The 124,052-nt window shown below is 33.6% G+C and overlaps 4 protein-coding genes across 5 annotated transcripts; 1 reads left to right on the top strand and 3 right to left on the bottom strand.

Annotated features, from left to right (window-relative positions):
- The first annotated feature begins 31,336 nt into the window (after positions 1-31,336).
- LOC114878885 lies at positions 31,337-55,832 on the top strand. Its single transcript, XM_029193153.2, has 3 exons — positions 31,337-31,638; positions 49,109-49,159; positions 51,433-55,832. The coding sequence occupies exon 3, from the start codon at positions 51,450-51,452 to the stop codon at positions 53,466-53,468; it is 2,019 nt and encodes a 672-aa protein (XP_029048986.1). The 5' UTR covers positions 31,337-31,638; positions 49,109-49,159; positions 51,433-51,449; the 3' UTR covers positions 53,469-55,832.
- Positions 37,769-39,509, bottom strand: LOC114878886. The gene is made up of 2 exons (XM_029193154.2): positions 38,861-39,509; positions 37,769-38,780 (listed from the first exon to the last, which is right to left on the bottom strand). Exons 1-2 carry the CDS (start codon positions 39,507-39,509, stop codon positions 38,746-38,748), a joined length of 684 nt encoding a protein of 227 aa, XP_029048987.2. The 3' UTR covers positions 37,769-38,745.
- Positions 55,833-55,934: 102 nt separating the features above from the next.
- Positions 55,935-61,922, bottom strand: LOC114878884. The gene is made up of 6 exons (XM_029193152.2): positions 61,365-61,922; positions 60,439-60,742; positions 59,705-59,933; positions 58,647-59,242; positions 57,959-58,361; positions 55,935-57,326 (listed from the first exon to the last, which is right to left on the bottom strand). Exons 1-6 carry the CDS (start codon positions 61,551-61,553, stop codon positions 56,702-56,704), a joined length of 2,346 nt encoding a protein of 781 aa, XP_029048985.2. The 5' UTR covers positions 61,554-61,922; the 3' UTR covers positions 55,935-56,701.
- A 17,001-nt stretch (positions 61,923-78,923) lies between these two features.
- Positions 78,924-119,162, bottom strand: LOC114878895 (homeobox protein dve-1). 2 transcript variants are annotated; one of them, XM_029193170.2, is made up of 8 exons: positions 118,179-119,162; positions 110,367-110,637; positions 84,896-85,038; positions 84,141-84,443; positions 80,956-81,253; positions 80,705-80,892; positions 79,658-80,041; positions 78,924-79,368 (listed from the first exon to the last, which is right to left on the bottom strand). In XM_029193170.2, the coding sequence occupies exons 1-8, from the start codon at positions 118,251-118,253 to the stop codon at positions 79,192-79,194; spliced, it is 1,839 nt and encodes a 612-aa protein (XP_029049003.1). In that variant the 5' UTR covers positions 118,254-119,162; the 3' UTR covers positions 78,924-79,191. The 2 variants fall into 2 exon arrangements, with proteins under 2 accessions (XP_029049003.1, XP_029049002.1); XM_029193169.2 differs by having other exon boundaries at positions 80,705-81,253.
- Positions 119,163-124,052: the final 4,890 nt, after the last annotated feature.

The raw sequence follows: 124,052 nt of genomic DNA, 5'->3' as shown, positions 1-124,052 counted from the left end.
AATCAGCCACGTAACAGCTTGTACGAGAACGCGAAGAAATACGCGCGCAAGAACGATTTCGTGGATTTGTTGCTTCCCTTGCGAACGTTCAACAAAATCACGGTAAAATTTGCACCGAGAGCAATCGGAACGCGGTTTTTAAGGTCCATCGAGTTTTTTCATAGGAGACTGCTGAAATATGAAGCGAACGAAATTTTTCGAGTAACGTCACCACTGGCTGGAAAAGGAATATTTATTGTCAGAATACGATTTTTCCTGGAGAAGAGGACTTACACAACACTTGATAGCAACGTTTTCCATCGAAAATTTGACGACAGGTGTGTTTGAAATATTGCACTTTTGAGACATGTACAAAACGAATATACGTTTGAATTTCTATCAATTCTTTCGTTTCTTTTTTAAAAGAATACAAGCACAAATGTATTAACCTCCTTTCTTTTGTTTCGATAGATGAAGAAACAGATGTTAAACTTCAATCTTGAGTGCGTTCATCCGTGAACGAAATAAAAAGCAATGAACCTGTCAATTATCCAACAGAGTATAATAAAAAGAAACAACATAGAATGCTATTTGATATTTCCTTTTCCGTCTTCGAGGAAATGAGCCAAGTTTTCTTTTGTACATTGGATTTAACTTTATAATGTACACTTTTGTCGAGAAACTTTGATGCAAACATATGGAACAGGAAGTGCTTTTTTATATAAACTATAAATAATGTAGATATATTGAGAAAAGAAATTTTATTTTAATGGAAAAGAAAATACTAATTGGAATGTTAATTGTAATTTAATATTTGGACAGAAATTGATAAAATTAACCACTTTAATTTACTTGATGCAAGTTATAAATCCATATTGATTTTATAGGAAAAATGAAACTTTGAATTTTTGAACAATCGACAGACAGCAGATATTCAATGGGAGTAGCAGTGTTATATACGTTCAATAATGTGTTCAGAATTATAAATACTGTACTGTTAAATATTCAAGCAGTTTATTGCCTATAAATTCGATCTGAAGCTTCCTTAATCGGAATAAGTTTCTCCCCAATACGTGGTAGAAATCCATCCGAAAGATAAGGAAACAAGTTTTATCTAAATGTTTATAAAACTTGCAAATATTTGCAAATTTTCCCAAAATTGCCTTCCTTCTTCTGTGACCATAATTCAATTTTTTCTCAATATTGATTGATATTACTTTATTTAAAAAATGATAATACGTATCTGTTATTTTGTTAATTTTTTGAAATGCAATTCAAAATTGAATAGTTCTTCTTTCAAAATTTTTACAGGAAAATGAATCACCAACTGCGACAAAAATCGAAAACTTTATAAGACCCAAGAAAAACGTATTAACTACCTATGTAGAATTCATCGTGTTTCCTGCGGAAGCTCGAAATAAATTGAGTCAACTCCCTAAACGCTTGGTACAATTTTCTAATTAGAAAGTTGCACAACATGTAGAGGGTGCCACATCTTCAAGATACTCGTCAATCTTTCATGTGTCTACATTAAACACCTGTCGACTCACTTGATCTTATGGAACCATGAAAAAAAAAAAGGTCATTCCTCATCTTAAAATTTCTGAATTTTGGAATTGTGGAGTTGTAGAATAATGAATTGTGGTGTTGTGAAATTGTGCAATTGTCGAACTTTAGAAATGTGGAATTTAAAAATTGTAAATTATTAGAATTCTAGAATCTTAAAATTTTACAACTTTAGAATCCTATCATTTAACGGTGAGAGGGTAAGTCCATATTTTTTAAAGGGCTAATCTCACCCTGACCCCTACCTACTTGCTCCACCGAGCACAAACGTAATAATTGACAAATTAATTATTCCCATCACGATCTGACGATTATCTCCGTGGTGCACAGAGTGCTAAAGAACATAAGAGAAAGAGAGAGTAACATGAGGGTGAGCTAAAAGAGAGGAGAGATACACTGTCGAGCCTCAGGTAACGATTACTTCAGCAAGCTCATGGGGGATTTTAATAAGGAAACGAGAGCTTATTCATATCCCTTCATGGCGCAAGCGCCAGAAAGCCACCTGTAGCCCCAGCTTCCAATCAATACATCACAGAAGCATATCGTGCAGGCTTTCCAGGTAGCAATGTGTATATGCACGAACAAGAGGGAATCTGTTCTGGCAAGCCAGAAGTCGCCTGTTGCTGTTACTGATAACTGATGAACATTCAAAGACTCTCTCATGTAAATTTTCAAACGATTCAATCACTAGAGAATTAACTGATCAATTCAAGACTTAAACAAGTTCAAAGAATTCTGGAAACTTTTGTAAAACTTGGGGAAACTTAACACATTAACTACTACGGTGTTAAATGAACATTTGTAATAAGGCACATTATCCAATTACCCTATTAAATAAACATTTAAATTTAAAATAATTGGAAGTGATCAGTTTTGATCAGATTTAACTCTATAATAATAATTCGATCAAAGTTTCTATGTTCTAATTACAGCCTTCTCGATGGTGTTTGATTTGGTATATGTAATGACAGTAGCTAGCGAATGATATCGCTTTTCTATGACAACTGGTTGATCCATATTCCCGTTCCGTGAAATCAATGTAGGTCACATTTAGAATCATATCGAACGAGAAACACCACGGTATTGGAAACAGAAGCAATGGAACGGTATCGAGGATCGTTTAACCCCGTTTCAATACTAAAATGAATGATTTACTGTACTTCTGAAGAACAATTGTGAATAATTTCCACTTTAAAGTATAATAAAAAGAATATGAAGGCCGTAGGAATTCGTGAAAGGATTCATGATTGATGAATTTAGAAATAATGAACTTCCAATTGAAATTAAAATAATTAATAAATAATTAATCTATTCACATAACGATTGAAGAACCAAATTGAAATTAATAAACATACATAAGCGAATAGTTTACATAAAAGTTCCTATTTTGATCGTAAAATTTTGATACACATAAGCTCGTCTGTAAGAACAGGAAACTGAAACTAACTAAAATTGGCATTAAACCGAGACTCCGTTTAATAGGTCTAATGCAGTTTCCGATAATTGTGAAGTTAGCTTATATGGTATTTAGAAAGAGCGAACTCCAACATTTAGAAGTGGTATAAAAACAGTGAAAGCGCATAGTAGTGATGTCATTTTCACTTAATCATGAAAATAATTGAAATATTTTAACAAAATACCTTTTAACAATTATAAGCTGAAATTTTATTCATCGGTACTTCCAACATAAAAAATGCTACGAATGTTGAAGCAAATGAACCAGTACCCAGATATCTAGTAACTAGTACGCTTAATTATTCGAATAATTAAGAGAAAAACAATGGAAAAATATTATTTTGAATAACCTTACTATCACCTTAATAATGTAAGATAGAAAATTAATATGAATTAATGAAATTTTCACACCTAACTTTATTACATTTCAAAAATCATAATATCCACATAATTTCCGCTACTCTTGTCACGAAACTGTGTAAAATTTTCTATTGTATGTGTGTCTTCAAATTAAAGATTCGTAATGAAACAACACAACAATTCACTAACTTCTTTTTCTTTTTCACAAAATTACGTAGTCGTGAAATTGCCCAGCTTTCAAAATCAACGCCGGGTTGAATGGTAAATATCGAAAGATTCGTAAGAGGATTGCGTAACGTGTATTTATCATGCGCGAAACTGCTTAATGACATTTGTAAAAGTTTCATCACAACCGAATAATACTTGTGTGAATTATTCGGGTTGAAAAACGAGGTCGTTTAAGCTCGGGGAGAAATATGTTACGAGTACGTTGTCGTTTATGAAACGAGACAAATTGAATTATAAATCCCTTCTCAAATAATAAATTGTGAGCTCTGCAGAAAATAAAATAAAATAGAATATTATTGGATATATCTGTTGCAATGATGATCTTGAAATGTTTAAATTGCACTGTATAATTTTGCTAGTAATTAATAATAATAATCGGTTCTTTTTGGAAACATTAAATGAAGTAAAATAGAGAATAAATTTTCAATAAGTCGAAGAAGAGAAAAGCAAGAAAAACAAAGAGATTCCGTCGGCTTTTCATTCATTACCCTCAACGTGTACGATGCGTTCTCCTTGGCACCCCTTGCGATATTAATAAAACCTCCTAGTGCCCTGTATAATTAAAGTGGAACGTAAACATTGAAGATAATGTCGTGGAGAAAAATTACAGAAACGATTTAAATGAAATTACGAGAAATTTTTATCAGGTAGAAAGGCTAAAGGAGTTTCTTATTTAACACTGCAAAATTATTAAAATATTGAAGTGGGAACATTTTCAACCCTTAAATTTGGATGGCTTGAAATTTTTGATATGATTTATTCGTTTAATCAAAATTATAAAGGCTGAAGGTGTTGCAAAAATAAAAAGAATTTATTCTTAGACATTTCCAATTTTTATAAATAACATAAAATTTTACATTCTGCTACTCGAAATCAATTTAAAAAATATATTTTCTCATAATTTCTCTGACATTTATCCGTAACAATCCCTGAAATTCTTCTTGTACCATGCAAAGCTTGAAAATCAAAAAGCAAATTTCAGGAATGTAGGAGTAGAAATGAAGAATATTTTAATAAAATCTGTTCTCATAATGTTGAAATTCCATTTCTTGTCCCGTGGCAAACGTACAAGCTACTCGTTTTAATTAAAACGAAGGAAGGAATAACGTAAGGTCACGTGTAAATCGCAAGCTTATTCATTTCTTACTTCTTTCCAGTCTTAAAATCGCACTTCTTTACATGGATATAAAGACAAATATTCAATAGTGCTTGATACACGAAATTCAAAGGTGTTCAACGAAAGTGGTGCATAGAATTAAACACCGGAATATCCACTTTAACCAAAAATTATCAGTAATAGTTTGCGAATGTTTGAGATTTTTGCAATTCAATAGCTTTAGAATAACACTATTTTAAAATCTCCTTTTTATACAAATTGAAAACGACATCTAAACTTCTCTTCAAACATTAAAATTAATACAGACATATGATATCAAAGGAATTTACTAAAAGAAATGTATTATTGTAATTCTACTTTAGCTTAACGTTTCATAATAATGCACTACAGAAAATCTATAAATATCACATAATAGACGGAAAGAAATTCCCTGAATCTACGTCAAACGTAAATCTTTCTCGGAAATGCAGTTTCAAGAGCTTTCTATAACTTGATAATGCAACATCAAAAGACGTACATCAATTTAACACAAAATAAATGCAGTTTTCACTTAACAGAATCCACTAAAGCCTTTACAATAAATGAAATAAATCAAGAATATCTATAAAGAATAATCAAAAGTGAAACTTATGTACAAAAATAAATTAGTGCATTTTCACTCCTCAAATAGGATTAAAAGATACAATGCATGAATAGAAGCGTTAAGAAATTTAAAAAGTTATGGGCATTCGGAGTATTCTAATCAAATAAAATCAAGAAAATTTTAAAAGAAGAAAATACTCTGTAGGGTTGTTATCAACTATACCATCTTCTTACAATCGAATTTTGCAAGTCTCTAGCCATACTAGTTATCAATTTTCTATCTAATGTTGCATCTAATTATGAATGGAAAAATCACTCATGTACCATTGCATATTTAGAAAATCTATCAAGTTTTGGGTGAAGAAAATAGTGTATGGAATAGTTATCAATCCCGCCATCTTTCCACGGTTAACTCGTACAAATCTCTAATGGTTCGTGAAGTTATTCGTAGGTCCCCTTCGCTAATCATGTTAATATCGGTTACCAGGGGCAGTTGAACAAGGTCCTTGCCATAGTACCTTGTCACTTGATGACGAGGGAAGGGTCCATCTAAATATAACATTTCAGCAAGGGCTCGTCTGTCGAGGCAAACCTGGATAATATCGATTTTTCCCAGACGAGCCTTCCATCCGTTTTACCTACGGTGGATAATGTTCATCCGCTGTTCCTGCTCACAGACGAGGTACAGAAATAACAAAGTATTTTCTTCAATTTTTGATTTTAATTCCTGCCACTAAGAGCGCTGTGATGAATAATCACTTCCAATCGATAAAGCAGAATGTGACACGAAACGAAGCTTCTAATGTAAGAGAAATAAAGGGAATATTCATCGTTGACGATGCATAGAAATGCAAGTACTATCGAGATCGAACTCTGAATTCCGCGTCGGTAAAACAACCTGCGCTTGATCGAAAATTAACCTGAACAGAAACTGATTTAAACGCCACCTCAGTCGTTTTTTGACGACTATACGCGTCACTTTTTGCAAACACCTAAATGACCCACGTATGCTACGACAGCTATATTATGCACGATGAATCGTTAGACCAATTTTTACCTGTCGCCGGAAAAACTACTGTTTCTCAAGCCAGTTCGGCTCGCCTTTGATGTAATTACAGCCGAGAATTGAGGTAGCGTACGGAAAAAAGCAAGTTTAAATACCCGTGTTCTTGTGAGACAATACTAACGCAATCAAAATTTAAGATTATAACTTTTTTATTTTTGGTTCATTTTTTATGAAATTGTTACCAAATTGTTTGTGAAAATCCTCTGATTAAAATAATACCAAACACGACATAGTTTTTGGTACTACGGTGTCATATTCTACGGCATTATATAAATACATAATTAAACAATGCTGACCACTATTATTAATTTTTTTCCGTAAAGTTGTATTTGCAGTGTGGCACACTTCAGAATCTCAAAGGGATAGTTCCTGAAAAAAATATAACCAAAATTAAATAGAAAAACACGCATAAACGCAGCCAATTCGCTCGTATTATTTGCTGCATAATTAATAAATGTACCATAGAAATAATGATACAGTTATTAATTCGTCATCAAATAATAACGATTGCCCGGGTCTCACCACGAGGAGGTTGCTGCGGTTTGGAGACCCGCCCTACCTCATCCCATCCACCCTCCATTTATGCAAATTTTTATTTTTATTCAATAACATCATCCTCTTGGTGTACATTTGCAAAACGATTTTCATTGTTGTGCAAACAAACAGCAAAAGGAGTATTATTTTATTCACTACCTGCCTATCTACTTATCTATTTACATTTTTGATATTTCGTTTATAGATTTTCGTTTTATTTTTTGTTTCAATTCTACTTTAAGATTTTTTTATATTAATTACAGATCTATAATTAATAAATATGCAATTGCATATTTGTCCTACATACTTACAAATACTAAGAATATTTGCGTATACGAGCACTCGTAACCATCTTAAAAATACACTTAACTATAAAACTTAAATCTAATTAAACACTGCAGTGCTTAAGGCTACTCATTATATGTACTTTTTAAATTACCTGACTATAATGACTTTATGGTTAGAGGATTGTCCCACATATCAATAAACTTACAATCAGCTTACATAAAAATCTAAAAGGGTATAAGTAAAGACGTATAATGAGTCTGTGGATTTTAGTATTCTTATCAGAACATTTCCTGAAATAAAATGAAAAGAATTAGACAATTTTAAAAAATAATTAGTTTTTCCTTTTTCAATCGTTTTCACATCATCTTAATTAGATTCACTGAAATTCATCTTTTAATCTTATATTTTGTATTAAATTTCTTCCAGTTCAAATAACCAATTCACACTTCCTATAAAGGTACTTCTCTGTAACAGAAACTCATTAATTGAATCCATACAAAGATAACAAAAATTTAATGGCTGAAAAGAAGATGCATTAGTACAAATAAAATGTTACAAAAATTATAGTCGTTGTTAATAACTCATTTCCAATGAAAAGAGGATAAATCAATTGGATTCCAGTATCAAAATAAAGAAAAAAAAGATTTAGAAACATATACTGTCATTCAATACATGATTTGCGTTAGGAATATTAATTATTTCATTTTATCAAGCTTAATATTCGTTCATTTATCGATAAATACTATGCGATTTTTTAATTGAAATAATTGTATTTTATTGCAATGTAAGTACGTACAATCATGACTCTACCCAACTTTATTGCATTATATTAATCAATACACCTTTATAGTGCAAGTTTGTTGTAAATAGTAAAACTAAAACAAAATCGCGATTGGACTTCAGTTTACAGGAAAAGAATTTGAAAATTTATAAAAGAACACTACTATAATTAGCTTCTCCGTAAGCTTGAAACGAAACATCGCGATCAAAAATTAAAACTGAACAACTCGAACAACAATTATCCACTACTTTTGTTTAAATAAAGTAAAATAAAAATTAATAAGCCAAATCTACCGAATTTTGTAAGACGCAACACTAATCTAAAAAAGGGGTACAGCCAATCCAAGGCTGTGTCACGGCAGCTGGTCCATAGCTGCCTTATGGACCATGGCAACTTCACTGGATCGATTTGGGGCATTTCATGATATATCGCAACTCTAATGCAAAACACGAATATTCATTACCGCAACACTAATTAGCAGGGAACTCTATAAACTAATGCAAAGCAATCGCGTATTTATAAGTCGCAACACTGGGAAACAATCGCGCTAATGTCATTCGCAACGCTATCTTTAACAGACATACAATTAAAATGCAAAAGAAGGGGATTCTCAAACCGTGAATCTTTTACTCGCAACACTAAAGCAATGAACAGTAAAAAGCAAAACTCTCAAAAATCTTAAAGCAATCAACATTGAAAAGTTAAATTCTATTTTAAAGCAATGCAAGAAAGAAACGCGATATTTAAAGTTCGAAACACTAAATGAAAATCGCGATAATCATGCATACGCAACATTAAATTGAACCGTGATCGATATTCATTCGCAACACTAAATTGAACCGTAGTCAATATTCGCAACACTAAATTGAAAACGCGATTTACCCAAAATCATGGGGATCACGGGCCCCCTCTTCTCCTGAAATTATAAAACTACAACTACAGGCGAGTACAGTGACAAAGTAGTAACGATAATGATTTCCCATCCTTTTTTCCAAAAGGATGCAAAATCATTAGTAGTTCCCCTCTTGCAAGACAGTTTGTCGGGGCGCTTCGACATATAGCCTTTTCTTTCTTCGGGCGGTCCACCCACCTGAAACTTATATCTAAAGCTCGAGACTTGCAAATTCGCAAAACAAAAAAAAAACAATCAACAAAAAAGAAAAATCGCGAAACTCTAATTGACACGTGGACGAAAAAGGACTTTATATAAGTCGTTGTTCGTGCACACGTGCCGTGCTCGAGCAGAACTTGTGCGTTTCGTGCCATCGCGATCGCGTATGGCGACTTATGAAGTCGCCAAAAATTTGAAAAATTGTACAGATAGAATCGAAGGCGAACGGCATACTCCGTTCGTATCGATGGTATCGTCAATTCTTCAAATATATTCCAGGTACAGGTTGATCACGCGAAATCGTGCCTACCCGACCAAGAGACTGTGATAACCTGTCCCGGCCCTGCCTACTTACAATCTATCACACACACCAGAAGGTATACTACCTACCTACCTAATGCTATATTTAAAAAAGGCAAAATCACATTCTCACAAAAATTCATTCCACGACCCCCATACACTCCACCCGGGCGCAAGAGCCTAAACTAGGGAGAACGTCCCGGAACGTCTCCGTCACCCGAGTTTCATCTCACATCACACTCTACGGTACGTACCATTTTTCACTGAAATCGTCTGGCAAGGCTAGCAATCATTGCGTATAATGATAATTACAAAATTTAATTAACTACTTTGATATAGAATATTTCATAATAATGGTAATAATATTATTTGGTTTGTACGTTCATTGTACATCTTGTTGAATAAAATATTATTTCAAATTAAAAGTTAAATGAAAAAGTTATTAAACCGATGCAATCCCACAGCCTAAAAACACACACACCATATGTGGAAATTACGTCGTGCACGATATACTAACACAATGCCAGCCGCTTATTAATTATTATTCTTATGAACTAGGTCATCGTGCCCATTGCCTCTACCCATCCAGGTAGCACCTGGGCACGTGAATGGGCTTTGGCAATAAACACGGAAGTGGTTAAACCTGAAAATCCTGATCTAGAAACATGATTAGTACATAAACATCTAACGGGCTAATATTTTACCATTTTAATAAAAGTGACTCGACTTTGTAAATATAAAGCTTTAAGAACAAATACTGAAAAGCAGAATAGAGCAACTATGACGCAAACATGGTGCACTGCTAATATCAGCTGGCAACGAAGGGTCTCACGCCCCCTAGTCTTACGCCAGACGCTACATACCACCCACCCCGCCTGGACGTCGTAACGCCAGGACAGAGTGCACCCCTTCGCTAAGAGCGCTACCCGCCCGTCCAACACGTTGCATCCAACGGTGTCAGATTGACGGACGCCCATAGTATAGACAAAAGGACTGCAGTTTAGAATATGGTAACATATTTTCATATGTTCCGTATTCTAAAGCTGCGCCTGCAAAGGCCTAGTAATGCATGGGTATATCTCCCAGAGATGGTGTTCACGGTCTTATGCCGCGGAATCCTTGTAACTAATTTGATTAATTAAATAATACATAGGATTGAGATTAAAAACCAAAAGGATTCCCACCAAATACTAGTCAGTACATCGTCATATTTACTCTCGCGTCGGAAATTTCTCGCAACACTAATTTAATAAAGGCAAAACTCTAATAAACAGGAATTTAATGTCAAAATTGAATTAATATTTTCTTAAAAGCAAAATGACTAATTAAGAATTCTTTACAATGAAAAAAGGATTTATTATGAAAATTAATAAAAATATTAAAACATCCTCGGGCGACTCCCTCCTCAGAGTGAATTTTCAAGAATACGCAAAATGTGTTGAAATAGATCACTCTGACTTGGAAATCTACCCGTCACGAATTGTCTTCTTGCACATAAATTGTTCAATTTTTCATGAACGTGTAAATAAGCGCGATTTAGAACGAATGCAATTTTACTACTTGTAACAAATTCTCAAACTATATTTGAATGTACAATGTACAAAATGTGATTAAATCAATGTAAAAGAATCATTAATATGTATCTCCAGTATACATATTATATCACCAATATTATATCAATTTGAATCTTTGCAATAACTAAATCAGACGGTATCTGACTTCTTCGTTAAAGAAAAAATAGAGAAATTTCTTTCTATATTAAAATACTTCATATTCCACATTTTATTATAAAATTGTAACATTTAAAAGTATTCATATATTTCATAAATACCTATTGGAATATGTGGAACTGAAATTATATTAAAACGCGGAGTGCAAGAAGACCTAGCCTGAGTTAAATGAAATGAAACACAATAAAAATGTTACTACTCATGGGTATAATCATACCCATGGTCACTGTGCTCGCCAACCACGTATACAACCAGTAGCCCGTGTCGATTTGGACCATTCGTCCTACGACATGAATGGGCACCGGAGGAATCATAAAGCATGCGACTTACCGTTCGCAGATATACTCTTCTTCCGACAGTCAAGTAGGAGGATGCACAATAACCAGGTAGGAGGATGCCCAAAACGAGGTAGACTGAAGACGGAAGTCGTGAAGAAAGCGATCAGGATGTCCGGCAACTCGGCAAAATCAAAAAATTCATCTGTAACAAAACAAAAAAGAATTACGGTTAATTTTGCAAATTATCAGTTTTTATTCTAATAAAATTATATATAATTTTCGATTTTATAAAGTATTAGCTATTAAAAAAAAGCTCTCAATTATCAAGTTTTGAAATTGTAAATTATTCTATTTTAATTAAAAGCAATTGAATAAAGTAATAAGATACTTACACTCTTTCCTTGTGGAGCATCGCCCAAGACTCCTCTTCAGTGGTGCCGTGACTCTAATACCGGATATATCGAGCAATTAAAAGAAAAAAATTAAAAAGAAAAATAAAGATATAAAGTACTAGTAACGCGACCGTGAATAATTTTCGGCGAACAATTGTGGAGATTCTACTTTCGCGATGGAAAAAGATAAATCAGAGCCGCGATGCTCTAGAAAATATTTTATAATACGCAGCAAACACTGACTCTGCTTTCGCGTGATTCCTAATTGTATGTACAAACGCAACTCTATTCAGGGCCAGTTCACCCTTGACAAAATCAAAACATGTTCGTACAAATACTGACTCTACCGACCGCCTTGCGCGCGGCCACAACAATTCCTGGAAGAAAAGATTAGCGAGGAGGTTGGGGATGGGTGGAAATATGTATACAAAAACAACATTCTTTCTATTCTGACAACATTCTGAACGTTCGAAGGAAATACTGTTATGTGGTTATTAATGACTTGTAAATCAAAATATCTGTGTTCGTAAAATATCTTCAACGAACACAAATGTTGTTAAAACTGAATATTGATCCTAGATTGAAATGAAATGTTTTAAATAACTGTTGATAATTATTTCAATGAATCGATAGAAAATCATTTTGTAATAAAGATAATAGACTATTCTATTAAAGTAGAGGATTTCCGCTATTAAAGTTGTAAGCATATCAAAAATTGTTGAAAATTCTATTCCGTCATGATTTATAAATTATCTAAATTCTTTTCAATAAATGAAATCCGAAAATTAATCATGCTTAAATAGCATGTGATTTATTAACGTGATTCTATTTCAATTTAAACTTGCACCGAAAACTGTATATTATAATATAATTACGATGATTTAACAAAAACAAATTGTTTAAAATAATGAAAATTAAATTAATAATTGCAGAAGAGAAGCAGTCATCTGCAGTAGAATACAAATTGTTTCAATTTTGTACTAATTCAAGACACGTGTAATAAATTGCTACACGAAATTATTTAATAAAATGAAAAATTAATGATCCCTTTTGTGTTAATCGATAAAAAGAAATTTCTTTAATCTTTCCTTCCTTGATTTTGGTACCAATTAATTATTAAGAATGCTTACAATTAACAACGATCCAACAAAAAAAAAGAATAAATATTAACAATTGATTACAATAAATGAAAACGTTACCAATTCTTTATGAAATTATTTCAAACCAATATGAAGTTTCATGACGTTGTTTCAATATCAACCAAATATCTGTAACAAATAAGAAATACAAATTTATGTAAATAAAATTTAAACAACAGCAATATAATTATGATTAACAAACGATCGAATTTTATAATTTATGCAAAATATTTTAATAGATACAATGCGTACCTACTACTTATGCGGAAGGATGCTCTCAACACGTCTTGTTACTTCGACATTCGCGAGAGAAATGGCGAGACCTTCCTTTCTGCTGAAGACCGGTCGGCAGCGCTTCGGCATTCTTCGGTATATTTCGCTATCGGCCGATACCTAAGCAAGTACACGAACAGGCCTAAACAGGAATAATATTACGATGCTCAAGAAAGAACGTTAATAAATTAAAAATAGCAAATTGTGTAAAACAGTACTAAAAACATTCAATAATGGTTAGGAACTTAACGATATAAAAGAGAAAATAATTCAGATTCTGCTGTTCCACTCTTATTGCGCATTCGTGACGAGGGCAAAAATTTTCAACTGGCGTATTTTTGAAGAAAACGCCGGATTAATGTTAAAGATCAAGAATTCAGACTTCACTTCGATGTTTCTTTCTGTTTTTTGTACTGTTAACACCCGATCGGCAATTTAATATAATATTTGAAGATAATTTAATCTTACTTGTTGCAGACACGTGCTAAACGGACGAAGCTTCGAAGAGGACTGTTGCACTCCACCACACTCCGCGCCAAACACCATTCAACGATGAATCTGATTGGTTTAAATATGAGGACGCCATAATGGAACGACCAATCACAGGCATTGGTAGAAACTTTGATTTGCTTTGAAACTTTAACATTAAAAGAATAGGAAGATTCGTTGAAAATTATCAACACCATATTGAAATAAGGTCAAGATTACCTTTTTCACTTTAAAGCATCGAAATAAGAAAAAAGATAGTAAAATACATAGGATATTAATGGTATTTAATAAATTATCACCATAAAAGCAGAATAAAAGTGAAATATGTTATTTTAATTCGTGTCGGTATCGACAAAATAGGGTATAAATTTTCAGCTTACGCATTTCTGAAGACAATGTGGAAATGATGTCAGAAGTCATGACTCCAGTCTTCTCTTCAACTTTTCCTTGTGTTTTTTGTAATTTTGATATCTGATACACAATTTAATATAATATTTTAATAGTATTTAAGACTATATTTCTGAACGGAGACTTGAACATCATCCCCTGACTGCTCATTTTATGGTCTCTGTTTGGACATACTGTCCACTTTGGACATTTTGATGTTTTAAGCTAAAAAAAGTAATCTTAACTTTAGCTCAATATGACATTGATAACCTTCTATACTTGTTAGCTAGAAATCCAAATATCTCATTTATTCTAACCAATATTTAAGCTTTTGTATTTGTTGATTATTGATGATCTCAATTCAAAATTATACAATGAATAACATGTATAATAATATAATAGGCATGGAAATTTGATTAATATTAATGATTTAAAAAAAATTATTAAAAAATTCTTTCAAGTATGAGTACTTTTTTTGAAATATTAATTAGTTGATTACACATGATGTATCATTGAAGCACATGTTTGCAAAAATATGTACTCTCATTTTACAGAATTATATTTGGATAAGAAATTAAACACTATGCTACCATAGTATTAAATATAAGTTTGATGCTAGAGAGAAACATGCTAAGACAATGTTATATTTTGTTGATTAATTGTAAGGAGAAGCTTTTTCCATTTGCTATTTGTGTACGCTGAGTATTGTTAATTTTGATTTAATCTTTAACTTTCTACAAGAATCGTATCATTTTTAATCAAACCATGGTTTATTTCTCTTGATCTGCTTTTTTTATGCATTATTATCCCTAATCAACAGATCTGTTTGCTTCTACTTTTATTTTTGCAATTATATTGTTATTGAAAGTATTTATTGGTACTTTAGTCGCTGTTACTGAGGTTGCTAACATGTTTAGATATTGATTAGATTTTATGTTATTCCAAATGAGTTTTCCATTCACTGTGTCAACTTCATCTTCTGCGTTGGCCTTCACTTTATTGATTTTCCATTTGATTTTTATTGATAAATGAAATTTTCATTAATCTTATTTAAATACCTGCTTTTTCTTGAAACGTGATTATATCTATCTAGTATTATCAAGCCAATTTATTCCATTGTTTGCCATAGCATCTTCCTGTACAATTTAGTGCAATATCTTCTGCTTTTCTGTTGTGTTACATTTGTTTTTTCTGTTATTATTTCTTCTATACTTGATTGTGGTTATCGATTTGCGAGCTAAAATCCCCACTCACTATTATGGGGATTGAATTCTTCTTTATCTTCGATCAGTATTTCCCACAATGTTTTCATACCTGGTGAGAATTCTATGCTTTTTTGATTGATTATAATTTTTCTATATAATTTTTGTGCATACATTGCACATACATAAGTGTCAAAATTTATATCTGAAATAATATGTTCTTAAATATTTCTTATCAAAATCACACCATAGGAAAGTGTTATTAAAGTAATATTTCCCTTTATTTATTACATAATTACAATAATATAAAATATAATACAAAACGAGTGTTGCTAAAAAAAGTACATTATTCGATTTTTTCGCTGATGTTTATTGTATGAACGTCATAGGAAAGTGTTATTAAAGTAATATTACCCTTTATTTATTACATAATTACAATAATATAAAATATAATACAAGATGGGTGTTGCTAAAAAAAGTACATTATTCTATTTTCTCGCTGATATTTATTGTATGAACGTTTCCATAACGATTAGCATTGCAGTTTCGAAACTTCTACCAATGGCTGTGATTGGTCGCGCCATGTTGGCGTCCTCTCATTTCAACCAATCAGACACGTTGTGTGAGCGAGTGCGTCGATTTGTGAAGCAGTGCAGCATTTCTCTTCGCAACTTCGTCCGTTATGCACGTGTCTGCAACAGGTAAGATTAAATTATCTTCAAACATTAAATTAAATTGTCTTTCGGGTGTTGAAAATACAAAAAAGAGAAGGAATAGCCGAAAAGAAGTCTAGCTCTTTGTTTTTTGACATTAATTCGACATTATCTTCAAAAATACGCGAAGTAAAATTTTTTGCTCTTGCCGTGAATTGACAATGAAGTTGGAAGAACAGAATCTGAATTATTTTCCCTTTATATCAATAATTTCTTTAACATTATTGCATTTTTTCATGTTTTCAATACATATTTCTCATAATTTACTGTTATAAATCGTGATACTTGATTCTTCCGTTTTTGACTATTCTGCCGATATAGATACGAAATAAAAAAATATTTCCTTCATTTATTCTGCTTTTACATCGACAATTTCTTAAATCCCGTCAATGTCTTATATTTTTTCTACTTTGTTTCTTATATTTTGGTGTTTAAAGTTGAAAAAAGTAATCTTGATTTTATTTCAACATGGCGTCGATAATCTTCGATACTTTATAGCGGGAAATTCAAATGTCTCACTTATTACAGTCATTGTTCAAGCTTTCGTATTTGTTGACTATCACATTCTCACAATTCAGAATTAACTTTTATACGGTGATAGACACGTTTAATAATATAATAGGCATGCAAATTTGATTAATGTTAAAGAATTAAAAAATATTTATTCAAAAATTTATGTTTTGTGGATATGGACATTTTTTGAAATATTGATTGGTTGAATATACCTGATGTACCACTGATATATACATATATGTGAAAAAATGTGTTTATTCTTTTGTTGCAGAAGTACATTCGAATAAAATATGAAAAGCATGATATAGAACTAGGTATTAAATGAATCTTCGTCAAATTAAAGGTAAGTTTTATTATTAAGTAGTTGCAGTAAATTATTATGGTAAATTCAAAATGGGACAAATGTAATATTATTGTTCTTTTAATTACCGAATTATCAATCAGTGCCTGTATGTCAACACCCTACCTACTACACTACTCTACAACATCAATCTACTTAGGAGACCATCCGCCGGGTGCTTTTTTCCAGCTACTTTTCAATAGCCACTCACCAGTTCGGTGAGTCCCAAGAGTTACAAATTTTATTCTTATTTTAAGTGAGCATAGTGACCCATGAGTGGATGTATACTCATGGAAATATATTACATATTTTTCATATTTTTTCTCATTTTTATGTTGTTGTATTTCTTAGTTCAGGCTAGAGTCTTCTTGTCTCTTTTTAAAAAATAGTTTGTAGAATAGAAGTCGGATGACCCTCCGACTTCACAAATAAAATACAACTTTTAAAATATTTTTTTAATTAAAAGATACTTAAATTTTGATAATGTATACAAAATTTGTATATTTTATATGCAGTAAATATTACGTACATTTGCTACAATACATTGATTATACTATAATATTTCAATGCAGCATATTATTATATTGTTGATTTAAATATGTTTTATGAGCAAGAAGACATTTCGCGACGGTTAGATTCTAACATCAAAGTAACATTTTCGAATGTACATTTGATGTAACTTAGACAATTTACTTCGACATGCAATCAACCGAGGATGTATTACATGTATATTAATTATTAAATTGCATTTCCAACAGATACAGATTCATTTAACAGATATTTCAAGTTTTTGCTTAAACTAGAGTGATTTTTTTTTGCACGTTTTTTTTCTTTAGCTATGATTAAATACAATTTAATTATTTTAATTTTTAATAATCGGAGTCTTGTATTACAAATAGAATCATTTTTTAATGTTTTATTCTTCTAATCAATTTCAATCTCATCAGTTCAAAGAAAACATAGTTCCAACGTAAGAATGTTTTACATAATAATTTATTTTCAAATTTAAAATGTTTATTAGCCCGTTAGCTTTACTATGTATTAATCTATCATTATAGCTTAGGATTTTCAGCTTCACACGGTAGGTGTATTATTTCTTTACCCGTATTCATTACTTATTAGCCTGAGCTCATCAACGAACCCAGGTGTGCGTTGTTGGGTAAGGGCGGTGGGTACGGTTTTAGAATTAAGGAATATTACAGCGATTGACAAACGTATTAGCGTATTGTGCACGATGTACGTTTCACATGTGTGTGTGTGTTTAAATTAGTGGAATGTACATCGATTTTATTATTCAACTTAAATAGTTTATATAAATACATACAGAATAAGTATGTTACATATCTAATCAATATTTTCCATATTACATACTGTATGTATAATATCATACAATCATATTACATTGAATGGATACTTGTTTGAGAATATTTCATGCATAAAAATCATAATAATATTTTACAATATATGAAGAAAATATACCATTTAAATATCATATTCTTTTTTTAAATCAATGAAATACTAATTATTACCGTACTTAGTTTTATAAAGAACAGAATGATTCAAAGTCAGCATTATAGCATAAATAATTTTACATTCCAATAAGAGTTTTATATGACACAATACATTAATATTATATTAATAATAACGCAATATACGCTACGTTGTCAGTCGATTACAGCAAATGGTACGTACATAAAGTATAAATGTGTGTGTTACAAGCTTGGGTGACGGAGGCGTCCCGGGACGTTCTCTCTAGGGTAGGCTTGCACCCGGGTGTTGTGTGTGAGTACCGTGGAGTGTGTGTGTTGGAATGAATGAATTTTGCTTTTTTAAATATAGGGATAGGCAGGCAGGTAGCTTACTTCTGGTGTGTGTGATTTAGATGTAAGTAGGAAGGGCCAGGAAAGCAGACCGATCACATTTCTCTTTCGGGTAGGCTTATAGGTCCGGTGAAAAGTCTGCACCTGGGGTAGTATAATCGGAATCAATTACTTTTGAGTTAATTGATTTTGATTAAATCTTGGTCTATACCTAGTATGTAAGCTCGCCCGCGGCTCTAGGCCCGGACGAAAAAGGACTACTTCAATGAAATCTGCTCAAAAATTCCTTTTTTTTGTTGCATGCTTCGGACAGCTATTCTATTTAATAGTTGGTCGTTGTGTGTGACACTCATTTTCAATATATTTCTCATTTTTATGGAATCTTTGAGCTAATTCATTGAGTAGTCGAAGAAATAAGATCGTCGTGGGACATCGTGGGACATCATTGCACATCATCAAAGGATGTTTTTCCATCTTTTTATGGAAAGTCATCCTTAAATTCTGATCTAAGTAGATATTAATATCTTTTTCACTACATTTTACAGTCACTATGCTCACTAGATGTCTGTTGTGCCATCGTTAGTCAATTTTAATTTCATATTTCTAATTTTGATCAAGGTATTCGAGTTGTTTTGCGAAAATTTGCAGTTGCGGTACCGCTGAAATTTCATATCGATCATATGCCACACTTACCGAGTGTGATGACGAGATTCCGAAACAGAGAGCCAACGGGTCGCGGCCGGAAATTGATAAGGCTCGCGTGATTTATTCGCGAATGTCGACGATGGACAAATTATATTCGCGGTTATGATTGCGATCGTCTATAGTGATATTTAATGACAATCATGTTCCACACTTACCGAGTGTGGTGATGATAATTTGTAATTAGAGAGCCAACGCGTCGTGTCGGGAAACTGATATGTCTCACGCGGTTTTCAGCACTGAGATTTCATTATTCGGGTTCCATCGGTATTTGTTATTGAAGACGATGGCACATTCGCAATCGTTAGGTTAGGTTGCACGGTGCAGAAAAAAAGAAGAGTTTGCAATGAAAAGAAGGACTATGCTGAAGAGAAGAGAATGCTCTAGATTCTAGATCAGCGAAGGAGACCCAGAAGAAAAGAAAAACGCTACAGAATAGTTGGAGAGACTGAAAAAGAAAAGAGACTGTCCCAGAAGAGGAAAGAGCAGGATGTCCCAAGAAGAAGAGGAAGCGGCAAAGCAGAAAAAAGGCAGCAGTCATTTCTTAGTTTCTAGTTAGGGAGGATTTAAGCTATAAAGAACAATGGTATGTACGAAATTTTGAAATGGGTAAAAGTGCATTATTATTGCACTGAGGTTATATCTTAGCTTGTTATGTAGGTAGGTTGCAACGTGGAAACGATTGTTGAAAATGGTTTAGCTTCTAGTTAGGGAGGATTCAATGTACATTGAATGAAGGTTCGGAATTATTGATTTGTATCTTTAGCTTTTTAGTTAGGTAGGTTTGGTCACGTGACTGGAATATATGGTTCATTTCCTCTGAATTTGAAGGTAAAATGTTAATCATCGATGGATTTGTTCTGATTTTCTCACCGATGGGATTTATGTGTTGTTTCCATTATGGATACTTTTTATCAGTATCATAATGGTTTTGCATATTGTTTCTATTATGGGATCCTTTTATCAGTACCATAATAGTTTTGTATGTTTTCAAGATTCATGCTGAGGTCTGTTCAAAATTAGTACCGTTTCCGGGTAGGCTAGCTGACATATCCATTTGTGTAACATTTACAGAACGTACATGGGTCGTACGTTGTGTAACTGTACATCAAATGGAATAATACTGAAAAAATGTATTATAATACATTTGGTTGTATTATAGTATATTCTTTTATTTGCAAAAGGAAGGGCGGATGGGTGCGGATCGGGCGGGTCTTCAGTCGCGGCAACCTCCACGTGGTGAGACCTGGGCAATCATATTGATCATAATGTCATTACTAATCATTTATAGACGTTTAGTTATTCGTGGCTTTGTATGTAAGCAAGGTATCATCATATAATTTATTAATTATTTTATTATGAACAATATGAGCAAATGGCTGCGAGTTTTATATATGTAAATGCAATTTCGTCGTTCACATTTGCGGCATTTATGTAGTATTTAATTATTCCCGGTCGTCTTACTCAGTCAGTCAGTATAGTTCCATCGTAGAGTGCGCAACAAGGCAATTTGCGAAAATAAGGTTTTAAGTTACGTCGGTAATTCAGAACGTTCGGCTCCAACTCCCATCGGTTGATACGTCTAACCATCGACGAGAGACTACTTTTTTTCGAGTGTACTGTAAAAGTGTAAATTGTAGTGATCAATAGTCTCTCATGTTAATTTCCCGGAAAAAAGATAATTTTTTATTGGGTTCATTTCTCTGCTCACCATTAGATGTCGCAAGTGGTTCTGTCTTAGAATCTTCAATATCCAATTCAAATTAATAATCAAGATCCCATCATTTTTTATTTCGACTTTAAAACATTACTGATTGTTACGTAATTGTTGGATTAAATTTATTTACAATATGAAATCCTTTTCATATTGTCAAATGTTCCTTTAATAAATTATTTATAGCAAAAGGTGTATTAAGATTCTAATTAAATATGCATTTTAGAAAGATAAAGATATTATTAATTTCAAAATCTTTTAATAGATCAATTTACAATTTAAACATATTTAAATAAATGAAAGAATTTAATACTAAAGATCCAGAACAATAATTTTATCAGTTAGTTCTAATAGTTACATTTTTATGTCCAAAAAAAAATTGCCTGCAATGATATTCTTGATATCATCCGTGGTGTTCTTTCGCAATATCAACGGCGAGTAGGAAAGGATTTTATCTAGTTTATACACGTTATCTGGATTCTTGTCAGATAACGAAACTGATATTTGTATTTGCAATCGAATGCATGTTTTTGACGATGAAAACGGAATCATCCGCTGAAAATACATCGCGTTGGAAATTTAACTTGACTGTCGTGATGATTATCGTTGTATCTCAAATTCAATATATTTAGATGGGAAATATTATATTAATAATATGAGGCGTGAAATTGAAAGTTTAATTTAACAAATTCAGTTTTATTTAGTATTAAAAGAAATTCGAAAATATTATCGATCATTAGTGTGTTAATTACTCATGTCTTAATTACTCCAATGTATTTTTGTAATCAGAAAGGATTATTTACAAACAGCTGCTCTCAGACAGTGGTTACAAGTATGGTGGATCGGCTTACAACAGCACAGCAACACCGCTTACGGTTTTTACGAATGGATACGTTACAGTATTTATTCGCAAATCATCGTTTGCTGTGCGAGCATTATTTAAGCTAGTTCCTCGGTTGTCATCGATATTCATAGGTCTAAAGCGTAATTTGATGTGACAAGTTCTACCAAGGGGTCCGTTTACTGTCAAATCAACTTTGACTCAACTGTCTTTACAGATTCTTTGCTAACTCTGCTTGTCCCTCAATGTCGTCAGAAAGTAGGATAACTTATCCGTTTCCTGTAATCGTATATCATGAACTAGGTGCAATTAAATTAATCACGAGGTCACATTTACTTAGAGACGTTTAGTTATGCTATAAATTCAATTCATGTAGGTTATCAATGATCTGTAATAATTAATCGAACAATTAAATCATTTCAAATGATTTAAAATATAATTCTATATATAAATTATAGTAAATAATTTACTATAACTTATACTTTACATATAAATTAAATGCAATTTAAAATATAAATGATGTAATAAAAATATGAAAGGATTAAATTAAGTATAAAAAGCAATCGAACATTGGTAACTGGAAATTTTATATGAGTCAGCCTTATATCTTGACTGTTTTTTAGAATCTTGTAAATCAGATTTCTTATCTGTAAATGAAGTAATACCTTCATTCAACGAGTATAAAAAAATTTATTGAATGTTATCATGTTTTTATGTCCTTTTATTTCGCTGATATAATAACTGTCTTTTTCATTTCGTCATTATGTATGAAATATTATTTTGGGTCAAAACTGACCCGGTTTTAGCTGGGCAAGGATTAAAAGTTCGTTCCTGCTGCAGATTGTTTGAAAAATTTTCACTCAGTCAATAAGTAAGAGATAATATAGATTGTAAGTTATTGTGAAAAGTAGATTGTCTGTTATCCTGATAAGCTTTTCCTCGTAATAGAAGAATGAGTCGTTTCTGGTTACAAGACGACGAAACCGTCAATGAACTATGGATACTACATTTAAATGCTATTTGCGAACATAGGAAAGCAAAGTTCAATAATCTTTATGATTCAGAACCTAGTGTTCGTGGAAACGAGATTTTATCATTTAATATCTTTATGTTGGAACTGCTAAAACGGTGCAAACACATAATAAAATTAATACTGTAGATGTGTACACTCACGATTAAATTAGATTTCTGTAGGGAAAATGGCGATATAGGGAAAGCAAGATCATCAAAACTTTAATTTTGATGATATTAATATTATATTAAAATAATTTAGAAAAAGAATAATATAATTTTTAAGTAATAATTTAATATTATACAATTTAATATATATCAGAAATATGAGGGATAAATAAATATTAAGGGATAATAAAGAGGATAAATAAGGGACGAGAACCTCGGACATCATTTTTCCGAAGAAAGCCTGATTTGATTACGAGTGTACCTGTACGTGTAAATGACGTTTAACAGCTGTAATTATTTGAACAAGAATTCCATGGAAACTGCCTTAGAGGTACGGTAATCGTAAAAATATTGCCTCACCGTGTGATGTGGAAGGCCACATACTTATGCTGAATTATCGATTGGGTTTAGTACTTCTTTCCTATATTCATTTAAAAACTGGTATAACTGATTATCATTTCTGACAAATTCATAAAAATGATTGCATCAAGTTTTACCGGAAACTAATTAATTGCAGAATCTTCATTAATTAAGAATGAATCGCAATTTTTCTAAGGGTGTTTTTATTTTTAACGCAATACAAATCAGAAGGACTACAATTTGAGTTCTAGTTCGATGGCCAGTGGCTATAGAAAAAACAAAGATTTCTTTTTAAAGAGGTTTCAATTACGTCTAGTTAAAAATTGTTAAATACGAATACTTTAGTGACTCACAGTAAATAACCGATACTTGGAGATAAAAACGAGAAATTGTTCAGCGTCGTCGACATGGCAGACAGCAATGTCATTGCCAGAGGATTCGCTACAGCCGTTGAAACTCGTCGTGTCCGGGAAGTTGGCCCATTAACTCTTAACATTCTCGCGTTAACGCCGTTTATTACGTAGGCGTAACATAATACCTTTGCGTGGACTGTTTCATCGGGTCGCGCGTACATATTTCTAATTGTAACCAGTTAACCCGGTAATATTCATTGAAAATTGTTACGCAACATAATCTATAAAATCCATCGATATCATCAAATTTTGGAATCCATCATTAACACGTTTACTTCCACATGGTGATCATCAATAACCAACGCCGCGAATATTAGGTGCACAAATTAATTCTGTACCCCTTCTTATTTTTAAAAAGTCATGGTAACTCCAATTATTGAAGTTATTTTTAACGTCATCATGTTTTCGCGCCACTTTTCAAGTACACCAAACGCGGGAATATATTCAAATTTAAATTGGTAATTAAGAAGGCGTAATACTAGAGGCAGCGAATTAATTTATATTCTTAATAATTGTAGTAAAGAAGAAAACAACGATTTTTGGATGGCATTAGTATTGCATTAATAATTCAAGTTCAAATTAAAAAATATTCTACCAATATATTTCATTCTTTTTCCTGTTTAAGGAATTAGACCATTTTGAGTGAAAATGAAAAATTTTTAGGTCTCTTAGTAGGCGTATGTTCTCTTCAGGTTATTTTACCGAGAATGGTAGAAAAAATGAAACGATTTTAAATTGAAAAAATGATTAATTATCGATAAGATATTTTAATATTGAAAACTGTAATAAATACACGTCTTCTTTTTCTGATAAACGTGTCACTTTATAATATAGGATCGATAATGGTCTCATAATGTATTCCGTGATAATTCCAATCTGAATGACCAAAATTAACTCTCCATTGCCATTTACGTATAGCTGAAGCATTTCGATATTATAGTAGACCTTCGAATTTTCGGCTGTACTGATGTGATTAAATGTGTCACATGAAATCAGCAAAGCGAAAGTCGAAGTCCTTGAAAACTTTTTACCAAACGAAATATTTTCACTTTCAAGACGCCTGCAAAAGAGTGTACTTACATATTTTAAAATTACGTACTTCAGCAGCGAGACTTACAATTAGTCCTATTACACATGTTATTTCCCGATTGTAAGGAAATTTGTTGATTCATCCAAATTTATGACTATGGTAAGATCATAACTAATGAAGTTTTTGTAGCGTCATTGAATCATTCAGGATCTACTTGGAATTTCCAAGTAGACGCCGACCGATGAGGCAATTTCATTAATTCAGGTTAATCCAATACCGTGTCTAGAAGATCGAAATTATAAGCGTACCAAATGGTACAACAATGGAAGATAACTTTTAAGCAACTGGTAGGGACGGAGGGGTTCTGGTTCTCCAAAAACTGAAGGCTTGTACCTTCATCATTTGAGAATTTGAAAATTTTAAAGTTCCAAGATGCCTTAGCCTTTAAAAATTTCATATTTCCAAAATTTCAAAATTCAAAGTCCAATGATTAGATCATCTGGAAGTGGAAACATAAAGATTACTAATTCTACCATTTTCATAGTAAATATCACCACACTGCAACACATATAAATTTTAAAAATAACAAGTACACTCAGAATTGTTTTTGGAGCAATAAACATTTTGAAATAATAGTACCGTTTTGAATAATTATGTTTTGAACTTGTATTTGCTTAACCCTCGAATAATGAAGCTGTGTCAATCGTGACTTTAACAATGTTGCGACTAAAATTAGAAAATGTTAACGAAATAGAGTCTATAATTGAACTTAAATTATCGTTGCTCCAAGGACTCACCTCCTGATGGTTAAATATCGTGACGTTTGAATATTAATGCGATCATGAACAATTGATGCAATTTTATCAATCTTTCCCCTTCATGGTTACTACATTCATTGCTGCCTTAAAAAAAAAACCAAAATCGCTGTTGATCAAATTTAATTAACGCATTAACTAGTGACGTGATTCGTTACCGGTCAGTTTTAATTCAGCAGCTACGTAATTAGATCATTTGCCGAGGAACGTTCCGCGTTGAAACGACACACGTGTCCGCAATTGAAGACCGCAATTTCTGTTGATGGAATGTTACACCGCATAAAACTTGATTCTCATTAATAATGATATTGTGCATAGGGACAACTATTTATGTTATTCATTTTCGAACAACATGCTAAAATATGGTAAACTTTGGTAGGTTAGTAGTATTTTACAAATTTTTCTCTTAACACGTTCACTGTAAATGAGACATATTAAAAATTTTAATTATTAAGAATTAGAATACCGTCCAAGTGTCAAGAAACAGCTACAGACAGATAAGGTAGAACACATGGTAACGATCTGAAGTAATGAATTTGCACCGACTTCGTACTTTGTCGTTACATTCGTGCGTGTGTGCGTATGAATACGTGTGCGCAAGAATGCACGATCGCTTCGATCGTTTCATCAAGACATTTTTTAGATGTACAAATTAATTCAGTGCCTTTAGTATTATCTCTAATTACTATTATAATCACCCTTTTAATTAGTATTTCAAATTTGAATATGTATTTATACATGGTAACAATTATTTCAGTAATTAGAATTATTATCACTTTTTACAAACAAATCTTCAATTAAAAGAAAACAGGGCGCAGAGTTAATTTGTACATTTATTAATAATTCAATATTTATTATCTTCACAAAACATTCTATTTATATGAAATCCACTGACTTTTATTAAAGAGGCTTGACCGATATATTTATCGAGTTAAATATTATTTGTCTGCTTGTTTTACGATACGAATGTAATAAAAATTTAAACGGTGCACAGGGGTTAATCGAATTACTGAACTGAATTCCTTGCAAACGGATATTGTTCACGTTACTTCTTTTCTGATAACAACGATATCAATAATGGTCTTAAGCAAATGCGAATTATTCTTGGAACTAAACAACGCGACTTTTTGACGCAACGAGGGAAAGATAGATTTCTAGGAGGCGATGTTCGCATTAAATCAAACTGTACAGTGGTTGATAATATCGGACGATTGAAATATCACGGATATCATGCTCTGCGTGCGGATTGCGAATCGGTTATGGTGAAGAAATATTCGAGTGAAAGTGAAAATCAACGAACGGCAGACCGCAGAAATATACAAAATCATTTTTGTAACAGTACACGATTCTGTTACTGATTCTTCGAAACAGATAATGCTTCGAGAAATACGTACAAAATTGTGCTGGTTGTAACATTCAAATGTGCTTTTTAGTCAATCACCAATAAAGATTCTTTTAAAGATTCTTGTTACCTATTTGGAAAGTGATGGGAAAATACAACAGTATAAATTACTGCAATAATTAACATTCTCAATATTTCCATAAAGTGGACTTTTACGATATGTTTTTCAGGAAAAAGATTCATACAAGCGGTGACGTACTTTTAGTATTTTATTGAGAATTTCGTTAACAGGAAATCGATTCATAGAATGAACGATGATTAATCAGAACTTTCCGTTTGTACGTTTCCAAGAGACATCGGTTAAGGGAATACACATCGATGTGTCGGCAACGTCTTGAAGGTTGACCGGAAATTAGGAAGAGGTGGTCGGTTCTGGAGAATTAGCACTGACCTAGGGAAGGCCTCGAGGTCGTCGATGGCACATATTCCGAGTGCTCCTATATTAAGTTAACTACTTCATAGCTGCCGATTGGACAGTCGGTTTGCCATTGCCAACATATAGGTATACCACAGGGCACATAGGCAATGCCAATTGCACGCATCCGCAAATTTGCTACCAACTGGCACGCTTATGTTATAGAGTTACTGTGCCTCTACCTAAATGGTTCCTCTCTCTCCAAGACACTACGTTAAAAGTGTGCTCGGAATGATTTCCCTCTTACCTAGGCAATCTGTCCAAGTACTGATACAAGTGGTTAGATTATAAATAAATATCAATGTAGAGGTAAAAAGTAGGTTGCCGGAATTTATGATCTTTTTTTCTTTTTGTAAACTGCCTGTTATTAGGATACATTTATTGATATTCCTATAATATACTTTTAAGGAACAATCAAAAGTATAATGAGTATAGTAGTTTATAAAAGAAAACGTTAGTTATGGGACAGTAATTGTCTCATTCTAAGAAAATATAATTATATTTTATAATTCAAAATTATTCATAGAATAAATTATAAAATTTTTTAATAGGAACTAACGAATATAACGAATAAACAAGTATAACTTTTTGTCCAATTTTATATCCATTTATGTGTACTTTTATCTTGTTAGAATGTTAATATCAGTTTTATTAAAATTATTTAAAATGAACTGTAATTAACGTCTCTACAAATTAAACATAGGTTTCAATGCTATATGAAATGATATTCTAACACCTGTGTGACTTGCCTTGCATATCAAGGTTGCAGTGCAAAACGGCATAAGCAATCGTTCATGATGTAGAATTATTCTCATTGATTCATGACTAATGAGATTTCGAAAATGATTATTCCTACATAAACTAATTTGCAACCTGATTTGATTCAACAAAACCCATACACAGGAACATCACGAACCTGAATATTAATTTTGTAGAAAATAATAAATTAAATAAACAAAAAGTATAGTATTAATATTTCCAAATCAATTATTAGAAAGAATGAAGAAAAAATTAAAAATTGAAAATGAAATGGTTTCAAATTCAGAAGGCAAAAAATTAATGAACCATTATGAACAGATCTTGTGTAACAGATTTTATACTATTAAAAAAATGTTTGACATCGATTATGGATTGTACAACGATGACTTGACTTGCAATATTACTCTAATCGTCGATTGGTAATATGCTTACCAGCAGTCTCCCAGTAGACGTGTTAGTCGTTTAACTCGACTGTCGATTCATTACTTGCCTCTCGACTCTCCTTCTCTTTCTGGGTCAGAAAATATACGACGAGTGTCGGTCGATATGACTAACAATAAGTCATAGACTCGAAGCCACCTCGAAGAATTCTCTTAGCTGTACCAATGCACTGGTCGAGATGATAGGAGACACGAATAAGTGGTAATCGATAACACTGTTCAAGAAATTTTACCTAAATTCTTATTTTGGGATTTCTACCATTTGATAGGTGCTTTTTATATTCATTAAATTAACAATTAAAATTATTTTTATTCAATGTATAGCAGTTTATAAAAAATTCCTTTGAATGAAGTTCAAATACATAATCGAACACCTTAAAGATAGATAATCTACAAGATTAACGTATTTTCTGTTTTCGATTGTGAAACTGTTTCCTTCATTACGATTCGTCGATTGTAAATTATGTTTTATGCATGCTTATCCGGTTTATCTTATCAGCTTGAAAAAGGTAAGAATTTCAATTGTTGCTATAGGCATACAAAATACTTTTTCAACGATACTTTAGACTTTCTACATTTTCAGAGATTGTAAGTGTAATTCTAAAATTGTAAAATGAAAATTATAGTAACTTAAAAAGTATCCACTTTAATCTTTTGATCAAAAGAACACGATTAAATATATTATAATCTTCTTTCCTATGATCAAATAGCTGCAATAAAATTTAATTGCCTTTCATTAATATTACGACCTTTTCTGACAAAAATGGATAAAAAGGCAAAAGATTAGAATGAACGCCTCTATTCTAGTATAATTATCTACTTAGGGTAGATAATCAATTTTAAGGATATCATTCATTGTTAAGGCTCAAAAAGTGCGTATTACAACTTGAATTTTTATAAATTTAAAAAGTTACTATTATTTTATTACTATTTATTTTTTCTTTTCTTTCTAAAAAATGCTTAAATGTGGCCAGTTGTGCAATACAAAAATCTACAATTTAAATTTAACATGAATTACATATAATCATGTGAATACCATAGTTTGAGACTTTGTTATTCATTTCCTCGAATAGTACGTTTTCACCTAAAGTCTATGCAAATGTCTTACAGGGTTATTCACCTTTAATGACGAGTCAAATCCGGTGTACATCCGGAAATACTACCAACATACCCGATGCAAGTAATTTCCTGTCGGGGCATGTTTCTTTTAAGTACGGTAAAATATGTTTTAGTTGTTGCGTAAAACTATTAACTCACTAAAAGAATGTGTACGTCCGAGGTTATGATGAAATGTAACGGTGTAAGAAAATAGTGAATGTAATGCTTTAATCACTTTGATTTCGAGTTATGCAATCTTAATCTCGCAAGTGACGTGGGTTGCTAAGTAAATGATTAAACGTCTATCGATTGGTCGCGGTTATTATAAACGATTATTTACAGACACCTGGTGAATCGAAATTATTATTGATGTGCCACTTTTAAACAAGTTCAACCCTTATAATTAACCTAACACTGTTACGTGTAATTTATCTTACATTTTTTCATTTACCAAAACATTTGTTCAAATTGCTACGATTATGCATCATTTCAAAGATAGGTTAATTAACGCTACTATTATTAATAGGTCATTCAGAATTTTTTCTTCTTCCCCTATATTAACCTTGGAAATATGGAGCCTTCTATACAATCATTCATTTTTAATGTCTTTTTAAAAAATAATATTTTTACTAAGGCACGATTGGGAGCCAATTAATATTTCTGGAGTTCGAAAATGAAAAATTATGAAAAGAGAAACTGGAATGTAAAAATGATTGCTAGATTCATAATTTCTAATAATGACGTTGAATAGCTAGACGGTCACATGCGCTAGGGGGGGCCACATCTTCGGGTCCCAATTTCCAAAGGGCCCGTTATAAGCTTTCCATTTATTATATCAAAAAATATGGAATTAAACTTTTTTGTACTGCTGTACTCTTTCTTTACGATTAAATGTTATTTTATTTAGAATAAATTTCAATTTTTCAACCAAGTTTATGAACCGAGGGAGCCTTCGAAAGCTTGATAGTTTTAGGCCCCAGAAATTTTAATTTGGCTCTGGTTATTCAAATCTTTATCCTTCACCAGCACGTTGGAATTTTTGATAAAATTTTGTAAACCGACATTTTTTACCCAATAATAATACTAATCGCTATTTTAATTTTTAATTTATAAATTTCTTATGGATACCGAATTCGAGAACATTTTTCACCTAAAACTGATTTCTTGCTTTAGACTTTTTGAAACGGATAACTACGCTCTACCATAACGTATAATTAATTAATTTGAAATTATATTATTTTATAAAAGATGCTGTATAAAAGTGCTGTACGATGTACAAATTTGTACTTATAGAAATAACGTATTATTCAATAACACAATAAGATTCAAGTCTGGTAATGAGCAGAGACATGTTTACAGTCTGTTATTCATTGTACGATCGTATTTTCATCGAAGACAAACGGAACAGTGTTTCTGAAAACGATTTCACCGGTACCGCGAGACAAATCGCTCACACCTATCGCTACCAACCGTGGTGGGGCCGCGAAATCGAGCGGGGAATTGGTAAGCCTGTCGGCTGGCTACGTTCTTTCACTCGGAGACTGTCAGAGCCCACAGTTCTAACTCGGCCTCAGGCTACGATAGGTCGTTTCTCGTCGGTTCGATCTTGCCGCGAATTCGTCTCGCACGCGTTGCTCTTACTTCTTACAATTAAAAGATCTCGGATTTCGGTGAAATTTACCGTTGACTTTCTCGCGTTTACGTACCACAACAGTTGTTCCTGAAAATAGTTGCTTCTCGGTTGTTTCCAGTGTTGATGAATAGAAGGATTCAAGGATGCTTGTTTATCGTTACAGGACCATATACTAAGAGACAGGATAGCAAGAGGTAATGGCACGTGGTTTGATAAGTCTTTTTATCTTGATGCATTGGTCAGATTAAATACATTGAAAACTGTAATATTGTGTAAAAATGAAGCGTTATAGAGTTCCTCAATTAGATCCTAATCATTTAAAAGGATTCGCTTGGAAATTGCCATGAATGTAGTTTCATTTGCTTTAATGGTAGCAATTTACTTATTACTATCTTCAATAAATTAATAATAAAACAGAAAAATAATAAGTTATTTTAAAGTGCACTCTATTCTATTTTAATAAAATTATATTTTATATATTTTAATGTGTAAATAGAATGTTTCTAATAAAATGCGAAAAGTGCTTTAAAATTTTTAACTGAACCGAATGGTAATAAAAGGTAATAAAAATTTGAACGATGCACAATGATTGAAAGTATGAGAAACTTGGTCTCGGGTGTTTGCGGATGAGTTGAAAAAAACGAACATAAATCGGAGCTGATACGCTCAATTGGATTGAGTCATTCGATCAATTTGGGATTAAAATTCGTCTTGATAAATTCAGTTTCTACGACTCGACATTTCAGCGATAATGTGTAATATAAACCACGTTGCAACATTAAAACGTGTAACTTTGGTGAATTTTCATTCATAAATGCGAAATTGGTATTTAATGAGCAAACATCATTTTCAATATTTCGTAATTTATATTGTGTTCGTGGACATGAAATTTGATAAAAGTAAGAGTTTGCTGAATAAGTGAATTAGTAAAAAAGAGAAATAAACTTTTCTGCAAATCTGTCGTGACAAACACGATGTGTCGAATGATTTTCATCGTTTTGGTACTGGTCTCAATCTGTTTTAAAAATTTCTCTTATGAAAGTCATTGATATAACTTGGACCTTTTTCTGAGGTGGGCCAAATTAATTAGTAATTTTGGAATTATAGAATTTTGGAAACCTGAAATTTTGGAATTTTGAAATTTGAAAAATCTGTAGTTTTGGAGTTCTGAAATCTGGAACTTCAAACATCTGGAATTTTCATAATTTAGAATTTTAGAATTTTGTAAGTTTCTCACAAGGAATAAAAAGGAAGAGTCAAATACAAACGGGTGGAAAGAATTATTCTCTGCCCTATGCAACTTCGATTTCGTTTTTGTACGCGTAACATCTGTAACATCTGTAACATTATTCATTCTACGTCAGCGGTTAGCTCGTGTTTTTTCTAAAATTATAACAAAATATTAGATGCAGAGGAAGGCAACCTCGAGACAGTCAGGGTCGAACAATGGGGTGCACGTCAGTCTTGTTTTGATCCGCGATAAATCCCGATAATCTTTATTGCACAGTTGCTTTTTATCACGAGGGATAGATATTAAAGAAATTAATCTATGAAACTTCTAACAGACAATGCTTTTTCTGGAAGTAGAGTAATATTAATTTTTGCACTGCACAAATCATCGACACTTTCCATTTTAGGTAGGATTCACAAGAATGATACATTAAACATTACTTTTTAAAATATCTATTTATTTTTTAACATGTTTAATAATAATATGGACGAGGTACATTTTTGGACATTAGTTAAAAATTTATAAAATTTGATTTTTAAGATTAGATCATAGGTGTCATACATCTACGTACATCTTAATAATAAATTACTAATTGTTACATTATCAATATATAATTATTAGAACATCATATCCCATGATCGAATGCACGATCAAGGGGAATCTAAGGGAGACTACAGTGCCAGTCTCCACTTTCCAGAAAGATCACGTATTGTGCCTTCCATTTATTATGTCAAAAGGTTCCAAAGTATGGAATCCATTATAATTTTGTAAATTTTCGACCAAATTGCCATTGCCATCTAATATGTATCATTTTGATGTTTATCCTTCGATATTACTTATTCTTAGATCGTCACGTTTCTTTGTGATTGACTGTTATTTAATTCTATTTCAAATAAATTTCAATTTTTGAACCAAGTTTATCAACCCAGAAGGTCCTCGAAGGTTTGAGTGCCCCAAGCCCTAGAAATTTTAATTCGCTCTTGCTGTAACTTTTCAATTTCGTATTTTTCAGGCTGTTTTCTGGGCTATACTTGATGAAATTTCTCATATTGCATATACCGTAAATCATGGTGGCAATGAAAAAATAATCTAAATTCGTATGGTCCATTCTTAACGTGATATAGATTACCCTTGTCATAGACAGTTTCTTCTGACTCTATATGTAAGGTTAACTCTTGCATTTCTTCAATCTGCATTTCATGTTTGAATTGATGTCCTGGTACAGTATCCTTGTGTCTGATATTTCGTTTCCTCTGAACTCTAAAGCAAGTAAACTCAAATTGCTCGTACGGGCGCCTGAGTGCTGTCGGACTTGTTACGGGCATCGTTGTTTCTACTACTGTGATTTAGCGATCAGTGATCGGTACTAGTGGGAGGATATGTAACGCTGAAGCAGCTTCTTCGCTCCCAAACGTTTCTTGCTCGAGGTAAATACGCACCTTGCGCTCGTAACAGTGTCGGCGGGCGCCCACCCCCGTGGCCGGTTTACTACTTGCTGAGAGTCCTGCTCTAACGCCAGTATATTTCTACTATTCATTTTTTTATTCCGTTTGAATGTAGCAGTCACTTTTGTAACGGTATGGATTATTGAAAATTTAATAACATTCGGTTGAATGGAATAGTAATTAACTCGGCTAATTTCTTTTCTGAACAACTATGTTCCGTGGATTTCTAGAATTCGAATGAGGATTGTTCACTTTGTTTCTTTTTGTGTTTTCTTCGTTTTGTTCTTCACCTAAATTTGAGAGAAGCTGTTTTTTGCTTTCCTTAATTATTAATGACGTTTCATTCACAGGATAACTTTGCCAAGAAGTGCCAGGTTCTATGTTTTTTGAAGGATACTGAGAAATATCTATTGTATTATTTTCGGCATCAAACGTAACTTCTGAATTTTGTTCAGCATTAGATTTGAATAAATGACACTGTGTTGCAATGTGGCCTCTTTTGAAACATGTAGAACAGACTTTCAATATGGCTACTTTAATGGCATAGATCACACCTGCATGCTCAATTTGTAAGATAGGCGGTAGATTAGGAACTTGTGAATTTACAATTACGTATCTTTTGAAGGTACGAACATGTGAATAATTAGGATCTGTTTTGTTATATATTCCACATCGAAACTCACTTATTTTGATATTATATTGTTGAAATTTTTCTTTAATTAGATCATTAGGAATTGTAGGGAATACGCTTTCCAACGCAATGATTGTAGCATAAAGAGGTTTAATTTTCAACTTATAGCCTTTAATATCAATTTCTTTGTTTTTGAATATGAGGGTATCTGCTAATTGCCAGCTTGATAGGAACATACAGACGAACTCAGATACTTGTGATGCAAATATTATCTCTTTGGGATTTATTATTTTACCTACTGCATTTAGGTATTCTTCAATATCAATGTTATCTATTACTACTAAAACTATTGCATGACTGAGATCAGTAACATTCTCATCCATCATTCTTACACTGTTAGTCACTACCTGATCCATTCTGACTGAAACTCACAGATATTGAATTTGAATTGCATTGATGATTATCCGTTCTGGGGGGAACCCACAAATATTGTATACGGTCGCCTCGTTGATTGCAAACACTTGTGGCACACTTTGAATAGGTCTGAACTGTTAGAATGGTAATGTGAAACTGTTATCGCCATTTCCTCGTTATAATGCAAGAGAAAATGATTCACGTCATAAATAGTGATAATAGTTTATCGATGATTTCATCATTACGGAAAGAAGTGTAAGAATTAGTTCCTCTTATCACACTTTCAAAAAATTGTTGCGATAACTTATTGGACGTGAACACTTTTTTAATAATACATTTAAAAATGTATTATATGTATTATAATTACATGTAAAAATAAAAATTCAGAACGTTTAAAAATGCATATTGGTAGGAACTGGTAGTTTAGTATAAATTTATAATTTATTTAAGGAATACTGATGGCTTTTGTAACATATGTAAATCGGTGAGTTGAAGAAGAATGCAGTGTGAAATGTAAAAAATGAAATGCAAAATTAAATTAAAGTTGGGCCTCTCTCCATGGTTCGCCGTCCAAGAGGTAATAAGTTAGGGGCTGAACTTCACTGAGGGTACACAAAATTACTGACTTTTTTATATATCCTAACCGTATTTGACAAGAAAGATTCAAAATTACAAATTTCAATTCTAGAAATCCATCCGTTCAAATGTTATGTGTATTTAAATGTGCGCGTTTTTAGCGTATTTTGTTAAATTACCGCGATTAGGTCACCACGAAATAACCGCTAATAAAATAACAAGCATTTCATTTAATGGTCTTAACTTGTGTAGGTATAAAACTAGTATTATTCAAGGTACCTCGATTATTATTAGACGTTTCGAATGCCATCCTGTCTGTAGTAGTTTTCTGTGTTATTTTCATTCTAAATTGGTCCACTGTGAGAGCACGAAATGAACTACTTCAAGGGCAAACATCTTAAAACTCTTCATTTTCTTAAGTGAGAACACGACAACGTTGGATTTGTCATAGATAGACCCGGGATTATACGCTGCTTCTGATTAACGTCTCGTTGCGCAAGAACCATTCAGGTCGCGACAAAGATGGTATGTACCTAAGCCCGTACAGGTACTCTTGTGTGTTCTTAATCCTAAGTAACGTTACTACGAAATACATAAGACTATTCATTTGATAATCAATTTTCAAAAATGTATAGAAAAATATTTTTAACTATTATTAATCCAGGAAATAAAATTTACCCCATTTACTGAATCTCCATTTTGCAAAACGTAGAAGCTATTTTTAAACATTCTACAACAGCTTTCTTTTTACCTTTTTAAGGAAATAAACTTATTTTTTGTTTTATTTTAAGTAGAAAGTATAATCAAAGACGGTAAAGGAAAACAATAGTAGCAAAATTGTTATCGTAACGGTGTACTTCAGTGTAATCAAATGATTTTGAACACTTTTTAAATATCAGTTTTATGAATTAATTTATAATATATCTTTGAACTGCTAAATAGAAATATGAATTTAAGAGAATTTCTAATTCTTCTCTAGAATTCATCCTTCATTTAAATGTGGAAAGAACCTTGATTCAAATAATACTTATATCACGATATCGTTATTATCGTGTCTTATCGTGTACTTATTTCTGAGTGTACTGTTACCTGTGACAACAGTATACCTGCGTGTGTAGTATCTTTTTTCAAGTCCAAAGTACTGATGGGCGTGTCCATGGCTTGTTAACATTTCTGAGTGCGAATTTTACGACTGTAAATTTATATTCCAATAAATTCTAAACGTGTATTCGAAAAATTCCAACAAAGTTGAGCTCTACCGTCGTTCTAATCGTATAAATTACTCTAATTTATTAAACATATAAGGTGATATTAATAATTCGAGAAAATTTAACTGAGAAATAGAAATGATTTCTTTCGCAATTTTTTATAAGACTCGCATGAGAATTATTTGTAAATGAAAATGTAGTTGGTGCAACATCATGATAACGAGTTGCCAGGTGTTTACGACCACGCGATCATCATCAAACCCACCTTTACCATTTTAGTCACCTCTTTCCAGTATGTGGCATTAACACTAAACCACCCAATGTCGAATGTATATCTAATTTTACCACATTCATCAACTTGACTGATTCTAGAAACAACTTTTATTTTTTTTTTTCTATTATTTTCAATTGCTTCACTGTTTCAATGACTAATTAACAAAAATAGCTTCAGTTGTACAGATTTGTAATATTTTCATGCTTATCTTGTTCCTTGTTAAAGTAAAGTAAATTATATTAAACGTATACTTATGATTGATGGAAATTACATTAGTACGTAAAAATACACTTTAACAATTTTCACAATTTAACCTTTATTTAATCTTTATATTCTTCTTATATTCTTGTTTCCAATATTTCTTACTACATATCCTTGCTACGACTTTGAAATAATAAATAGAAACAGTTTTCTTTAGAAATGTTATTATTGTACCGGTGCTTATTTTTTAAATATATACCTCATTGTCAGGCGAAATGAAATTCCCCAGAGCTAGAGTAAAACTTATTTAAAGATTTGAGCCTTAGTAAATGCGTTTTCTCGTGTTATCTAATTTAATGTTAATAAAAATAAATAATAGATTCTCTATCTATGTTCCTTGGGTTTCTGCGTTTCTGTTTTTATTCTCTTAATTTTATATTTTATTACATTATTATCTAAAATTGTCATTTTTTTTTTAACCAAGTTTATCAACCAAGAGGGTCGTCGAAGATTTGATAGCCCGGGCCCAAGAAGTCTTAATTCGCTCTTGCTGTGACTTTTCGATATCGCATTTTTGAGGTTTTCTATGTTAAACTTGATGAAATTTATCATATTGCACATACCGTAAATAATGGTAGCAATAAAGGAATAATCTAAGTTCGAATGGTCCATTCTTAACGTGATTTAGATTAACCGATACTTCCGGTTCGTAAGAAACGATGAAGTGGTGTCATAGACAGTTTCTTCTGACTCAATATGTAAAGTTAAATCTTGCATTTCTTCAATCTGTATTCCATATTTGAATTGATGTCCTGGTACTGTGTCCTTGTGTCTAATATTTAGTTCCATGTGAACTCTGAAACAAGTACGCTCAAATTGCCCATACGGGCGCCTGAATGCTGTCGGAATTGTTACGGGCATCGTTGTTTCTACTACTGTGATTTAACGATCGATAGTAGGAGGATATGTAACGCTGAAGCAGCTTCTTCGCTCCCAAACGTTTCTTGCTCGAGGTAAATACGCACCTTGCGCTCGTAACAGTGCACGCGGGCAAGTATGGACGTCGGCGGGCGCCCACCCCCGTGGCAGGTTTACTACTTGCTGAGAGTCCTGCTCTAACGGCAGTATATTTCTACTATCCATTTTTTTGTTTCTTTTGAATGTAATAGTCACTTCTGTAACGGTATGGAATATTGAAAATTTAATAACATTCGGTTAAATGGAATAGTAATTAACTCGGCTAGATTTCTTTCTGTGCAACTATGTTCTGTGGTTTACTAGAAGTAGAATGACGTTCCATAGGATTGTTCACTTTGTGTCATTATGTGTTCTCTTCGTTTTGTTCTTCATTTAAATCTAAGAGAAATCAAATCAATTGTGTATTTTGACTTTTTTCCTTTTCTGAATTGTTGATGACGTTTCAATTCCAGTCATACTTTGCTCAAAAGTGCCAGGTTCTATCTTTATCGAATTATCCTGAAAATTTTGTTCAGGATTACAGTTGACAAAATTGCAGCTTGTTGCGATGTGGCCTATTTTGTAACATGCAGAACAGAATTTCAATATGGCTACTTTAATGGCATAGATCACACCTGCATGCTCAATTTGTAAGATAGGTGGTAGAATAGGAACTTGTGAATTTACACTTACGTATCTTTTGAAGGTACGAACATGTGAATAATTAGGATGCATTTTGTTATATATTCCACATCGAAACTCTCTTATTTTGATATTATATTGTTGAAATTTTTCTTTAATTAGATCATTAGGAATTGTAGGGAATACGTTTTCCAACGCAATGATTGTAGCTTGAAGAGGTTTAATTTTCAACTTATGGCCTTTAATATCAATTTCTTTGTTTTTGAATATGAGGGTATCTGCTAATTGCCAGCTTGATAGGAACATACAGACGAACTCAGATACTTGTGATGCAAATATTATCTCTTTGGGATTTATTATTTTACCTACTGCATTTAGGTATTCTCCAATATCAATGTTATCTTTTACTTCTAAAACTATTGCGTGACTGAGATCAGTAACATTCTCATCCATCATTCTTACACTGTTAGTCACTACCTGATCCATTCTGACTGAAACTCACAGATATTGAATTTGAATTGTATTGATGATTATCCGTCCTGGCTGGAACCCACAAATATTGTATACGGTCGCCTCGTTGATTGTGAATACTTGTGAGATACTTTGAATAGGTCTGAACTGTTCGAATGGCGATGTGAAACTGGTGTTGTTATTTCCTGATTATAACAGGAGAAGAAATATGTAGTTCTCGTGGTAAATTGTGGTAATAGATTATCGATGATTTCATCATTACGGAAAAGACTAATGCGATTGGTTCTTCTTATCACACTTTCGATAATTGATTGGACGTGATCATTTTTAATAGTTCATGTTCTTTTCAAACCGTTTAAAAATGCATATTGAATGAAACTTCTAGATGTTTTATAATTTACTTAAGGAATACTGATGGCTTGTATAACGTAAATAAATCGGTGAGTTGAAGAAGAATGCAGTGTAAATGATAGAAAATGAAAGTAATATGAATGCCACCTGTATTTCTAAATATCACATAATTTAATGTTAAAATAGAAATAACAGGATTTTTATTTTAACGTGAGATTATTATAGAAAAGAAAAATTACTTTCTAATGAAATCAAATTAAAGCTATAAAAGAAAAAAATTGAAATCTTATTTTATACTTACGTAGCGTTATAAATAAAATTGTTATCTCCACGTGATACAGTTACAATCACTCTAATATAATATTACGTCCTATCTCTTTTTATTTTCGTGTCTTCTTAGTAAAAACCTCTAACGAAAATAGCATAACTGTTTAATTTTGACGATAAAAATATCGAAGATACTAAATTTCGCAATTGCACGAAAGAAGATAACGTTATAATAACAGTTTTATTTTATTTTTAATCTTATTTGTGAATAAGTAAAATTTTAAATAACAAAAAAATTTCAAATTAAAAACAATATTTATTAGGTTAATTAATTGTGCGTGTAATAGTATAAATTATAAAATGTTATCATTGCACGTTGTAACTTGAAAATTATCCAAAGAACGTAGTTTTATCTTTACATGATATCATGTTCAATTATCACCATTCGAGTAGGATAAAAGTTGCTGTACCTTTTACGTACCTTTTATCATGAATATTAATGTGCGATAACGTTAAATAACGATTTCTATTCTCACGTTAAACAAGTTTCTTAAACATTATTTTAGTGACGTACGTGTTATGGATAAAGGAAAATTTAATTATGAAACGTGAGAATGAATCCAGTTAAATTTCTTTTTTTTATCTATAAATCTGTACATTTTAGAAAGCATGTTGACCGTTATAGAAATTCAAGAGGCACGTCAAGATACGTACAATAAGAATGTTTTATAAAAAACGTTTTATGAAGGTATTGTTCACAGAATAAATGATATTTTTCTTTTTTATCAAAGAATAAATGAGATTCTACCAAAGTTGTGCAATTTTGATACTTTTCTAATTTACAAATTTTTATAAATAATCTTTTGTTTCTTATATTTAATGTCTTTATGATATTAAAATATATCGAATTGTTAATCTTGGATTTTCAAAGAAATACAAGAAATGATATGATCTTTTGTTTTACATACAAATTATTTAAAGTTACACACTCAATTTTTAGATAAAAATGTAAATGTATTTAACATTTATTAGAAAAAAAATATCTCTTCAATTATCTTTACTGAATAGAGAAACTTAAAAGATTTTCAAACCTGAAGCCAATTAAAATCTAAAAAATTCTATAAAATTTCATAATAACTTATAATTAGCAAAGAATAAAAAACAGATCACATGAAAAATACTATCCCATAAATCATTCAATTCTTCGAATTTTGCAAACGTATTTGCCTTAAATATTTACAGATTCGAATAGACTCAAAATGTTCTTCGAAACGTGCGCAGTGTAACCATTCACGTAAGAATTTATTTATTCAATTGTTCAGACGAATAGGTTCGAAATGTTCTTCGAAACGTGTAAAGTGTAACCATTTACACAAAAACTTATTTATTTAATTGTTCTGGCTTATTCATCAGAGAACGTTTCCACTGTAACAGTAATCTAATATCGTCTTCATCTTCCTCACTTTTTAATATTTTTTCAAAAGATACTGCATCGTTTTCCTCACGAATTCTCTGCTTCTTCATCTCCTTCTGTTCGTTCCAAAACTTATTCCCATTCAGCTCGTTATCATGGTGCAATATTTACGCAACTTATTGTTAGCGCTAAAGGAAACGTTCAATGTTGCGTGTCACTTCTTATCCAACCGGGTGTTAAAATAGAAAAAGACGCTACTGTACAAGCATTAGCAATGCTGATACACTGGAATCGACAAAAATAATCCATGAACTCTGCACGGTTACGTTCTGTTGCACAACAATGTGTATCTTTCTTATTTTAAGAGAAACATCGGCAATGTGATGACGTTACAAATATTTAGAATGTATAGTATCGAGCAAAATCTTAATTTTGACGACGTTAAGACGGTGATCGCTGCGGCACCCAAATCTGGGTGATGGCTGTGTATACGTAGAGGCCCTGTCACCTAAGTATGGGTAAAGCTTTTCTTCGTTCAGTTATGTAGGGTTTTACAAATAATTTACAAGAATTTTATTTGTAACTGTTGGAAATAGGGTTCGAAGTGTCCACTATGAGAGTGAGAGCGAGAGATCGGCGGTTGTCACTTTCCTCGAAAACGCATATGGGGTACGGAGAAGGGGACCTCCGGTGAGGACCGGAAACCCAGGAACCCCGATTATTTTACGAGGAAGGCTGAGGGTCCAGAAACCCGGCGAAGCTTACGGGGGGTGGAGGTAGCCCGGGATTTTGCCATTTTTCCTAGAGGATGCTATTTGAGATCTCTTAAAATACAATAAAATACCAGGCAAAAATAAGTAATTTCATATTTTTCTTCGAATTGGTACATAAACAAGGTTAATGCTTTATATTCTATAGTATACTAGAGGAAAGAGCGGTATTATGACCCCTGCTGGTAATTATCCCGATCGGTAATTTTCATGTTATTACAAAGACATCTTGGTATACTGTACGTATACGTTACAAACTGTGTTCCATCGTATTTCGGTCACTGTTTCGTACTTCCTCCTCTGTTTCTACACTTGTTGTTCCATGTAGTTAGTGGCACGATACATGTTACAGTCGTGGTCTACGAAACCGATGGTGGACAACGAAAACGACCGTTATTGCGGACGGCCCCGTGTACGGTGAAATTCTGATGTAATATTGCGATACGAGGATGGGTTGCGCAAGCTGTGAGTCTCGTAACGATCCTGACACACGCGTATCACCTTCGTTTATTTCTTTTCTTTTTCTCCTGTTTAATTGCTGCCTATTTTCAGCTTTACGGGAACACTTAAATGTCCTTTCTAATTTTAACCCTTGTGTCGTTAACTGGCTTCCCATTTCCATGTTGACATCACGTTGATTGCCACGTCACCCATCTGTGGGTGGCGTTTAAATTTCCATTGGAATCCGTCATCAATATTATTAGGAATCCTTTGCTTTACCTGATTTAGTACCGCAACTAGGACGGTCAGAAGGGTCAGTGGATCCCCGTATGAAGGAATTAAAACCTTTTTTTTTTTAATTATTACCGGAATAATTATGGAACTTTCAGAAAACTTCGCTAATAAACAAAAATTAGGAAAATTAGTCTTAATATTTTTATGATATTAATAAGGCATAAAAAATCTTCCTCTCCCCAGGCAACTGTTTGATTATTAATAATACGTACATTCTTTGTCATACTTTCAGTATAAATTAATTCCGAATACCAAGCTGAAAAACGAACGAAATGCTATAATAACGTTTCGAGGTCTGATTTCAACGGGGTCAATGAATCTTTTTCTGTACAGGTCACGGATAATGGTCGAACAAACTAAAAGCATCACGATTACATGATTTTATACACTTCTTGTTGCGTTGCAAGAATCGGTTATAACGACACGTCACTTCGTAGAATTTAAGACTTCGCCAGTATTTCAGATTAAACGAAGAATGTTAGAAAAACGGCAGATAGATTATCTGACATACCGTGACACATGCCTGAGACTTGAGATTGGAATTTCAAACAAAGATATTCTATGAATGCGAAAATTCTCGTGAAATAAGTGACAAGCTTCTTTTTATACAACGAATTCAATGAAAAATATGGCATATTTTATTCAGAACAGGTATTTTGAAACAAATTGTGATCGTTGCAGAGATTAATAGTATGATAATTAATGTAATGTACAAAGTATGTACGTGTAATTTTATATAAAAGAGAATTGAAAAATAGAAGTTCTTTAGAGTAGTTTCTAACAGTATAAATATAGTTTTCTTTTTGATAACACTTTTACATAAATTATATTTTTAGTTTTGCTATCACATTGACGTGATAGCCCCGCCAACAAAAAAAAATCTGGACTGGCCCCTCCCCTAAGATGTGGAAATTTTCTGTTCTCAGAATAACAATAATTAATATAACTTATTTTATTTATCATCAGCTGTTTGTTTCAAACAGTTTTGGAGTTAATATTTAAGCAAATACATTTGTTCCTTTTTCTTTGATGAAACCATTTAGAGGGTCAAGGTCAACTGGTTGATTGAACGTAATCGTGCGATGATCTCAAAATGAAGTAGTCATCAGAAGGATAACGGGCTCGTTTTGAGGACATTGTCCTTAAATTGCAAATTTCGAGACATGCAAATCAGGTTGACCTTGTATCTGTCGCAAGAAATATTCTGACCCATATCTCTTACTGTTTTCTGAAGGAAAGAAAGAAATATTATTTTTACATGCAATATAATTTTAAAAGCAAAATTCATAGGCATGTGAATAAAATAAATGGAAAGTTTATTTATATATTTCATTGAAATTTTTAGTATGATTTGAATTTTCATTCTTCAACAAAAATAAATATTGAAGTAATTTATTTATTTTATATTCAGGTAATTTAAATTATCACTGAAGTATCTCAGATCCATGTTTTTGTGACATAGTGATATGAAAAGTGTTTCTGAAAATGATATTTTTATTAACAATAATTCAGATAGCAAATTTGTTAGTATAAATTTAGACTGTTGCGAAGGACCACTTTATACATTCGAATTTTGTGTCGTTTATATTCATAACCAGCAGATCAAGATGAGTGCCTGAGACATTTCTTGATCTCCTTCACGAGTGACGTGCGCGGCATTCGTGCCTTTTGTTTCGCCACGAAATGTGTGTCAGCGGCCAGATATGGTTCTTAATTGCTTCCATTGGTTGTCAATAAGTATTATTTTAGAAGCATTGACCAATGTGATTCGAGCTGTTGGAATAGATTTAAATGCAGTCGTACAACTGTGAAATATCATCACGAAGTTGCAGGGCTTTGATACAATATTTTAAAGTGATATATTAGAAAATTACGAGATTATTTATTCCTTTAGTTTTGAAATTTGAACTTAACAGAAAATTGGATTTTAGAATAACAAAATAAAAAAAAAATTGAATAAGGACATTACAGTCTTAATGCTTTTCAAAATTCGTTACAAGCGTTCTAATAATTATGGAGGACAGTGTACTGAAATTTTTCATGCGAAATGTATCATTTATATTTAATCTTATCAATCAACGTTAAATAAAGCAAACAATATTTATCGCGGTATAATCATTAGAGCACTAATTTTCCTCTACTTTTTATACAGTTTCTTGTATCGATCGAGATTGCTAGTTAGAACATTATCTATCCTTATTTGCAAGCATCATTCAATATCTTTCCTCTTGAAATTACGTACTCCATCAAATGGTAATTAGAAATCAGTGTTTTGTAATATATCATATTGTATTTTTATACGGCTACACTTGTCGCGAGACAAAAAGAATGAAAATAAACTTAAGCAGTTTCTTTCCGTTGCATTAATAACGTACACCAACGAGTCTTAACAATTTTCTTCGCGCGTCATTCAATGAAAAAGCGTCGCTAGTTTTTCCGATGAGACGCGTTGTTAATCATTCTGTTTGGATCGGATCGGCAAGCAACCGCGTTAGGAAAGCGAATATGACTTGTTGTATTAGCGATCGCTTCGAGTTGATTGACCTGTTCCGACGTGTATGCACTGGAGGCTGATTTTTGGTGCGTTACGGTTTGCTAATCGTTTCGCACGACCGGCTGCCATCGATACTTGTGTGGTTGAGACACTCTCCCCGTGTGGCCTGTGTGTATCTCTTTTTCGCTTTCTTTTCCATTCGTCTTTTTCCCTTGACTTATTCCAGTCCACATTCTCTAGCGCTATTTTCCTTTTTCCTCCTCCTCTACTGTTCCTTACAGTACTCTTCCAGTTCTTGCTGAACACCTTGATGGATCACTGTAAATGGATATCGCTGAACGATGGTGCATCCGCGTTTACGTTACACGCCTAACATCCTTGTATTGATAATTATATGCATGTTACGTTTGTTGCTAATTATTTTCTATTGTCTCGCGGTTCCACTTCGTTGCATCAAGCTGCAACTGAATTCACGAAACATCGATAGATTTCTATTGTGTTCTATTAATAACGTCGGAAAATATAATCGATGCAGCCTTTCTCATTCGTTTGATGTTAATAAGTTAGATTCATCATTTCACAGTTTCGTTATTTATCCTAATTAATGGGATATTTAATAGTTTCAGTTTTACTGTTAAACGTGTTACGTGTTTTGTATGATATTATTATTAATTTTAAAATTAACTAAAAATGTCCATTTTCATTATCACAATTAATGTTACTTTTTTTAACACCAAACAGAAACAGAATTTAAATCTATAGAGTTATTAGAATTGAAACATAAATCACCGTAATCCTTTCATTCATTCGTTATTTTCTTTCCTTCAAAGTTGTAAGCTTTTGCGTCAGAGGTCAAAGTGCAACGGAATGTATAAACGCGGTTTGTCTAAAAGATTGAAGAGTTCTTCATGATCAAGATCATTATTTATCGATAAAAGTCAAATGTTATCGATCTAGGAAGAAAAAAAATGCTTAATAATTTTCATTTTTTTTTCTACTTTCAATTCACGCTCACAAACACTTTCATCTTTCACGTATCGAAAGGTACACGACCTCCGGAAACGACTTCTAGAATTGTTGTTTCTCATGGAAGCACGTGGTGAACTGGACCACGAGGCCGTGATTGTACCGTTAAGCGCGCAACCGGCAAAAAAGCCGGGCTCTGACCAAAGCGGGTATGTATGCCCGCTGCCGCGTTCCTTACGACTTCCAATTTCCTGCTTCGCTTTGCTTCCAGCGAATTGTCAACTCTCGTATTTGTATCCTGCAACTAAATCTATACATGGCGTTCGAAAAGATTCGAGTCAAACTTCAACAACGCGTAATTCAAGAAAAGAAGTCTAATAATAATTAAAAATTACAACAATAAGACCCCTTATTTTCATAAAATATGCAGCCGTTTGTTCTAAAACTATTTTCATGTTAATATAAGTATTAGGTGTACAAATTAATTCGGTCCTTCTAACGTCACATTTTTTTAGTTATTTTAAATTTGAACATTCTCCCGCGCTTTTGTGAATTTGAAAAGTGGCGCGAGAATATAAGAACGATAACAATAAATTTAATAATTGGGGTTATTATAACTTTTGAAGAATAAATGTTTAATTAGAAGAAGAAAAGTCACCGAGTTAATTTGTACACCTGATATACTTATTACACCATGAAGAAATTGTTGAACCGGTGTCTGGTGTGTTTGATACTCAAGAAGTAATAATTTTGTAAAATCATAAATTTTTAACCCTTTTCTTTCTAAATTTGTTAATTTTAGGAAACTTTTAATTTTATCAATTGTATTTTATGATTAACTTTGCCTATGATACAATGGCAAAGTGACTAGAAAAACTGAAAGAAGAACTGAGAATCACGCGATGTTGAAGGAAGAGATATTTTTTTCAGTACAAAGTTCAGTGTGATCCTGTTATTCATTTTTTTTCACTCTCATCATTTCTCACTTGTCATTTTTCTACGAACTGAATGTTTTTACGCATGATAAATTACGCCATTGGGAAAGAATCTGTTTGCTATTTAATATACGAATCAAAGATAACGTGACTTAAAAAACTTATAATCTACCAGTTTCACGTTTGAAAATGCCTACTATCGAGTACGTACATTTTTTATTTACAAACTCGTCAAATCATTAAACGAGTTCCATGTAATGATCATTATATGCTATATCTACAGTTTCTTGCTCGAGTTTTACTCTCAACTGAACATCTGCCCGTATAAACGCTCGTAAACGTAATCTTCTGAATAATTTCTGCCCTGATACAGATGAAAATATAAAATTACAGGATACGATTACAGGTTCGACAAAATGTGCAGCTCTCAAAGTGTTAAAATAAAACATTCGAAATCCGTCATTTTGATGAATTCGTTGTTCTAGTGCTAAACGTTCAAGATTTCAATTAATATTTCATTTATTTTACTTCACAAGATGATATTGTTAGAGTTGAAGGACACAAAACCATTGATAATTCGCCTGGTCGATATCGAAAAGGAGGTACATTTACGATGAAAGAAGGCATTGTTCAACTTTGCTGGGGATACCCTGATTTAAACTTCGAGTGGTCGATACAGGGTCAGTCTTGACCCAGAGCAACGAAATACGTACAAAACTGTTATGATTAAAATTAGATGCTCAAATTTTTTTAACCAAAGACTTTGATGTATTAGAAAAATAATATCTAAAAAAAATATTTCAATGTTTAAAAATTGCAAGTAATGAAGAATTTAATTTTTAAATTTAAATTGTCAGTAATTTCAGTGATTCGCCATCTGAGTTAAAGAGGTATTTCACCTTATCTTTATGGAGGACCCAAACCTATTTGTTCAGAACAAAAATGTGGACTTCGGTAATGTGATGATAAAACACTGTTTCTCAGAGAAGATATTCGTGTAGGAATAAAACATATATTAAAAAGGAATTTAAGTTAAAAAATTGATTAATAAATAATTAATAATAACAGTGAATTATTGCTATTGAATAATAGCTAATTATGATTCATCAATTTTTATTTAAAATTTATTTTATTATTATTTCTTAATATGTATAAAGGGAATTGAAAATGTTGAGTGCCTTTTGGACACAAGAATTGTATTTAGTTCCTTAATGCATAATTTTTATTTATGAAAAGGGACCAAACATTATGAATTCTTTTTATAATATAATATAAGAATGTTTCTTTAGTTTTGTGTTCTTCATTATGAATATCTTTTATTTCCATATAAGTCTGAGACTAAATGCGTGTTTATAGAAAATCATTTGAAAAGTGATGTTAAAGAAGTTATTGACTGGAAGATGAAAAATAATATTATGAGGATTGATTAGCTGTCTCGATCAGATGTCAATTCAACAGGTAAACTTATTTGCAATTCAAAGTGAAGCATATTTACAAGATATGTACCTGTGTATGTATACTTATTGAAAATTGAATGAAAAGTATTAGTACATTTCTGTACATTGGAATTATTTTATTTTCATATTTTATTTTAAGATAACATTCCACAGTTATTAGTTATTAAAAGAATTTATCAAATGTCCAAATGGGCAAATTGTAAAAAATATTTTTTTATGTTATAGATGTTTCCGAAATTGCGATACTGCTAAAGGCCACGTCTGATTAAATAATTCGTGAGTATCTTTAATTACAACTGTTTCAGTTAATAATAATTTTGAGTCTATAGGTATAATAAGCTAATTAAAATCTGTTGAATTTATTGGCCATGACCTATCTCCACCTACGCGAGTTGCATGAAAGAAAACACTCGGAGACTGCTTTGCACACTCCATAGCTACTTAAGTTCTATTAACCGTTCCGTCTGTTTGTAAATTAGAAGCAGAAGCTGTAAGAGGCGTACAACAATTGGCAAAACGCTTTATTTACATTTTACATCAACGAAGTTACAATAGAAAGAAATATTTTTATATGCACAATAGTGCACAAGATTTATTTTATAATAATAACTGATAAGAAATTATAAATGATATAATCTTCCTAAACTTTTCAATTCCAAACATTTTGTTTACCACTTATTGAATATATAATACAAATTTTATAATAAATTATTTTAATTATTATGTCAATAAATATTTCATGAATAGAAACCCAATAAAATGTAAAAATTGTATCTGTGTATGTATAGTATCGAGCAAAGTAGGCTTCCCGAGGAAAAATGACGATATAGAAGAAGCAGGAATTCTCAGAATTCTACATTCGATGATATTAATATTAAAATAATTTAGAAAAAAAAAACTACACCGTCATTTTCCTCGGGAACGCTTAAGGGTCAGAAGTCGCGGAATTCCAGAACCCGGAAACTCGAGGAATCTAGGGTGATAGTCGAGAACTACGGAATCCAGAGAAGCCATCAGGCTTCCCCAGAAGGGAGAAAGGTCCGGGACATCGCCATTTTCCCTAGGAGAACCTATTATGCTCGATACTGTACAATTATAGGCATAAATTTCTGTGTTCGGGTATTCCTGAAAGCTTTGCTTATTATCATAACTACATTTCTTCCTTTTATTTGAAGGCTGCGGTGTGTATATGGAAATTACCATTGACGTCAATGCCGATGGTAGACAAAATAATGCAAATAATATACCGAAGGTATCCGGGTCCCTTTCGTCCATCCACGTATAGAACAGCTAAAATGTCCATTTAACGGTTTGATGAAGCGTGTCAACATGTAAAGTGTCATCACTATTTTGTCTTTACTTCATTTTTTTATACATCGGCCTATTGGATCTTATTTTTTACAAAAGGAAACCGTTTGACCTTGCATTCGTTCAAGTAAACGACGAGTGTATGGTAGATCATTAATTTTTATTAACATTGACATTGACGTCTTTTCAGCTTGGAATTTCATTTGAAACTTAATATTTGCAATAACGGTACGTCATAAGTAACACTTTCATTGAGAATAATAAAATCAGTAGAGCAAAATTAAAAGAAAAAATTATTTATAGAGACAAGGAACGTTTTATTGAATTTATGAGAAGTAGAAAATGGAACTAATCTATGTTTGAAAATATTATTAACTTAACATAAGCTTCTGTAAGAAAATTATTTCAGTATTTCAGTAGAATTTGATTAAATTTTGGTTTAATACATATTAAATTAAAATTTATATTTTTTTTTAAGTTTTTGTTCAAATGTAATACGATCTTATAATGCGATCTAAGTAAATTCAATTTTGTTGTATGAAATAAGTTGGTTGTTATCATTAGTTCTACATTGAAGATCATTAGTACAGAGATAACAACAATCCACAAGATAACTACACCTATAGTAAAGATATTAAAGATAATAAACTAGCAACTTCACAGGCTGAACTACTTATGTGGTTTTAACGTTGTAGTACAGTATAATTTTTTACGTTTATCTTATCCTACTAAGCTACTTACACGTTATTTTTAATTTTATACATGGCATATTAGTAACAATAACAACTTTAATTATTATTTCAGAATTCAAATAATTAGAAAAATGTTTCGAAAATGAAAAATACCTAAATACAATTTTTTGTTAATGCAACTGTTTAGCACAGGAAAAGTGGTCACTTGATTTCTTAAACAAATTAGTATTTTTTTGAGTAGATCAATTTCTTAGAATATTTTTCATATGAGAAAATAAATATTAAATATTGTGTATTTATTGTGTAAATTGTGTAATTAATTTAAAATTAAGACAGATGTCAGTTCGTTCACCTTAATTTCTAATCATTCTTAATACATACTTTTCTATTATTAGTATTTTAAATACGCTTGTCCTAAATATAATTCCTTGCATTTCTGATGTCAAAATTCTTATTAAAATTAAAAATAATTTTGTAAATTGTACGTACAACACTTACCTTCATTAGTATTCAAAAATACTCTAAACATTTGTTTTTTGTTTTTAACAGGTAAATCAGATCGAAAAATGCAGTCAGCGCTGTTATTCTTCATCCTCCTGAGTTACTCAGGATGGGTGAATGGGCTGTGCGATCTCGTGAATGGCACCATGGCCCACTGTCACGAACTTGAAGATGTCAAATACATCGAAACTTACGACCTTGAATCGCTGAAAGCCATCGTGTCAAAGCCAATCCTTCATCCAGGTCTCTTCGTCAATTTAACCAGCCTTCGACACCTAGATCTCTCTAGAAGCGGCATAGAGGGAATAGAATCAAAAACATTTCGCGAACTGAAGAATCTACATAGTTTGGATCTCTCCGAAAATCTTCTAGAATCCTTAGAACTAGGCTCCATAGACGGTCTGAATCACCTTCACAAGCTAGATCTTCGTAAGAATAATTTCCAACAATTGCCACCGGTATTGGCTCGTCTGAAAATTCTCAAGTACCTAGACATCCAAGGCAATCCTTTGCAATGTAACTGTGCAACGCTCAGAGTAAGAGATCTAATCCTGAAGAGGGGCGTGAAGATCATGAAGAAGGTTCTTTGCGTTGGTCCAGGTAACCTGAAAGGAACGTCGCTCTTCAAGGTAGACACGACGATCGTTTGTGGTTTTGAGGAACAGGATCGTGAGATGCAGAACGATCAATCGTACAAAGACTCAGAGAACGAATTCGGTTCTGGAGACGAGGACAGTGGAGAGTTCGAGGAGATTTTAAACGGCTCCTCCGAATCTCCCAAAGAAGTAGAAATCGAAACCCCATTTCCGAACGACCCTGAAGTATCTACCCCTTCGATCATCCAATCATCGTTTCCGGAGACCAGCGAATCCTTGCAGACCAGTAGCGTTGAGTCAGAAGCGACGACGCAGATGATGCTGATAGAAACGGTGGATAAAGACGAGCAAATTTTCTTCGGCTCCGAGGAGAAAACGTCTACAGCTACTGCTGAGAGGAAGAAGGAATACGTGGATCGTTTGTTTGATCCTGCTGAAGGTTCCGGAGACGAGGAAGGCTCTGGGGAGGGTTCGGGTACGGGTGAGATTTTTGGCGACTGGACAAGAGTCGGGGAAGTGGCAAAGACCAGCGAGAAGGATGAGGAATCTTCATCTTCCAGTAACGGATTGTTAGATATGTTCTTCCACGCTATTTTGGGTACCACGGAGGCTTCGAGCATTGAGAAAGACCTTGACTTGGAGGAGGAACAATTCATCGACGTGACTACGATCAATGTAGAAGCTGTCACCCGGAAGGTCCATTTGGACGAAGCAGTGTCGAGCACCACCGAGAGGATCAAGGATGGAACGATGGTTCCTCTCAATGGAGTCGAAATAGTCGACACTGAACTACACGACAAGTCGAAGTTAGGTAACGTTAAAGTTGATGACGGGGATGAGCTAACCGACGAGTCAGCTGAAGTGTCCCAAGCGAAGCAATCGAAGAAAGGAATGGGTTCTTACGTGGTTCTTGCCGCTCTGCTGGCTATTCTGGCGACTCTGATAGGATTCGCGGCTTACAAAGGCGATTTCTGCAAGAAGAAGAGAAAACGAGGTGACGTTGAACACGGTACCGAGCTGAAAGACATGCAGAAAGCTTTGTTAGAGACGGGCAATTCGACGCAGCCGAAAGTGGCTTCGAATGGAAACGTGGAAAGCTCTCCTCTGGTCCAGGATGCAGACCAAGTTGAAATAAAATCCTCCGACGATCGTCAGACGACGATAGACGTATCTAAACCTCCAAATACCATTTCTGAACGCACGGAACCGGTGAAACCTACTAGAAATTCGCAGAATGTTCAAAGACTTAAAGATACGATTGATGAGTCCAGTTCTTTGAACGACGATTCTTCTTCCGCGAGGATAAGTTCTGTAGATGTGATTGATAATTGTCCGGTGAACGGATCACCGGAAGTCCACGGACCTCCGTTAAGTCCCGGTGCTCAAAGAGTGAAGATTACTTTGCAGGAAAACCCCGACAGCGTGCCGAAGACGCCCATACTCATCACAAGAACGATGGCTGGTGAGAATCTAGTCAAAACACCCTGAAATGAACTGCGATAGTAACAAGTTGATGAGACGCGATATTTGAACTCAATCATTTCAAATGAAACATATCTGTGAATGATAAAGAGAGGACCTACTATGATTGTGTTTCAATTCAGAAGAGGTTCGTAGCAGTGCCAGTGTTCCTAGGCCCATGCATTTATGGCCGTTGATTGCGATGAACTGCTAAAACAAGGTGTATGAAATGTGGATCAAGACTGTTTTCAATGAAAGTTCATTTCCATAGGTTACGACAAAAAGGAACAGAGCCGCCCTTGGCAGCGCGCAAACGGGGTACAATACTTGCCCTGTACTGTCCACCGCTCACAAGAAGTCCCATGGGACGACACAGGGGCAAGAGGTGATACTACGTACACATCGAACCCCTAGTTGTACACGAGCCTAATTAGTAGATGTGGCCGCTTTGACCAATCATACGTCACGATCGAAAATACGTCACGATCGTATAAGCTGTGGTAATCAGATTGCGTTACGCCCATGGGACTTCTTGCGATCGGTGAACAATACAAATTTTTGCATTTTGTAAAAATTAATTAAATTGAATACGAATAATCCAGTTATCAATTCTTGAATCGTATCTTGAAAACTGTGAAATTACAGTTTTCTGAATAATAGGAATTTCTATAATTATGCAACAAATGAATTTGACTTATATTAGTCACAAATTTTTATATTTTAACGCCATTTCATAACAAATGACAAATATAGAATACATGGAGTTATGTATTAGTAGTTTATAGGTTTATTAGAATAGATTTTAAAATTATCTATTTGCAATAATATTGACTTTGCCCCGGGCCCAGCAAACTCTAGAGACAGCTCTGCAAAGGATAATTTGTTTAGAGATAGTAATAGAAGAGATGAGTGATTCTGTGAAATAAAATTGTACATATTTGCAAATAATAGACGTATGTGCATATATGTGCATATTTATGCGCAGTATCGAGTAAAGTAGGTTTCCCGAGGGAAAATGACAAAGTCCCAAACTTCTCCTCCCACCTATAGACTTCTACCGGTCCCCATCCTTCCCCTTAACTTCCAGGGGATCCTGTGTATCCCCATAGGCGTTCTTGAGAAAAGTGACGATGTACAGGAAGTACTGTAACATGATTTCCTCTAGAGATGCCTACTTTGCCCAATACTGTACGTATAAATGTACATATAATATATAATATATACATATATGAAGTTTCATTGTTTGTATAAAATTCATGGATGGAAAAATATTTGATACATTTTATATAACGTGTATTCAATATTAGCACACTAGTCAGTTCTGTCGAGGATTTTCATTTTTATACAAATTTCAATGGAATTCGATTAATCATTAGTTTCATTAGAATCCTTTGACCTCTAAATACGTACATCATTACACGATTCTAACTTTAGTACTTTTTCTATTTTTTAAATTAGATAAACAATTTAATTTAACAGACGGATTAAATTTTGCAATAAATTATTTTAATCGTGTACTATAATAATATGCCGATAAAACGAAGGTTTTTGAGTATACATATATTTAAAAAACACGAGAAAATGTAAAGCGTAAACGTTTATGATAAGCATTCCAATTAAATCACTCTATTTAATAATTTAATAATGCCATTATCTGAGTGATAATAAAAAAAGATGTTGATAGAAAATAAGATAATATAATGTAAAGTAAGTACCAACGGTGTATCCATAATCGTTTTTTAAAAACTAGAGCAAGATTTTAGCACTTTGAAATATTTCATGCTAAATAATCAATAATCACATGAAAATTATTCTTTGCAATCTCTTAGAAACTTCTTCCATTATTAAATAACCTTTTATTTTTACAAAATTTCTACAACAATAAATATCTAATATTACAATTATTATTTCGTTAAAAACAAAAATTAATAGATTTATTTTCAAATTGTTTAGTTATGTATATTCTTTCAAAACGTTATTTATTTTGTTTCTGTAACTAAACGAAAAAAGCGAAGATAAAATATCTTAAAAAATAATTTCTTAATATATTTCTATTTATCGTTACATATAGTATTTAAGTGAATCCCCTTGTAAAAATGTTCTTCCAAAGTGAAATAATTTCTACATTACGGATTTTCCACAAAGAAACTGCAAATAACTTTTGCTTCTTAGGAAAGTGCCGTTTAATCTGTTACGAAAAGAATTATCTCACTAATACTGTGATTAGCACTGAGAGGGGAAATGTTTGATCCTACGTGATATCATCGTTATCGCACCATTCACTTTGTTTCTTATATACAAGTTGTTCGTGCGACATTCAATAAAAAGTATACGTTGTTATGAGTATATACGGTAGGATGAATACGAAATAAAATATTAATGTTTATCAGATGAACGTTTACCTATCCTACAGGTACCTATAATTTTTCTGGACTTTCCCTTTTTTGTTTTCGTTCCTTTATAATATATACAGCTCTTTACAAAATCATAAGTTCACATCAAATTTTTAAATTTCAGTATTTTTGAATGAACAAATAATTCTAAGCCTTTTAGAATATTAAAATATTTATCACTTTTTAAAATTTTTATTTTTGTCATGAACAATATTGTTTAAACTTATTCACATAATTAAGTTACATTACCTATATATTGATAATGATCGTTGCTACCAATTAATACATTTCGTAAACAGAAGCAATATTTATAGTTATCAGGTACCTGTGATGAATTATACTATTTGTGACAGATATAGATTTTGATTTATATAAATTAAATAAAAATTTAAAAATAAATTTCAGAAACAATTTGCAATTCTAATTGTTAGTAATGTCTGTAGAACAGAGAGATGAGTAATTAAAAGAATCCTAACTTATATTATTTATTAATTAAAATTATAAGTGAAACATATTTATAGATTCCTTAATACTTAGCATTTTTATTTAAAATTAATTACAAAACTGATATCCAAAAATATTTAATTAATTGCATTCTATTTTTGTTCATCTTTTAATTCCTAGCTTTCTATACACAGTGGCAGTGATTTCAATGTACAATTTATTAAATACATATATTAAAATGATAAACACCACAAAATAAAATATAAATATTTGAATTTTCAGGTATAACAAATGCTATTATTGCATGGAAACATTTCACCAGACAATTGTTATTAATTTTTAATAATCATGATCAAAGTTGATGCCTGAATTCTTAGGAATGTCAATATATAACAACACTCTTGTCAAAATCACATCCAGCGGTCATTCAGGATCCTCTCGTTCTACCGTAGATTCTCTACGACCACCTCTGGGTTCTCTTCGAAGTTCTCGAATGACAATTGACCTACTTGAACCGATTGGTTCAACCTCTGAGTCTTCATCGTCGCTCGAATGTCCGTCGTAAAGCGTTCGTCTACGTTTCTTTTTCCTTGCGCTCGGTGTTTGCGGCCTGGGTCGGACTCTTCCGTTTCCGGTATCATTGGAATCGCTCATCCCGCTGTGCCTTCTGTTGGTACGAGTCGTAGATGATCTAAAATTCCTTTGTCCCGATGGTAGTTCACTTCCACTGTTACCGATCGAGCTGTTTCTTTCTCTTCTGATTCTTCCTTGTCGTCGTTCTTCTCTTCGAAGCAAATCATCCTCACTGTGAATTCTTTTCTTTGGTCTCCTGGATCTTCGTTGCTTCATCCTTATATTATCAGCTGAACCCATCATACGTATCGTTGATGTATCTACCGAGATTTCATCCAAATTATCCAGAGAACGTGCCAGTCTTGGCATCTGCACTGCTTCCTCGTAACTAGGTGGTCCTATTAATTCTAATGGATGGATTCTTGGCTCTGGAGCACGCTCAACCCGTTCTTCTTCTTGTACAATTTGATGGATTCTGTTTGAAAAGTATTTGTTTTGGTAAATTGTAATATGAACTAGAATAAAAAATATGTGGATAAATCACAATAATATAAAAAAGTAAAAAAAAAGAAGTATTTAATATCTTTTTACTTTTTAATAAAAATCGTTCATTGGAATCATTGAATTTGGATCAATAGAGTTAATTAAAATTAATAGATCTAGAAAAAAATATTTCATTAATTCATAAAAATTTGGTAAAATTTCGAATACATACACAAGTAATTTGAAATTGTTGGTTGGATTGAAAAATTGAAAAATTTCAGAAATTATTTTAAACAAAGTTTGAGTTATAATTTTAATCATCTTAGTGTTATGCTATAAGGATAAAGTAGATTCCTGCATTATTCATTGTTAATAATCATCCAAATTGTAGGTATTTATTATTGTTAAAATTAGAGCATTTTTTCTAGAATAAATGAGAAGTATTTTTATCATTGTTCTAAATGCTATAATAAAATGTACTAATGGAGAAAAATCATTAAAAGAATTGTTTGATGCTCTTAAAATGTTGCATACTTTTTTTGACAGAAAGTCTTAATAAAAGTCATCTACCACTCAAGAGATTTATTAAAAAATTCTTCATAAATTAAAATATATTTTTTTTACCTTCTTCGTCTTAATAATCTCAATGTTTCCAATTGCTGTCTTTGTTCCATGGCTCTTCTTTTAACTCTCATCATGTGTCTAATGGACACAAAACTACCCAACAAAACGATAACTGTAAGACCAGAGACCACTATAAATCCCCATGTTCTGTCAACGTTGTGATACAAAGGGGAGCTCCAATCATCGAAACAAGCACTTTTCCAAGTATAACCCGACACATTTGCTGGACTCTGACAGATTAAACTCGTTTCTGATGTTTTAGCAGGTGATTCCGTTAAGAAACTGTACATAATAAATAATTCCTTGCAATCGCAACGCCATGGATTATCCTCCAATTTAATGCTATCTAAATTTGGATTGTTTTGAAACATCTCTGGATCTAGTGCTCCTGTTAAACGATTCCCTAAAAATTAAACGAACATTTTATAATTAAAAATTACTCATTATTAAATTCAAATAGTTAAGTATAACATCTATTTACAGAATTCATATAATATTAAATAATTTCAAAAGTATTTTTACTAGCGATGGATGTTCTGAGACTGATAGATAAGAAGAATCTTAAAGTTCAATATTTTAAAGAAATAATAAAAATAAAAAATAATGGTACAATAAATAATTTCGCCATACTATTGAAAGGGTTAAGCCTTTGGTAAACAATATTTCGACAGAATAATAAAGATCAAACCTGATAACTCAATTCTTATAAGCTGAGGCAACTGAAGAAAAGTGTCATTGTCCACTTCCATTATCCTATTTCCATGTAATCCTAGATTCTTCAAGGTTGTGGATTTCAATGTAGATGGTATCCTCTCTAATCTGTTATCACTCAAATTGATACTTCTTATTTTTGGCATATTCGATAAAAAATTGTCAGCAAGCTTAACGATGCCATTCGATGACGCGTCCAACGACGTTACAAACGACGTAAGATTTGGCAATTCGTATAAGTTATTGAAAGATAAATTGAGCGATTTCAATTCTACGTTTTCGTGAAACGTCAGTGGATGAATCATTTCGATGCTGTTTGCTGACAAATCTAGTACTTGCAGCTTCACTAGACCATCGAAAGTACTCGTATTCAGACTTCCGATACCATTCGAATTTAGATATAAAAACCCAAGTTCTCTGTTTTTAGCGAAAATTCGACCAGGTAACATGCAAATCCTGTTACGGGATAATCGGGCGTGGGTCAAAAACGGCAATCCGTGAAGACCGGGTCTGTCTAAATTGCATCCTGAAACGTCGAGTTTCTTTAGCTTTGTATGCTGTAGCGTTGAGTGTCTGAAAATATCGATTTTATTTATTAACGTAGATGTCATATGCAATTTTGTACACTAACAATTTTTTTTAAATTTTATTAATTTTATTAATTATTGATTGTATTAATTTCAGTTGGAGCACCCACAGATGTGGATCATAATTGACTTAGCTTCACCCGTCGAGGGTTAAATTACAACATTCCTTCTCGAATGTATGGTAATTTATAAATTGTTTGAGAGCTTTTGAATACCTAAGAGTAGTAAACAGTAATGTAATAAATACTAACAATAAGTTGCAAATTATTTTAAGCAGTGAATATTTACAAATTTGCAATTCAAAATATTAGAATTATCAAGAGTAGATTTTTTCTTAATTCCGTGATTCATTCGTTTTCATTGTAATTAAATGTGTGCTATGACAAGATTATTATTTTTAATATTTAGAAAAGGAAAATGATTTCTATTTGGAGTTTCAATTGCTTGCCTCATACTGTAAACTAATGTAGGATTATTGGCCAGTTTTAGTTCTTCAAGTTCCGGGAACCCATCGAATGTATCTGGCCTCAAGTAATTCAGATGACAGTCAGATGCATCAAGCCATCGTAATTTTGGATTCCATGGGTTTTGAATGAGTTTCAAAGGATTTCCAGTTAGGCTTAACGTACTCAGCTCTGGTAATCCGTCTAATGATGTATTACTAAGTTCTCTTATTCCTGTTGAATGAAGACAATGAAATTAATATTTTTGATTTATAATAAATCTTCTTTTCTTTTGAATTTCAAGGATGAACTAAATTGCATAAGCAAGGCATATCCTTTATTATTAGCATTAAGAATTTGGATAAGTATAAGGATGCTACTTAACACTTAACTACCATAGTTTAAACATAACATGTAGAATGTAATAAGTAATACTGTTCTATAATTTGATGTTTCAGGTATTGATTAAAGTATTTCTTACAACTTTGCTATCAACAAGAAAAACATTAAGTAATATAAATTAATACTTGTTTCTGGATGGAAAAAATATAATTAAATCTGTACTTAAGGATTAAGATGTTAAACAAATGTAATTTTGCTATAGGAATAGCAGCTATTGTTGAAAATTTTAAGAAAATACTAGGATAATAAATATTTTAATGTGATAAATAAGCGAAAGGAGTAAGAAACACCTATAAATTATGAAAATATTAATTTTAGTAAAATATTATCATCATACCACACTGACTAGCGTCTAAAGCTTCAAGGCTACTACTTCTAAGACCTTCCAAACTAGAGAATGGATTTTTCGACAAATATGCCACCATTAAAGATGGTAATTGTTCTATAGAACTAATATCAAGGATCCTATGTATTTCATTGCCACTTAAATCCAATCTCCGTAAATTTCTTAAGGAACTCAAATCATCAGGTAACGAACTTAATTTATTCCTTGCTAAATTTAAATATTGCAACTCTGTCAGTCGATTAACGTCACTGCTGACATTCGTCAACAAATTATTTGATAAGTTTAACTGCTCCACCTAAAAACAAAACAAGAAAGATGATTTATTTAACAAAATAACAAACAAATGAATATAAAATTAATGTCATGAAACGTCTAATTCTTGGAGATCGAAAATATATTATTTCCATGATAGTACAATACTTTTCTATTATGAACAAAACATGTACAAACAAATAATTAATTCCGCTTTTTCGATATCGTGTGCTGGGTGATTAACACTTATTAAACGTTGCAGCACAGGGGGACCGATTCTTTCCTTTTTCACTTATAATATTATAAATATTTATTTTTAATATATATAATACTAAATAAGTGATGATAATAATACAGAAGAAGAAACGCAACTTTCCCAATTAATATATAAAATGATAATAATTATTCTAAAATTGCTCATTACACAAAATTACATATTGTTGAGGAGTATTAAATAAATATAACATTGTCTAAGATATCTGTTATACGTTTCATTTTTTTCGTAATACCGGTACATTTATACAGGTGATTCATTCCTAGCTACGTTTTCAACGAGCAACGTGATAAAGCAGAGACAATGTTAGCTCCAAGAACGTTCAAACTTGTGAAAATTACTATTATCAGACGGTAATCATTAATGGGTCCTATAGAATACATTTACTAACCACGTCACTGATATTTTCAGGAAACACTTCCAAGCCTTGCCTCGAACACACTATACTCCTTGGTAATTGGCTGAGGTAACACAAGCACCTTGTGGGACAATTATTTTGGCATAATGCGATGGAGATGATTACCAAGTATACAGTCAAGAATGATAGCGAACCACGAAGCGTGATAACCCGGTATTTCATGATCTTCAATGTCGTATGTGATTGCGTTGAATTCCACAGAAATCACATTTTTACCACGCAGAGAGATGAGTATTAATCTCAACAGAACCACTGTGAACTTTTTTTAATACATTTTTGTTTATTCATTTTGTGTGCTTTTTTTTATAGGGAAGACAATTTGTAGAAAAATATGGCACTCGTGGATCGATGAGTGGCTCAACAGTACACCGAACCGTCCTGAAAACTACTGAGTACTTATCTTTGATAAGTAACGTGGGATATGCCGCATGATATCTCTGCAAGATAAGTCGAGCGTACGACGAGGTGAGGGTATTATTCTCTGCGATAGATGAAAAAAACTGAATAAACCTGCCGAGAATTGTACCTGTGGCCGAGAAACTGGCACCATCATTTGTATTCAGGTGTTTCATTTCATGAAATATCTGAGAAAATACAACAAAGATGAAATTAGAAATCTTTAGAGCTGATATGTTTTACGAAATCTATTTAAATTTATTTTACGAAAGTAAAAATTATTAATTTTATTTTTAATAAAGTTTCTATATTTTCAATTGCTCCGTATGTTTATAGAAAATGTGAAAAGAAATAAACAACTTTTTGCAGCGCTGCATTAAAGGGAGGTCTAAGAAGGTTACAAACCAAGGCCCCACTTTCCTGGGAATTTTGTGGTAAGCCATCCCCTTATTATGTCAAATAGTATTGAATTAATTTTTTGTATTATTTCTTTACAATTAAGTGTTATTTAATTTTATTTGGAAATAATATCAATTTTTGAATTAAGTTTATCTTCCAACTTGGAAAGTTTGATAGCCCGAGGCCTCAGAAATCTTAATCCAATCCTGACTTTTTGTATACATTTTGTGTTTTATAGCATGAATATGATGTCTTACATAATTCATTCTATACTCTTTTATTATTTATAAATTCTACAAGTAATTCTTTTTTTAATCTTTTATTTATTTGAAGAAATCATTTGCAACATGTGGGGAAAATACAGTTTTCCATGAGAAATGCTGGCGACTAAAATTTGAATGGTGCAGTCCAGTGGAAAATATAAGACATTAGATAAGTACGTGAAGTATCCGAAAAGCCGATATTGAGGCGGCCATCTCCTCGTTTTAAGTCGCTCTTGGCTGACCCATGCGGATATTTTCCCCTTTCCCCCATTACTATCGTTGTATTACAACCTTTTTTATCGTCTCCTAAATCCACCAGGTCGCTGTCGAAGCTCTCCCATAGGATGGAACAATTATTGTAAACCAGAATTATATTTACGATTCTCAAAACCTCGATATTAATGAATACTATAAAATAGTTACATGATCTATATAATTTTTATATTATGAATCTGTTATCAAGGAGTTCAATCTTATTTGGTAGGTTTCTGAAAGTCTTACAGTCATTTATTAACAGGTTTTATAAATTAGGTTTGACCAAAAGGAGCTTACGTTGCACGCAAGTGTACACTGTAGTACATATAAGTATTGGTGTAATTAAGATTTTTTTCGGGGGTAGGCCCAGGTCTCTTAGAAATTAACAAATTTTTAAGTATCAGAATTTGATAATCTTAGAATAGTGAGGAGGCCTCTTTACATTTATGAGGAACCCAAGTCCACTCTACGCCAATGCATATGAGTTAATCAAAACGACAGCTTATCAATATTTTTTCATAAATGTGATGTGGAAATTGATAAGGGCTCCTCCCTTCCTGAGGATAGATTTAAAAAAGCCTTATCCGCGCAGGACTGTGTCTCTCTCTCTTTTTTACACGTCCGGTTGGGCCAATGGGGATGATAGGTCACACCCTCGGGAGGGTGCGAGCGGTTTAGCTAGCGCCGGCGCTTAGCCAACGGCTTATCCAGTAGGGACAAGGACGCGTTGCTTCTACCTGTTGATATTAAACCAACCCCTTCGACGAGATTTTGTAAATTCGATGTTCCGTAACAAATGCATGGTCACGCCCTGTACTCAGTTTTTATCGCATCAAGTTCACTTAATCCTATTAAATTCAAGACAGATTTTTATTAGTTATAGAATTACTAAGAAACAGAACTTAAATATCTGGTTTTCGAGCGAACGGCATCGAGCTACTGGTTATTCAAAGGTTTCTCCGTCGGTTTAATTACAACTCTGTATCGATTTTCCATTGTTGATTTTAAGTCGTAGTCAGTGGGTAATGTAGAGAGTTGTTATGATTAAAAGTCAATCGTGTTATATATTTTGTGGAATAAAAGGTTACAGCGGTTTTAAGAATAAAATAATATTTAACAACGAACTGAAAGGTAATTTGTGTAAATTGTTCACTTTTAATGGAATTGAAAAATTCTTGGTTTGTGGTTATTAATTTATTAGTGTGATGAAAAATGATCTTATGCTTATTTATATTAACTTAATTTGGTCTTTATTGCCACATTGACCTGAGATTGCATGATTAGAAGAATAAATAAACGTAGAAAATGAGAAAATAAATTATGAATAAGTAATATTTATTAAAAATACAAATATTATCTAATGAAACTTTCAACAATTTTTACATGGCAATCAAAGTTTGAATAAATATATAGGACTTGAACTACTCTTAACGAAAATCCTATTTACTCCAATGACACTCAACTGTACGATAATTGTACCTCCAAATGGACACGTACTTTAACACCGTAAAACCATCAAAATCATTCTCATAAAGATATTGTCTATCGAAGGAGGAACATTCATCGTATAAACTCGCTATTGAGGCCAGCTGTACTAAATAGCTCGAGTAACAGATATAATGCTTCCACTATCTGCAGAAGGTAGACTCCCGTTGTTGGACGTCTACCCATGTACGTCTCTCTCGCTCTGTATATATATTTTTAACGCCTTCATTTCCGGCCACGCTGGGATACCGGAAATAGCGGGACGATACCTCGCGGTGTTTCAGGTATTGATCAGTTCGAGGACTCGGTACCACCCACCCTTTGGAAGGTGGGGGTGCAGACTGGAAGCTTCGACCCCTGCACCTACCCCCTCCATTTTACCTTCACCGACGAGTATCGGCGTCGCTCGTGACGCCCCCATCCGCCTCCCATCCCTAACCCACCCCCTCATCCCCCTTACGACCCGGCTACCGAGCCATCGAAGACGAATCTTTAGATATCTCCGTCGTCTCCGCTCGAATCTTCGGGTTACGCTCCAGTAGGCTGTTCGGAAATAAAACGAGGACGAGTTTGCAATCGGTGTCGCTTGTACGCTTCTTCCGTCTTCCTTTAAGAAAACGTTCCAGGATTTGCCAGAGATATTTCGTTGGCTGCTTAATTAGATATTTGCTTTCTGCATATCAAATGATGATTTGGTAGCAGTAAAAGTATCATTTCATGACATAAAAGTATAGTGAAATGATACCTGGATAGTATTAGTTTGAAGGTTGAAGTTTAATGAAAATGATCATGCAAATGTTTTATCAATATTTGTAACACAAAACGGTTTGTTTTTAGTTATAACAAGTAATAGATTATGTGCAGTGAAATTATAGTCTGTTCCCAGAGGGGATCCTGACATGATTTCATGACATAAAAGTTTCACAAAAATGCACAAACCTTTCATTAATATTCTTAATAGAACATGAGTAATTATAACAATATATCAATAAATTCATATTTTGTTCCTTTATATGTAGCTCATTATCTCATAATTAACATAAGCAATTTGTCACAAACTTCTTACAGTTCTATAAATCAGTACTTCCTTTCATAAAATCACATAAAACGTTAATCTTTTTAGAAGAAACTTTCGTAAGTTACTTCATCATCATCACTTGTATTAGAAACGGAACGAGATGTTTGTTCGGAGGTTTATACAGTCGAGTTGTGAGATTTCAATGTAATTTTATTTTCCCTAAAGTTACCCCCGCCTAACAGTGGCCTAAGCTTGGTTATAAATAACAGCTTATCTTTTGTCGGCTTCAACGCCACCGCGATTCTGTACAAAGCCAAACTCTGTTCCTCCGGTCGACCCTTCTACCACCTTTTATGCCTTGTAAGGGGTCGCGTGAAAGAAGACGTCTTTCGGAACGTGCACCCGTAATTGCTGTGGCATGTATCTGAATTAAATCCAGTGGTTTGTCGCGGTCTTTCCGCATCGTTGAATATCCGTTGCAAGCACTGATCTACAATATAGTATTCTGAATCTCGCTTTATCAGACAATTCATTTGCTTTGGTTGAACATACACTGTTATACACAATTAAAATGTGAAATTCCAGTGGTGAATTGTGAATTTGTTTATTTGTGTAATACAGTTTCAGTACAGATATTTTGGTCCAAAAATGAGTTAATAATAATCTCAGAAATACTAAAGGATGCTTGTCGAGCCCACCAATTAAAAAACATTGAAAATTGTTTTTTCAGTCATCTAGAAAATTTTTAAAAATTATATATTTTCACTTATATTTTTAAGATTAGTTCTAAAGAAATTAATTCTGGTAAAAACCTTATCTAAAAAAAAATGGAATTAAAATTAGAATTAATTGGTCACATAGGAGGCTTCACCTTTCTAAAGTTAAATCTTCCTTTTTCTCTGCACTGATTTCTTTTTCTTTACTATTCCAGAAAATATTCTTTCTTTATCATTCCCTTGAGTATTGTACACAATATTCTCGTTTTCCACTATGTTGAAATAATTGCAGCTTGGTATAATAGTACTTTGTTTTATACCTTGATGGGAATCTGAAGATGAGATGAAATTATTAATTAAATTTTCAATTTTTTACGTTTTAATAACATAAGTGGTTTTTAATCTAACTTTTATGTGTTGGAAATTACGGGTGCCCAATACATAAGTATCTTTATCAATTTAGTAGTATGTTCTGATTATGATCAGACGTACGCCTGAAAGTAGATAACCTTACTGCGTATCTGTAGACAGAGTTGCTTAGTATTCCTGTACTACTTGTAGATTATACAGAATGTTAATTTTAAATTCAGCATTTAAACTATTTCCACTGCTATTAAAATTAAGAAAAAATGACATTCATAGGATACTTAACTCTCAGATTTGTTGAAATAGTGATAATGTGACTTTAATGATTTCCTAAGTTTGCAATTTTATTTTTCCACTATATAAAAGTCTTTTATTTAGAAATCTAAATGTTCAAGAGTTAATTACCATAATATATTAATATCAAATGCATAAAATTTTTCACATAAAATTCTTATTTCCACGTTATCCACTGCCTAACGTGTTATTGCCGTACAAGTAGCTCGCTTAAGTAGATAGATTTCCCGCTGATATTTGAATGGATGCCGGCTATTTGTGGTTCACTGCGTCCTTAACAAGATCAGAGACATTGAGGCGCGGAACCCCCGTGAGGATGAGGTGCAACGTACACTAGAAGACACCAATGTGTTCGAGTGTTCAGTTGCACGTACACGTTCACGGGGATACGTATTCTGTCCATGATACCGTGCACATCTGTTGATGCTCCCAAACTCGGGAGAAAGAGGAAGGTCGAGTAACGAGGACTCACGAAACCTCAGCATCCACGATGTTTCCAGAGCATTGTCTAATCTTTGTCCAGGTCTTCTCTTCGCTTTCAGACGATGAAAATTCGAAGATGTAACCCTGAAACACGCTCGTCTCCACGTGGATGACGATTAAAGGGGAGAAGAAGTGAATTAACGTTCAGCAGGGGTTGATTTTCTTAACGACACAAGTTCTCATTATTTCTTTCAATCTATTTTTCCTAGGCTTGGATTTTTATTAAGAAACAGCTGCGCTGTAATATTTCTGCAGGATGAGCATATTTCATAGTCCTATCTGAGAACGGTGTACATCCGAATATGCCTAAAGAGTCGAAAAGATTGCCTGGTCTAACGGCAGGCAACATGCCAATCTTTCTCGATGCTTTTTATTGCGACGATAAGCGGCTATCCTGTCTGTTCCTCACACCCCTAACAAGGAAACATCCGATGAAACGTTACGAATGTAATCTTTACTTCTGTGTCGCTCCTTAATGGACGTTTCCACTCCTCTACGCCATCTAACACGTACCGGCAACTAAGTGTAAATCTCTTCTAGATTTGACAGAAATGAAAATACCTCCTTCGAGATACCAGGGGAAAAAAGTGTACTTTTAAAAATAATTAAGGGGTTAATTCAAAAAATCTCTGAATTCTTACAATAATTTTATGTTTATTTTTTTTTAAATATGTTTAACAAATGTTTGTCAATTTTTAATACAAGTCACATGATGACATTTTATTTATTATAATCATCTTTAAAAGAATTTAAATTAAACATAGAAGTTAACATAATGAAATATTAATTTATTGAGTATTATAGTTTATCTTGGAAAGTATTTCGTTTAGTCTGATGCAAAATTGCATAAAATGCGTTTACATTATGCTTTATCACAACCAGTCAATCAGGACGTTTACCGATTAAGTTCATAGTGGCGCAAAACTTAAGTTACAGAGAAGCTCGACAGTTCTTCAAAAGTTGGAAACTTTGATCCACTTCTGCCTATAAACCTCCTTGCAGGAGCCTAACTTTTTCCCTAGATAAGGTAAACAACTTTGCCTGTCATTTAACGGAAACCGTGCTACTATGTATTAGTTTGCATCAATCTTCTTGGAACCTAAATTTTGCAAATGAAGCAATTACATCAACTTTAGGTATAACAGATTGATCTCTAAAGATATTGCATTAGAAATTTGATTAATATTTACCTCCTTATATATGAGACAACTTTTTGAAAATAAATATTTATATTAATGTTAACTATTTTTTGGTTTGAAATTTATCGAAAAAATACTTAAAACCCAGAGAATTTTAGTTAAATTGTAAACAAATTATTTGTTTTCAAAAAATATGGCTGTTATTGATTTAAACATTGACCATTTTTTTATTCAGTCACCCTAAAACAGAAAACACTTTTTAAGTTATACAGAAATTCTGTCTATGTACTGGTATATACCAGAATTCCATATAACAGTGGCGGAATGGCGCTATATTATTATTAGAGTCCCTTAAGTCTAAGAGCCTTAAATCTGCGATAAGTTATGGGTACCCCTTTCCCCGCACCACTGTGCCCCAACCACCCTACAACCAACTCCTCCGACCCACCACCTTCCACACCTTATACCATTTCTCTGTAATATCTTAGTCTACGACGGCGCCTCTTCGGCCTTTATCTCGCATACATTATACGCCCCTGAGCGGGCCGGTTATACTCGAACGGAACGGGCATGCAACTGAAGGGGGTCGAAGGGTAATTGAAAATAACTACCGCCTCCGAAATACGTCTAATCCTTTATATTTCAAACGAGATAAAAGGGATAGGATCATCTTGTGAGTTTTATCTGATATACCTTTACAGATAATATCAATGTTTTATATTTTATACTTAAATTAAAGTTGTTCAAGTTGTTTAATTTTACTTCTTTTTGACAGCATTAGGAAAAATTTTTAAATAAACAACGAATTATTATTTTTTGAAGGGAAATTTTATTTGTAAAGTGGACAAAGATATAACAAAATACTTGTTTAATTTCATTTTGAATTAATAATTTAAATTACCTTGAGAGTTAAAAAGAAATTCAGTTTAAATGGACTGGGTGGTTTTAATTCATATTAGCATAATAACGAAGTAAAATGGCTAAAAATGAAATGAACTTATAATTTTGTAAAATAAAATATTCTAAAGCATTTAAAACAGATTGGCAAGCAAAATTCCAAGAACTGTACGAAGGGTTCCAATCGTCCCCTTTGTCCTGTTGGTCAAGAGAGGGTTGAATCTGCTTGCAAGTCTGACATCCGAATCCTCTTTTTTCAGGCATCGGTAAGGACAGCATCCTTGTTCTCGCGAAGATAGAACGTGGGGAATGTATACGTGTAAGCCTGAAGGGTGGTTTATGTATCGCGGGGGCAAGATATCCGATGATTTAGCTACGATCTCGAGGCCGTTCCGTCGTGAGTACTCGCGCCGAGTGTCTTCTTATCTAACAGCTACCCGCAGTAACCGTGCTGTAATCTTTTATTAATTCGGCGACTTATAAAATTTATCGTGGCTTTTGTTTACCGTGGCGTCACGCCGTCTTAAATCTCCCCATTCGTTGCCCAGTCTTCTCTTCTTTTGCATTATCTCCTCGGTCGCGGCACACTTTCTGCAACGCTCACCCTTGGGGAATATCATTTTTGAATAGTAAACTATTTTATGCCTAACAAAATACGATAAGCTCTGGAAACTGATATTTTGTTTATGCAAATTATTAAAAAATTATGAATTTTGTTACAATTATATTAATGATGTAAAACAAAAAATTGAGGAATTGTGTTAAAAAATTAATTTGAAAGAAGTAGGAACAATTTTACATTGGAGGCAAATGAATAAATTACTAATAGTTAATCTATTTTTTAATTAATACGTTTGGAAAATATAAAATAATGGTGTAGGGATGTTACAATATAGATGTTAAGGATTTACTAGTTTCTGGACCCTCGTGATCTCAGAGATTTCTCTATTTACTTATTATTACTAGATAAAACATGTCGCAGACCGACGGACAAATATCTGGGACTGGTATTAATTGGCAAGCAGGACACTTTGATAGACAGTTCGGGGCTAACGGAAGACCGAAAGCTTCACTTTGATGTCGACAACACCGTCCATTTCATACTGGAAAGCCCAATTAATTATCTGCCGATGAAGAGGGCTGAACTTACACGTCCGACAGTTCCAAGACTGTCCTAAGTCATGTGCTTTCATATACGCGATTATCTACATTCTTATAAAACATATTTTTATTTATTTCACCTTTTACAGGTAAGATAAATTTTCTCCATATAAAATTAATTTTTCCAATTATTGTTAAAAAGTGTCAATTTTACAAAAAGAAAAAAAAGAAAAACTCTTTAATTTTCAAATTACACGTATTTGCATTTATTTCATTTTTTAATGATACTATGTAATATTAAATATATAAATTGTCTTTTTTAAGCAAACCATAAATGTTAAGTGATGCATAGAAAGACACATTTCACCCTTCTTAATCAAGATTTTTAGATTCACCTCTGATTACAAGTCCATATTTATCAATATTATATAAAGAATATAATTTTTAAGAAAAATAAATTTTAATAGCACATAGATTATTAAAAGAAAAATTCTGACGTTCATTTTCCAATCACTAAAAAGTTTTCATAATCTTACAGTCAAATCGAACGCCATTTGCTGACCAGAAAACTAAACGATGGGTTAAATCAACGGTATTAAACTGCAAAGACCAAGGACGTGGAAGATGATGAAGAAGAAGGAAGAGAAGTCGAGGAAGAATAGAAAGAAGGAAGGAGAAGATACAGAGGCGGCCGTTAGTGATCTATGGTAGGATTACCGGTGGCGGTATTTCTTCATAACCGTTTCTCCGGGTTGCTTCTCTTTTCTCTTCTTCGTCGTTTCCAGCAGGTTTGACTGGCCCTCTCTTGGTCGGTCTCGCGATCTACCGAAAGCGCCTTTCCTTCTTCGGCTCTGCCTATATCTCCCTACGACGGTACGTATACACCCCGCGCTCTATGCTCCGCTCAGCTCGCGGGGGGTTGTATCTTAATAACATTCATGAGCTGAGATATACTCGCCAGATTTATTGCTCCGACACCCGTGGATTCAGCGAAGCCCTGAAACCAACCACCTCCACCTCCACCTCCATTCTCCTCTTCGTTCTATACTACTGTTTCGTTTCTCTTCTCTTCTGGGGTTGGATTTTCTTACTCTTATATTTCTTTGATTGCAACAAGTAAATCTTCAATATAGATATAATTGTAGACTAATATCTTCTTTAATTATATAGGATGAATCACAACCTGTTTTTTATAAAACCTCAGCAACGTTGTATTGTTACAATATTTCGTTATTTTTATTGTTTATAATTTTAAGTGAAAGAATTTTCTATGCATTTTTATGAACATTCCAATAATAGTTAAATCATCTAATAGGAACAATTTTTAGATAATTGATAATTAGGTTAATTATAAAACGAAGACGATCCACTAGCTCTGTTATCTAAACGAAATCGCCTGGTTCCGCTTTTATTCGTTTATCAGTCGAGTCTCTCTTCTGAAACTACCCTAACAACTACCCCTTCCAAGATTTGGCTTCTTGGCAGAGGCCGTCGACGGGTCTATATTTCGATATTTATGGCTCTCTGTATATTACACGCGAGCTTCGAAGCTACCACTGTCGTTATATATTTGGCATTATACGTATACGGTTTTCGATTTACAGCCTATGTAAACGTTTCTCTTAGTCGCTTTCTTACCTTAGATCAGCTAAAATCTATGGTGAATCAACCATGAAAATTTGAATCATCTGAATATATAGGTGGTGTCAACCCCTTACTGTAAAATGCCTCCTTAGGATAATACAAATTGTTTTATTTATTTTATTTCTATTTTACTATTATTTTATTTTTATTTTCTTATTGTTGTGCATATGGACCATGGTATACCTGGGCCATTAAATGGTAAATCAAGGTGTTAGAATTATGCACCCCTCTATATACCTACATATATCCACATAAAGATGAATTTCCTTTTATAAATTCGAAAGGTCAACAAATACTTTTATGATTCAGTGTATAGTTTCCACAGAATGAACGTGGATTTATTGGTTAGTTACTGATTGGTCTGTGTGTTGCAAGAGTGCTCGTGCGTTTCTACGTTCGCTTACGTGAGTTTGTACGCGTGATCGTAGCCCTGTAGGAGTAGTATAAGCTTCTCCCGTGCTGCGCGAGGCAATACAGATTTATGTAAGTATTTAGCACAGGCTCTTTGCTTTATCGCGAGTCGCCCAGCCAAGACATCGTTGCCGTTCTACCCAACCCACCGGGTCTGACCATCCGAAAATTTTCAATTATTTTCTCCGTTCCTCCTTCCATCGATCCCCGGCTCCTCTCTCCTTTCTTGCGGTTCTGTCCCAGGGGGGATCAAGCTGCTCTTGACCGTCGATTATCTTGTCCGTTTGACTATTTAAGAAATATCTACAAACGGATGCTTAGCGATCAACTATGAAATTTGTTTATTATTTAATAACAAAAATTTTCTTTTTTAATTTTTGTTCTGAGATTTAATTGCAACGCGTTTAACACATTTATTGAAAAAACTGTGACCATGTTAAAATATTTCATTTCATTAGTAGGCTAGTATCAATTTCTCTTATTGTTGAATAAATATGGAGGAAAAGAAAAATTGTCTTTATCCAACTGTAGGGAAAATATGCTCACGATATTTTGATCCTTCTGTGGCTTGTTCGTGATTACGTTGTTGGTTTCGGTCTTCCTGGCAAGGATACGTGTATCGGATCAAGAGGACACGCTCGTAAAGCAGCAGAGGAAAGATTCTGTTTGGCCAATCATAAAAGGGCTAAAAGCCATTGGTATCGTATCAACAACCCCTCTGCTGAATCCTGATCTTCTAGTAGAGTGGAACCTAAGCTGTATGGAATTCTCGTTGATCCTTTATAAAAGAAGAACTAATTAGCCTTCTTAAATTTACTGAAAACATAATGAGTGCTGATTCCTTTTTTTATACTATATCGTTAAATTTTGTTAATAATATGAGAAATAATTTTATTTATTGATATAACATTTTTTTATTTTTATTTCAAAATAGAATTTTATTAATTTGTGAATTGCAATTACTAATTGTTATATTATCTAGAAATCTAAACTTAGAAACACATTCTTAAATCTTGAAGAAGATCTATTACACCTGGATAAGTCAATTAAAATTTTATTTCGTTTGTGATACAAGGTATTGACCAGTTATTCATCTCTAAAGGGAGGAGGAAGAGAGGCGATAGGTACATAGACAGGTGAGCGGGTGGAGAGAAAAGAGAGGAGGTGTAAGGAGTAGGATGTTGGTGTTCGGTCGATCTTAATACTGTCTTAAGCCTACCAGAGCGCAACATAAATTATGTATCGTCCGGGCGTAAGATGCCTCCGAGATCCCAGGAGCACCTGGTATTCCTACTTCGGCTCATGGTTTCTCCAAGACTTCCTCCGCCTCCTTCTTTAGCCCTCCTTCTCCATAGCAGTTTATACGTTCCTACAGTACCACCCCCTTCCGCGGCGTCCCTAAATTTTCTCCAAGTCTATAAGGGTTAAGGAATTAACCGTGGCTGCTTGGCTGGACTGTTGCGGGCCTACAGGGTTCTGATATGACTCGGTGCAAGGGTGCTTCCACGAACTTAATAGCCTGTGTGAGGGGCAAGTGAAACGTTGAACCAGGCCGGGGGAGGGAGAGAAAGGGAGGCCAGTAAGATCTCCGCCGAAAGCCATTACAAGGATTTCTTTTATTTACGATCGCGAAAAGAGCTTCTTTGCCGGCCGAGCTAAGTGGTATGATCTTCTCTCCTCGTAACTCTACTTCTACGATAGATCTTGGCCAATGGCCGACTAAGCGGCCACTTTTAGAGGCTTAATACTCTGTCCAATCGTGTAATATTCGACTATAGATCAATTAAGAGGAGGTATTACCTTACTTAAGCTTAGTCTATATCTATACACAATTGTCCGAGCACAAACAACATATCGCAAGGAACTGAAAATTTGTACTTAAATGATAGCCACACTTGTTTGTTTCTATTAAATATTTAGGTACATGTCTCTGATGTAAAATACAGTAGGCAATGGTTATTCATTAATGGTTGCATGTAAATTCATAAATTAAAACATATTTGGTATATTGAATTAAATTTAAAGGAAATTGGAATGAAAATTAATTTAATAATACTTATTGCAATTGAATTTTATTTTTTTAAGTCACCTTTGTTAAAATCAGAACCGGATTAAAGTTTCTGGGACTCGAACCTTCTTGGTTGATCAACTTAGGTAAAAAATTCAAATTTATCCTGATTAAAATTAAATAACACTTAATTTTAAAGAAAAGAAGCAGAAGTGAACAAAAATTTCATTCAGTATTTTTGACATAATAAGTGGAAGGCTTAGAACAGGGTTCCCTGGAAAATGAGGTCCAGAGTTATACCCCCCTTAGACCTCCCCTTGATTCGGCCCTGGTCAAAACGTATATTATTTTTTGCCAAGATAAGAAAAATTCTATATATATCAATTCTGTCAAAAGAGCATCACGAATGCATAAACATAAATGCATAAACATCCACAATTTACTCATAACTTTCCGATTTTATCAGCAGATATATTACACATACTTATTTATAATTCAACCACAAATGTTATACACACGTCAGAAAAATGTCTTCCATCCGCAAAAGTTTCTAAGAAATCTGTGCTGTTTCCGTAACTCCTGGTCAAGGCGTGGAGCGAGTGGCGATAAATTAATGGGATTAATTATCCGACCCTCGGATTAAATGGAGTCGAGGATACAGCCTACCATTCTCGGTGATCTTCCTTCCACGGCTCATTACTTTCAATCGTTGCTCTTCAACCTTTCCCCGTAGCTCGTAATTTTTACCATAGCCACTGATGAGGTTGGGGTGCGATTAAAGAATAAGGAAGAGGAGAGGAGGAGGGTCAGACTTCGTTTATACGACTTCATCGAGCCAAAAAGAGAACCGTAAGATAGGGGATAACCAGCTGAGAGAGAAAGAGTATAGCGTGGCCGACCTTACCATCCCTTAAGGATTATAAGACCAATCCTGCGGCTAATTTGCGAGCTCTCGAATTCTCCCTTTAGTATTCTGTGACTTCGTCTTAACCGCCCTTTCAGCCGTTTCATCGTTGTTCTTTTTGTCTTTCCGCTTTTACGCGCTGCATCTGAGATACGATCGAGTTAGTTGAAGTTGAATTGAATGATGGGTACTGGGTCAATTTAAAAAAAAATGTTGGTAATGCAATTTAAATAAGGCTAAAATCGAATTTAAATAAATTTACATAAATAAATTTTCTTAGAATTATTTATCAAAAATTTTAATTACACCATATCGAAAGAGTTAATGGCTAGAGGGGTGCGGGTACCCGTAAAGTCAGGTCGCATCGAAAAAATTCAGGCGGGTTCGGGTAGCCTGATATATCCGGACTCGACCGGAAGAAGTCCCCTCACAAGAAGAGCTCTCACAAATTTTTCCGAGCATCTCCTATTTTTTTTCGAATCCATTAAAATTTTTCCGAGGTCGTAACTTCGGGTACGCGCTCACCCCTATTATATGTCTTCTATCGTTACTGATCGTGAGTATTGCCCAACGTCCTGCCCAAGGGCAACTAACAATAAAACCTCGGTCCATCTCTGTTCTAAACCGTTACGTTTCCACGGAACTTCTTACACTCTTGCATGGTTAGATAACAATATTAGGACGCTTTTATTGCTTGTACTGATCGCATCCAACGATCTAGTCATCCCGGACAGCATGATGTATAACGAAACGTCCGGCAGCTGCATGGAAACAGAATAGTTAGGCATATCCTAACCGCGGCTGATAGGAGAACATCGTGGCTCTCCTCCGTTTTCTCTTTCTCTCGGCCTCCTCTGTCTTGTTCACCGTTATTATTCAGGAACTTTGCTGACAGCTCTCCGGATAGGAAGATAAGAACGTCCTCTGAATGCCGAAGCGTGCACAATGCTCCTTTGGAACGACATATACCCACGTCTCGCGGTTACTTTCCTCGTGTACATACATGTACGTACGTACAATCGTCACTCGGAGGCTACAGTTTACTACGTAATGAGTAGACCCACACTCTAGAACCCTAAATTCTGTTTGTTTAGGTAGATCTGTTCGTTCGGTCTATATCGATTAACCGTTTGATTATAGAGGAAACAAAAAGTTACGGGTTTAATCGATAAAGGTCCTTTCGGAAAGGTAATGGTACGGTATAAATGGATCTTAACATTTCGACGACTAACGCCATGTATTTGTAATTTTGATAATTAAATTTTTACTTTCATTGTATTTACCAAAATTTTATAAGCTTTAAGTAAATTTTATATTTACCTGATTCTATGTAGCAACCTGATTTTAGGTTGCAATTATAATTTAAAAATTAGTAATTTTGGAGCATACATTAGTTTTTTTAGTAATTGGTTCATCCACTGTTTGCTTCAGCGAAGAACCATTTACTTAGTTTTAAGAATAATAATAAAATGTATACGTAGCTATTCTTCTCAAGCTTTAAGCTTTAAATTCATGCACTAGAAGTCTATGTTTTGAAATTGGAAATTCTTGTTATCCATTTGAGAAGTATAATGTAAATTATTGAATTACTATAATGTTGAATGTTGAAATACGATGAAAAGGGGATAGACCTTCGGTGGAGGTGACGTTTCTCATAACGATTTACTATCGAGGGTGTGGTCTAAATTGTTCCCATGCTGGCTGACAAATTAAGATCAGATAGAGGGATGATCCTCAGAGCTGCTGACTTTTAGATTTTCGTAAGGCATCGGACTGCTACCCCACCGACTTCTTACGTTTCCCTCTTCTTTCCATACTCTTCGACCCCAATTTTCTTATCCGTCAGACTAACTTGATATTCCTAATTCTATTTTAAAATCAAACTTTCTTTAAATATAGCCCGTATCATTCTGTGATTCACAGTTATAATTGCAACGATTATAGTATTATCTTACAGTGTAACACGAATTTTGTATATTTACAGAAACAACTAATTACGTATCTTTAACTTTACTTGGATTTTAGAATATTTGTTCTATTATCGATACACGTTTGAATTAAAGTAAATTTGTCAAATAATTAAATTTGGCATTCCATCAATTTTAATGATGTCTTCAATTATATTTCTGATATCTCTTTAAGAGAGAAGTAAAGCTAAAGTCTGTCAATTCCTTATTTCAAAGCATCAAAATCCGATTAGTGGAAGACAGAATTATTATTTACAAAATGCAACACAGTGCTATTAAATAATTTACATCACTGTTACAAATGAAGCAATACCAATTAAGATATAATGCCATTTTTTTACCAACAGACGATACAATACCTTTTAAAATACTCAAATGTTTAATTTTAGAAACATGACAAAATACTGTTGGTATCTTTATAAGCAGTCAAAGAGTTAGAATAGAATGAATAATAAGTTTCAAAGTCTCGAGATGCTTATTTGAGACGCTTCATCTGGTATTAACAAAAGAGTCCCAATTTTCCGAGAAACCACCCTAAATCCTTGCCACCCCCTTAGCGACGTCTCGACTTTACTCCAGTCAAGAGGCGAATCACAATAACGATAACGAAAGGGATAAATGTTTGAGTTTGTAACTATATAGTCTGGGATAAGAAGAGGCTGTTGCGGTGAACTCGAAATTCGATGTTTTGTGAATGAACAAGCGCCGACCTACCTGGATCTTTGCAAGACAATTTTAATTGGACAAATCCGCCTATCCTCATTAAATCCAGCCCGACTTCGCTACGATCTCTCCAACATCGTCCTATCCGTATATCTCATAGACGACGAGAACAACCCCCTTTCCTTATCCTTATGCGATTTTCTCTACTGAAATTGAATAAAGAATTGTACATCTTGCAGTAAAGTCTGTACCCATAGAAAAACCAAATAATCTAACTATAAATATGAGGCCATTTTCAAAAATTTGTACCATTTCTAAAGAATTTTAGAACTTTATAATACAAAATTTATGAATTTAAAAGTGGGGTAGTTATATTATATTACTGTGAACGTTATTCATTTTTATTGTGACACCTTTTTTTATTTAACTTAATTTTTTTAACACTACTAGACTCCACAGGGCAAAAATTAATTTCTTAGTGAAATAGTACATGTGTAATTAATTTGTAAATTTGTAAATTGACAAGTACTGTCATCTTATCATTTAAAGGACAGATATGCCCATCACCTTCTGATGAAGATTGTAACTATTGTAATGGTTGAGTTAGGGTTGACTCGAAAACAACACATTGGTCTTATCTTAGGGTGAGATTTCGACTCGCCGTGTATTTACTTGGAGACAATATCATGTAGTACTTCCATTGCCATGTAGATATTGAATATGTCACTGAAATTTCATGTTTGTTCATGAAATGAATTCTATTCTAAGTGAAACTATAGATGACTTTTACCATGAGAAAGTTCAACAAGAATCAAATGATCTTTAGAGTTTGGAAAATATTTGGCATAATTTCTCATCCTTCAGAACATATTATTCTTCCGTTTTTCATTTTTAAAAATTACTTTAGGAATTTTATATGATTTTATCAAAGTTCCAATAACGTTTTTGAATAATAATAATTTTCAATAATATTAATTTAAAATAGTTAATGTTATAGGTTAATGTTGGATCATTTTTGGTCAATAAATTAATGTTTAATAATTGTTTCAGTCGTGAAAGTAAAAGTATACCTATAAGAAAAAAAATTAAAGATATTGAGGAAGGAGAATAACGATACCAAGAATTATGACGTACAGTTTTTATTCGATAGCATTTTCATATGTACACTCATCAAGGGTCAATAATAATTATATTAATCGTTACGCGTTAATTACAACAAAAGTGCGACCCGCGAGCGTGGTCGCAAAGTCAACGAGATTAATGAATAACAGGTTGATTAACGATGTTTCATTCTTCTTCATCTTTATCTCTTCATCCTGCAGTACATAGTTGTTAATTGCCTTCGAAAGGCTCCTTGATTGTTCCTACTTTACGTTACATGAGGGAACGAGTTAATCTGCATGATATGGATGTGGTTGAGGTGCTTCACCCTCGAACAGCGCCATTTTCAGACGTTTGCATTTGGCCCGACGATTTTTGAACCAAAATTGTACATTCTTCGGTTCTAGCCGTGGGAACTTCTGTCGATACGGCATCCGGTTCAGTTCCTCCGTATATTTTAATATCAACTGTGAATGAAACAAATTAAATTTCCTAAAGTAACTAATCAGACTAAAATAAAATATAACGCAACAAGAAAAAGAATTTTATGAATTTTTTACAAATTCTTATTAACCATTGTTCGAATTAAGAGAGTCGAGTAGCCACCCAAATTTTAAACTAAAAATTTAAGAAATGAAAAAATTAATTTAGACACTTTCACATGACACTCATTTTAGATATGATAAAGAACATAAAATTGGAAGAATCATAGTTTCCACGAAATGTACGGTTATCAAAGTGTTAAATTAAACTTACCGCATGACTGGGATGAGTATTATGAGTAAACCAAGCTTCCAATCTTGGCACTTCCGTCACGGGATCGATAAACGTCCGGTTTCTTTTCCTCCGTTCATCCAACATACTGGTGGAACAACCAGCTGGTCCACGTTGCGGTAGATAAGGTGACATGTACATAATTCCATGACCGAACATTGGACTAGGTACCAATGAAAATCCAGGGGGTAAGGGACCTGTTGGCCTCGTTTCCTCGTCTTCGGAACCAGAGGATACTCTGGCGTCCTCTTGCTTCACGGAAGCTGGTGTCGAAGGTGGTGGTGGTTGTTGATCTTCCGGTCTGGTCGTCAGGGATAACGGTCCAACAGGTGGACTTCCGGGGGGACAGGGGGAGGGTGAAGTTGACTGAAACATATATCCGTAACGATAATTATATTTTGATTATTAGGTCAGGTTAGCATAGCGGTTCTGGGGTAGTTCAAGTTAGTATTTAGAATAGTATAAGTTCAAAATTAGTTATTTTCAAATAATAATATTGGAATTTAATGTAAAATGCATAGAGCGACACCTTGGAACTAACAATAGTACAAAAGGGGGAGATTAAGGCCCTGCAGTAGTACCCTACAGGGAGAGATTGTGACCCTTCAGAGTTTATGAAATTTTGCATATTAACCTGTATTGAATACTTTTAGAATACTCTATTGACTATCAATATATGATACAAATGTGTGAATAAAATATGAAGTAAATGAAAGCAAAAAATTGTATGAATCTACCCCTCGGATGGGGTAGCACCGTATATTCAATGGGGCAGCTTTGGGGATGAAAATGTTAAATGTTATTAAAGTATTAAAATGTTAAAATAAGAACATTGTAATAAGAACAATACTTTATACAAAACGGACCTTAGAAGGGTATATGTATTTAAAATTAATTTAACTGATTAATTACACTGATTAATTTTAATATATTTAATATATCTTTTTTTACAATTAACTGTTGATATTGAGGATCTTTTTACATCCAACGAAACAGTTTTCAAAAATTTTCCTCATCGTATAAACATACCTGATTTCTAGAATCCTCTTCTTCATCGGTACAGTCTTCGCTGACAATACTGGCGCCCCTTGGACTGAGCCCAGGAGGGCTGTAACCATTGACACCCCTGTTTTCAGCTCTCTTTTGAGCAGCTCTAGCATTCTTGAACCAGTAGACAACGTTATTTACGTCCAATGGCTTCCTGCCTCGTCGAGACTCTAAGGCATTCAATTCCGAGACGTAGTGTTGAATCTGTTGACGTGACGGGTGTTGATTCTCACCGAACCATCGTTGAAGACGTGGTAATTCCAGTTCAGGATCAAAACTTGTTCTCATCCTGGTTTTATGCGAGTATTGAAGTAGAGCAGGATGAGGGGGACCAATTGTACCAGCAGCGGTGCTGATGGTACCACCACCATCCGGTTGAGGGCTCTGCGTGTGATGATGATGATGGTTCGACGACGGTACAATTGGATTTAAGCCTAAACCCAACTGTTGTTGTTGCAACCACGACTCGAAGTTTCGTTTCGTTTCTTCAGACAAATCATTACCACCTCTACATAGAGATAATAGTGTCATCTGTAAAGCAAACAACACGGTTTGTTTAAATATCAAGAAAAATGATATTTTATCTTAATTGAATCTTTCTAAGTGGTAGGTGGCTGTTAATTTATTATAATTTTAATTTGATGGCTTAGATATTGAACTTCGTTATTGTTTAATTGATAGTATATATGAAGATTGATTTTTTATATCATTTCTGTTAGAATAATCTGTGTCAACACTTTTAATTCTTTTCAATAATTTAGCTAACCATTCTCACAATTACACAATTTTAGTTCCAGTGTCTATTACCTAGACTAAGGAAAAAACAGTATGCATCTGTTAAAAATTAAAAATAATTTTTAACCGTATGGTAACATTATCTTCAATAGCAATCAGTAAAAATGACGAAAATCATGAAGATCAGAGTATATACTCTTATGGATTGCTATACCTACATGTGCTATTGTCACAATGATATTAAGAAGACAGATTATGGAAAAGTTTAGACTCGTAGGAAGTAGTACGAGGTTTGAAAAACGCTTGCGTTATCTGGACAATGATTTATAAGAATAAATATCTCCAGGAGGATCAAGGTGCTCGACGCCAGTTTAATAACGCGGTAATCCGTCGCGTATCCACGGCACCTTGGTGGTGCCAGATACGACGCAGAACAATTATTATTATCCACGAGCCTGTCAACCCGTTGGAATTTCTCATCTGACGAATTTTACAACCCAGCACTTAATCACTCAGGTAGTCAGCCGAGACGCGGAGCGGTTGACAGGGAACGAGATTTCAGAAATCGGTTGATAAACATGTAAATACATCGTCGAAATGAGAAGAAAAGGAAACGGGCCATCCAGTTTATCTGACAACATTGTGCCGTAATTCGAGGCCTGATTTACGCCTATTTATTATTACCAGATGACGCAGTAGCATCAGCTGATCATCCGCTGTAAATCAATCGTCGCTGCGAGAGCTGATCAAATATTTTCAAATGAATTCATACGTTTAAATACGTGGAGACTTTTCCGTAATGCAGGAGCTCTTAATTGGGTAGGAACATGAAATACAGGAATCGAAATCACTGGAAAAATTAATCAATCTCAATATTTAATTATTTCGTAAAGAAATATTCTGTTTGTGTTAAATGTACTGATTTTTTTATCAAAGGAACTGGAAGAATATGTTCGTCCAATGAAATATTAGATTCTTTCTTTTTTTAAATATATCACAGAAATTGAATGATATGAATTTAATGAGAATTTGATTGGTGCACATAGGTTAAAAATATTGCTATAGTATAATTTCAATATACCGAAAATTTAATGACAATTTCAAAAAAAGAAAGAAACGACAGAGTTAAATTTCAACATATGGAAAAATAATTTGTACTGAATTTTTAGTTATTGTACTAATTGGGAGGATCAAAATATTTATAGGACTCATTATAAGTAGTCATTCAATTATGAGTCAAAGAAGGCAATTACAACCACGACAGTGTAAAATCATGCAAATTTTCTCGAAAGTTCGTAAATCGGCCTGGTTGAGAAGGTAGATAGAGTCTTGGGCCGAATGATCGGCAGATTAAGTCGCAGGAGCGCACAAGCTGTTGGTTCTCCATCACAACCGTTCGCCATTAGCCGACGGGCCGAAACTCGAGTAGGAAACGTCTGTCAGAGAAAATTGGTAATCATAGACCACCGCGAGCGGCATTAAAGTTCGGGGTTGGGCGAATATAGCAGGATCTTCAAAGAGAGTGCACTTAGATAATGCCCGCCCGAAGGGGGTGGAACACCCACCCCCTTCACCCTTCTCCTTCTTCCGATATCGAGGGGGCTTTTGATGAAGGCTGCGAATTTGGCTGAGTAAAGAGTAATCCTATCACACGCTATGAGATCTTCCTTGCCCTTCCAGGCAGCTTGATACGACATGTTACTTCAACATCCGGAAAAATCAAGTTGAGTAGATCCGGTTTAAGGAGATACCACCAGTGTTACCAAATTGGGTGATTTTTTTACTGAAATTTAGAGGAGATTTTTGAAGAAATTGCAAGTTGCGAATTGGAAAATTTATAACAGCTACAGTGAGGTGCAAAAATATTCGTGCATAGTAACTTTTGAAAAATTAATCAAAACTTAAAATTAGATTTGATGGTGCATGAATTAGTAATAACAGATATACATGCAAATAGCTTCCTTAATTATTAACACTATTATTTTAACTACCCGAAGAAAGTCCTTTAATCTTGAAAAAGAGGATTGCAAATGACATCGCGGTAACTCGTAACCGAGAAAACATTTATTTAAGGTGAAGATCAACGAATCGCAACCAAGACTCTACCAGAGATTACCGCTGCTTCTTAAAGGAAGAACAAGGACATTAGCTGGAGGACTTGTTAATGAGATTAGGTGTCCCAACGACAAACACTTTCTGGTTGGATTTACATTTTACGTACTTATAAGTGGAGTCTTACACCGAGGCTCTTTTGCAATACTTAATCCTGAATCATTCTTAAACTCTATAATCTTAACGTACTTAGTCGATCTGAGTCTTTGTTTGAAACATAGGATCTCCTGTTTATTGCTTGTATATTGCAGAATTAACTTGTGATTTCATAAACTGATGATTTCTGTTTGTACACTGGCTTCTCTAGCCAGCTTTGTATAAGAAAATTATTACAAGTTTCTAAATATAGTCTTTCTAAAATGGAGAAACATTTATCGAAAAAGGTGATAGGTTCTTTTTTTAAATTTGGTCCTTCTAAGTAAATATACCCCCTTAAAACTTAAACTATGATATGTAATTGTAATATTCAATTATTATAAAATTGAAAATATAACTTAAAATATTATGAATGATTTATCTGAACTAGGCTTTAGATAAAAAATAGGAAAAACATTTAGGAAAAAAAAGTTACCTCGTCTAGAGGGCAACCAGCTGACACGAGAAGCGCGTGGCTGTGCAACAATAGCAGTCTTAACAATTTATTTCTAACTTCAGCCGCTGGACTTGGCGGTGGTGGTCTCGATCTGTACACTTGAATCTTTAAAGTCGCGACCGACGTCAGTTCAGCTAAAATATCACCCACTGTTAAAAGAGGACCATCCGCGACTTTCTCCATTGGCAGTGGTTTCCAGTTTCTTATCACGATGCTTCCCCTAGCACCAGGTATCAAATCACTGGAATATCCAAGACGTATCAACGCCTCTCCTACTAAATCCTATAAAAGTAAACGAATGATTTCCTTAAGAAAAATCTAATTGCAAGCTATGATTTTTTATTCATTTATTGTTTCTTTGATTCAGCTATCAACTCTCTATGCACCCTTTTAATTTTATGATAACGTTTTCACTTTCATTTCATTTGTTCTTTATATTCAAAATTCATTTTTCAATTTTTAATATTTTTAATGGAAAAATCATTATAAGCAATTATTAATATTTTTTTGAAAATGTTCTCAAATCTTAAATAAAATTTACCTTATAATTAATACAATATTATAAATACTTCTATAATCTCGAATTTACAAAATCTAAATCATAGAGGGTTAATAATGAGGTTAATAATGTATATATTTTCTCCTCCTAATTTAATTAATTTTAGCAAAGTGTGTAAACAGATTAATTTTGATTGAAAGAAATATGATTTTAGTTCGAAATAATGTACACTTACTTGAAAAGGCATGGCTACTGGGATGATAACGTAAGAATCCGTTTCTACCTGAGGCCTCCGCCAATTCTCGCGGGAATTGCTAACATGACTTTCGACGATATTGTGAATCGTCTCGACTACACAATGCACTGGGAGATTCTTTCCTGAAACAAAAGTTATACAAATTATTTTTCTATTTCATTTCTTTTTTTCATTAATAATTTTTAATATTTTTTTCAGCTCAGGCATTTAATATCGCATGTTTTTATGAAAGCAATTGCTTAACAAAACTTATGAAAAAAACAAAATAATGGATTTTTTATTCAGAGTAATTAATTTTCCATTTAATGAATTAAGAATCATTTTATTAAACTGTTGCTTAAATCATGATTGAAAAACAGACTCTTTATCAATGATAGAAAGGTTTAATATAAGTATAACTTCTTGTTAGATGGTTTCTCGGCGAAACTTAATGGCTGAAAACGGAGAACAAAGCTACTTGAACAATCAAGCTAGTTCCGGCTTTATACATTCGAACTGACAATGCACGCTTTCACATTTCAGGATTCGAATTCGAGGGTCCAGATGATTCGTGAAGCTGAAGATCGCCAAGAGAAGTCTAACTCCCGTGCTAAGCATATGCAGATCCACTCGTCTATCCCGAGACAATAAGAGCTGGGCGATGGCACAATAGCTGCGATCCTTGTGTAACCCTGACTTAAGTCCCAGAGTCTATCCCACTTCAGGTCATAATCCCAGACTTCTGCGAAACCGAGGAAATGGAGAACGGTAGGAAACAGGGAAAAGAAGAAGACGGAGGGAAAAGTTCGTTTCGATGAGTTCGAGTTCGAAGAACAACCTAAGTACTTATTAGCCAAAATCAGGGAAAGAAAAGGAGACCACATTGAACGATTCAGAAAAGGTAAGACAAAATGGAATATCTCTAATATTTTTTAAAAATATTTTTTATATTAAATTGTCAGAATTTAGCTCAAAGGGTTGTTCCTAAAAAAAATTACCCCCTGATTTATTTTTCATTTTAATGAAGAAATTTGAAATTACATATAATAAATATTTCATTTAGTTTGAAATGGTTATCTATGCAATATTAAATGTTATCTTTTATATTAATCGACTTAGATATTCAATTATAAATTGATAGACGACGTTATCGGTGATGTAAGGTGCTAAGTCTCCCTGAGATGACCAACAAAGGATTTACTACCGGTAGCATGATATTAGGTATTAATGCCCTAAACTTCCATCTAATACGCTGGACACCATAGGGTTTGCCCTCAGATTGCATAAGACAGGTCGTACCTAGGAAGACCTGGAGGCTGACCAGTGACCACCTTAATCCAGGGACGTACAGTTTTCATTAAGGTGCCTGGTCCTAGCATCGTGTCTGTGCGGGGATCAGCTGGTTTAAGGTAGGCTTCTACTCCACAGATTTGGCCACGAAAGACCGTATTATGTGGTATGTTTATTAGCTACCTCCCTTTAAGGTCAAAGATTCATTCTTCAGTCTACACTATTTCTTTGATATTTATTTTATTAATTCTGAATGCTTAGAAATACTGACACATTGATTGTCGTATTGAAGCTGTTAAAAATATCATTAGAAAATATTTTTATTTTTAATGAATTTTATTCATTATTTACATAATATTTTGCTGTCATTGTTAAGTAACAATGAACGAATTATAAGTCTAATTTCGCGATATATCATATGAGTATATAAAAGAATTCCTAATAACATTGGAAATTTCCAAAATTATTAAAAATATAGTGTTATAATTAATGACACTAATGCAATGTCATTGTAACAAATTTATTTTTCTGGCTATGGTGTATTGAAGAAAAAATGTCAGCCAATCATCAGGAAAATCTTTAATCTCTGCAACCGCAAAGACATTTCTCATTTCTGGTGCAGGCCCTATCGGTTTTCCGGTTATCTCCCCGTTTTACGTTGTGAAGGAAGCACGACGGAAGCGTCAGAACGGCTCGTCTTTGACAGTTCTCGCTATGAGATAAGATTCATTCGAAAGACAACCCTTGAAGAAATGAAACAGTCTCTCTTGATAGATTTCTTTCGCTTATGGAACGTTCAAATCGTTCTGATATTTCTTTTTTCAGTTCCTTTAATTTTCACATCAAATTTCAATCAACTAAATTTTTACTAACAATCTAAAATTACGATAATTCATAAATTTCTCCCTCAAACTCATTTTTTGAATTTTTAGGATCATTAACAATTTTGTAATTAAAATACTGTTATTGTTATTAAATTTAATAGGGATTGGGAAATGTAATATATAAAATCTATTTTTCTCATTAATAGCAATGAAAGAAAAATAATTTTTTTACAAATTTTAAATAATTTATGATTGAAAGGGTTAATGAAATTATCCTTGGATTTTTGTTCTAAAATAAGATGAACATCGAATGGTTTTTATTAAATATATCTAACAGAATAAACGTTTAACGAAGTCCTTAGTCGATAAATTAACGGACTGGTCTCTGCACCCATTGCCAAGTTGGAGCAGATACAAGATAAAAAGTTGGGACATATTTTTCGACACCCCGTGATCACCCGCTCTTGGTGTTGCCGTGATAATGGGTTTTTTAGGTGAGCACGGAGTTACCAAGGGAATGAGAGGAAAAATCTTTAGCGAATATATTTCTTTCTACATCTTCGACCCCATGTTCTCTCTTAGGGGATGACTACCCAAGGTATCAGATTGGATGCGAGTATTTCTAAATCACTGACAAGGAAAGCTCACCATCCAAAATGATTTTTATTTTATATTAATTACACGAAATTTCAATTTTGTTCTTTAACCAATTATTATAAATCGAAGGGGGTAGTTTTTATAGCAATAAACATTAACGACTATCATACCGCCTGGATCAGTAAAAATTACCATCTTAATTATTTTTGAATCTACAGCAGCTAGGGAAAATATTGTCAAATAAAACTACAAAGTAACTTTACTGGAAAAAAATTTTAAATGGTGCTTTTATTTTACAATCTTTTTTTCAAAATCTTACGATTTGTAAAATATCCAAGGTGGTACTTTTTATTCGTCCATCTTCTATATCTTCTTCAGATTCATTACATTTTTTGTATTATAATATTCCTGTAATTGGTTCCTGTGATTTTTTTTTGAATATTAAAATGACGAAAATTCACGCTTGATCTAATGTTCGACATCCGCAAGAAAAACGCTATGCAGATGAGTTGCGAGCACGGTCGGGACTTCGATCCTAAGGTTTCCCCTTCGTCTTGGTGACTCGGTAATCCAAGACGATTTTGTTTAATCTCTCAAAATCGAATCAAGCTGTGCCCCGAAGCCTCGACTAAAGAATAAGGATATTAGAATCTCTGTTTAACGCTAGAACAACCGTTCGATGCATACCTACACTTAAATAAATAATTACTTAAAAGAATAAATAAATTAAGTCAAACATATTCTCAATGAAGCTGTTAAACATAAGCTCTCAAAATAATAAATTTTACAAAATAAGTAGCTATCAAAATGTTAAAAAAAAGACAACAAAATTATAATAATTTAGCATGGGCTGGTAGTGCTTAAAATTCAACTTTTACATATTTCATTGTTTTAGAAATTGTCGCCCCCTTATTACTATTACATTTTTGGTTATTATATGTTGACAAAAAATGTACCTTTTCTTAAAAAAATTTCATTTTTATGAAATAAACATTCTAATGGACACCCTATATATGAAACACTTCCCAAGCAGTGCTTCAGGCACGTGACGGAATTCACAATCCCTGGAAGTCCGGCAGCTTCCGTTCTTGGTACTTAGCCTAAACGCGTGCACCAGAAGGAAAGTGTGGGTGGTTACAGTATCTGAAGCTGATCCGGCGGATGCCGGCCTTTACAGATAAGCGACCAACTCTTTCGAACTCTTTATCTACTACAACCGTCCTCTTTCTTTCTCTCTCTTTCCCTTCAACCGTTTCCCTTCGATCTTCCGTGTCCCGTGCTAACAGTTCTCTTTATCCTAATGAAGTAGGTGTCATCCGTATAAGATCCTAAACTTTTTATCATTGACTTTCATTCTTTTCTTTTTCTAATAATTATAAGGGATTTTAGTGAAAGTAAGAAATTATTTTCTTTTTAGCGGGAAAGGATATGAATTTGCTTACATGAGGTTTTGGTATTTTCGTTTATTTCAAAAGATTCTTTATAAAAGTGTAACGTGACGAAAATATGAGAAGCTCTTTTTTCACATTGGCTGGACTTGATTTGCGTGCGAACAAAGGCTCTGTCCATGCTCGCGTGCGATTTAAGCTCTACAGCACCGCTAAGCTTGCGTTGGGGCGAAAGCACCAGATAAGACGTAATGAGATAACCTCGCAGCTAGTGTAGCTTATAAGATCATCAGCCACGCGACGAAACCTTCTAAATCTAAGTGTTAGACGATTCTAAGGGGCAGGATCACGCACTGTGCCCAAGCAAATACGTCTCAATATTGTCTGTCAACAGCATGCCAATATACGACTTATTTACAAATAATAAACAAATTATATTAATAATTAGCAATCAGAAGTATTTCAAACTTGGGTGACAGCTTTTCATTTAATATAAATTGCAAATTTTTTATTTTTATTAATTATCAATGCCACTTATTTCACCTTCTTAAAATTTGATCTTTAACAAATTTAGTATAAGTGTAATACCCTATACTTGGACTAATTTTGGAATAAATGTAACACCATTTCCCACCAGGAAACCAACTATGCTCGATCAGTATGTACAATGATTCATTTTTACGTATTGGTAAAATTTGAATAATCATTTAAATAAAAAAATTTTAATCTCGATTGTGAACCAAAGTTGGATCCGATCCTATGGAAAGCGCATTTTACTCGATAGTCAGGATCGCTCAGTTGCCGTACGGGTTGCCGTTGAATGAAAGCAAGGGTGAAAACTTGCCCTAAGACGCTTAGAGAGTAAGCTCTTATACAAGACGGAGAATAAGAGAAGGGCGTCGTACTCTCATACTCCTCTATATGTATTCATTTACATACGTACAAGTGTATATATACACGTACACACGATCAGTGTATAGGTGAGTTAGATATAGACTACAGTTAAGAAGCAAAGGGAGTTTGTTTTCCAACACCTGCGCGACTCCGTACAATCTCGTGTTGTGCGTCATGGTAACTGACAGGTGTGTGCATGCACTGTGCCCGAAAGATTAAAATTACTTCGGTAAACTGCGAGAGAAAAGGTAAGGAGAGTTCGTATAAGATGCCGAAAGGGATAGTAGTGGGTGGGTGGGTTCCAAAGAGGGAGAACGTCTCGTAAATTTCTCGACTAAGGAGCTTAATTTGGATTTTCGGTAACGAGTTATTGTAAGCGCCAACTCATTGGGGGATGATTTAGGTGGCACCAAGGACAGCTTCCGGTCGTCTATTACGATAGACGGATTATTCGATAGATTTTCAAGAGTAATATCGAGCAACTTCTTAATCGGTGCCAGCCTGTCACTTTTCGAGTCTTCTGGGTGCTGGAGATACTGGGAGGGAACAGGATTCGTGCGGTTCATTTGATTCTTGTCCGGATATCGGGGTGGAAAGCAAATCCAGTAGCGTTCCCGAAATTATGGTACAATTAATACATGAAAATTTTTAACTGTTTTAGTGGACATCAATCTCCCTCCATTATTTCAAATAAATTGCCATCAAAATAGAAATTTTGTACAAAATTGTACATATGTATATTCATGGAAAATATTATAAAGGGTAGCCACTTTTGCAAATTAAGAAGGTAAAGGAAAAAATATTTGCTGACAGTATGGATAGCTATTAAGCATTAGGTTAAAGTAGTCCTCATAAAACGAAAGAAGGGGGTTTAAATCCCGGTCCAACAATCCGATCGACATGAAATTTATCCCTTTGCAGTATATAAAATTTTTGTAAAGGATGGAAACAAAAGAATCAATTATTACTATATATCCACTCCTTTTGTTTATATTATATTATAAATATGAAGTTTTTTTTTTAATGATAGGTTTCAATTTAAAATAACTTATCTTAGAAATCATTTACGATTATATTGATTTTCTAATTGGTCAATTAATTACTTCAATTAATATAACTCTTAATCCTTTTTATATTTTCTCGTTGTGTTACTTAATTTACTGCGCTCTGAGCTATTAAAATTAAAATTCTGCTGTATATCAAAATCGCTAATAATCATTGCCGTTTTATTAATAACTGAATTATTGGCATCCAATTTTAATAACCAAGTAAAGAGTAAATTAACACGTTAAATATCGTAGAGACCGCCGGTGACCGACACCTTGAAATAATTGTAAATAAATAAATTTCATATTTTTCAAAATAAGAATCAGAGTAATATTCAAAATATTACCAATATAGAAGAAAAATATGAATTTCTTTAAATATTGATAATACTGTGATCAAAATATTCGATAATAATTTAAATAAAAGTTATAACAAAATATAAAAACATTGATGGATGATCGAAATGAGCGTTAAACAACGCGGAGATGTTTCAGCCTGTGGCTGACAACCTGATTTAGAAACGGGATGGAATCCTCCACGAAATCCTCAGAAGGAAGAGAGCTGATCCTTCTGGCGACCAGAGAGTCCTGCAGAATGACGTAGTAATCCCACGGGAGAGCCTCGGCCTTAGCCTTAGCTTAAGCCATAAGGGTTTGCATACACACGCAGAGAGACCGGCACAAATCAGGACACATACACAAGGATATATACTGTACATAGTTGCTTGCACGCGTCTTTAAAACACGGATATACACGCAACACGAATGCTCTTAATCCACGGGGGTTTCAACAAAACCTAACCTCCATCGGCCGAGGAACACTACGGATTTAGCTATTCCACTTGCTCGGACGATCTGAAATATTTAGTAAGATTGATGAGAGTTTACTGCCTACCAAGATCAATATCTAAATAAGATCAAAGCCGATCAGATATAAAAAGAAACTAAGACCAAGTTCATTATCAACTTATAAGGAAAATAGAAAATATTCGAAGGATATTCTTGATGCTTAATTGAATAATAAAATACGCGGTAAATAAATATTTCCAAAAAGTAAACAAAAAATTAATTTGCTAGAAATGTCTTTATGAAAATTTTAAATTGCTAATAAACAAAGGATAATTAAGCACAGATCTAGAATGCGATACACGAACACCTACTTTAGAAAAACAATTTGTTATGATACCGGGTACTCTGTTCTTGTTACGATTCCAGACACGATGGAGGGGGTTAATTGAAACACAACAGTCTCGTCGGTTCTTTTAAACAATGAAGGCATTTTAGGCGACATTGTGTTAAGGCACGTAATCTTCGGGGGTTTTTCGGGAAGCGATGCTGGTCGGAGAGAAGCTGAGGTCGGTTAAAGGGAGAGGGGTCGAAGAAGACGCCAGCCATGAGCACAGGAACCAATGATGGAAGGGTGAAGGTTGGGGAAGGGTAAAAGGGGAGGGTTAAAGGGCTCCTTAGCGGAGATCTTAGGCAAATCCAGCGTGAAATCGCATCAGAACATCCCCTTGCCAAAACCACCACTTACTCTTACCATCCTCGCTTGGTATGCGCGGTATTCATCTAGGAACTTTTTGATTTCTCTCTAACCCACTTTTGTTCATATCTGAGGAATTATTTATTAGATATAATTAACCATATATAAAATAAATATTCTTCAAATTTGCTAGCCAATTCTTCAAAAATTTATGATTCTATATCATGATTGTATTTTTCAACTGATTCTGAGTGATCCTGTTTTATTTTTACTAACACCAATTAAAAATGATACACCAAATTTATTAATACTAAAATTTTTAGCAGTCTTCCCATAGTGCTATGGTGTCTTTCAAATATCTCCATGAAAGGAAAGTCAAGGGGTTAAAATACCCTCCATCAATTCCTATCTACTACAATTTTCACGTAATAACAAGGAGATAAATATACACTTTTTCTTTTTATTAATCGATCTGATATTACAAGGAAAGAGTGACTTTTGACAAGCTGACAGCCATAAGCCAACAATTACTCAAAACTCTTAAGCACACTATCTCCTCGGTTCACTTTCTTCCTTTTCTGTTTCGTTCGCTTGCCACGGGACCTTTGTCGAGCTGTGGTTCTCTTAATCAAAACACGAAGAGAAAAGACATTAAAAGCCGCGGAGAGGCTCGTATCTCGTCTCGAAATAAAGTTCTAGTCGAGCGGGGAAGATAAGGCTCCCCCTTGGCGTTGCTCTCTTTCTTCCACTCTTATGGGATCGCTGTCTAAACGTACTCTATTATTACAATACATTCAGCCAAGCTCGACGGAGTCGCGTGTGATTTCTTCTTCCACGGAAGATTATGTCGGATTCTATGAAACGGGGAAAATGTTGCCAGCGTCAGATAAACCTTAACGGATTGAGAGTTTAATGCATGGCTTACCGCACGAAAATATTATTTCTTTCGAGGAGTTTTGTGAATTACTTTTTTCGGATGCTAAGATAACCGGAGCCAAGAGTTTTGATTGCGCGTTGTTATAAAAATTATATAATCGTAGCACGCTATATAATTTAAACCTTTCATTTGGTACCCTATGAAATTAATTTTTGAATTTTCTTTAATTTTCCTTCTTTTAATTATTAAATTATATTAAATTTGTAATATTGGTTACTAGTGGTTTCCAAAGTGAAAAAAGAGGGGTGTAGTAAGATACACTATAGTTGCAAAAAAATTTTTTAAACTATCTAATCTAATTTTACGTTTCGTATTATTTGCATTTTTTCTAAATTTCACACTGTCCCTTTGAAAAATTATTCTTCCAATACATGAAACTCGTTCGTTTAAAACTTATATACTCGAATGTATGTATTGATGATTATATCGAACCGCGGGGTCATCAACGTCCCAGCAAAGCGTACTCTCGCGTGTATCGTCTTCGACGCGAACAGGAACTCGAACTAGATCTTTGCGTGAATACATCCAGGTGAATACATAATGTGTAATCCTCGGGGTATGCGGACTCGACGTCTTAAGCTAATCTTGTTAGGCGTTCTAAGCCTTCGGCTGACCCTGCGGAACGGACTTTTAATCCCTTAACACGGCTACGCGCACGAAGATTTTGCATAAGAAAGAAATAGGATTGCCCTGCCCCTGTTCGAAGGTGACGAGCCGTTTTCCGTCTTCTTTTGCACATGGAAAATGTGCTTCTTAGCGAGCTGCTGTTCCATCCTCTTGCGCATAGGGACACGTGAGAAATGTTTCACCTTAAGCAACAAAAAATAAAATGCAAAGTGTTTTTGTTAACGGTGATCTCCTTCATTCTTTAGAGAAGTGTAAGTCTGGAAGTGTTTAAAGCATTACATGATGCAATGTAATATGTTTATTGCATTACATTGTTGCTAAAAATAAGCTGTAAACTTTGGTATTTCTTTTAAAATTTTATTTATTTATTTAGTGAAATAAAATTGTTTTAAAATTCATATTATTTCTTTTCTAAATTACTTTTATTATTAAAATCTTGAAATTTAAAATTTTGGAAATTCCTGTTTCCCCTGTATCACTATTTTCCCTGGGGAAGCCTTCTTTGCTCGATACTGTACACTTTTTTGATTCTGTTCAGTAAATCTACCCCCTCATTTATAACAGAAGTAGGTATTACCCATCAATGAGATAATGGAGTAAACAGATTTAAAATAAAAGAATCGTATAGTTGAAAGATTTTTGTAAAAAAGAAAAATCCTAAAGGAAAACTGATGAGTATAATGCTAACTTTCGAATGGGGAAAAGTTTTGTGGTTTGACACAAGACCAGTTAACAAATCCTATTAAAAATACGTCCAACTAAAAGTCGAGAGGATGGCAATACTCTCAATTCCGCCTTATATCTATATTTATAAGAACCTTAGAACATTAAGGCTCCGAGTGGCTATTATGAATGTACAATGAAGCACTGCAACTCCAGCTGGAGATAATTAAAAAGGGAGACGGAGTTCGGAAATTCGACTTGTGTTTCAATTTCCTTTCTGTCCTTCTAATCTGCTCTTCTTAAATGCGCTAAGACGACATCAAAAGAAACGACTTAACTTCAGTTTTCCATAAAAACACTTATCGAAGATACAGATCTTAATAAATGTTTCATTATGCATTCAAAGCTGAGCAAATATAATCCATCATCTAAAAATAATAATAATATTGCTATCTCACATTTTTTATGATTAGCAACATAAAAAAATATTTTTTGATTAAATTAGAAAATAGATGAGCTGGGTCGATCGTGACCCAGAAAAATAATAACACAGTGCCTCAGATAATACTTCTGGGAATACTATAAAATTTACAAAATTTATTAATATTAATAATTTATCGTGGATCTGCGTCCACAGTGAATGTGCTAATAGAATATGTACACAAACATTTTCTCACGCGTTTTCCGTGTTCCTAATTTCACCTAAACCCGGTGCAAGTGCGAAGAAATTTCAGCTGTGATTACAGAAAGGACCATGGGGCACCCATCGATGACATCACCTGCCCTGTTGCGAGCCTGAAAGAGGAGAAAGATAAATCGAAAACAGGATGCAGGCAGAGGCGTGGATTTTCGCCAGAAGCCGATGTAGTGGCAAATACACGTACACACACACATATACACACACGTAAACGTCGATACACAAGGGAAAACGTGGCTCGAGATACAGCGGAAAGAGAAAGAGCGAAGATGAGGGGATCAGTGTATACCTACACGCATGAGAGTACACACGGGAGTTAATGCCACTTACACATCGTTGCCACCTTCAGGGATTATCCTACGGGGATATTTTTGATCGTGCAATAATCCTAATACGATTTACACAGCTCGTGCTCCCAGGGACGCACCCATTATTCGCAAACACCTATAACCTACACCTGACTGCTATCGCCACGTTAACGTCTTACCTTTTGAAAAAAAGATTTTTAATTAAATTACCTATTTATTGATAGGTCTAACCCTCGAACAGCGGAGTCTGGGTCAATCGAGACTTAAACTAATGAAACATACACGAGGATTGGAAAAATAATTTAAAATAACAGTGCAAAATTTAGAAAATGAAAATAATATGAATTTAATTAAAATTGGGGCTCCGAGGATTAAAAGATCCTAACTTTAATTAAAGTTTCTGGGTCTGCAGGATATTGAGATATGTAAGAAATTGTTTTGGAAGGCATTTATTCTAAGACGGTAGAACTACCCCTTAAAATTTGTTGAGTTTTATAAATACATGTTGAGATTGAGAGACTCTCCGTGTAAATTAAAACTATACCTAATTTTTAAGTAACAAAAATCATTTTTCTTCAATAAAGACATAGGCACGTCAGATAAAAATCTCAATGAATAATTTATAAAAAAATAAAAAAAATATACATATATACTTTTATATATTTGGTCCCCTTTAAATAAGACTTCTACATCCGTCCCTGTGCGCACCTACCTTCTAAATAACATACGAAACACGAAATCCTATCTACTGCTATTTGCCGATTAGTGATAGATTAAAAGATTAAAGCAATGGCTAATCGATCGTAGGATGAGTAGAACGAAGTGAAATGGCATTCAACGGTTGTCAGCTGCTTGGATAAAGATAAGTGTCGGGAGCCTTCTTCCTCCGCGTCTTCTTCTTCGTCTTGTTCCTCTCCATGAACGTGGTCGAAGATTAAGCCGGCAGCCGGTGGTCGGTGACCCATGAAGATAGCCAGCCGTATATTCCTAAAGCCGTCGATCGGTTCGTCGTCCATGCGCCTCTCGTAAGCCATGACTTTTTTATCAACCCCTTTGGTGCGCTGTATCGTTAGCTTTCGGATTTCCAATGCGTCGTTCATTGCACTTTGAGCTGTATATTAAGGAATCGCGTTCGTGATAACGCATCCGACGACGTTGCCAGAGAAAAGAAGAAGGTGCTATCCAGATACAAACGTTCTATCCTCATCCTTCGATTTACGTGGTCAGAAATTTTGAAAGTGGTATACGTGAAAGAAAATAATATTTTCAATATTTTTAGAAGAATTTGTGTCACTTGGATTACGTGATTTTATAACTTTTATATAAGAGCTATTATTTCAAAAAATGGTTTAAGTCAAATTTTAAGTCAAAAGGGTCGTAAATCAATTTTTGAAAAAAAATATTAAGTCATAATAAATAAAGTTTTTAATACTTTTAAATTATAACATTAATATTACCAATATTCTTAAATTTTATATCATAAACAGATGTTATAATGACCATTTAATTATATCTTTTGCTGATTACGTATGGTAATACCCAAATTGAATCATGAATCACTTTCCTTGTTATATGAACTAATTTTGTTGCATGCATCTTGGATTAAAACGATAAACAATAATACAGACAAAAATAAGATACGGTAACACTTAATATAACGTAATAAATATCAAAAAGTAGATTAGATGAAAGTGTGAAATTCCACTTGGAATATCTTTGACCTCGTTTTTGAAATTCTGATAAGTTTTAGATAGCTATCAGTAACAAGTCTTGCGCTACTGATACGTCACCTTTTTCACGCAGAAACAAACTTATCAAGGCGTTAAGTAATTTTTATGAATAATAATAATTAGCATGTAAAAATGCCCTCTATGTATTTTTAAATTCACTCTTATGAATTATTTATTAGAATATTTACAATTTCTTTCACTGCTCATTTATACCATATTCAATAACATTTAATTAAAAATATTTCAGATTATTTTTAATTTTCATAAATTATAATTTTCATAAATTAAATTATATTTCATTAAAATTATTGTATAAAAGCGTCATACAATCCTTTTCAAAATATTTCCGATTATCCCCAATATTAGCTGATGAAATGTTCATGCTTTTTAATATAAATCTTTGTTTAATGACAAATATTACATAATTTTATAGTTACCTATATCCGATAGTTGGTGATTAATGATTACGTGTTTCCATAATCAAGCGTTCTTATACATAAATGTACAGTAATTTGAATGTGCATATAATTTCCGCTTACTGCATATTTAGTACTGTTTAACACAGCTTATTTAATTTCTGCGTACATATTTGTTTGCCTATTTAGTTCCGTGTTAGCTTTAACAAACGAACTACAGTTTTGTTTCTATTTTCACTGAACCTAAAGAAGATTAAATTTCAGTTTTCAACAAATACAAACTGATTCAGCTTGTTGCAGTATTATTCTATTAAAAGAGATTAACATAAATTAGTTAATCCTAAAATGGTGCTTACGGGGTCAAGTATGATGCAGACCTAAGAAATGTATATTAGAATGCTTTAACTAAATTTAGACATTCGAAATTTTAGATGAAAGCAATATAAAAGTATATAATTATAAACTACTATTGCATAATCGCATAAACATTAGTTTTCTGAACACGACACCCGTGTTTCCTTGTAAATAATTATTTTCCCTTACAATTTGGACTTGACCATAAAAAAGAAAATGGCCAAATATCCTCTAACTCCTTCTAATGATAAGTCTTATCCTTCTCAAACAAGGAAACACGAATGATCATCGTGACCAAACTACAAATACATGTCTACCTGTCTATGTTTTTACGTACGTACGTTCATGATAATTTTATAACACACCTCTATGTACAGTGCACACATACGTTGTCTTGCACACAGCATCACGGAAGTGCGCTTTTAATCCTCGAGCTAAAAATCAATAGCGTGGCCCCTCGATGGCTAAAACCTCCCCAGGGATAAGCTCGCGCTGGGACCGTAGTTAAATAAATCCTGGATCAAAGGATAAATCCTACCTCCGCTCTCTTTTTTCATACACACACTACCTTTTCCCCTCTCTTCGCCACGTCCCTCCTTCGGTTGCATTCCCTTTTCCCTTCGCTCTATTCTGCCACGCGGATTATTTCCAAGATCGTAAATTATGAATCTTAACCAGGTCGAGCTAGGGAAATTATTTCCTTTCTCCCTTTTCTGTTCGACCGGGTACGAACTCGGCTAAGCAGGAAGATCGAGATTTGTGGCGATCCCTTATTCGACGGAATTAAGATCGTGTTCCAACTTTTTTATTTCATCGGCCTAGTTTTTTTTTTTTTATTATTTCTTCTCTCTTTGTGTTACTTTCGTCATTCTCATTATTATTTTCCCTTCTTTTTCCTTACTGTTGGAAGCGACAGTATATACACGTATACTTCGTTTGTTCGGGTATGTCGTAGTGAGAGCCTTAATCTCAGATTATTTCGACCTGTTTCGAGGATCAAGGATTAATTCGAGAACGAGTTGACTTATTCCTGGCCTGGCGAATGTATTACTGTTTTATATTGGTCGCAAGTAAAATACTTGTCAATATCATGGAAATTTGTTACCGTTCAGAAGAGTTAATTGTTTATATTATTTCAGCGAAACATTCTTCGTTATTCTAAAATACCTTTATTTTATTCGTAATTTGATTTCGGAGAGTATTCGAGGGAAAAATTATTCATTATTCGTCAATTTTGTTGTTTAATAGATTGGGTAAAGTTTAACCTTTTGGGTACTAACGTTAACTGTAAGAGATCATGGATCATGTTCCAAATGGAATACATATGAAAATACAGTCTTTTAAATTTTTGCAATGATTGCCTATTTTCAGAAATTTTTGTCTTGGAAACTGTTTATCGAATTTATTTCAATTATTTTTTTATTTTAATCTAGAAAGATTAATCTATTAAAACTGGAGTAACGTTGGAAATTATAAATAAATTTTTACTTCGTAAATTTTTTCGTATTAAGAGCAAATAGTTCATAATTTTACTAAAAATAAATAAGGTATTTTGTAGAACTGTTAAAAAATTGAATGATATAGTTTTCTTCAATTCAACTAAGCTTCCTCAAAGGGAATTTGAATGTAGAGGAGAAACAGCGGATCGCAGGACTCGGCGTAGGTTTTTAAGGATAAGCGAATCCTTAAGTCAGCAGGAAAGTATAAAAGAAACCGAAAAGCTGCGGTAGCTGGCTGCTTGGGTATCCTGTTTGGATTAAAGTGGGATGGCTCTTCGTAACAAAGTTCTATACCACAAACGCAAGTTATGATCCTAAGTCTGGTCCAAGAGTAATGAAACTACAGTAGATTCATGACCATCCACATTTTCGATCACCTTAGATCTTAGAGTTATTAACAACATATAGATGTTTGTTATAATCTTGTCCTATTTGCAGACAGAATATTTATAGAACATTATTTCTTTTCAATGTTCATTATTTCTTTTCGTGAGATGGTGAGAGAAAGATTGATAAGTGATTGGTATAGCAAAGTTTTTTCAATTACTTAGCAGTCAAATAGATCAGCTCCATTTTTAATACATTTCAAAATTTATGTTTTAATTATGAATTTCAAGATCTATCATATTGGGTCAACATGATGAAAACTAGAGAATTCATAATAACTACAGTAATTAAAATCATCGTGAAAGTGTTAAATACATCATCAGGAAGCTCCACAAGGAGAGTACACTTCCTGAAACAAATAAATACCTTTAATAAACCCAAATCTTCACTAATGAGCTATTAACATCCTCAGCCTTCCTAAAGTGATTCAGATATAACAATTCGTTGCAAAATTTTGGTTATAAAATTAAAAAAAGAGATGTTTAATTTCTTAATAGGGAAATCAAATGACGCTTCTGAGTCATTCCATAATCCAATAAGTAATACCATAAGTTATTCCAAAAGTAGGTTATCAATTTTTGCAAACTTTTCGTATCTTTTATTTGATATTTATGGTATTTGCAAGCTGCCAAAGGAATGGCTCTAATAAAACTTTGATTTCACCCAAAAATCGAAAATTTATTTCTACAGCTAATACTGTTTGATTACTATTGATTTTTGTTATCAAAATTCTGTGATGAATAGGCACTTTGCATGCACCATTAAGAGTTTCAGTATAAGTTTTTACCCTGTTCTATGTATACTAAGCAAATTAATTCAACCACCTGCGACGATCACCAGGACCTTGTAATGTTATGTCACCCTGATAACACCTTGTATGTACATTCCCTCCGGATCGTCGTTGGTTGCATGCAAATGCATACAGGATGTCCCATAATACATGTATAATACATGTATATATCAAATATACTTCGTGTTCTCTTTTTGAAAGTTTCTCAACATGGAATGACGTACGATCAGTATGAGAAATTTAATATAGTCAAATTAGGGGTACAAATTAGTGATGCCCATTTTTTCAAATTGAAAAATTATTGTTACAAAGCCATAGTAACTTTAACTATTAAAATAATCGGTATCGTTATTGGTAGGATTTCGAATTCAAAACAGAAAAGAGGTGGAAAAATATCCAAATCTGAAATAGTAATTACGAAGGCACTGAATTAATTTTCACACCTAATAAATGTATAATGTTATAATAAAACGTATTATGCTAATAGTGTGAGGTGTTGAATTGAAAGCTTAAATACCGAAGTTTTAGCTTTTATAATTTTAATAATTGATATTAATTTAAGTTCAAGTTTTGAATTTTGATAATTCTGATATTAATATTAATTTACTTTTTCTGTATTTAATTTGCTTTTATTTCCATTTTCTCTACTATTTTCTTAATATTCTGAAAGTTTTTATTTGGATTTTAATAAGATCAATCACTACTTTTCAAAAGGTATTATTAATTAATTTCCCAAATTAAATTTTCAAAATGGTTTCTTTAATTATTGTAATAATACAGTGCTATTCAAAGTTTGTCCTCTCCTTTTTATTTAATTATATAAAATTTGAAATATCAGTACCACCCCCTCCCCCAAAGTATGTACTCAATTACCTGAAATATATTATTGATTAGTATCCTTCATTGCTAAAGTCTTAATGTATAATGTGTTCAATTAAGCCTTTAGCATGTTGCCTACACTCGTAAGTGATAATACCAGTAATTGGGTGACACCATTCCTGGTGGGTTCTTTACGCTATCCCATGGGAATGTAGGTAAGGCTGTCGTGTGACCTCTCTATCCCAGGAGAGCAGGAACGTAAGGAAGATCTAGCAAGGACTTACAACCTTGATAAATTGTGCCAAAGACCTTCGAAAATCTCAAGGTCGTTAATTACTATACAAAAGAGTGGGCCTCTTATTTATCATAAAAATTGTAATACTTTCATTTGCATCCCAATACGGATTATCCTTATTCTTAAGAAACTAGCATTAACTAGTTAAAATTCCTCTTCCCAGAAATTTTGAAATAAATGGGTATTGTAATAATACTCATTTAATAAATGTATCACGAAATTGGGTTAAATAGGTTTTAACGATTATCAAAGAGGGAATTTGTGATAATTTCAACTGATTGGACGTTCCTTTTGTTATTTTTGTTATAGCATCACTGAATTATTTCATAAACCATCTATATGTATAAGTATTTTCGGTTATTATACTAAATAATATACTATGTTTATTATATCCGTCCAAAATTCATTATTATTTAAAAATTAAATATAATTTGTTTACTCAAATATTATAAAAAAGCTTGCCTCTAAATTTTAAAGACACTTGTATTACCAACTTGTTCTTTTCATTTCACGTTATATCATTTATTAAAATGAGCACATTTCGCTTCAAACAAATCATTATAACCAATTAAATTAATATTAACACTTCGAACACTAAAATAATATAGAATTATAAATCTAAAAATTAATTTTTTAATATAATACTTTAATTTGTAATTTCAAATTATTACTGTAATATTAGCGTCATTTAGAACTGTCTTACTTACTTATTTTTTGGAGAAATCAGTAAACAAATTAGATAATGAAATTAGACAACTTGTTCGCGTTATGAATTCAACAGTCTCTCTGTTAATCTTGGATTAAGTAATCCCTAAGATTACGTAATCGAGGCGTTTCGTTCGCTAAAGTCACTTTAAGGATTAGTAGACCTAAGTCTTAAACGACAGGATTGTAAAATTTAGGAGATTATTTGGAGCTGGATTAAACGTGAGATAGAAACAAAGCAGTTGAATTTAACATAAACTGGAAGAAAAAGGTTTTGGCACACCTATTATTTAAAAGAAGCAAATATTACATTATATTACGTTATACTATACTGTTTTTAACCGTTTGAAAATGAAGCACTTCTTAGCTTTCATTTTTTTCTTCTTTTTAGAATTGTTCAGTTATGTCAAATTCATAGTATCAGTCACTAATGACCAACATAACAGCGAATATGATGAATTAAAAGAAATATCATGTTTCCTCCAATTATTCAACAATGAATATTGGTCATTGATTGCTTCCGCAGTATTTATCGCGTTAAGGAATAAAAAGGAAGGCAATGCAGAGATATACAGAAGGATTGAACTATGTGTAAAGCACATGTGTAAGAATAGGACGCACTGCAATCCTGTTATCCTGATTGCCAGGGTCCTACAAAAGCCCTTATTTGGGTCAGGAATCAGTTCCAGATCTGGAACACGTCTAATACCTACTGGTCCCTTCTGCTGTCCTGTACGCAAAAATAAGACGGCAGGTGTCAAACAAAGGACCTCATTTGCATATTTTCGGACTAAAAAGGATATTTGTAATCTCTGGAACGTCGAACAGCTGACTAAGGCGAGAACAGTTCAGACAGGATACTTCCCCACAGATTATACGCTCCTAATACAAGGGACGTTTGATAGGCCTACAAATCAGAGCTGAAAATTGTTTGATTAACCCTCTAGAATAGCAGTATTTTATTTTAAATTTACTCGAACAACCATTAAATAAAAATTGCGAATAAAACTTCGATATTCAAGAAACGCAAATAATATTTTATTACAGATTTATTGGAATCTTTCCAGTTTAAAAAATTTATTATGATAAACATTTATTTTTCAGAACTTCCAGAATTTAGAAAATTGATTATAATAAATTTTTATTCGTTATTAGTTAATATACTCAGATTTGCTATAAATTTTTAGATATTACTCCGGAATAACAAAATTAATAATTTTGTACAAAATTTTCTTCCATTTGAAAGTTAAAATTATTTTGCAGTATTAACACTTTACTTATCGGCAGATTATCCGATTAGGCTTTCCGATACCATCGGTTGCTGACAGAAAACCAATTAATGAACTCTTGATTATTATTGAGTACTATATTATTGATTATATAACTCATCGTCAGTTGAAATAATGAATATTAGATGTGCTATAATTAAAAGCAAATTGAAAGTAAAGGCTATACATTTTAATTTTAACTGTAATTATAAAGTTGGTTTTCATAAATATATGTCTAATTTTGCATCATTTTAGAATCCTCCTTAGGCTTAATTACAATAATATGATATTGACAATAATTAAAATTAGACTTTGAACCGTTTATTATTTTTATTTCGTAAATTTTATACCATTTAGAGTGGTTGTATCTCCTCCCCTATATTGCCATTTTTATTATTAACCCTCGGATGGCTGATTTCTATCACAAAGATAAATGAAATTTAATTTTTTATATTCTATATTATTTTTATTTTCTAGCTTTTACATTGTAAAAATTTCATACATTTAACTTTGATCGAAATACCCTTGGATTCGTACATTTCATACATAGGTCTTGCATACAATTGACCCACCTATATCATTCGAGGGAAAAAATAATCAATAGTTCTATCATATATAATAAAAAATCATCAGTTCCATAGAAGCTTCAGAAGCAGAAAATCTGGGTAACGAGTCAAATAGGGAGGTATTTGGAAAGGTAAAAAAGGGTAGGAAGTGACCCTTGAGCATCAGGATCGCAGAAGAAGGATCGCAGGACGAATGTATTCGTGTTCCCCCATAGCTATGCTGGGAAGTCTAAAAATCCATAAGGATCAGGCCTTCATATCCTGCAACACCAATGTATCCACCATATACTTTCCTCTTTCCTGAGATCCTGGTGTCTATGTTCACTCTTTATCCCGATTCCCGTATTAAAGACGAGTCGAATCTCTGGGCAAATCCATTTAACAGACACGGATCGGATCGTCCTACCGTATTCCAGGAAAATCGCACTGTCTTCAAGGCATAAAAGCTTAAATTCCAATTGGTTGTCTTTTTCTCCTCGTACGACGCAACAGGCTGAGAGATAAAGCTCCGAGAAGGATCTCCTCGTGTTCGTAATTCTCACCTACTTTCTGTTATCCTGACCCAAGAAACTCGTTGTAATAATTTGTCGAGAAATATCCGAGCTCTCTTCAGGAACGTAACTACCATCCCCAGTTACTCATATTTCTAAATCTGCTTTGAATAAAAATGTATTAATTAAGCACCATGTTGCTTATTGATCATCGTCCAAACTATACTGGGTTATTATTGACCTGTGTCTTAAGTGATACAGAAAGAAAAAATAATCACCATTAACTGAGTCATGGAGAAAATTTAAATATTACACAAAGATATTTCCAGTAGCCTAATAGAAGAATGTTGTGATAGGCTGTATAATCCGTCCAACAAGACGAGTCAGAATATGTTTACTAATTCACGCGTTCGACGCAGGGCCAGGGCTCAGTTGCTTTCAGTTCTTCAAACGTTTCGGTCGAGCTTTGTGTACTGTGAGCCAGGCCTGCTTCGAGCACGTAAATTTGTAAGTATGCATTTACTGTCTTGAATTATTATTATTGAAATTTTTAACAATACGTAGCTGCTATCTACTCCATCATGTAACAATATTAATTCTTTCAAACGTGTATTTATTTAGAGTACAAGAGAGAACAGTCTACTACTAGATTGTAGCAGAGAAAATCACTGAATTCTTAATGAAGTTTTTTAAATAAATTAATACGAAAATAAAATTTTCTTTTTAATAAACAAAGTTAGATAGTTGGGGCAACGCGTATTCAGGTTATACGATCCATGGATTTATCGTCGTAGTACGAGTGCGAGGTTTTAGACTCTCTAATCCTAAGATTCGTTTCAGGGACAAAATGGCGAGATTATACAAACCCCAGATTATTTAATCCAGGATTAAGATTATGGTCACAGAGTGGTGAGCCTCCGCAAATGTGTCCTCGCATTTTTCTTCCATGAGATGAGAAAGGAGGGAGATAAAATCCATATGGGACTTCGTGAATTAATGCACCAAGGAAGATTGTTATAAAGAGAGTCTTTTATTAATATTTCAGAATTTACTGGAAAACGTATAAACTAGGAAAGAAACACACCAAATAGCTTTTTATAATATTCGGGAGAAACTTTTCCAGGAGTAAAATCATCCCTTAAGATAATTTGAAATTCAATGACCCGAAATAATATCTGGATATCACAATATTTAAATAATTATTGTTGTATACACCCATTTATAATTACATTTATATTGTTATTCTTATGTAATATGATAAGATTTATTTTTTGAGTCCTTTCCAGATATTTAAGAGGGTCAAAACGTTATTGATAGAAATTAATGGTAACACCTACATTTATCTGCCATTTTTTTAGTAAAATTATTCTAATATACACTATTTTGAACACTCCGTATATTTATAAAGAATTTAGGGCACATTTTCTAACTAGCAGAGATTTTCCAGCAACACTGATCTCTTAATCCTCAACGATTGTTCCAGGAATTCGGTGAAACTTTGAAACAGTTTTTCTACTAGCAAACAAGCAGAACGTAAATCCAAAAACTGGTTGCATATCTGTGATCCTTAGCCACGTGATGAACAGAATCGTGCCTTGGCTCTTTCGCACCGTCCAATATTTCCATGGCAAAACGATGCAGCGCGCATACTCGCGCCTCGACCCCAGCTTACAAAGAGGATATCTTTCGAATCGTTCGTAGAATTCCCGTCGTATCAGAACGGGATGTAAAGCTTCCTGGGGGATGAGCCGCTTAGCCTCTAAACCTTGTGTGCTCTGCCATAGTCCTCTACCTCCCCTAACCTCCTCCCTTGATCCACCCCCGCCGCCGTTCTCCACGCCACCCTTTTGTACGGACCATCATCTGCGTCCGTGATAGGTGTGCACTTGTACGTGTGTACGCGTACGTGATTCAGCAAGTGTATACAGGGTGTCTCGTTACGCCATTCAATATGTGTTTGAACCATTAAAATGCAATAGACGTTTTTTTATCAATTTTTTATACAAATATGCAAATCGTGTTGGGTCAGTAGCTTCAGGTTTTTGAAAAATTCGATTTTGGAAAATAATATACGTAGACATAAAGGGTTAGGGGTATCAAGGATCCTCAGAATCTGCTTCCTTACAGATACTAAGGATACTGATACTATGCTTCCCTAGATATACCTAGGATCCTTGCACCATGCTTCCCTAGAGATGCCAAGGATCCTTGCACGATGCTTCCCTAGAGATACCAAGGATCCTCACTTTGTACTTTTTCCAATCAAACTTCAATTTTCAAATAATAATTTGCAACATTTCATTATTTTTAGAAGCAGTATATTTTCATTTGACATAGAAAATAATTTCACATTTATTATTATCAAGATCAATAACCAATTTCCAGTGTAGAAAGAATATCATTTCATCGATACCATAAATATTAATATCTTCATTTTCTCGTTACTCATGAATTATAATCCCAAGTCAAAATGGACTAAATGTTAATTAAGCATGAACGGAGAAACACTGACGACGAAGTTGTTCCATCGTTCAATTCAGGACACACGGTATACGGTCCTACACGGGGATTATCCAGGATCTGTATTCGTGAGGATTATCTTTGGCTGTTGCATCGATGTGTCCTCGCATGTGTGGCTTTGTGTGCGTGTAGCCAAATCCTTTGGCGGCTCGGCCTGGTTCTCTTCTCGGTGTCCTGACGAGCGCACACCAATTTTCATTGTATAGATGCAGTTGTGCCGATGTGGTAGTCCTATACGTGTACCTCCGCCTATATTTTAGTCACTTGATTTTGACCGGACTCGCATCCCGACGCGAAACGTACACGTCGCGTTGGAAGAGAAGCCGAATTTCAGTTCCTCTAGAGAAATAACCTGTCTCATTTCACATTTGATTTAACCGTTATTATAAACGACTACAGACGTTTTCTATGAAAATGTCGATACCCAAGGTAAAGCATTTTTATTTTCAAAATAGCATACATGAAAGGCTAAAAAGTTTCTCAATGCGAATAAAATTATTATATCGTAAATTACACAATTTAGTATAAAAATATACGAGTACAGGTTTTGTTAGAGGCTTCTGTATTGATTCAAAAAGGGTATACTTTAAGTATAGGTACAGGTATTTTAGTTTTTAATAATATATATAATACTTCAGTTTCTATTAAAAATATTTGACTTCTTTTCTGGTACATCGTATATGTATATCAGCAACTCGCTACGAGGAATACTGTCTTTGTGTGCGTCCATGGATCGGTTCGTGGATGTACGTATATGGTCAAATCTGGGATTAATCCGGGATTATTGGTCGAGTGTGCGCCGCCCGCCGTCCAAATCCGAAATCCAACGCACACAACTCAGCTAATCCTAACCCCCATCCTCTCTCTTCTTCGGATCTCCCGTTCGCACCGACCCCCTTTCCACCCTTGGCATATCCTGCGTGTTTCGTGACAGTCCAGGCATTATCTACTGGGTGCCTCGAATTTTTTTAAACCACGCATTTGCTACATTTTCAAATTGAAATTTGAAATTTTCCTCAATATGAGGCCTACTTCATGATATTAGTTAAAGAAGACAGTATCATTTCAGTGAATCCCTTATTTCACTATTAACGTCAATTGCATTTTTCTTCTTTTCAGTTGATTTCTAAATAACGCTATTCGGTTATTTAAAGTTCAAAAGCGATGCCTATAACAGTTACCTAACCCGACCGAAAAATATGTTGTAGCACTGGACGTTTCAGATCTACCAAGTGCAAACGTGTGGATATTTATGATGCACGTGTTGTAGATCAGTTAAAGCTCAGAAGAAAGGTAAACAGAGGAAAAACGAGAAAATTGCGTTCTTCGTTACCTTGAAGAGTTGAATCGTGACACAGGATAATAGGGCGAGCGTGTCCATGTGTTCCGGGTTTACCTGTGTCAGGCTTGCGTGATTTCTCGTATACGCGTAAGGGTTGAGTATCAAGAGAGGGAGGATATTGTGACCCTTACGAACTAATCCGGATTAAATTCGAATCCCTGACTATGTGGCTAGGCGATCTACGTACATGTACTACACCGTCTTGCAGCATACGATTGAACTCGTTACGACATTTGGTTCGTTATGAGACCGGAAACCGGAACTTTTTATTCGACACTCCATTATTTGTTATTAGACAAAATTTTTAATTCTTATCACTATGATGTTTCTACCGAAATTATTCGATTCAAGCCGGTCTTTATCTTCTGATGCGAATTTTAATATTTCGCCGTTGCATATTTTATGAAATCAGTGGCTCTTGTAATTTTGTTTTTTTTTCTTTTTTTATATCAGAAAAGAGATTAGTGGGAAAATTATGAGTGGTAGTTTCAGAATTTCAAATTGGCAATGATTAAAAAATTGAAATTGACTATTAGTGTATAATATAATGAATAATTATTATAAAGGGTTAATATTTGAAAAATATTGAATTGTATGATAGCAGCAATTAATTTATGGAATTATGATGAATTTTTAAACATTGTTGCTAATAATTTGTACAGTCGATGTGATGTTAAAGCCACGCGTAAGGAAAAGGGTTGAAACAGTTGTTGAAGAATTGAAAATACACGCGTGAACTCTAGTTTTCGTTCGCCTGAACAAACGGACGCATGTAAATTGTTTCCACCGCATTATCGAGGATCAAGGAAATTCCGCCGATAGTCTATCTCGTTTACGAGCTTTAACGACCCCTCTACGCGACCTCCATCCACGTCTACGCACACAAACTCTTCATTATCCTTGACGGAAACTTGCTTTACGAACACTGGAATCCAGCCTCTTCGACTCGTAAGTCGAATAACGTGTATGTTATGATCACTTATGATTTATCTGTTCGTTGAATAATATGTAAAATGTGTCTTTTCTTTTTTATTTAAATTCATCATGTGACATTGGCTACCACAATGGTCATTGATGATCCATCAATGACAAAGGTACATCATGAACCCTTAGTCATTGATTTAGAATTTAGATTTTTAACTGTGTGAATTTATAGAGTGATTTCTGACAAGAATAATCGTATTACTCTTCAAGTATAAAGAAATAGAGAATTAACCCTTTCAGTCAATTTGAATTTTTATTCATTTTCATTTTTCTAAACTTTCAATTCTTTTTTAAAATATTATTTTTCCAAAGTATGAAATTCCTTCATCAGAAAATTTTGAAGTGTAATTTTAATTGAAGCATCCTTGCATACATGTATTTCATAGAGCTGGGTCATGATTGACCCAGAGTGATTTAGAGAGTGGTACTTTTACTTAAAAAAATTTTTTTTAATTTTTCAATTATATTAACCGTATGAAGGATCAGGTCGTAAGGGTTAATTTCCCAGGTACCATTTTAGCATTTATTTGAAAACAAAATAAAAGACTCACCAGTATTGGAGGTAGATTTACTGAGGTCGAATCCCTCCTGTTTGGGGCTTGTGTTTGCTTCTTGCTTGGAGTGTTGATTGTGCGCAGAATATGGTGTCTGGGGTGCACTTAAGGGTGTCTGGGATTGATGGGGATGCACAGGCGGAGGCTGAGTCGAATTCTGTGGCTGAGATTGTTGGGACTGGTGAGACTGAGGACTCCTCGGTAACGGGGACACACTGGTAGGCCTCGAAGGTGGTGAGGCCTTATGTGTCAATGCCAAAGCTTGGCTCTGCAACACAAAAATAATTATTATTTCATAAAATATTTTACTAAATTTTAAAACCAACAGAATTTTAATATTATCAATTTTGAAATATAAATATGACGAGCAGTAGGTAATATCTTGTCTCATAAAATATTAAAAGAAATGAAATGGGCGAAGATTAAGAGTCTGAACTAACTCAATAATAATATTAATAATGTTTAATAATAGACGCAAGAAGGACGTAATAATTTAATGATTAACCACGATGAGACGATACACTGAATATAGTCGAATCCGCGCCAATTCGGTCGTATCGAATGAGCCGGATGATCTAAGCGTTGTTCGCCGATGAAATCTGAACACGTGCTCAATTCCGACAACGGTCTGCTAAGGCATAAGCGCGGACTTAGATTTATGTATGAGTGAACTTAACTTAACACTAACGGCTAAGCCGTTCACGGTGTCAACGAGGGTCAAGTGGGCCCAGAATGCGACAATCCTACACTACGACCGAAGTGCGAAATGCACCGTTCGCAGTTTTCGTCGTCTGAAAACTAGATCGTCGATGACGACGCTTCCGTGAAAACTGTCAAGGGAATCGTTTAACCCTTTCACAATCTATTGTCTCTTTATTATGTCACTTTTTATCATGGAAAGATCTTGTGATAACGATTTTAGTTCCTCAAACGATTATGAAGAATATTTATTCTGATGTAGTGGAATTTTTCGATGTAGCTTAGGTGTCAACAGGATTTACAACAAAAAAAAGTAAAATGATAAATGTAATTTATGCAAAAGTATTATGAAATTTTCATATACAATTATTTCAATTTTTATAAATTTTAATATTTTTCAAATGTTTATTCGAATTCATAGAAAGTGTACTTGCTATTTCATCCATCGTTTTCGAACAAAAATTCTTTGGAAAATATAGCAAAAAAATATCATAAAATGTAGAGGCTTTATGTATGACTTTTGATATGACATTCGAAGAGTATTTAATCGATCTAAACAAATTTGATCATTGAATAGATACCAATATTACTTTTGTGTTTCAAAATAAGTACCTGGTAGATTTAATTCGTCAGTCCATTACTAAGCAGACCTTTGTTTTTAGATTAACGAATTCAATCTTAGATTAGATTACCTAAACTCGTTCAAAATCTGCGATAAATAACTTGAATCAGTATTTTTTAATCTTGTGAAAACGTATTAACCTTTATTCACCCTAAGCATAATATTTAATACAACATTTTCAAAATAAGTTTCCTGAAAATTTGCTTCAGTTAAATGAAAATATAACATATACTTTTATTCAAAAATTTTCAATTTTCAATTATAAGCTGCTAATAACTTATATTACATTTTTCCCCTATTTTTACTCATAGAACGTACTGTGATCAGTTCGCGAAAAGATCCTGTACCACCCTATATATAAAACAACAGGAGAAAGCGAACTTCGAAATCCAACAAACAGCTGAAGAAATAGAAGGGCATCCCGTTGAACCGAGCTAAATGCAACGGTTACGATAACAAGTAATAATTAATCGAGAGATGTTTGAAGAAATAATTGATGATCGAGGCCGATGAAGTCTGATAGGTACCGAGAAGAGCGAGTTCGGGTCGGTGATTTTTTCACTGGTCCGGACTGTACCGGGGTACCAGCTACTGTTTCGGGAGCTGCTTCGAGGTATGCACTGGCAAAAAACATGTCAGACCGCTGAAGACCCGGGCTTGGAAGCGACGACGAGATAGAAAAAGAGAGCCGTCCTTTGGGGAAGAAGAGAGGATCAAGAGGCAGAGAGGAGCAAAGTGGTGGATCGGTTAGGGAGGATGCAAAGAGGAAGGAGACTGACAAGGACACAAGGTGAAGGTAACGAAGGGAAGAAAAGGAAAAGGTGGCTGACACCGGTGTGTAAAAGTAGTGGTCGAGGGAGGAAAGGCGAAGCCCGGACATGAACGTGGATTAGAAGAGGATGACGGGTTCTTGGCTCGTTTCCACGCGAGGAATGAGGATGAACGCGGGCCTGTAAAGCGGGAACGCATAAGAAAGGGCAACAGGTGGATGGGGTTAGCGGCTTATCCGGCTAACGCCCCAAGTGATATCGTGGTAACTTCGACGTGACGCGAAAAGGGGATGCACCGGTTCTACCGAACGAAATATGCCTTCGCGTTGTATGCTATTTTCAGCCAATTTTGTCTCGATTAATCCTTCTTTTTTAATAATAATTCAACTCGCAATGCTGTTTCACAGTATTACATGTAGTTTGACCTTATAGGAATTTGCAAAATTTATAGAATATTAATTATATAACAGCTGCCAAATGAAAGTTAACGACAGGAAGGAATATTATCATCTAGTCATAATATTTTATTAAAGAACTGCAAAGTCTTAAAAATAACAAGTGGGTAGCTTCATTTGAAAATTAAGATAATCATATATTGAGTAATTGGTAATTATAATTATAACGTGTCTGACTACACATGGCCCTTTCTACTGTGATCTCATCATATTTTTAGTTTTCCTAAAACAAACTGATCCGTTTGAAATATCTATATTACTAATTCTAAGTATTATAATAATATAGAATCTAGATATAGAATCTAGATTAATTATTAATCTATTTCTTTTTTTAATTACTGGTAATGTTATCTTTGAAAGTGAACTTAAGAATATCATAAAAATATTTTCATTAGCCATATTTAAATACTACAGTTTTTAGCAGATTTTCTTAATCAGAATTATAATTAGTACCGTTAAAAAAAATTATAAAATCAGTACATCAAATAAGGATAATGAAAGGAAGCAGGAAAGAATAAGTTCGGTTCCCTTATGCAAAATGCAACATCATCACGAATTAATACCAGCATCGCGAACAACAGTTCGACATCGTTTTATCGTCAGATCAGCTTATCTACCGGGTGTAACATAGATACGAGTCGACGACGTTTCCTGTTCGGGTGTTTCCCGTTAAGACGATAACCTTAATCGTCTACCAACGTAAAATTCCTAGTGGTCCTGCGAACAGCAGTGCTTCCAGGAATTCTATTAATTTATTTCCAGGCAGATTTCTGTCGCGTCTTTCCAGCAAGCTTACGTAAGATCGAGCTAGAAATGGCCGGTCTACAGTGTTTGGCAATTGAATGTAGGTCCATTTCGGAGTATTCCTTGCGTCATCTTCAATAATCCTCTAAATTAATGTCCCTTGATATCAAAAAATTTGCTGTCCCAATCGTGTCGCAATCCACTTTGTTTTCTTAAATCTTTATTCTTTTCTTTTAAACGTGTATAAATTTTAATATTTTCTTTGTCCAAAAAATGGCCACTTTAAGTTAGGTTCTTCGTACTTTTTTTATTATTTCATTTTCAATTTATTTTCCATTACAAATTAACATCTGGTAATTTTAATTGAAAACAGTTTCTGAAATTTTTAGAAATTATTATTATATTTAAATTGATTGCAACATCCTTCGGTGCTATTATATTACATGATAATTTTTACAAAAATACTAGTAGAAATTCAATCATCGATCAAACAAGCTTACAAGTTTTTATAAAATCCTTCTGTCTTCTATAATTTTAAAAATCTTTTTCAGTAATTATTAGCAAATTGGAAAAAAATATTATAACTTACTTACCTGAAAGAGAAAGAGATATTACTTTAGGAACCAAAACAAAATTTTTAGATGTAATTTTCTAAATGTAACTGAAGTGTGATATTAATTGATTAACGTTTAAATCTTTCACACAAGTGGTAGATTTCATGCACTTGGCATACGCCGAAAAATATATTTAACAGACGAGGTACTCAATTCAATTTAAGTATCGAATGTTTCGGCTTCTTTCATCAATATAATGTTTCAGTGTTTATTAAGAACCAGTTTATAAGTCGACGACTGGTTACAAACTGGTTCTGAATATTCCAAATTATTCTACAATGTGGTCGAGTTCCAAATCAGTGATTAAGTTTCGTTCTTGGACTTTAATTTTTTACGTACATATTAAAACTGATTATGAAAACAATGTACCTTGAAATCGTTTTATTTTTGTCGGTAGATTGACGATTAAATAATATATCGAGCAAAATGTACAATAATAATATCTGTCCTTATCGGACATCGATAGAATGGAATTAAACGTCTCCACAGTTCAACGTTAATCGTGCAACATTCTAATCAGGCTTATCGAAATATCAGATGGCCGATATCCATGTACAATAATTGAACCTCTTTTCGAACTAGATAATCCACGGATTGATGCTTTATAACGATTATGTTACGTAAATCAATTTCTTCCAGTTATTCTAGAAAAAGTGCAAATTTCATTGTTTATCAAAATAAAGCTTCCTTTCTATTTTTAATTAAAATTAAAATTATTTTTAATTAATTTTACTAAATATTTACAGCAGAAATTCTATGGAAGGAATATTCCCATTTGAAAGGATTCATTTTAGATCATTTTTAGCATAAAAAATTAATGAATCAAGGAACTTAAAGTTTTTCGTATATTTTTGTTAACGTTTTAAGAAAGCACTGTGAAATTCTATGCAGTTATTTTTTATATTAATTAATTTGTCAGAGATTGACTCTTGTGTTGCAAAAAAATAGGAATAGTGTTAAGTATACATTTTTTTAAATTACCCCTTATTGAATAAACAATTAAAAACCACATATCTACATGACATTGCATCAAAGGATCATGATAAATCAACACTAGCGTTATAAACTGGAATGGTGATCTACGATGTAGAGCCAGATAGAAACACCATTATAAATGTTAATAAGATTTAATATACAGAATGTCGATACAATGGCGTGTCAGTAAGACAGAATAAGGTACGATCAGGAAAAAGGGCCGAGAAAAATTCAACGTACATTTGATGTATCGGCTTTACTGGCCGGATAGATGGATTACAATCATTCCGGTAGCTGGGGTGGTCAAATACCGTGACCATGCGTGCCCTGAACCTATCCTCCGACTATACATATACGCACGATTGACTATAGTTTGTTGGGCAAAATAATAATATATTCTTAATACACCATTTTTCGATATATTGAAAATCATACACGGTAAATTATAGAATGATTGATGCCTTAAGGAAAAATTCTATTTAAAAAGGTCAGGTGAATTTTATATAAAGGAAATGTTTAATTGAAAACCTTTAACTATAAAATATATCGTAAACGAAATAAGGGATGGTAGCAAAGATTAATCATTGGAACATTTGGCAAACTTTTTGACGTTTCTGTACGAAACATTCGCCTCACTGACGGGACGGTATTATATTCTAAGTAATTATGTGATAGAACTGGAAAGTTGAAATTCATTTGCCGCAGATCCCCGCTATTATGTACGAATTGCCTTTCCTGGATTTACCCTTCAATTTTTAACAGCGGAAACCACATGCTTGTTACACCGTAAAAAGAATCGTAAAAGGGGAACAGTCGATTTAAACGTGTGGCAAACACCACATAATACCATTGAATTCCTTTCCAAATTAAATTCTTCCTGATCTAAGTAAAGAATTTAAGGGACAAATTAGAGGTAACTAAAATTGACTTTGATTTTATTTTTCGAGAAATATACGTAAAATATGAGACATTAGAAAAATAATATCTATTCTTTATCCTTTTTATTTTTAATTTATTAGAGGTATGCAGAAATATGCTAACGAATTATTTCAATAAAACTGTTTCATTCTTTTTTTTATTTACCATATTATAAGGTAAAGTATTATACCATGTATGAAATATTCATAATGGAAAATGTGTTAAAAATAATACCTACAATGCAACATTAGAACACAAATTAAAACCACCCTCTTCCCTAAAAAAATTCATGATAAAAATTCTTCATTAAGTCAGGAAAACTAATTGCATTAATAACACTTCAATTAAGGATTACGTTACAACAGTGTATAAAAGTTCGAGACAGAAATAAAAATGAATTGCATTATTATCCTGGAATAGAAATTGAATATTTAACAACTTTTTAATAAATCATTCTGTATGTAGGTAATTTATTGACTTTTAGTTGGTCCTGGAAGAATGTATTCCTGGAGAACCAAATGGTAGGAATATGATAAAGATTTGAACGTTTCACAAGGGTTAAAAGTTTCTCATAACAAAGAGGTCGACTGATCAATGGAGATGCGGTCTTATTGCACTGAATGCCAGAATGTGAACGTAGTCGTAGCACAGGAAGAAGGCATGGGCACATCCGTATCGTGGTCAGAAACCCGTGACCCCCCGTACGTACACGTGTAAACGTATATACATCCATCCACGCAACACGTACGATCCGCGGTTTTACCAAGGATTATCTCCCAACCCCTCTCTACTATCACTACTGCCCCGTTTAGCGTTCTGAAATTTTAGAGTGGCGAATTTATATACAGTGTGACATGAAAATAGGTACTTAAACTTCCTTCTAAACCATTTTTTAATTATACCAAAATTTTATTATTGATGACACGCATTGCCATTATCTTTTTTCTTTATTTTTAACTAGAAGTCATTTGTACACTGTACTACAATATTTTTAAAATTATACATATTATAATATCCATGGGACATATGTCTGACGCTGGTCGCGAAAGTTTAGAATACATAAGTTTCCAAGAATAAATAAAGGAAAATTAATTTTTCTAATTACCATTATATTATTAATATTTCTGTAACATAATTAATTACAATGGGATAAATTTGTTTCTGTTATCTTACGTTGTTCACGCTTAACATGATTACCCTTGGGGCCACCAGTGACCGCCGCCTCATACATAATGTATCCAATAGTTTATTCAAAAAAAAAAAAAGAAAAAAATGGTGAATGAGATAATATTATACTAATTATACATGATAACAAAATCAAGACTTAAATTTGAAAATTAATTATCAAAATTTTTAACCCTTTGAGAATGATAAACCCATATATGCATTCAAAGAAAATTATTATGATGGCTTCATACTTCATATACACCTCTTATTTAATTTAATTTGAATAAAAAATATTTCGTGGTACATAACATCAGCTTGCTCTTCAAAGGATTAATAATCGGAATTATTATATTATGTTCATTGTCACGGAGGCTACGAAGATGTTAATTAATTATCAAGGCACAATTAATTTCGTACAATCTTGCTATTCTAAGATGTGACGGAAAATGGGCAAACTGATATCAGGAAACTAACTAGGTGATGAGTTGAAAGTACCCAAGAGGGCAGAAACTGATAGGGTGGCCAATTGGCTGTGTAATGTAGAAAGGGGTTACTTCTACTACTCATGGATACTAATCTTGTCATACTACCATGATCATTCCTCTTAATGTATATATTCAATTTAAAGAATTATTTTCAATAATTTTACTTAACCCTTTATTATAGAATATTTCATAATTATAAAACGGTACATAGTTTTCACAGCTTCTGGTTATTTAATGTTTTCAATACTTTTCTAGTTTCTATAATAGTAAAATTAAGAAATATAAGTGAACTTTAATAACAAAGTTCCAAGTGCCCAAGTATTTGTCCATGAATCCAAAGAAATTAATAATAATAATTACCTGTATCTGGTCTGGTTTCGTATTAGCAGCCATCCATGCCTCTACAAACGTGTCCATAGCGCTCTGAAAATCCATTCCCTCGTAAAGAGTTCCTCAATAATTCGGAGACTCGAAAGTCACCGTCATTTTTAATCTCACACTGTCATTTATTGTTTCTTGCGATGGTTATCACCGATTTCTATCCCTACTTGTTTTTTAATTCTTTACACCTTAATTTTTAATACATTTCGCGAGATTCAAATCACAAGCGAGTCGATAACTCAACGCCTGTTATATCTCTAATTTATTACCATCATTGTACGTTTATTCAAATGTCTTAATTGAGAGACTGCCGTGGAAGCTTTTATCGCGCGGTTATTGGTCATTAAGAACGAATTATATTAATATCGTTGGATGGTAAAACCGATTAGATCACCGGATCAATAACGGACCGCACTTACGGACTAGATCGCAAAGAATGATTTTGCACACACGTGGACGCGACTCGATAACTTATTTCACGCTAATCTTACATTTTTACCTATTTTATACATAGTTCACTATGCATTCAAAATCACTTTGCCAATAAACATATACACACTGGAAGAAATGTCTGAAGGAAAGACACTCGAAGATAACTTCAGCCTTTCTTTTCTCAAAAATCTGACAAATATTCAACATTTTCATTCAAAGAGAAATGTTTCAATCGGTTTCATCAATTTTCAAAAAGTGTCTGAAGTGTCACTTGGAACGATCGATAACACACCAATAATTGTCAGTCATTTAAATGTCATTCGAAGAACACTGGTCTCAATTTTCATTTTTATTTTCTCGAAAAAATAAAAATAAAAAATAAAAATGTATGAATTCACCGTTATAGGATTTTTAAGAATAGATTAAGAAGAGCATCGTGCACGATGCTCAGGGTGAAAAAAAATTTGCACGAATCGCGAGAACAACACGTTCACATGGGACGGCGTTCGAGGCGCGACTGTGCGTGCCAAGGCGTCGCGGCGCTGGTTCTGCCCCTACGACGCCCTACCTACCGTCGTAGTCACCCCACCACCTCGGCGCGACCAGCATCGCCCACAGCCGAGGACCATCCTGGTCCTCACGCGGATGGGGTTCACCCTCAAACCCTCTAGAACTACCTTCGTCATCCTTCCAGCTTCCTGTCTTTCTCCTTTCTTCTTCTTCTATCCCCCTTCCTGATCCTTTTATCCTTCTCTATCGCTCATCCATTACTTCTTTTTCACTTCTTCATTTTCTTTCTTCATCTATTCGACGACCAATCTATTTTCATTTTTCCTTCTCCTCTGTGTCTATCCGATATTTTTCTCTATTTTCTTTTCTTTCACGCTTCGCTTTAATCACCCCTTTCATACTCCTCTGTCTGTCTATAATCTTTTGTCTCGTTCTTGTCGGTTTCCACTTATCTGTTGGTCGGTTTCTCCGTCTTTCTCGCTCGTCTCCCACTTCTGGTCCGGGAGCTAGTTTTCCGGTATCCCCTGTTCCCTCCTTGGCCCGGTACCGCTTTCATTCCGGGGGTGTGGCTAAAGATAAGATGCCACGTACACCGCTGCACCTGGTGCACCTGTGTATCTGCAACACGCTGCACAGTGCTAGCCATCGTGGACGGAGATCAGGGGCCGGAGTAAGGAGAATAAATCTTGGGAGAAGTTGAAATGGTACGTAACCATTTATTCCCAATGATTTTTATAAATAATATTTTTAATAAATTGAGACTGTTTCTTCGGCGATAATCTGAATGTAAATCATTCTTTTTGGATAAATGAATTTTCAATCTTTTCTCATTTATGAGCTCAACGAATTTCTTCTTTAGTGTTCTAGAGGTAATACTAGAAATTTTTAATTATAGTATCTTTACTAAACGAAAATTATGAAAGAACTTCATATTTCGAAAGAATAATTCTTAAAGGAACAGTGTAAATTTTAGTATAAAGTTAAATTTTAGTAAATTAAAATTACAGTTTTCTCCATAGTCCGCCTTACGAGGGTTAGTCACGAAAGAATTAAAACCTCTTATAAGAATTTTGAGTTTCTTATGATGATATTTTTATTCGTGTTATATTCAAATGAAAATATTTTATGAATGCATAATTATTGCAGAGGATCACGAATGTCCCACTTTTGTATCAATACTGGTCCTTTGATCTTTAGGTAAATTAAAGTGTAATTAAAGCTGGTTACTGAATATTCACTCGTGATATACATTTCATCTCTCCTATATTTTATGAATCAATGTTTGAAAAAATAGTAATAAACTCCTTGAAAATAACTTTCAATACTTTAATATATTTATCGATAATGTGTATAGATATGAACTTGACGCTTTAATCAATTATTTGTACATTTAATTAATAAAAATTTCTTAATTCATTTCTTCTCTACATAAAGTATATACAAAAAGGAACGATGTACAAATACAATATTGTTCATTTTAAAATAATGAACATTTCTGTTCAGAGAAGAATTGTTTCTTGCACATTTTAAGATGAAATATTTTATCAACCCTACAGCACATATAATTTGTCATTTGTTGAATAATACTATTCTGACGCTTCAAACATTGATTAATTCAAAAAATGCTATAAAGGGTAATTGTTGCTTTTTATAATATTAGGAAAAATTGAAATTTGTTCTCTAGTGACGTATTCTAAAATTATAAAATAAGTTGTGTACCATAGTTTCGATTGTAAAATACCGAAAGAAATTTAATTGCATTTTTACGGAAAAGAATGTTGAATGAAATCATAATAGTAAATAATTATCTACTTCAGAAATTCTCTCTGAACTAGTGTTGTATGGGTTCTTTTGATAAACAGAACTTAAAGATCATACATTTTTTTAATCTTTATTACACGTATTCCAAAAATTTAGAAACTTTCTACAATTGACTTTCAACATCTCTGAAGTAACAATCACATATTTTAAAGTGACCTAACAATGGTTCAAAAATGAATCAATGACACTTGGCCAACATTTGTAACAGTCCACACGATATATTAACAGGTTGATTATATCTGTCGTGATGCTTCATATCAGTTCCGGTTTCCGCTGTATAAACTATGTAATAATGGTTGTCGTTTTCAACTGGCTCAGTTTCTTCTTCATTATTTAAATTCGTTGTTATTTCTGCTTTCATTTACGAAGGTGTTCCAGTTATCAAATGACGTGTTGAATGTGAATGTCACGTTACCGTACTTTATATTCGCTTAAACGAACCGGTAAAAAATCATTTAAATCAAGATTTCGATCAAACTTATTGATATCGATTTATGCGACTCGAAAGAAGCTAATCAGTCTGATCGGTCAACATAATCTCGACCGAGTCCCGATACTGTTAGGGTATTAGACTAGATAATCCCAGGATTAAGGGGAGTGCTCGTCAGCTAATCCATTATTCACGTGACATCTGCCATTCAACATTCTCTATTACCACGAAAACCGTGTACATATTCGCGATTTCTATTTTTTGCATAATTTATCTTCGGCTTACCAGCAATTTCCATTAACCCTTGAACGATGAATCATTGGATCATTTAACACTGGACAAATCGATGTTGGATGCAATTAAATTGAAAATAAATTAGAAATAGAATAGAAAAGAAGAAAACTAATAATTATTCAATTAAATTAAATTATTACTTAACCCCTTTCACTAAAGGCACATTTCAATCAAAAATTCATCACTGTGTATGTGATAACAATCACGATTCTATAATTGAAATCTTGTAAATTAATTATTCATTATCTATGCTGTTTTTATTGATTATCTCTCAGCTGTTTAAAACAAATAAAATTTGTTACTTTAACCCTTGTGCACTGTTCAGAATACTGTTATATTCATTCAAGTACCTTTTCCTTCAGTACATTTCATACAGATTTTATTAAAAATTCTCATTTTAGGTCAGAACACAAAGGATATATTTACACAGTTTTGTTTGAAGTTTTTATGTTACCATTCATTTTGCTGCAAACATGCTTGTTTTAGCTGGAAACAACGGAAACACGCGATGCTTACCATACATCAGCTTAAGTCGCCGAAAATCTTCTTCCGGGCAAATTCCTCGTGACAGATTGGAAAAATCGGGAGATTTCGTTCAGCGATACAACATTCTACACTTCTCAAATCCGATTGTAGATGTCGAAAGGACGAGCTGAGACGATGGTATGGATTTTTGTGACACGTGTTAAAAATTCTGTGCATTTTTACAATATTTTATTTTAACCAGTTAAATAACAAGGAGAATGAATAACACATACATAAACTGTCAATTTAAACTTTTGGTTTTCTTTAAGTTGACTTATACTATTTATGGTGAATACATTTTCCATTCCGTCAAATTAGTAATTATTGCCTGAAGAGATAATTTTGATTGAAACTGTTTTTTTTTTACATTCCATAGTCATTAGTAATATTTATCTGAAGTAATAATTTTTGGAAGATTAATAAAATGTTTCTACGTCTGCATTTGTTCATTTATAAAATTAAGTAGAACTTTTTATTAATTCTACTACCTTTTCAGGTGATAAATTACTAATTTTTCAAAATTTCAACATCAACCATATGGATGAAACTATTATATTATAAAGAAATAACATTTTTAGGAAATAAAAAACCAACAAAATTCTATTATTTAACTGTCTAGTCCTCTTAAAGACAGAACCACGATGACCCTCAAGTTCGAATCCAGCCCCAAAATAAGGTATCCGTTCTCTGTCAATTAGAAATCCAGTTTCACGTCGGTGTACGGTATATTCCTATTTCCCATGGTAACCCATCCTTATCGGAACGCTGAAGCCAATAAAGCATTCAGCAGGCTTTACCTCAAAACTTCCCTGCCGCATCCTCATCCCCGCACGATGCACTCTTCCAGCCATCCCCATTCAAACGAGACGGCACACGTGTACCCACTCGCATGCACGAACCAACCGATCCGACTGTTCTATACACATCGTCATCCTTGTAAAAAAGGAAGAGAAGGGTGTAATGATTGCATCCGCGAATGCCGGGTATGCAATCTGTGTGCAAAGTGGACCGAAGTTCGAGCTATGGAAGGGTGGCGGAGACCGAAAGGAGAGAAGGTAGGTTAAGGGTGGGAGAGGAAAAAAAGAGATAGAAAGGGGGATGGATCACGGGATGGAAGGACTAGGAGGTCTCGTTGAACCCACGGAGAGGGGTTTACCGGTCGAAGTCTGAACGGTGACACGGTCTGGTCCGACTGTTTTCCAGAATCGCCACGGTGGGTGGTAAAGCTACGCCATCGGGGCGTGTTCCAACGAAGCTTGCAGGCGGAGCTTTTGCCACTCACGCCTTCCGCCGAGTAGCTTTCGCATCGAACCGACGAACACACCGTCCCTCTCGACCCTCCGTGCAGGAGGGTACTTCCTCCTGGAAGCCACCCCCCTGATACGAACGGGAGCTATCCTTCTTTCCTCCTGTAGCTTTACCAAAAGCGACATGAGCTTTCTCCTTTCCTCGGCTTCTTTCTCTATATCTGTGCCTCGGTCTCGGTGTAGAAACAGGAAGAGGATGTACACGCTTGTACGCGTGTTTGGACACACGCTGTCATTGGGAAAAACCGTGGAACGATGGCTAGCGAGCTTTCAGGAGGTTCGAGATTTTTGAAGTGATTGGTGGGAGAGACAGATAGTGGGAGTAGGGGAAGAACCGAAAGGGACGAGTAAGGCGAGGGTAACGTATGCCCGGAGCTAATTTGCCGAAGCTTACCCGGGAAATTACGAGCGCTCCACGCGATGCATCCGGAATATCCTTGCTTCTTCTTAACGACCGTCTTACGTTTCTTATTCTTCTGCAATTTTTAGGAGATTAATGTAGCTTTCTAATATAATTTTAGGGGAGAATTGTAA

The sequence above is a fragment of the Osmia bicornis genome, chromosome 6 (genome assembly GCF_907164935.1).
Source record: "Osmia bicornis bicornis chromosome 6, iOsmBic2.1, whole genome shotgun sequence".
Taxonomy (NCBI): domain Eukaryota; kingdom Metazoa; phylum Arthropoda; class Insecta; order Hymenoptera; family Megachilidae; genus Osmia; species Osmia bicornis.
Note: the sequence above shows the minus strand (reverse complement) of the source record. Positions and strands in the feature narration are given on the sequence as shown.

What these genes read in the sequence shown, in the direction of transcription:
- LOC114878886 (XM_029193154.2), bottom strand. Translation starts at nt 39,509, where the DNA reads ATGGATCAGGTAGTGACTAACAGTGTAAGAATGATGGATGAGAATGTT. An exon ending in ACCTGGCACTTTTGAGCAAA is followed by an intron (nt 38,781 to 38,860) that starts GTATGACTGGAA and finishes GATTTCTCTTAG; the next exon opens with ATTTAAATGAAGAACAAAAC.
- LOC114878885 (XM_029193153.2), top strand. Translation starts at nt 51,450, where the DNA reads ATGCAGTCAGCGCTGTTATTCTTCATCCTCCTGAGTTACTCAGGATGG.
- LOC114878884 (XM_029193152.2), bottom strand. Translation starts at nt 61,553, where the DNA reads ATGAAATACCGGGTTATCACGCTTCGTGGTTCGCTATCATTCTTGACT. An exon ending in TTTAGACGCTAGTCAGTGTG is followed by an intron (nt 59,934 to 60,438) that starts GTATGATGATAA and finishes TTCATTCAACAG; the next exon opens with GAATAAGAGAACTTAGTAAT. An exon ending in TATAAGAATTGAGTTATCAG is followed by an intron (nt 58,362 to 58,646) that starts GTTTGATCTTTA and finishes TTTAATTTTTAG; the next exon opens with GGAATCGTTTAACAGGAGCA.
- LOC114878895 (XM_029193169.2), bottom strand. Translation starts at nt 118,253, where the DNA reads ATGGATTTTCAGAGCGCTATGGACACGTTTGTAGAGGCATGGATGGCT. An exon ending in TAAATCTACCTCCAATACTG is followed by an intron (nt 85,039 to 110,366) that starts GTGAGTCTTTTA and finishes CTTTTGTTTCAG; the next exon opens with GAAAGAATCTCCCAGTGCAT. An exon ending in AAGAGGATTCTAGAAATCAG is followed by an intron (nt 80,042 to 80,704) that starts GTATGTTTATAC and finishes TATATGTTTCAG; the next exon opens with TCAACTTCACCCTCCCCCTG.